The sequence below is a fragment of the Rissa tridactyla genome, chromosome Z (assembly GCF_028500815.1).
Source record: "Rissa tridactyla isolate bRisTri1 chromosome Z, bRisTri1.patW.cur.20221130, whole genome shotgun sequence".
NCBI lineage: Eukaryota > Metazoa > Chordata > Aves > Charadriiformes > Laridae > Rissa > Rissa tridactyla.
The window spans coordinates 38,318,781-38,462,959 of NC_071497.1; the positions used below are offsets into that span (position 1 = coordinate 38,318,781).

The 144,179-nt window shown below is 41.0% G+C and overlaps 1 protein-coding gene across 7 annotated transcripts; it reads right to left on the reverse strand.

Moving 5' to 3' along the window:
- Positions 1-2,589: 2,589 nt before the first annotated feature.
- Positions 2,590-67,593, reverse strand: SPIN1 (spindlin 1). Of its 7 annotated transcripts, XM_054186747.1 has the most exons (7): positions 42,657-42,769; positions 41,407-41,505; positions 34,946-35,171; positions 15,847-15,895; positions 10,261-10,514; positions 9,013-9,246; positions 2,590-6,311 (listed from the first exon to the last, which is right to left on the reverse strand). In XM_054186747.1, exons 3-7 carry the CDS (start codon positions 34,995-34,997, stop codon positions 6,112-6,114), a joined length of 789 nt encoding a protein of 262 aa, XP_054042722.1. In that variant the 5' UTR covers positions 34,998-35,171; positions 41,407-41,505; positions 42,657-42,769; the 3' UTR covers positions 2,590-6,111. The 7 variants fall into 7 exon arrangements, with proteins under 7 accessions (XP_054042722.1, XP_054042721.1, XP_054042724.1 ...); XM_054186746.1 differs by lacking the exons at positions 41,407-41,505; positions 42,657-42,769 and adding an exon at positions 67,460-67,593; XM_054186749.1 differs by lacking the exons at positions 41,407-41,505; positions 42,657-42,769 and adding an exon at positions 67,190-67,262.
- Between the last annotated feature and the right edge of the window lie 76,586 nt (positions 67,594-144,179).

Here is a 144,179-nt window from a genome sequence, read left to right on the forward strand (position 1 = left end):
GAGTATATACCATGTGTAGGTATTTTGTGCAGCAGGACCAAAAATCACCAGCCCAAAATCCAGTTGAGTGAAACATGTAAGGATCTTACCTTTCCTTTCTCATAAAGGACTAGCTGCCCTGTCACTAAGCAATCTTCCATACAAATATAAAAAAATCCCAAACAACCCCAAAAAAAACCATCAGCCCGAAATAGTAGCTGTTCACATTAAGTCACTTTAACAAAAATATGCATTTCAAGTAGTGTAAAGTTGTGTTATTATTTTATCAAGAAAAATATCCCTCTCAAATGTCAGGTCTGAGTGGAACATTCTTAAAAACTAACAAAAGAAGTTTGTTCAAATCAAAGTAAATGTGCAGATGTCCTTTTCCATTACCAAAGTCAGCTTTGAACAGATCAGTCTTTAGCATAGAGACCTGATGAACAAATTGACATCAAAATGCATCCAAATGTTCAAAAAGGGCTTATAAAAGTCAGACTCCGTTGAATACAAGTAAATTTAAGAATTAATTGCATGACAGGGTGTGTGTGTGTGTGTGTGTGTGTGTGTGTTACCAGTGCCAAAGCATACAGCTTTTTTAACTGTCAGGCTACAAAACCATTTACACAAATTGCGTACATGTGAAGTTATGCAAATCATAACCAATTTCAGGAAAATAATGTGCCGGAGTCTGTAATTAACATCTAGAATATGTTAAGTAGACACCACCTTTCTCACACTGTTCAGAACCAGTTGCTTTCTGTTGGGCATACATAGCTGTATATTGTGCATATGCAGCTCTGCACACTGAATTTGGAAGAGAAATCAAGATATGCACAAGGCAGTAAGTTATTAAAATGGGAAAAGCAGAGACTGAAAAAAATGCTTAGTAGCCTGATAACTTTCCCAGGCTGACAATCCAGAAATGAATTAAAATTGTAAGGTATTGATATTACCAAAGAAGAGAATTAAGCAATGTAACATGCCAAGGCAGGAACTTACTGAAAGAGAAACTAGAGTTAGATTGAAAAAAATGCTTCCAAGTGTCCAAAAAAGTGAAAATCTTCTATTATCTAATGCTTGAGGATGAAAGAACGTATCTGTCATTTCCTTTATCTGTTCTTACTTCTCCTTTTAGACTTAATGATCCTAAATTGCAGCAGCCCAACCTCCTCCAAAATATCCTTCCTAAATCTTATCCTTTCTGAAAAACAATGGAGTCTACTGAAGCCATCAGCAGCTCAACTGCTTACAGCATGAATTTTTTTTAAAAAAATAGTATTTATTTCAAAATAAATAACTCACTGAGCAGAGGGAGTAGATATTTTTTTCTGAAAATATAACCAGTTCACATGCACAAGGAGGAACCTGACAGATGTGAAAATAAGAGTACAGTAGTATTAAAGCTGTAGATCCGGGTAGGACTCTTACCCCCCACCCTTCTAAATCTCCAGGACATGACTGTCTTCAAAGCATTGACATTTGAGCTGCTGGTACATGAGCTCATAATTAACCAGCTTTCAGGGTCAGTTTCATTACTGCAGTAACAGATAACAAAAATATCTTTGCTTTCATAAGGCTCCATCCTCTATGAAGAGAAAAGATCCTACAAAACTGAGATTGGTTTATCAGCTGTAATACAGAACAGGTTCAGACATTAGTCATAAAATGGTACTGTATCTATTTTTAACTATAATTTAACATAGCCAGCTCATGTGGATTAACATCTGCTTCTTAGATGATACTCATGCTAAAGCAGTCTTAAACTGTCCCTAATCAGCAGATGTACACAAATATAAATCTTCACTGTGACCAGTCTCTCAGGCAACAGGATACAATGAACAGGACACTGAACTAAGGGAACTGCAGAGGGTTGGATATTCATCTCAACCGCATGCTGGCATGCTCCAAGATCTTCAGTATACATCTAATGAGCTTTTGGTGCCAAAAAAAAATATTTTGGGGTATCCATATAACACTCCCCTTTATTATCAGAAAAGAGGTAGGAATAAGGAAAATCTGTTCAATATTGAAAGCCTGCCTTAGTAATTTAACAACATAAAATAATTAAGTCTTCATGCATTAATTGTAACTACTTACATGACTTTAAAAAAACCTGCAGCACGGTGATGTTATCTTCCCTGCTCATTGTTTGGAACAACTTTGCTTTTTTATTATCAGTAAAATATGCTTAATTGATTTTTGAATTTTATTAATTCAAAGCAGACAAATGTACCATGTAAACACTGCCAAATGCTTCTGCTGTTCCCCACTGATGAAGTATTTTGTATTTCTGGAAATACAGACTCCTTCACAAGACTTACATAATCCCCCAGAGAGGAGTTTTTCTGTGTTTGGTAAAATACAATTTAAGCAGTACGCTTTACCTTAGCCAAGTTCCATCCCATCAGCACTTACACTTACTTGGAAAAAAAGAATAAAGATTTGGCTTTGCAAGCAAACATTTCATAGAGCAAGTATTATACCAGCATCTATGGCTCAGCATCAAAATAATAAATCCTTTTTAATTAGAAAACTAAAGAAACCGCCTCTTCACAATCCAACATTGCATCACTACATTTTGCTCATGAGAACACAGTTTGCAGTCGCTAAGTTGCACATAAAGGGTTTATTTTAAATGTTTTAAAGATAGAGTTACATCATAATTATAAAAATTACTTACAGAATTAAGTAACAGATTTAAAGTGTTTATACTTCTAAATGAAGAGAACAGGGAACTGTCTACATTGTTCAAAATAAAATAAAAATAATGAAACCAAGCTCTAAAGATGAAGTCATTACCTAATTTTAAAATGTGAACACGAAGACCTTTGAACTATACACATACCAAGAACCATCCAAATTGCACTAATGATGTAAAATACAAAAAGCACAGCATTTTCAAGGAACCAGAAACTGTTTTTACCATAATTCTTTTCCCTGAATCAACTAGTCAGTTCCATCTGAAGATAAAGCCTCCATTTTTAAATAATTCACTTAAGGCTTCTACCTGCTGCAATAAAAAGGGTTTTCCCCATCGTCTACTCCAACGTAGTTTATGGTTTGGCACTCAAAAGAAAGAAGAAAAATGTAGTGTTTTGCTAAGCAACTGTGATTTTATTTTTTAACAGAATACATGGTCCCTTCAAATGCTGTATGACACATACAACTGGAAAATTACCTTCCGTTGGCACTATGCTCGTCTCATCGGTGCATTTAATCCTACTAACAACCATTGAAACAGTACAATAAGCAAATTCACAAAAAACTGAACACAAAATAAAAACAGAACAAAACCAAAACCTAAACACTTTAACATGCAACTTTAGTTTGTTACATTGAATGCTCTAACCCTCTAAGCATGCAAAAAAGGATGGTTTGCATTTAATTTGGTGGGGTTTTTTTCCTTTTAAAAAGTTTTACATGGCAGCCTGACATCACACACACGCACACACACAATATACAACATTACTACAGCAGGTAAATGTGAAAGGTGAGTAACTTTTATACAAAGATCCATGGCTTGTGCCATCACAAGCCCTATGTGATTTTGGAAAGTAATGTTGAACCCCTATAACAAGGAACCAACATTTAGTTACCAGGGTAATGCAAGCACTGCATGCAGATCTGAAACGTGAGCCTAAAACAAAGCCCAAAGCAGATGGGCAGGGAGCAGAATTAGTCTCAAGCCTCAAAAAGGTGGTTTAAGCTATCAAAAAAAAAAAAAGATGAAAAGAAATACCCACACAACAGACAACGGGAACATCTAAAAACAACCATAAAATTTACAGTTTATAGATTATACTCTAATTGGCAGAATACGTGGTGTATTAAAGAGGCTTGCAGAAAACCCACAAATGCAAGCCTAATGCTAAAAATGTTCCAGTAGACCTAAACCTCTGATATTTCAAAACAAACCGTGTATTCCTCAGATATATAGCCCAAAGTTCAGTATACTAGGTTATTCATGTATCTTGTGTATAATCAATACACTCACTTATTCTTGTGCCACAAATATCAACTTGGGCTCATGGAGCCAGGCTCAGCTTTGAGATTTACATGCAGGACTCTTAAGAGTCAATAGAAAACACATAACAGATCTGCAGGATGAAAACACTGTGTTGCAAATCTGCTCACTTTGTTCAAAACACAAGGAACATTTAGGACTCAGGTACTTAGTGCTTAAGGACTGCATTGAGAAGCTATTCACTGAAAGACAATAGCCTGCCTTCGGTTGCCCATGATGAAATACTGGACGTAATGCAATATAGTAGCAATGGACAAAGAATTAAGGTATCATATTTATATGGAGAGTATTTATTACCATTCAACAGCATAATGAGGCACTAGCCTTAAGGCTAAAATATGAAATCAGGCAAAAAAAATGGACAGAAAGGGGCTTAAACCACTGAGTCTTCAATATCAAGAATACCTACAATGGAGGTCATCTAGACCTCTGATCTCTGATTAACAGCACCTCTCTTGCATCCTTCCACTAATGGCATACAGTTGCATACCAGAGTATTTTTCCTTCCAACAACAGTGTTGACTGCCGTGACATACCGTATTTCTGTAAAAAGAGTTCTCTGAAATGTGCAGAGCTCTGCTGTAATATAACACGACAATTTTCTTTGTGCTGATCGTTGTTGCAATTCTGATACTTTTAGAAGCTGCCACACTTGAAAAACCTTAATTTTCATTTACAACTATCTTGCAAGATTAAAGCCGTGAAAGGACTTTGCTGTTGTGGGCTGCTATTTATATCCACAATCTAATGCAGATGACCGAACCGCTGAGACTGCATATAGCTTCCATTAGATAGTACACCACTGGCATGCAGAACTCTAGTGTTCATAGAATGAAATTCACATTAACAGCATACCTCAAAGCAAGTACAATGTACACCACAAAAGGCAACAACAGGTTTAAGCTGTAGATTTGTCCAGACACTCCGTATGTGGAAAAGCCAGAAAAAATAAATTGGGAAGATGCCTTCTTGAACCGAAATGGTTAAAAAGAAAACAAACAAAACAAAGAAACAAAGGAACACAACAGACTGAGCAGAAGGCAACAGACACTTCTCCTTGTCTAAAGTAAGTCTTCAATGAAAAAGGACACCCCTTCCCACCCCCCTGGCATGAGATTATATTTACCATGTAAAATGTTAACTACTGTTAGCCTTCTAAGTCCACACATAAACATTCAGGTTGCTAGATTTTGATATTAAATGAGACTACTGACTGCCAATGCGTAGTCTAAAGTCTTCTGAAGTAGCATATATACTGTTAAAGTTGTGGCACCAAGCACTTGGGTTTTGCTAAGAAGTGTGTGTAACAAAGAAAGAAATACAACACTGAGGATTGAAGGCAGCCTTGTTGCATGTATTTTCTGGTTCCTACAACTTGTAAATATGGGCCGTTAACCTGCATTTTCTAATTAACTGGTTATACAGATTAAATATATTTTTATAGTTTAAAGCCTTTTCAACTGAAAGGTGTGCACATCAAAACACTTGATATCCTACTGCCCTGTGACTAGTAAAAATGCACAAGTATTTCCATGTGCTGCAAGTTCTTGAAAAGCTAAATTTGAAATAAAGTGTAGAAACACAGCAAACTGATGTTACTTGGGTTAGGCACTCCTCAATGCTGCACAAACTGTTCAAACCTTTCAGAAAGTCACCTCTGTCCCAACCCTGAAAACAAGGACTGCCAATAGCCAAGAAATTAAATTTAATGTTACAAAAGAAGGCATATCAAAATATCAAACTACACTTGCATGTGGCAGTTGAACAAGTGAGTGCAAGGTTGAAGAAAAAGTTAAAATCTATGAAGAAATTTAGATTAATGATTACAATACTAGATCAACTTCACACAGCTTGAATTTGCAGCTGTTCTTTGCTTTTAACTCCCTCCTGCCCAATATATTGACTTCCTTCAAGAAAAGGAGTTCTCTTACACAAAATGTGTCATGTTTGTTTATAATATTCAGAACAAAACAGTTTTGCTGGCAGAGATTGTGGGTTCGCAGGGACATTTAAGCTTTCATTAAACTGGAAAGCAGTCAAGTCTTTGAGTCTACAAATTTTACATTTAATAGTTCCACAAATTTGGCAAAAGTTCACAATGACGTCTAGGATGTCTTCACCAAATCGTAGACATAAATATGGAAATCATCATCAAACTTGATGAAATAGACAGATGGTTTGGCTTCAACTTGATGAATGACCATGCCAGTCCTTTTTGAGCCATCTTCTTTGGCATATTCCACTTGTTTACCTACCAGGCTGTCCACAACTTCACCTGGTTCCCGTTCTGCAGGAGGGGAATCATCTGTAACACAAAAAACCAGTATACTTTGGTAGACATTAGTGGAATTTATAATACAGAACACAAGTCCAAAGTCTTTTTTAAAATTCATACAAAACAATCAGGAGTTTTAAAGTATGTAGAAAATTAGTTATGTTCAGACAAGCACCTAACGATTGCCACGCTTCTAGAAAGTACAGTTGCAGAAAATTTTTCAAGAAATACTGTCTTCAGTTTTAGTAAGACAAAAATAGCACTTTGATTGGTAAGAGAAGCAAATCCTTTGAGATGAAGCTTTATGCACAAATTATAGAAAATGGCTGCGGATAACTGAATTTAAGCCACCAGCAGAAAAAGGCACTGGGTTTCCTTTGCAGAAAGGCAGCCAAACTAAATTCCCTCTTTCTACACACATTATTCCAAGTTTCAGTGCACGAATGCCACTTCAACAAAAACATCCCAGATGACAGTAAGTGTAAACTCCTTATTAAAAGGGGCTTTTGACTCCATATTGGAATAATGCGGTTGGTAAAGTCTAACAATATTATTTGCTTATCTAGCAAAACCTAGCCAGAAATATCTTTGTATTTTAGATGATGCCTATGCTAAACTTGGATACAAAAAGGCATGATTTCTAACACACCAGTTGCCAAGGGGTTGGTTACAAGGCAAACACAGAGCTAATGTGATAAAAGGTTCTCCACTGTACTGGAGAACCGGAACCTAACCACGCCTTCTTTATTAGCTTGTCTTCTTTTTGAAGAAAATTTGTGTTTTGTATTCCAGTGAGGAATACAAATTTTAGTAACGGTCACACCTGATGTGGCTTTTAGTCTGGAAATCCTAAGATTTCAAATTAATGTCTTTGTTCCAAGTTTGCATTAAGAATCCCTTACAGATTTCACCCATTTTCTTTTCAGTTCTGTGAGTTGTAAAAGAACTCCCACAGGAGAAAAAAAAAAAACAAAAAAACAAAAACAGGGAATGAATGGAGTGGCTTGTACTTACACTTAAGATTCTTCCACAAACTTAAGAAGTTTCTCTTTCACTTTTTGTTTCAGATCCTCTGCAAATGCACTGTCGTACATAGTAATTATCCTCTTAATATCAGTTTTATATAAAGAGTCTTCCTTGGCAAAAATGCAAGTTAAACTCTTACATTTTCATTTAGAAGAAATTTTGTAGTGTTGACAAAGTTTTAGTATCAAATCCCTCAACACATTTTCCCCTTACCAAAAAAAGCATAAACGAAATTATCTAAATTTCGTCTCCTCCTCACATATGCAAGGCCTGTCTTTGAGAAGAGAGAGTTCCCTAGAACTTTTAGTTGTAATACTATGTCAAGTTCCACCAAATTTGCAGGCATACTTTCAGGTATTTTAAAATTTGATTCGAAAAATACTACTCAACATCCAACCACTGACTTAAGGACACAATACAGAAAGCACTCAGATTCAGGGAAGGTAGCAAATGCTTAGAAGTGTTTTGGGAACAGGTAAGAAGTAGATAATCTCATGACTGAGCATGGGAAGTGGATTTAAACCAACCAGCATTGATAGGTTCTTTCCATACTCCACCCCCAAAGGTGGAAGAAAACAAAGCAGACTTAAAATACATTCCAACTTCTTTTTACTAGTTCAGACAAAGAACAAATTATTTGAAGGTTCAAATCTGAAAGAGCTCGATTTATTTCTTTAGGAAGAGGACAGTCACTTTTTCCTGTTAACATTTGTGGCTCACTCTTTACACGCAGCAGATACATTGCTTTTTGTTAGGAGTGGAGCAAAAGCAGTATCTAAGCACAGATAGACAATTACTACAGACATTATGCAAATAAGTGCCACTTGTTTGTTTAATCATCAGACTGTTATCAGAGCTAGATCTGAAGGAAGACAGTCTCAAACTCAAGAAATTAATTGTAACTAATACTCATGTAAACACTACATAGCCAACCACAACAGTTATCCAATTATTTTTCTTTAAAGCCCAGATTTCCTCTGTCAGAAAGTGTGTTTTAGGTATACAGGAGAAATAGAAAAAAAGTATTCTTTACAAGTTTTTTTTTTCCTTTCTTTTTATACTGGCTATCCATATTTCTTGAACAATATTGATTTTGTGAAACTCTTTCTACATTAATAGGAAAAGCCCCAGTGACTTTCACGTCAAGTAGGGAGGGGGAAAAATATCCCTCCTGATGCAATTTTTCTTACTAATTTTTCTTGCTTGTGTGTTGCAACATGTGTGAGAAAACAAATTTTCAAAAGATCTGTACTTCTTTCCCCCAAGAAACTACTCCAAAGTTTTTCACACTGAAGACACCTACCCCAATGAAATTAATCTGACTATATTAGTAGGCCCCAAAATAATATTCCCACAGGAACTGCTTCAGAAACACAACTCAAGAGCTACCTCAACAAGCTGTGATACTTCTATAGGAAAACAACAGTGGAAAACTTGTAGTTTGTCAGTTTCTATTAAAAAATTCCAAGCATGAACTCTTCCACAGTAGTATGTACATACTTCCATCAGAATTAGGAATAATTATAGAAAAGGCTTTTCCTGCATATGTCCTTGCTCATAAAAGTAAAGTATTTCAGCAGTTAACACAGATATTCTTTGTTGTTGTGATACTTTAAAAAAAATATTCTTAAAAAAAAAATTGAAGGGACTAAGCAAACATTAATATAAAAAGCTGCCTCTTTCAAATGGTAACTGGCCTACTTACTCGAATCAGGCATAATGCGAAGGTCACCTTCTTTATAATCATCTAAGAGTTGGTACATGTACAAGACGGGATCTTTCTCATAGGTAATATAAAACCACGTGTTCATAATAGGAGCTCGAGCCAAAACCATCCCCCTCCATTCATCTTTTGAGCCATCTTCTGTTTCAAACATGTGTTCCACAGCTTTACCAATCATTGTGTCTGCCAGGTGGGCATCACTAATTCGAGATGAAGCTGAAATGACAGCATTTCCTAAGTTCATTCAAAAGCACAAATACATGTCTTGGTGATAAATAATCTTTACCCTGATTCATAAACAAATACGACTCTAAGTTAGTCAATTCACATACAAAACAAACACTACCCATTCCACAGAGTTTACTACCCACTGCAGAACTTTAGCAAAGTTGTTAAAATAACAATATATCATTGTACTCCCCATGACTAAACAATCATAATGCAACGTAAAGTGAGATCAATCAAGGCCAGAGCAGTGACGATTCCTTGTATTTTAGTTACCTGGACACTGGAGGGAGCAAGGCAGGCAGAGAGAGGAGGAAGACAGGCCAGTCACAGAACAGCTCTATGAAGTTATTAATGAAACTTTAGGGTTTGGTTCCCCCTAATGCCACTCTCGAGATTGCTACCAATTGCTTAGCAGTCAGAAGAAGGAACAAGCTTATTCTGTTTGTAAACTAGTAAATACTTGGGTAAATATTGAACTTTGCAGTTTGAAAAACCTGCAGTTTAGCAATCCAGTGGTAATTCTGAAAATCGAAAAGCCTTGTTACTAATCAAGGTATTTTACTTCAAAAAATGCCTTTTCCCTCCATTATTAAAAGTACTTGGGCGAAGTACATGAGGAAAAATGTGACATTATTACTGTCAGACACACACAACAGACAACACAGCCAAGAGGGCTCAGAGTTTAAATTTTCACAGAGATATCAATGTTAAGTTTACGTATTGTTCTTAGGGATAAGACTCTAAGCAAAAACTATAGAATGTACTGCATACTACTTAAAGACAGCAGACAGTACTGCACTCGCTGGTATCATCAAACCTTAGCGGAATCAAGAAAACTTAAATAGAGCGTTTAGACTGCCTTCCATATGACAAAAATGAATTTGACTAATAACATTTAAGATGTTATCTTCAGGGAAGTCTGAAGAGATTAGTGGAGCATATTTAATAATAAATGTCAGCCTCTACGTATGTGAATTTAGGAGAAAAACCCAAAACACTTACCAACTCTGTCTGGAAGAACTTCAAGTGCTGAAACTCTTTCATCTTTGTGCAGTTCTAGTCCATACACACAGTCAAATCCATCATACTTTATAAGATAGAGAGAGGGATTTACAGGAACTTGATCAAGAACTGTGCCCTTCCATTGTGTTACAGGTCCACTCCCTTCTTTCCATCCATGCTGTATTCTGCAGCCTACAATATTTCTCCGTGGCTGAGAAATAGGTTTGCTTGGTCCCACATTGTTTCTGTGCTTTCTGTATACGGATACAAACATAATGTTAAACAAATACATACATATTCAAAATTCTACTCCAGACAAGAGCTGTGTGCTTTAAGATGATATTTTAGTAGCTTAGTGCACTTTATTCAAATTAGGGTATAAAGCACATTACACTACATTGAAAAAAAGAAAAACACACTGAAAAGTAGTGAAACATTTTTGATGTCCTTTATAGGTGAGTTTCCTAATAGTTGTTTCTAAAACTAGTTTGCTTAAGCCAAAAGAACTATTTTAGCCTTTGCTACACTGAATGTCAAAAGTAAAACTCACCTGATCAGGTCTCAAATCACAAGGTCACCTGGCAGTATTATAACTTTACTATCTTTTTGCTCTCTGCAGAATAGTAAACACAACTCCTGCCCCAGGAGGAAGAAGTCAGTGGAAACATTACCGGTGGCTGACTAAAATTCTTCCAAGGCATTTGTTTTCCCTAACCTGCATTTTCACCTGAAAGAAATTTAGCTTCCTTCTGCACTTACAGATATTTTTGACTCCAAGTGTTTTTAAAGACACATGGTAGGAACAACGCTTCTCTAGCATTCCTTTGTAGTATAGCAAAAGAAAAATGGTATGTAATGGTAATGGCAATAGAAGGGATACTCCTTAATGTGGAAAACGGATTACACATACTTTTTTGTCCTTCCTCTATTTTCATGGAAGTTGCATGGAAATTCCCTCTGGTGAGTAACAGTTGTCTGATCAACAGTCATGCAAGCTATTCGACAGTTTCAAATCACTGAAAGTGTTACATAAGTTTTGTTCTACCCAGTTATTAGAAACACTAATTGACCATTTTGAGTACAAATGGAAGAAACTAAGAAACATTATCACAGTATACTGGTGACAAGAAATGACTATTATATCTATTTTAGCATGTTAAGTTTAGCACTTAACTCATTCCTTAAAAGATTATTTAGAGGGTTGCCTGATAAGAATTCTCATGAATGCCAAATAGTTGCAAAATAAATTTTTGGGTTACTACTTGTAGCATACTTCATTTAAATGGCAAGAAAATATGCACATCACTAGCATGCTCAAAAGCAACACCTGAAAGAGAAAATCAGTTGCAGAAAACAATACTCTTCCTTGTATTACAGAGAATGACCAAAGAAAAATATCTCTGGGAACAATGAATGCTCTCAGAGGAGTCCCTATATGATCCAAAAAAGGCAAGTAACAATCATATCACTGAAATCCTGGAAGCAGACCTGCAGAATAATGCACTCACTACACACTGGAACGCATAATGCTGAAGATGTAATCGTAACTATTAAAACCAAGATCTACGATTCCTTCAGCAGCTTGTCCCACCTCCAGACTTTCATTCACTGTGAACATCTTAGCAGAGAGTTTTGTCAAATTTCACTTTTGTTATCACTTGACCTTTTCAGCAAGATCAAACTGCAGTTTTTGTATTCCTAGCTTTGACAGTACAGATTATTATAAGAACTCCAACCTCTTCAGTTAAGAGGTCTCCCACAAAGTTGGTTCTAATTTTATACAGAAAGGAGAATGCACTTTCAAATTCTAGTTCTTGCTCACCTTGCTCACACTTTTTTTTTAATTGTAATAGCCTCAGTAATGGTTTACTATTACAAAATGAGATAAGAAACCTGGTTCTCAACACAATGAAAATGAGGTTTTTTTGCATGCAATTCATTTATTTAGTTCTAAGGAATCATAATTCCTTTCTAAAGCAGAATAAAATCAATGATGATAAAAAAGATTAAAATAGATAAAAGAATATAATTTTTAAAGCTTGTCTATGCTGCTCACCATGTCATCATTGATAAAGGTAAAAATAACACTGTTCATGTTCAGCTTCACAGCCAATTTTATTTTCTGCCTATAAAGCATAATCCAGTTTAGTGTTCAAATTGGAACAATTAAGTGAAAAGCTTCCCGTTCATTTTAAAAAACATGATGGCAAAAGGCGATACAGTTAACTGAGTTCAAACTGGTAACTACTTTAAAAATGCCTCAGAGAGCAAAAAGTATTACAAATTTAATTAGAAGTCAAGTACCCATTAGGTCTACTTGCAGTTCAAATTTTTGTCTGAAGGTTGTACTACTGAACAGCCATTCACTCTCGTTTGCAGTGAGTGGTTCATATTACAAGAAATGAGATTTCCAAACTAGTACATTACCAAGCAATACCTTCTTCTTGCATCTGAACATGTTCTAGGAAAGCAAGCATAGGTTTCTAGCTATCAATAAATAATAGGTATGCATATACCTCCATGTAAGACAACCAAGTAACCAACTCAAACCTCTTGTCTCCTCAACAGTGTGTTATTTCTGTGATACACCAAATAATACTAATGTACATAAACTTCTATGTTGCTACCTCCAGAAGGTCCAACAAATTTTTTTTCTTCTGTTTCATTAGAATTATCTTTAAAATTCCACAAAGATTTGCTCCTGAAGATTGGATAACAATTTTCCTAGATGTGTAAAACATGGAGCCAGGAAAAACAGAAAATAGAAAGTCCCTCAATGTGAATGGCCCTTCAGTCCCCAAAAGTTTCAGATCCTCCTCCTTATCTTGAAGGCAGCAGCTCTTAAGTGAAACCTATTTATGTGAAAAGGTTTCACTATCAGATCCAGATAATTTAGAAACTTTCTAGAGACAAGACAGGCAGAAGAAAGAAGTCTTCACAGATTTTAAAGCTGTATTTATATGGTTCTCACACAAACTTTTATTTGGCAGCTGCTACCATGGAAACCAATGCAGTATGGAACTGCATAGGACTGGTAGCAGAAAAATAACAGTTACTTCAGGGTTATGCTTAAAAGACAAACTAGCATTTATAAAAAGGAAAATGGCGATTCCCAATAGCCCTACGAAGTAGTTACCCATTTAGGTTTGGTTGTTGATTTTTTTTCTTTTTTTTCTGACCACCTCATCTTAGAAAAACACCACAGGGTAGAACTAAGGAAAAAACCAGAAGGGTGAAAGAAAACTATACCCCTCAGATATGTAAAAAAAGGCACAACTGTGAAAAAGAGGAAGGAAAACAACAAAATGGTGTAAATGCAGTACAGTAGCAATGTTTAATACAATTTCAAGTCTCTCTGGTGCCAAACAAAGATGTTATTAAAAATAAGACACAAAACTTATTAAAATTGTGATCTTCTTACAGACTACCATTAATAGCAGAATGGTCATGAGAGAATTGTTGTCAACTACTTTTCACAATATTCAGACTATGAGGCACACTAGTTGAGGCAAAAGTTTTGAAGTACTTTCTGCACTCCCTCAAAACCCATCACACAGTTGTGAACTTCATCTTCAGATGCTGCAGGAATCAAGATTAAAAGTTAGCTTAAAGTGGGATCAGAAACTCAAAATGGTTAAGTTCACCTGCAGTTTAATTGCAGCTATAATCTGCACCTCAAAGTCCTTGAATTGCCAACTACAAGAGATCTGGAGAGCCTATGAAGAAAGGATTGTTGTATACTCACACTATTTCTTGTACTCTTTCCTTATGCACTAAAGGTGCAAAGAATGAGATCTGGGAGATTACTGACTGATCTGATGCCAGTGAGATCAGCTTCATATTGCCAGAGATCACCAGTACTCATTGACTGCATACTTGGAAGAACTACCCGATAACCATGGAAACCTCTTCCAAAAGGCTCAACACTTACTACCATTAACAGTTCAGAAGACTCATGCACACTGCTCATTCTATCACATCCTCAATTACTGAAGTCATGCCCTGTTCCATCCTCTTGGCTACTTCCTCTGCCACATACCTCCTGAAGCTAGTTTAAAATCTCCTTGATGGCCTTTGAGTGCCAGTAGGCTTGTTCCTCTTTTACTCTATGTGAGGAGTAACTAACTAACTAACTGAATCAGTGACAAAGTATGCATTACTAACTCATAGTCTACCGTAACACCTCGGAGTAGTATTAGCATGTATTATTACATGGTCATTCATATCCTACTCGTTTATGGTAAACTACTATGGTCTACTACCCTGCCTCATTCTCAGAAAAGTCAGTGAGCAGCACACAAGAAATCATCTGGGTTTTGTACAAAAAAACTTTGCTAAATAATTAATAAACAATTGAACTAGGCTAAATTAACATAAAACTAAGGAGGATGCTTAAGTCAAATGCTTCAAAAGCATGTCACTTAGGATCAAAGCTTCTTATGCCCCACAAAAGCCTTTATGCTAACGAATTTACAGCCTATTTAGGTATTTTAAAAAGTGTGTAACACCACAACAATAAAGACAAATCTAGCCACCCTCAAGTACAAAAGGCAACCCACCTCTGATAGTCTTCCCATCATACACTCCTTTCTCTGAGCGGTTGAAAGAGAACAAGAGAAATTAAGTTTTAACCAACTCCACCTGCCCCTACACAAATATATGTTTCTCTTTGCCTTCTATGAAGATAGACTGGATAATGATGAGCTGGTGGAAGGGATAAGAGTAGTTTTACATCAGGTGTTGTCTCTAGGGAACAGTTAACAGTGTTAGCAGTGATTAACTATGTTAATCATAGAAAATACACCTGCCAAACAAATTGGTTTTGACTGATGCACCACTATATGAGTTTATACTTAAAATACAACTAGGAACATTTTAATAAGTTTTACACTTGCTCAGCTTAGATTTCTCCCAACAGAGATGTAGCAAGATACGGCATCTCGCTGTTTGACACCAAGACTAATTATGCCCAGAACTTTACCTCTGTTTTCACACAGTTACTCACCAATGTTCAGCTGCCACTATTTAAAAATGTCGTAAAATACAAGTCATATATGCATAGGATAAGCAGGTATCCTTCATACACAAGTAGCAGGCTCTTTACAGAAGTACTTCAGTATATCTTTTATTTTAGAAAGGTGAAAAATCCTTTTCAAAACTACAGTTGTAGTGAATGCACGATAAGGTATTTCTAAGATTTCCAGACTGAGTTATCAGTAAGCATGCTTTGCAGTTTTTATTGGCCTGGTGAGGATGCATTAGCTCTGTGCCAGAGAACAGAGATCCCACAGTACAAGTAGCTAATTTCTGGCTACCAGCTCCTTCTCTCCAAATTCCCAAAAGAATTACAAAATTGTATTTAAGGATAATTTCATATTAACAGTCAAAATGATGTTTAAAACTCCACCTGTGGGGCATTCTTTCCTACCACCCTCCTGAAAGAATTTAAAGTCTGACTCTACACAGATATACGCACTGAATATTATTTCACAAGAACAAAGTGAGTGGAACAACACTAGATATATTTCTAGAACAGTACTTCCAGTTAATGAAAGCTATACTTTAGTAAAAATACTAACAACTTACTTGTGGGAAGTTCTTTTCTTCATCATGCTGGCAGACACTCCTGCATGACCTACAACATAAATGAAGATGGAATTATAGAAAGATAAAGCGTGTATTTGATGCCAAAAAAACCCATCTTATACAAGTCTTCCTTTTGAATGTTAAAACACAAAGAAACCAAACACTTCATGTTATGATTGATCAATGAATTGCTACAAGGGCAGAGTGCTCTGCAGGGACAGACACAGGCTACATGCTCATGAAACTCAGGGCTGAACAGAAGGATTGACTGACCACAAGTATTAAAAAGAAAATGGAACTTAACACAACAGGGGCCTGTGTGACCTTTGTTCTGTGAAAATGGCTGTAACAGTTGAGATAATCAATCATCTACAACAGTTTGGTGTATCAGCTGGCTGTGTAACTTTTCACCCTTGAATTAATCAAAAAGGTGCAAATACACATCTTCCTGAGTTAGCAAGACCAACACTGGAGAATTATATACACATCTCAACCTAAAACAGCATATAAAAACTGAACAACGAACAAAAAGGGCTCTGAGAAGAGTAACAGGCTTAAGCTAGTATGTATTCCATGTATTCCTTCCCAGCAACTGGGGACACCCAGTGTGGTGATGGTGAGCATGTTACAGAGACCAGCAAACAGAATCACATTTGTACTGAGATGCAACTGCATATTGCAATAATTGTATTCTGTTAAGTACTGGTGGTCTTATGGTTGTATGGTTTATCTGCTAAATCAAAAAATACTGCAATGTCAAAAAAAAACTTTAAAAAAAGGTATTAAAACATTAAACTTTTGTTGTATGCAACATGTAAGAGAACCTGGTCAGGACAGTAGTGGACTCTTGACAATAACTAGCGTCATGGCCATGATAATCCGTGACATAACATGGTGAATGTTATTTACTAACAATTCAATAATACTAGGAATTCTGATTTAGCATTTCAGTAATGAATAAGAGCCTAAGAGAGGTGACTTACACTGTGAGTAAGGAAGACTAGTGAAAAGACCGTCTGCAGACAGCACCCTTACTGTTTAGAAGATGCAAAACATTGTGAGTGTTAACAAAGGCTGGAAAAAGCTAGTTGATAAATTTGAAAAAGAGCAATGAAGAAATGGTAAGCAGGATTTTTCATGGATAGAAGAACATTGCACTGATCCCTGGGATATTTTGGGAGGCATATGAAAAATGGAAAGCTTCTACTAAGTTGAAGAGAGGAAAGGTTGTTAGAAAGCTACTTGTGAGAAGTAGTGAAGAAGTCAGCAGAGGAGATACGAAAGAACAAGATGATAGTGATAGAAAAAACAGTTATAAAAGAGAACTTGATGTATAAAAAAGTGATGTGCACAGCTAGAAAAATCAAACTAAGTTCTTAGAATGAAAACTGCAGCCTTAGATCACATCCAATATGCACATGTTTAGGGATCATTTACTATTACTATGGTCAACTCAAACAGAGCCTGTTAAAAGCGAAAGTGAAGGATGCTATGCATGCTGAGGATGACAAATGGCCAGAAGATGTCTGGCTTGATACTGATTTTCCTGGTCTTCTCATTGTACTGGTCTGGTCTAGGATAAAGTTACATTTCTTCACAGTAGCTTGTATGGGGTTGTATTTTGGATTTGTGCTGGGAACAGTGTTGGTAACACAGGGATGTTTTAGCAACAACTGTCTGGCAACTAAGTACCGCCCAGCCACTCGCTCACTTCCCTCCTCTTCACCCCCTAGTGATATGGTGGGACAATCAAAAGGGTAAAAGTGAGGAGAAAAAAAACCCTCATGGCTTGAGATAAAAACAGTTTAATAATTAAAAAGAGATTATTACAATAATTATTAAAAAAACTGTAGGAAAAAGAGAAAAATACCCACCACACAGATGAGAAAGAAAAACCCACGAAAGACATGTGATACAAAAACCAATGGCTCACCACCAACCAACTGATGCCAAGCCTGTCTCTGAGCAGCGACCTCCCCACCAACCTCCCCCCAAGTTTTGTTGCTGAGCATGACACCATATGGTTTCAGGTATCCCTTTGGTCTGTTGGGGTCAGCGGTCCCAGCCGTGTCCACTCTCAACTTCTTGTGCACCCCCTCCAGCCTGCTCACTGGTGTGGCAGTCTGAGGAGTAGAAGAGGCCTTGATGCTCTGTAAGCACTGCTCAGCAATAGCTAAAACATCCCCCTGTTATCAACACTGTTTCTGAACAAAACCCCACCACAAATCCGAAAAATAGCCCCACACTAGCTACTATGAAGAAAATTAACTCTACCCCAGCCAAACCCAGCGCATTCTCCACCCCTTATTCCATACCATTTACACCATGCTTAGGTCCCACATTATCCAGTACATCCTCATTAACCGCCACACCACTTCCCATCCTTTGATACAATACACAGATATCATTCCCTCATTCTACGGACCACCCCTATGAAATGTCTTCAAAGTGTCCATAAATGTCCACGAAATGTCCATTGAGTTCATTTAGTCCACGACTTTGGGCTCCATCTGTTAAAGTGGTCACTCAGGACAGGAGAGGTGGTCTGCTGGGTGGAGATACTGGGTAACAAAGCCAGCTTAGTTCGGGTCACCGCTGTACTTGCACTGCCTTCTTGTAAGGCTTGTTATCTGTTCGTTCAGGTGGTTCCTGCTACAACGGTTCCTGTAACATGCAACTCAAACGATGGATTATTTTCACCCAGGGTAAAATAACCTTAAAATACTGTCATGATTTAGCCCCAGCTGGCAAAGAATGACACTTGCTCTGGCTGGGATGGGGTGAAGAACCGGAAGAAAAAGGCAGAACTCATGGGTTGCCATAAAGACGGTGTAACAGAATAGCAAAGGAAGAGCAAAACAACAACAATGCTGATAAAAGAATATAAAAAAACCCAATTAATGCACAATATAACCACTCACTGACTGGAACCTGAAATGCCAAGCCTGCTCCTGAGCAGTGACTCCTGCCCTACCACCGGCCAGCTCCCCCAGCTACATACTGGGCAAGACATCACATAGTATCGAATACCATTTTGGCTAGCTTGGGTCAGCCATCAGGCCTGTGTCCTGTCCCAGCTGCTTATGAAATTTAACCCTATCCCTGCTGGACCAGGACAGTCCTGGCTAGTCCAGTCCCAGCCGTGTCCAGTCGCAGCTTCTTGTGAAAATTAACCCCACCCCTGATGGAACCAGTACACTATCCACCCCTTAATTCTATACTATCTATGTCATGCCCAGATCTTACATTTTTCAATTAATGACCGTCAGTTTTCCTTGTCTGTGTGGTCTCTCTCTTTCTTTCCATACAGACATCATTCCCTTAGTCTACGGGCCACCCCTCTAAAACGTCTGTTGAGTTCACTTAATCCATGACTTTGGGCTCCATCTGTCATAATAGTCTCTCAGGGCATGAAAGATGGTGCATGGTGTTGGATTGTTGCACGCTGTATCTGGAGCTTGCAGCTGGTGTATCTGGCATGGCCCACGCCCATGGCCCACAGGCTGAAGATGTTGATCTCAAGAAGTTGCTGGGTGCCAGTCTGCTCCCATCACCGCTGTGTTTTACTCTGTTTTCAAAGTTCATTCTTCATTAGTTTGGGTGAATCTTACTGTAGTACTGTAGTACCATTGATACTGCATATAGTATCAATGTAGTGATGACACTACATTGTGATGTAGTGATGTACGTAGTAGTGATGACATAAAGTGCCAGGGTTACTCAGCAATTAACATCACACAATTTAATTTATTGGCTATTCTCACACAAAAACAAATACCCATGAGGAACTTCCTATCAGACTTGCCCATCCTTCCACATCACCCACCAAGTGCGCTCAGGTCCTCGAGCAAAAGCAATCCCACAGATGGGTCTACCTTTGCCTGAGGCATATTACCTAACATATTCTTCATGTGCACTATGGGGACTTTATCCCCTTCTACAGTATGTGGAAGCTTTGACCAGGACGGGCCAGCTCAAGCGGTAGATCCCCTGATGTTAACTAACCAAGTAGCTTTAACTAAATGTGTATCCCACTGTCTTAAGGTCCCACCACCCATTGCTCTCGTGTAGTTTTTAGAAGTCCATTGTATTGTTCAATCTTCCCAGTGACTGGTGCATTATAGAGGATGTGATATACCCACTCAATACCGTGCTCTGTGGCGAAGGTTCTTGTGAAAATGAATCCTGTTATTTTACTCAATTCTTTCTGGGGTGCCATATCACCATGCTTTTCAAGGCCCAGGATAGTGTTCCAGGCCCAGGATAGTGTTCTGGGTGGTGGCATAGGATATGTTTCCAGCCATCCAGTGGTTGCTTCCACCACTTTAAGCACATAGCGCTTGCCTTGGCAGTTTGTGGGAGTGTGATATAATCAATCTACCAGGCCTCCCCATATTTATATTTCAGCCATTATCCTCCATACCACAGAGGTTTAAACCATTTGGTTTGCTTGACTGCAGTGCATGCTTCACATTCATGGATAACCTGTGCAATAACATCCATGGCGAAGTCCACCCCTTGGTCATGAGCCCAGCTATATGTTGCCATATGCTATAGCACAGCTATATGCTGTATCTCTTCCTTGATGGCCTGAGGTGTCACGGGCCCACCAAGTTACAAATAATTCACGCTTATGTTACCAGTCCAGACCTGCCTAAGCCACTTAAATCTTGGCAGCCTGATCAACCTGCTGGTTGTTTTGACATTCCTCAATGGCCTGACTCTTAGGTACATGGGTATCTATGTGATGTATTTTTACATACAACTTCTCTACGTAGGCAGCAATATCTTGCCACAATGCTTTTTTGCCACAATCCAGATGCATTTGCCTCTGCACTGCCAGTTGCTCTGCTTGCGTTCCTGGAACCACCCCACAGGGCATCTGCCACCATCCATGAGTCAGTAAACGGTTAGAGTATTGGCCGCTTTTCTTGACTCACAACATCTAAAACCATCTGGATGGCTTTCACATCTGCAAACTGGCTCCTTCACCTTCTCTTTCAGCAGGCTGTGTATAAGACCCCATATAGCAGCCTTCTACCTCTGATGCTTTCCCACAATGCAACAGAAGCTGTCATATTTCTTCTCATTTTCTGGCAGTTTATTATACATACAGTGGGGCCTTTTCAGCATGTGTCACCTCCCCCTCTGGTGACATTCCAAAACCTTTGCCTTCTGGACAGCCCATGATCACTTCCAAAATTCCTAGGGGACTGGGATTTCCCATTTGGGCTCATTGTATGATTAGTGCAACCCACTTACTCCACCGTAGTATGGTGCATGATGTGTAGAGGGGACCCTTTCTTTGAACATCCATCGCAGCACCAGCAGTCGGGGTACTAAGAGAAGCTGTGCTTCCCTACCAACCACTTCCGAAGCAGCTCAAACCTCTTCATATGCTGCCAATATCTCTTTCTGTTGGGAGTATAGTAGGCTTCGAATCCTCTGCATCCCCGACTCCAAAACCTTTTGGGTCAGCCACGAGTATCCCCTGGTGCTTTCTGCCAGAGGCTCCAGATAGGGCCACTCTCCCTGGCTGCAGTGTAGAGCACGTTTTTAACTTCTTGCCCTACCCAGATTAGCCCCAGGGCTGGTGCATGAACTATTTCCTGCTTAATTTGCTAAAAAGCTTGTCATTGCATGGGACCCCATTTTAAATTGTTCTTCTTCCAGGTTACTTGATAGGGAGGGCTTACAATCAGACTGTAATCTGGGATATGCATTCTCCAAAAACCCACAATGCCTAAGAAAGCTTGTGTTTCCTTTCTACTAGTCGATAGAGATATAACTACTATTTTGTTGATCACATTCATTGGGATCTGAGGGTGTCCATCTTGCCATTTTATTCCTGAAAACTGGATCTCCTGCGCAGGTCCCTTGACCTTACTTCATTTTATGGCAAAACTGCCTTTCAGAAGGATTTGAACTATTTTATTCCCTTTCTCGAAAACTTCTTCTGCTCTGTTGCCTCATATGATGATGTTGTCAATGTATTGCAGGTGTTCCAGAGCTTTACCCTGTTCCAGTGTAGTCTGGGTCAGCCCGCTGCAAATGGTGGGGCTGTGTTTCGACCACTGGGGCAGTTGATTCCAGATGTACTGAACACCCCTCTAAGTGAAAGCAAACTGTGGCCTGCACTCTGCCACCAAAGGAGTTGAGGAAAACACATTAGGAATATCAGTTGTGGCATACTATTTCACTGCTTTTGAATCCAGTTCATATTGAAGATCTAGCATGTCCAGTAGTGCAGCACTCAGCAGCAGCATGACTTCATTCAGACCACGATAGTCCACTGTTAGCCTCCACCCTCTATGAGATTTTCACACTGGTCATATAAGACTGTCAAAGGGTGAGCAAGTCTTTCTGATCACTCCTTGGCTCTCTAGTTGATTAATCAGCTTATGGATGGGAATCAGAGAGTCTTGGTTGGTGCAATATTGCTGTTGATGCACCGTTGTGGTAGCAGTTGGTACCTGTTGTTCTTCGATTCTTTAAAAACCCCACAACAGACGGGTCCTCTGAGAGACCAGGCAAGGTAGACAGCTGTTTAATTTCCTCCATCTCCAAGACAGCTATTCCAAAAGCCCACTGGTACCCTTTTAGGTCCTTGAAATAGCCTCTCCTGATGGAGATGCCAAGGATGCATAGGGCCTCTGTGCCAGTCACAATGGGATGCTTTTGCAACGCATTTCCAGTAAGGGTCACTTCAGCTTCCAATAACCGTGTCTTGGGATCCCCCTGTCACCCTAGAAATACAGGGTTCTGCCCCTTTATAGCTTGATGGTATTACGGTACACTGTGCACCGGTGTCCACTAGAGCCTTATGCTCCTGTGAATCTGACATGCCAGAGCACCGAATTCACACAGTCCAATAAACCCAGTTGTCCCTTTTGTGGGGGCAGGACCCCTCTAATCCTGGTTATAGTATTTGTTACTCACTTCTTACAATTAAGAAGTCCCTTCAGGAGGATCGGAAGTAAGATCAGGCCTTCTACTCTGTCTGGGGAACTGCCTGCTGGAAACTGGAGCAGCACTTTTGCTGGATGGATCCCCTTTTGTGATTCTTCTTCCTTGCAACTCACGTATCCATGCCTCTAGGGTTGAGGTAGGCTGTCCATCCCACTTCCTCATGTCCTCTCTGTGGTCATGCAGGTAAAACCACAGGGTGCCTTGTGATGTGTACCCTCTATATCCTCTCTGAGCAGACAAACACTTACTTCTAATAGCTGAGATACTGGCATGTACAGGTGGATCCTCTCTCTTGAGCAGACAAACACTTCCTTCTAATAGCTGAGATACTGGCGTACACAGGTGGGGAGTAGGACATGTTCTCTTTGAGTTGCTGGACCTTCTGGGACAATTTCTCCACAGCTCAGACAAGTGAGGAAGAGAAACTTTCTTCACATCACCAGAGTCAGACAGCCACCTCATCCACCATTGATCCCTCTTTGCCTTTCCATTTCGTCACTGCCAATGAGCTGGCATACGATGATGGTGCACTCTGTACATACTTCCGCCACATGGGCTGCGTGCATTGGACTTCATCAGGATCTGTGGGTAAATGCACATTGTCCGGATCATAATAAACAATCTCCCATGTGGCGAATTCCCTCAGGCACTGGATACCTCTCTCTGTGGTGGTCCACGTGCCTGGATGACATAAAACATCTTCACTGAAGGGGTAACTTTCCCTCACGACAGGGAGGAAAAAACAGGAGTCGGCTCCGGAGACTGAGGGCTTGTGTCTTCTTCCCAATCACCTTGTTAATGCCACTTTCCTTAGACAGGGATCCCAACTGCTTGGCTTCCCCCACCTCTAATTCCAACCTATTGGTCCCATCATCGCAGCATCATAGCAGGCCAGGTGACAATGTGCTTGCCCAGGCAGCGTCTGAAATCTTTTTGCATATCTCACAGCTCACTCAGGGATAGGGATCAAGTGATTATCTCTAGTTCTGTCTCTTCCTCCTGTTCTCATGACGGCCGTGGTTCATCATCATCCCTTACAAAGAGAACTGATTTCTTTGTATGTTTCTTCTTCAGTATAAGGGTGACTGATACCAGCATGGGGTGGTTTTCTGGTTCACCTGCAGTGCCTGTCGCGGGGTCTGGAGTAGCCGCAGTGCCCGTACGTCTGTTCTCCCTCTCTTTTCTCTGAGGGTGCTGCATAAAATTGAGCAGTCTTTGGTAAATACTGGCCGGGGTCCAGCATATTGCAGTAAGTCGTGCCTCTCTGGAACAGCCAAAACATTTTCCTTTCAAATATTCTATCACTTCATTAGGGTCCTGTAGCTGTTTAAGAATGAAGTTCCAAACCACTGGAGGTGAGAAGACCTCTAGATACCTGTCCACACTGTCCTACAGCAATGCCACCCGTGACTATCCCACCTTGGGGCAGATCGCTGGGTGGTATTCTTAAATATTTGTTTAACCCTAAACAAGACCTGAAACACATTTCGGAGACATAGCAATAGGAACATGCTGGTTTGAACATCCCAAGGATACTAAAAATTCCCAAAAGCTGTTGCACCTGGTCCAGAAGAGAAAAGGGAGATGAAGCAGTGAGGCAAAGTATCCCCCTGTTCCCCCTGTTTTACCCAGAGATTGGGTGCAGTTCTTAACACATTCTGAGACATGGTGCCTGAGGTTCAGGCAGAACAGCCTGAACCACATAAACATACTAAGTTAAACTCACGAACAGTGATGTTATACCATAAATCAGTGTTACACAGACAGCAAAATGATAATCCCGATCCCTCTCCCAGAGGTGATAAACAGCACTGCAGGGAGTACAGAGAGCATATAAGAATTTACATAACACCACAATGTGAACAAACAAAGCAACATTGTGACCAGCAACTATTTAACTAATATAATAAATGTGTATAACAAATTCGTTTGAACATGCTCTGGTCAGATCTGTCATTATCTCAACCCTTTGAGCCCCACATTGGGTGTCAAAAAAGGACTGTCATGGTTTAACCCCGGATGGCAACTAAGCACCAAATAGCCGCTCTCTCATTTGCCCCCCAGAAGGATGGAGGTGGGGAGAGAACTGGAAGGGTAAAAGTGAGAAAATTAATGGGCTGAGATAAGGACAGTTTAATAACAGAAATAAAATACTAATACTACTAATATTAATAATATAATGAAAAGGAAAAATAATACTAGTTAGTATGAAGAAAATTAACTCTACCCCAGCCAAAACCAGCACATATGTCAAGGAATCAGCTCTGCAGAAGACCCTGCTTTTGAAATTCAGAATTGCCAATAGCTTGTAGAGTTTCTTTACAAAGATATTTATTTGTAAATGCATGTTTTAACAAGTGATGCCTATGATGTCATATTGCTATGTCTTAATGACTTAAAACATTTTTGAGAGAAAATAAAATTTTTTTTAATGAAATCTTTTCCTTCACCTAATGACTGCGGAACATAACAAAGCAGCAACCTGGCTTATATAAATTCTCCCAAAGCCTCCAGTACTATCTAAACAGCTTGTGACAGAAGTCTAATTTGCATTAGTCACTCTCTGTCAAGTGCCCAGTCCAAAGCAGAAAGGCATTTAAAAAATCCCAAACATTTCAAGGACAGTACCTTCCAGCAAATCTTTCAAGAGAAAACAGCATCTGCATCCCAAATATTTTGGGGCCAAGCACAGTTTCATCACAAGCAGCAATGTGACTTCAAAGATGTTAATACTAATTAAAGAACAATAAAGGAGAGTTATTACATTCTACACAGCATGAATGCCATTAACTGAATAGGTTTAAATTCACATTCTTTACCTCCTCTTAACTATGGAAAGACAAGTTCCAACTAGAACACTCTATGAAATTTTAGATAACACTCAAAATACTCTGTACAACTAAATTGCCCTGAACATAAAAATATAAAAAAATAACACTGAACAAAAATCACAAGTAAACATATTAGTTTTGATCTTCTTTGTAATAAGCAACCAAGACTCAAACTTTGATGGATCAGAGAAAATATTTATGTCTCAGTCACTTATATAAGAGCACAGAAACACATTTTTGTAATAGAAAGGGAATACAAACTCCAACTCCCAGTCAAAAGCAACATAATTAAGCATTCAGTTGTCATGTGGTCTTTGTGGTTTTTGAGGCTTGGTTAATTTGCTCACAACAGATCCCTAAAATTCAACAGCAAAACTAGAAACCATGTTTCTGAGTACTTCTACTTTACTCTAGACAAATAAAAAAAAAAAAAAGGGGTAAGAGAAGACACACTAAAACAAACACGCTTTCAGGATGTTAACTCCAAGGGAACTATACCTGTCTTTTTAGCTGAGGTGTACAGGAGGAGAGAATAGGGAGAAGGACAGGAAAAAGCTACTGGCAATGGTTTTATTGTCACATCAGATGGCACCCTCTATTCAATCCAGGAAAATCATACAGGTTCTTCAAAACACACCACAATATCTTACTTCTCTGAATATCCCCTGTGTTTACAATGAGCAGCAAAAGCTAGATGTTTTTAAGTTTTATTTCAGAATCTTTTGTGGGAACAGCAGTAATCCCACAGGAATTATTCTGTATCCGGAGGCTATTTCAGAATTACTTTCAGGGATCTAAGAAATACGTCAATGTGCTTATTCACACCTAGTGTTGCCCAACCTCAACTTAAAAGAATTTAGGGAAGGAAGAGAGTCCTTTTATTCAAAGAAGACCAGAAGTATAGAGATAAAATGAAGTCTGGCTCTGCCACAAGATTTCACTGCAATCCTAAACAAGTCATATCTAGGAGTGGGATCTCTTTTCTTAGTTCACAAAGACAGTACTGAAACAATTTACACTTGCTTTTAAGTGAGGGGGGGTGGGGGGGCGCAGGGTGGAACTGCAGAAACCTGTATATGACCTAATGTGTCCTAGTTTTTTCTTTACTAAGAAATTACTTTGTTTTCAAATCATCCAGTAAAGGCATTACAATTGTTCCTGACCATCAGGCAGTCTGGTGGGATTCTGTACCTCTGGGAGATAATTGCTAGGAAGATCCAAAGGACCATGCCTTTCACTTATACAGTATTACAGGTGATCACTAGGTCAAACAGAAGTGTAAACACATGGGTAATCACAACTTATTTTACAATCGATTATATTATATAATGTTAATTTTTAAAAAATAAAATCTGTATTCCCCTATACTGGAGAGACAGGCACCCTGTCATGCATAGGAGCAGCTGGTTGATCTACTGAAACTATATCCTGGAAAGCTACTCTATATTTCAACAAACTCATAGAGGCTGTAGCCACGTACTCTACTGTTACAAAAAAATAATAATAATAAAAAAAAAATCTATCTTCCCTTCTTTTCTCCATCTTCAATTCTACCCTTTGTTTCCTCAAGAGGGAACTATGAAGTATGTTTTCCCGTAGAGACATATTTCAAAAGCCTAGGTGTTTTAATCAAATGTCCTCCTCTTTTACCTCTACTTTACAGCAAATAAAGGCATTTCCTTTGTAGGCAAACAGCCAGGACAGATGAAAATTGGCTTTTTCAAAGAAGCCACCACACCTGTAATGTCACTGATTGGTAAGACTCTACAGCAGGACAAAATCAAAGTCAATTGCAAAAAGCTTTCATAGTGCATTACATTTCGTAACAGTACTCATATTGGCCTATATGAATACTTAACACAACCACTAATTTATCTATACTTCCAAATATTTTTTTGTAGCCTGTACATGATCCAAGAGTCTCCTAGAATCCCATGGTTTTATGATTTTACATGATTAACAGGTCAAATATAACATTTGTAACATTTCACCACATCTTTTAATCAAGAAGAGAAATAATAGAAAGAATATAGTAATGCTGTATTACCCACCAGCACCCTCAAGTCACCCCCCAGTCTGTACTGATATTGGGGATTGCCCCAACCCAGATGAAGAACCTTGCACTTGGTCCTCTGGGAACTTCATGAGGTTTCCACAAGACCACTGCTCAAGCCTTCCAAGGTCCCTCTGGGTGACCCTTGACAGACACCATACATTACTGGTTTCCAGTTAGAGATTGAGCTGTTGACTGTAACTCTTTAGATGCAGCTGTACAGCCAATTACTTATCCATACAACAGTACATCCATCAAACCCATATCTCTCCAATTATGTAGGTAAAAAATGTCATACTTACCCCCACCTTACACCCCACCTCATTACTAATTATTTCAAATAAAGTAACTATCAAGCTCAGTAGTCACTTAACTATGGTAAATCCTTAACATTCCCCCCAAAAAAACAAGGAAACAAACCCAACCCAAAACATCACTATGACCACTTAGCAGGCTATAAAAGGTCACAAGGATCATTGACACCATTGACACCAAAAGCATAGAACAGCATCACAACAACTGCAGGACTAGAAGTCATTCTTCCCTATCAAATAAACTTTTTTAAAGAACAAAGGATGAATATCCTTTCATCTGTTTGTAACCAAGTTCTCCTTCCAAAAAGAAGACAGACCACTCATTTTACCTGGCTGCATTTATAATAGCTTTTTCTCCTAGAGACACTCTCTAAAAAATAGAAAAACACAAACTAATTTGCTATAATGTTACCATGAAAAATCATCATTTTACAAACTCCAGTGAACTCATTTACTACCTTTGCTGTTCTTTTCAAAAGAAGAATCTGACCACTATCAGTGAAACTACTGCTGTGATAAACAAACATTCTGTCTCTCCTGCACAGTAAGCTGCCTTTTCAAGTCCCATGCCCAGCTTTCACTGTAGAATAGGCTATGCAGTCTCCTAATGACAACTGCCTGCTGGACTCTTTGCTAATGCATATCCATAATCAAGAAACATCAGCAGATAATTTCATACCCCTCCCTTAACCCCGTCCCCTGCATCTAAAAGTGTGTCAATTTTAATGATAATCTGGCATGGTGTCAGTTATAGGACAAACTATAATGAATAAATAATGGAAAACATGATTCTTAATATATTAAGTCTATGAATTCTCTCTCTCAAAAAAAAAAAAAGAAAAAAGTCAAAAGAACAAATGGGAAGCAAACTTTTCTTCTCAACATATTTAAGTGAAGTGTCCTAGCTTAACTTTTTTGGTTTTTTTCAGAATAAAAATCCAGCCACATAATCACCCTCTACATAACACTTCAAATCTGTGCTGTATTTTGTTGTTTATCACACATCACAATGAAGTCATTAGATAAAATACTTCCAACAGTTACCTTAAATACCTAGTGTCTAAATTCTTTGAACCTGGGCACAGTGCCTAGTTAATGCTTAGAAGTCAACAAGACTTAAGTTAAGCACCAGGTCAAAGCCAGCTCTCCTTTCTTTTCTCTTATAAATACAATTCTACTCCCACAGGTATTCTGCTACTGTCAAGAGGAAGAATGACTCATCAAGTCGACAGCATGAAAGCTCACTGAATCAGGTGTTCAAAACTTTGTAATGGGTCTCTCCTTTGAAACCTTTTATTAGAAATATTTGTCTAAGTTACCTTTGAAATCAGTAGATGTTTCAAATGAGTGACAGCAAACTGACATTAATGTAAGTTCACCACAGGTAAATACAGTTTTGAAAATTTCCAAAGGCTTTCAGAGAAGTTTTCCAGTGTCAGTTGTTTCAGTTCTCAATGAATTGGATGAGCATTTGATAGCACCAGCACGGACTGCACCAGTCTGCTCTGGGGAAGCGATCTGAAGCCAAAAGGGCTGGCAAAAAGCTCTGTTTGGGGCTTCTTAGAAGCTGGGAAAAGTGGTGTGCCTGTGCACACAAGGCTGACAGCTTGTGGGCGGGCCTGCTGAGCTAGCATGGGCGGACCCAGCAACACCCACCGTTTATAAGACTATAAGAAGCCTCCAGAGGCTGTGAGCAATGCCACAGCCTTTCACTGGCAGCAGGCGACAACGTTGACCACGGCTGCGTGCGGTGTGAGCAGGTTGATGACCTGCTCAGCCGGGTGGCACAGCTCCAAGATGAAGTGATGGAGCTCAGAGAAGAGACGAGTAGATTGAGGAACATTAGAGAGAGTGAGAGGGAAATGGACCATTTCTACAAACAGAATGGGAGGTAACTTTTAGTGGACCAGAGGATTCCGTATCCTTTCACCAGCAAGCCTCCCAGCTGTCCCATAGTAATCTGCATGAGCAGGGTCAATGGGAACAGGTCTCTGTCCGACAGAACATATGAAATAAACAGAGCAAGCAGGTTCCTTTAAGAAGTGCACCACCTATAATGCCCTTGCAGAACAGGTATGAGGCTCTGCAGGAGGAACTGGTTGCAAGCAAGGAAGGGGCTCTTGAAGGCCATAAGAGCCACCAAGGCCAACTCGCCTCAGGTTGGCCATCAAAACTGACCCTGAAAAGAAAAATCAAAGGGTCATTGTTGTAGGTGACTCCCTGCTGAGTGGAGCAGAGGGCCCAATATGCAGACCGAACCTGCTTCATAGAGAGGTCTGCTGTCTCCCTGGTGCCCAAGTAAAGGACATCGTAGGTAAACTCTCCACCCTTGTGAGACCTTCAGATTATTACCCACTTCTGGTCTTTCAGGTGGGAAGTGATGAGGTAGCAATGAGAGGTTCACAATCATTTAAAAAAGATTTCAGGGCCTTAGGGCAACTGGTAAAGGGATCTGGAGCTCAGGTTGTGTCCTCCTCCATCCCTATGACATCAGCGATGGATGAGGGAATATATAGGAGGAGTCAACAGGTTAATTCATGGCTCCGAGACTGGTGTCGTAGACAGGGCTTTGGGTTTTACGATCACGGCTTGGTATATGAGGCACCAGAGCTGCGAGCAGCTAATGGGATGCACTTATCCCAGAGGGGGAAAAGGATTCTGGGGCAGGAGTTGGCAGGCGTCATTGACAGGGCTTTAAACTAGATTTGAAGAAGTCAATAATTTCATGCTTGCCTGTGACAAACAGTGGGGCAGCACATCAGGGGCAGAGGGATGGAGTCCTAGTAAGGGCTCTCAAATTTTTGCCCTAAGGCAAACCGGAGACGATGCACCAGGACACACCAAGGGAATCAAGGGGGATCCGTGCAAGAGGGTGACATGGCTAGCCCAGCTGAAGTGCCTCTACGCAAATGCACGCAGCTTGGGCAATAAAGAGGACGAATTAAGGGCCACTATGCTGCTGGAAAGCCATGACATAGTGGCCATTACTGAAACTTGGTGGGATGATTCCCATGACTTGAATGTAGGGATAGACAGATACAAGCTGTTTAGGAAGGACAGGCGTGGTAGGAGTGGAGGAGGAGTTGCCCTCTACATCAGTGACTAGCTAGAATTGATGGACCTCCACATGAGGAAGGACAAGGAGCTCGTTGAGAGTGTATGGGTTAAGATTAAAAGGAAGACAAGGGAAGGTCACCTGCTACAGGCCACCTGACCAGCAGAGCCAAGCAGATGAGGCCCTCCATAGGCAGATGGAAGTGGCTTCCCATTCACAGGCCCTGGTCCTCGTGGGGGATTTCAGCCACCCTGACATCTGCTGGAGGGACAACACAGCAAGACACCAGCAATCCAGAATGTTCCTGGAATGCACAGACGACAACTTCCTCCTCCAAATGGTAGGGGAACCAACAAGAAAAGGTGCTATGCTGGACCTCGTTCTCACCAACAGGGAAGGACTGGTGACCAACATGAGACTCAGCGATAACCTTGTCCGCAGTGACCACGAAGCAATAGAATTTAAGATCCTCAGGGCAACTAGAAGGATATATTCCAAGCTTACGACCCTGTACTTTAGGCACGCAGACTTTGATCTCTTCAGGGATCTGCCGGCCAAAGTGCTGTGGGACAAAGCTCTAGAGGGAAGGGGGGCCCAGGACAGCTGGTCAGTATTCAAGGATCACCTTCTCTGTGTCCAGGAGCAAACTATACCGACAAAGAGGAAGGCAGGAAAGAATGCTAGGAGACCTGCCTGGATGAACAGGGAGCTCCTGGACACACTGTCACACAAAAAGAAACTTTATAAGGAGTGGAAGAAAGGACAGCTAGAATGGGGGGCACATAAGGAAGCTGTCTGAACAGCAAGAGACCTGGTGCGAAAAGCTAAAGCTCATTAGAATTAAATCTAGCCAAGGAGATCAAGCGAAACAGCAAAAATTTCTATAGGTACATTAATGGTAAGAAGACGACTAGGGAGGGTGTGGGCCCCCTCAGAAAGGAAACAGGGGAGCTGATGCCAAGTGATATGGAGAAGGCCGAGGTTCTCAATGACTTCTTTTCCTCAGTCTTCACTGGCAAGGGCTCCAGCCACACTCCCAGCATCACAGAAGACAATGGCAGGGGTTGGACAGAACTGCCCATCGTAAGTAAAGATCAGGTTCGTGACCATCTGATGAACCTGAAAGTGAACAAGTCCATGGGACCTGATGGGATACACCCATGGGTACTGAAGGAACTGGCGGATGAGGCTGCTAAACCGCTCTCTATTATATTCCAAAAGTCATGGCAGTCTGGTGAAGCCCCACTGACTGGAAAAGGGGAAACATAATCCCCATTTTCAAAAAGGGAAAGAAGGATGAACCAGGGAACTACAGGCCACTCAGTCTAACCTCCATGCCTGGTAAGATTATGGAGCAGATCCTCCTGAAGGCACTGCTGAGGCAGAAGAATAATGAAGAGGCGACTGGGTACAATCAACATGGCTTCACCAAGGGCAAATCGTGCCTGACAAACCTGGTGGCCTTCTATGAGAAGGTCACAACATCAATAGACAAGGGGAGAGCAACTGACGTCATTTACCTGGACCTGAGCAAAGCCCATCCTGCATGACATCCTGGTCTCCAAGCTGATACAATATGGGTTTGATGGAGTGACAATTCAGTGGATAAAGAACTGGCTTGACGGCCGCACCCAAAGAGTGGCTGTCAATGGGTCCATGTCCAAGTGGAGGCCAGTGACAAGTGGAGTCCCTCAAGGATCAGTACTGGGGCCGGTCTTGTTTAACATCTTCGTCAGCAACACGGACAGTGGCATAGAGTGCATCCTCAGCAAGTTTGCTGATAACATCAAGCTGTGTGGGGCAGCTGACATGCTGGAGGGAAGGGATGCCATCCAGGGGGACCTTGACAGGCTGCAGAGGTGGGCCCATGCCGACCTCCTGAAGTTCAACAAGACCAAGTGCAAGGTCCCCCATCTGGGTCGGGGCAATCCCAAGCACCGATATAGGCTGGGCAGTGACTGGCTTTGAGAGCAGCCCTGAAGAAAAGGACTGGGGGATGCTGGTGGACGAGAGGCTCAACATGAGCCGTCAGCATGCACCAGCAGTCCAGAAAGCCAATCGTATCCTGGGCCGCATCAGGAGAAGCGTGGCCAGCAGGTCGAGGGAGGTGATTCTCCCCCTCTACTCCACTCTCATGAGACCCCACCTGGAGTACCGCATCCAATTCTGGAGCCCCTATTAAACAAAAGATATGGACGTGCTGGAACGTGGCCAGAGAAGGGCCACAAGGATGGCCAGAGGGCTGGAGCACTTCTCCTATGAGGACACACAGAGAGTTGGGGTTGTTCAGTCTGGAGAAAAGAAGGCTCCGAGGAGACCTTATAGTGGCCTAGCAGTATCTTAAGGGTGCCTACAAGAAAGCTGGTGAGGGACTTTTTAAGATATCAGGTAATGGTAGGACTAGAGGGAATGGATTAAAACTAGAAATGGGACAATTCAGACTGGACATTAGGAGTTCTTCACCCTGAGGGTGGTGAGACACTGGAACAGGTTGCCCAGAGAGGTGGTGGAAGCCCCATCCCTGGAAGTTTTTAAGGCCAGGCTGGACGGGGCTCTGAGCAACCTGATCTAGTGGCAGATGTCACTGCCCATGGCAGGGGGGTTGGAACTAGATGATCTTTAAGGTCCCTTCCAACCCTAACAATTCTATGATTCTATGACTGTTGCTTGGGTATTTTAAAAGTTAACTGAGCTTTCACAAGTGCACATGACAGTTTCCTGAGATTTTTAGGAAAGCACCAATTCACAATGGTTGGTGACGGAAAATATGCTGCATCATGTATCTACAAAGTCTTTCCTTGCACAGGTCACTGACTAGTGAGTTTTGCTGCAACACGGGATAGGAAGGGCACTTCCTCCCAACTGAAAAATACAAAGTAACTTCGTAACAGGAAAAAAATTACTAAATATACAAAACAATTTACCTGTAAATAAGTAATTTCAACTAAAAAGCAAATAATTGAACAGAAGGATGAACAATATTCATCTGTAACCTTTTCATCCTCAAAATGCTGGTCTGTAGAATTCCTGACTTGCAAATGATAACTTTTAGTCCCTGTCCCACACTAGTCCAGCCACAATGCATAGCTGAAGCAGAGTCTAGCTAAATTTATACAGGACCAAGTATCAACTTACAGAACAGTTCTTCTTTGGTTGCTTGATGCTTTTTTTTGCATCACTGCTGATAGTTCTTACTACAGAGCACAAAAGACTGACTAAGATCCATTAGCCTTTCACGCTGCAAAATTTTGAATAAGCCTAACTCGTCATAAGAGGATGAAAGCTTATTCAAAGTTGCATTTTTCTGAATAAAAAAATTGCTTTATAATACCTTCACTAACCTATTTCACTTTAGAGAACACACACAGTAGCAACAGTATTAGCATTTTTGTAGTGTTTTCAAGAGATTCTCTTTTACAATTACTAGCTGATCAGCTTCTATACAACCATGAAGAGTTTTACTCTGTTACAAATACATGGTGAATAAGTTTCTTTTTATGTTCCAGCACTTCTGATAAACAAGAGAAATTCTCCCCTTAATACGTCAATGTAATCCCAAAACAAAATTGATTTTGTTCCTTTTTAAAATTTTACATAACTTACAGTTCTAATAAAACTTCAAAAATATAGACTATATTAAACACTTCTTATACGTATATCTGTAATGCTAAATTAAATTTACATATGCCTTTTCGATTCATCAGTTTATATAACAAAAGTAGATGTTCTTTTATGAGAGGAATGATAACACCTCAATAAAACCATTAACGTATTAGCATACAAAAAAAATAAGTATACATATATACAGCATACAATAAAAAAAATACAAAGTAAGAACACTTTTTACCCACTAAAACCACCCAGAAAGCCACCTCACCTGCATCAGCTCTGGACCGCTGACCTGGTGACTTTCCAAATGGGGTCTTCATTCATCTGTGTTTAAGTGAGCAGCAAAGCTGCTGGACTAGGGTGAAAATCCAGTTCTTCCCAACTCCCAGGTTATCGTCTTATTCTTGGAATAAACCAGCTCCTTATTAATCCACCATTCAATCATGAATTTGTCCTTCCTCAAACGTAGAAGCTGCACGTTCAATTACAGTACTCTGAAAAACAAAACAGGTAAAATATAGTTTGATTTGAGACTTGGTTATGACAAGCATTAACTGACTTGGTTAAGATAAAAATATTTTTATTCACTTTAGTGCTTGTTTTCATACTCAATATTTTTGAGTTCCTTCATATTTTGTTACTCTGAAAACATTCAGCAAACAGAGGGCATATAGGCAACAATACAGCTAAACAAATACAAGGGCTGCTACTTTTCCCCCACATTCATAGGTTCATAGGAAAGTTCCATATCACATCAAAGTCAACTACATACCAAAAGGAAAGCTTCTTAAAAACCACTGCGCTTAGTACAGGGAAGAATGACTACTAGATTAGAAGAAGTGGAATTACCTTCACCAGAGGTAAAGCAGAAATCAACTATTTCCATTTATTAGAAACAAACCACCTTCACAACCACATAGAAAATAACTTTGCTTTGTATAAGTAAAAAAAAAAAAAATCTGTTGAAAAAATCCAACATATAAGAGGTACCAAAACACTGATTCCACTGCAATGACTACTGAAGCCAGCAATTTGTCAAGCCATTGGTTCACAGAAGATCTGCAGAAGTTTTTGGTGATTCTCTACACCTAAACTCACCAGATTCCTAAAACATTTAGTCATCCCATTCCTCTAGATGAGGGAGATAAATAACTTTTTAAAAGTCCTTTTCAGGATTTAATTACAGAAACTTGTGATCACCTGAAAATTTCAAGAATTACAGGTTAGCTTACTTCAAACAGGAAACATTTATCCAGATTAATCCCTAACTTCAGTGCTGCATATGGCTAATACAAGTGAAGTGAGATCACCCTTTTAGTTTCATTTCCTTAAGAAATGTCATTGCTGCAATCATGTTCTCTGTAATCTGTTAATCAGTGCTGTCTTCTCTCTTTTACTTCAGTTTTAGAACCTGCGGTCAATTTTCACACAGGGGTTAAAAACAGAGGAATGCCCCTAACTAGTGACCCAGATGAGGGAAAAAGTGTACCGTATGTTTGTGCCTTACTGAATAAGGGAACATACAAGGACATGCCTTGAGGTATTTGCATCTGACAACACTTGCCAATTCTTCCATGAATCGCACTCATTAATTTCTAGGAACACTAGAGAAACACAGAGCAATACTCCTAGGAAAAAAATAGCAATAGTGAGACAAAAATTCAGTCATTTCCAATTTTCATAAAGATGCATACTATGTTTGGAAGAGCTAACTTAGACATTCACAGTCAGGAATTTGTAAGAATTTGTGGAATTACAGTTAAAAATTGATTCACAGAAGCTTAGTAGTTTGTCCACATTTCATCTCTCCCTGAAATCTACCAGTGTATAAACAACAATGCTGAATGATACCAGGGCAATAACAGTCAACTTTCTAAAAGTACTTCAAGACACAACAGGAAGCAATTAACTTGCCTAATTACTTTACTAGAACACAGCATAAGGATTGTCTTTCTACTAAACCCCAAAATATTTTACTATGAATTAAAATATATTAGCACAGAAGCATCAATGACTATGAAAACAAGCCAAACTCAGAGCACTGCTGTGATACACTATCATATTCAGTCTCACAGGCATAGAACTGAGGCTTTTTTTTTCCTCCAGGGAAGGTATTTGTTGAGAATCAACTGTAATCTAGCATTATATTTTTCTACTTCAAAAAAAAACAACAAACGTGCCCCCAAAAAAACATAAACCAAAAAACTCCCCTGCCACAAAGCCATAAACTGTGAAAATCCTTCAGATCTAGAAACTAACATACCCTTTTGCAGTAAGACTTTGACTTGCTATTCAAGCAGCTGTAAATATTTCGTAATACCTGTACGTATTACATACTTCCTCTCTGCCCCAAGATTTCCAATTCATGGCAAAAATATAAACTACTACATGTTTTAATTTCACTGGTTGTTAAGTAGCTATGTTTGTAAAGACAACTAAAACACCTCAAAAGTTGTAGTTTTCTACCAGTTAACTTTTTTTTTTATTGGTATGTCCCCAAGTATTACTACCCCACAGATCTGAAGTCATACCTTTAAAAAGGAAAGTTACTTCCTAATCCTTCTAAAGTCACAATTTTTGCTAGCACTTAATGAAGTGTATCATTAAGTGTGTCCTCTGAACCTAAGGACACACGGCTACTGAAGACAAAACTTAATTCATCAGTTCAAACTGATTTTCTAGGAACTAAGCCACTAACTATCACTAATTCAAAACCTCACTGAAGATTTTCACTGAAAGCAAATGACACTTGAGTTTTCCTAAAACTACCATTCTGAATTCAATTCACATTTCAGTTTCACACTGATAGTTCTGAAGATATTAATAAGGAGGGATAAAACCTGATTTTCTGAAAATAAACTGATGTACTTTGAGAACATCTTGACTTTTAAAGCATATGTAACTAAGCCTCACTTGCTGGATTAATAAATAAACTAAAACCCATAAAACTTAGAATTCTTAAACATGATGAATGACAAAACAATACATTTAATGCCATCATGCAAATATCTTAAACTCTTAATGAGATGTCATCAACAAAAAAATTAACTCACAAAATGTAAAAACTTCTACTATACAGTTTTATTAGAAGTCTCAAAGAATGTCATGTTCCACACTAAAGTTGAAAAAAGTTTTTAACATGCTTCTGATGTGCTGAGTAGCAATAAGCTATCCTGCTAACTCCTTGTTTGGATGCATATAAGATGACTTATGAAACAATCAACTTTTTAGGGTAATTCTGTTAACAGCAGCAGATATAGCAAAAAGAACACAAGTAGCTTTTTTTGATCCAAACTGACACATCCAAACCAAGTTTTACTAGTCTTTACGAACTGCCAGTAGCTTTCAGAAGATAAATGCCACTGCCTATCAGTTAGGCACCGATTTCCCCAACACCTGACAGCACAGGCCACCAGCAGCGCAGCTGCAGCTTTCACTTGAAGACAAGCAGTCATTCTTTCAACTTGTCATCAGCTGCAACTACTCATCAGACCAGGTGTTTTGCTTGTTTACTTTTACAAAGCTTCCTGGATCACAGCACATCCATCAGAAAATACCAAAACCAAAAAACAACACAGAAATTAGATCACTACTTCGCCTGATAGTGTTATAACTACTGCAAACTGTTTCACTGAAGGTTAAGTGTTTGACTAAAAACACAAGCCCTACAAATTGTCAATCATATCAATTTTAATAATAGTACAATCATACTATCAGAGGAGGGAGGAAGAAACAATGTTAAGACAGAAAAAATAAAGCTGTGTTAAAAGACTTATTTTTTAGTATAAAGGCAAAAGGAGGAAAAACTAGCATGCAGACTGTAACTTTCACTGTGAACCAGCTTAAGCTCATCTATAAACTTAGTTGTTTAGAAACATTAAAATGCTTTTACATGAGCTTTTAACTCCATGAAAATAAGTGTAACCACCTAAAATAATTCTCTAGCTTCACTTTCAGTTAACTTGCATGTTTGTTTTTCCACCAAATTACATGCACTTCACTGCAACACACAGCACAATGTTGTTTGCTGCATTCTAGCAAAAGCTTCATGACCCTGCTATCCAGGGAAGAGGGATGTTTGTAGCACAAAAACACAGCGGTGATAATTAATGCTTATGGCACCAAAACCACAAAGTTAAATGCTTCATTCCTAAACAGCATACCTACATTTTACCATCACGAAAACAGAAGAAAATGGTATCAGAACATTTGCTGAGGCATTGCTTTCAGGGTAAACATTTGAAGGAGAGGGAGCGTAACTGCACCTGTTGCATGTATCTCTTAGATACAGAGCTGCAAATTCAGATTATATACCCTCTGGTGTTAACTACAGGCTCACACCTCCTCAGGAGATCTGCTCCTGCTTTCAGAGCTGGCCGTGATCCCCTGTGCGCCCATTGCTGCAATAAAAAATGCCTGCTTTCTAGCACTCCAAAATTGAGTCTTAGAGAGTCCTTAATTGCCAACTTACGGTAACAGGAGGAGTCATTCTGAAATTAAATGCATCAGCTACTTGGTAAGCAGCATTTTAAGTTCCATAACTCAGTTCAGAACTGCTGGTACATATTTCAGCTGAGTAGTACCATGGTTTCAGCATTAACAAGTTGGATGAAGCATGTACTTTATCTAGACTCCCTAATTCTTACCATATGAACAGAAAGAATCATCCTGTGCAAGTCCTCATTAGGCTATAACTAGCCTATCTAACTAGCCCCATCTCCAAAGGCAATCTTAATGTTAAAATATATCTTAAGTAACAGGGGGAATAAAAGTATATGCCCAGTTTTAGTTTGCATTACTTTTTTTTTCTTCACTAGTAAAAAACCCCGAACACTTCCCTGTAGTTTAAGAATTCAGCCACTCAAACTTAGATCTGTTTTGAAGTATCCTACAGGCTCATCCAGCATATTGGTTATTAAGAACTCTTTTATCCTATCACTAGGATTTTGTGTGGGTAGTAACATATGATGTCTGAGAAAGATTATAGTACGTAAACTCTGGCCATGGAAGTGATTTACAGCTGAGAACTGTGAACCATACATTTCAACTATGGATTTATGAGCTGAAAGCCCCAAATAAAGTACTACTATCCCTCCCCTATGATAGCCTCTGCAGCTTTTTCTCTACCCATAGATGTGTTATTTGCCTACAATTGTGCAGAAACAAGCAGCACTGGCATGTATACAAACACAGAAATACACATGTATTTGGTTGGATGGGGCTTCAAGCAACCCCATCAATAAAAGGTGTTCCTACCCATGGCAGGGGGGTTAGACTAGATAACCTTTACAGTCCTTTCCAACACAATCCACTCTGTCATTCTATGACAGATACATAAATAAAATGTTGTTACTTTCACACTACAATGCTTTGGTGATGCAACTGAAGATACTGTACAGTTTCTGCTAAAGTGGAAGCAGAACAGGCATACATGCAATGAATTCTAGGGATCAGACTATGATACTTTATGATGATTCTGGAACCGAATAAAAATGGTTTTAACCTTTCAGCAAACTCCTGTATTTTAATTTTGTGTCAAGAGACAGCACACTGCCATTTCTATTTATAAATAATTATTTATTAAAATATTTTGGCGTTACTTAGCATTTAGCACAAATGGACAGACTGTTTGTCATCATACAGAGCAAAAAAGGGTTTGCTGGTAAGTTCTGAAGACAAGAACTCGATATTATAGCATAAAACCAGGGAACATGATAGACAATATAAGGAATCCTAAAAAAAAAAAAAATGAAAACACTATAGTAGGAAACTATCAACAGTAATATTATTTTGAAGAATTATTCCATTCATTCAGAATTAAACAGGTAGTTTTACAAAGGATCCTAATCCTCCAGAAGTCTTCTATCTCAGACAACAGTTTCAACAAGTTTTGTCTAAACCATCTTCCAGTACATGTCCTTACCATAGCTCTACTAAAGTTACAAACAGTATTTCAGGTGAAATGTGGACTTTTTAAAATATTTTAGGTAACTTCATTAACTTGAAACATTGGTATAGTTTTACAAGAACACACACAAATGGTAACTCTCGAAGACTGCATTAAAAATTCTTACACACACACAAAAAAAAAAAATAAAAGAACAGACAGAGAGAAATCTTGAAAGTATAGTTTCCAATGTTTCCTATCCATGCTTGTTTTCTCCCTCTGGAATTAGCAAAATGTAGCTATTACTGAGACAACAGTACAGTTTGTTCTTTATTTCCACCGCATTTTCCTCACAACATACATCATTAAAGCAGTCTGTCTCACTTAAACCAATTTAGCATTTAAGAACTCTTCTTTTTTCAGGAGATGTAATTTGAGGTAAACCCTGACAGCATATAATTCAGCCACTTTGTAAAGCCAGCAGCAAGAACCTTGCTATAGCCAGTATTATAAAACAGTATTTTAAACAAACTTGCTTATCTTAAAAAAGATAAAACTTGCTTATCTTAAAAAAGATTTCAGGGACTTAATAACCACTTTCCCAGCATAAGAGTATCATCTTGCAAGACTAATTTTCATAACTCCCACGCTACAGGTCTAAATTGTAGTAAAAGCACCAGTAAAGAGAGCAGGAGAGCACAGTATTGACAGCCACCATGTCAGAATTCACCTATTTCCAATTTTAAAAACATTTGTAATAGGTTAAATGCTAAAAAGATATTATTTCCTCTAACAGCTTATAAAATAATTTTTAGCCTTGCCTGCATTACCCTTATGCTTACATAAATAGTTACTGTGGTAGATGCAGGTTAAGGGAGATGCAAGGGAGATGCAAGTTAAGTGTGTTCTTGTCTGTATTAGAGTACACATCCATCAATAGCCTGGAACACACAAAAAAAACAAAGAAGGAATTTTCACTTTCTGTGGAAAAATGCCAAACAAAAAACTAAAACCCAGAGTAACCACATTCGACACTACCATTCTGGACAACTGATCAAAAATTACAAGAATATACTACATCCCATTTGGCAACATTTGCTGGCTTCTGCTCCTTGAAAAGCTCTGGATTACTGGGAGAGAGATCAACTTCAGTTGAAGAAAACAGTTGATGGATTTGACTAGTGCCACCTCAGTGAAACTGATGATTAAAGTTTGACTGTCTAGAAATTAAGCACTGAAGAAGGCAAAGTCTCTCCAGATAAGAACTATGTTTTTGAAAGTTTAGGTATCCAGAATCAGACTCCTACTTTTTAGAAATATATCAAGGTGGCACTTTCTAAAGTGCATCTGAATTCTACTGCAATCAAAGGATTATTTGAGACTTTCTGATCATCTACAAAATACACTGATGTCATCTCATTCTCACCTGGCTGGCTTGATATTTTATGCTAGCCCTCAGTATATAGTAAAATTCCATATCCAACATGAATGTGGGATTCTGGCCCTAAAAAGCGGCAGTCTCCACGAGTGGCATACCATAAACATAGTTCCAAGGGATTCTGTGTGAAATGCATGGCATTTACACATATTGAAGATTTTACTCAGTGGGCCACAAGCGGAACCAGAGAGTAAATAGTAAACTGTCCAAGATGAACTGCCTGAAGACGATTCAACTAGCAGGTCAGGTTCAGCTACCTGAACATCCATACAGTGAAAGCACAGAATTACCCCAGATATATTTAAGTTTACCTTCTTTTTTTCCAGTCTAGATTAAAGCTATTACAGATAATTAGCAGTAACTTTTGACCGTAACAGCAGCCAAAAATCAGGCACGTGTATAGTAGTGCAGCATGTACTATAGTGCAGCCTGCAATCCCTTCACATTATTTCTTTCCCTCTTTCAGTTCCACCCCACCTATCTGTATGCACAATACCATTGTTTTCATCTGCCATTCAGACACCCCTTAGAGAGGGTATCTGGCTTTCTTCCTTTGCAGAAACTTTCACGTGGATGATAGTATTTTCAGCACATTTGAACACATGACAATATTTTAAGTATGTATGAACACATCATAAGCGAACAGGTATTTACCTTCAGGGTTACAAAGCCCCACGCTGTCCCAGTCTAGTTTTTCCTATTTATTTCTTCAGTGGTGCAGGAAAATTTTCTTGCTGACTTGACAAATGGCCAGAGGACTACTTATAGAGAGCACCATGATTAGATATTAAAAAGTTAAGTGCTACACAAAATTAGCAGTTACCCTACACAGTCACTCAGAAGGTATGAAATTGAACTGGATGTCTCTGCTACTTAACGCAGAAAGATCTATAAATGTTCTGAGAGGCTCAACATTATGCCTCAGGATCATCAACACTTCATGCAGCAGAAAAATGTAGTAAGTAAAAAATGTAAAAGCCAAATAATTAAAAGTGACAATTTTGACACTGACATTAAGTAAAAACTTTAAACTTCATCACTTCGGTTATATCAGAATCACTTCATACATTCAAAATTGCCTAAAATGATGACTTCAGACTTTTTTAAGAGAGTAAGAACAAAGTGGGAACAAGAACCCCAATACATACATTTTTGATCAATGAAATCTGGTAGAGAACACATATGTTAAACATACATGTTCACAACATATATGTTAGAACTATGAGACAGTTTTCCCTTGATCTTATTTCAGCAAATTCTGTGCTATGAACACTGTAACGCACAGCCCACAATCAAATTACAGAATTGCAATACGAGCTTTTGTAGCCCAAGCCATAGAAACTCCAAGACAACAATGCAATTAGTGTTTAGATTTTACTTAATTTCATATTTCAGAGCAATACAAAAAAAATCTGCTGAAAGAATAAGCAAACTAAGCACAAAGCAAAGCAGCAGCATACAATACAGTGCATCCTGAAAGCAATATGAAATATTTGAACCTTATCTAAAAATTACATTTAAAAAAAGTACCATTCAGAAATCAAACCCTGGAAATACCAAAGTTAAGTTCAACTTTTTTTGCATACAGACACTGCTTGATAAGTTAAAAAAGGCTTCTAAGTTACTTTAAATTTTTTTTAAGACTTTTATTCTACAGAACTCTGGGAAATTTTTCTCTTACTTTAAAGCATGTAAATCATTACAAACTTTTTTCCCCTACTAGGATCCTTAGGACTTGCCACCATGCACTGTTATTTAATAAGAATTAAACAAATATTAAGAGCAAAGTCATGCACCCATTACACTTGCTTCACTCTAATCACATAATAGCTTCCTTAATAAAAAAACAATTAATTATTTCCCTGTTCTTTAGAGCTCTGCTCTTCTCACATTTCACAACATTTTAAGTACATGGATAATAACTGGTTCAGAGGCAAGATAAGCCTTAAAGAGCACACAAGAGAAGTGACTATTAATACTGCATATCTACATTCAAGCACTTCTACTGAGTATATCAAGTTAAGAAGTCTGTGCCACTGTCAGCACCTAACTTGCCTGGCTCTGCCCACATTTATTACACACCAGTCACCCTTCCAGATTGGCTAGGTCTTTTTACCTGTCAAAACCACTTGTCACTCTACCACAGTTTTTAGAGCTATCTGGCACTCCAGAACACTGAATTAAAGCAAATCAAGACGACATTCACTTCTTTCTAAACTTTGTTTCAAGACCTTATTTCCCAAGCACTTCCTTATGCTCTTTCTGCATTATCCTTCTCCCTGACCTCAGCCTCCAGTCTTCCTTACATTTATGCAAGTCATTTTACCATTACTTCACAGAAAAATTCCTCCAGTCATCGGACAATGACCAGTTCAACAGCTGCCCAACTTTTTTTACATAGTTCCTCATACCAATACTATCTTGGGATCACTACAGCATTTTTTTCTGTCCTAGCCTGTTTGCAAAACTAGCTGCAGTACATGCTTCTCTGTGGTTTCTGGTTTCTCACTGAGGGCTACTTGTCATAGATAGCTTTTAGCCATCACCTCTGAAAAACTCCACATTTCAGTCAATAATGAAACCAATTTAAAAAAGCATAAAGCAAAACACAGAATAGAAAGAGTCTCGCTGGTCATCTTCAGCAGCATAACAAATGACATTCTACTGAATTATGGTTGCACCCCTATCTAGCCTACACAATGCTGGAGAGAAAGGAAATACACATGGGGATTTAAGAAGTTCTGCTGCCAAATGCCAATGGATCTCTGCTAACTGCATGAGCGGGAATTGCTCAGTGCTTATTTGTTCAGAGTTGAAGTTTATCATTAACAGTTCACTAGCTTTTTTAGTAACGAAAACAAACAGTATGTCCTTATCGAAGATATATATACTCTTTATACTCTTTAGTTATAACTCTCTGATCTAAAGTTTCAGTATTGGATCAAGAAGGCTACAGTTTCTTTCTGCAGAAAAAAAAGAAACAACTATTTTTTCTATTCATAGCCTCATGAAGACAATCAAGCAATTTTGATGGAAGTTTTAGTAGAAGTTCACTCCAAAGAGCTTAAAGCATACATCCAGAATAAGAGATGCAAGTCTTAATGGCCAATCTCAAACAGTCAAAAGCAACTGGAAACAAGTCCTCCCAAATTTGAACATGAAATAACTTTCAGCATAAACAGAACCATGGGCAGACTTACAGCACCACTGTCCCCCAGTACCAACAAATCCTTACATGCCTTATTTAGAAGCATTTCCCAACCACAACAATACCCCATCAGTCCAAAATGCAATAAAAAGAAGTGATTTTCAATCCCTATCTCACACCAATCTGTTTGACCAGCTTCTACACATTGTTCTTTCTATCAATTTGTTAGAGGATGGATGTTTCTCCACAAAGGTTTAGAACCAGTGGTCCCCCTCCACCTTCCACCCAATGATCTCTCATTTACAAATAAATGCATAAGGCCATCCAAATTAATAAAAAGGCTATAACAGAAATTCAGTTCATTAGGTACTACCTTAATGAAAATCTAAGGGTGAATATGCTTTCTAACATATTGGCAGCTCTTAGTTCACAAATACTTATGGCAGTGAAGTACTGAATTAATGAAACACGTTTGTCAGAAAACTTTAACTGGTATTTGACAAGTCAAATCATAAATAATTTTCAATTAAGTATTCAACAGTCTTACCCAGCCAACAGCAAAACACAGGGCACACATAAGCAAGTAAACTGCAACCTCTTATTTTTTAAGTTTAAGAGAAAATGTTTTTAAAATATTATTCAAAATACTAGTTAAGCCATTCAAACTATTGCCTTTGTGCTTTAAATGAGAGCAGTATTTTCCATTGCAATACATAAAACTCAACAGCGCATACACTTGATCTTATATTACTAGCCACAACTTTAAAAAACAAAATGAGTTAATATTGTTAAGCAGCAAAGACCACCCAAACAGGCAGGCAGCCTGTTTTCTGCAGCTACAGAAGTTTGCAGAACAGGAACAGTTCTCATTTATAGTTTTCTTATTTCAATAGTATCTTTTATCACAATTGAGACATGACTTTTTCTGATCTACTTGACGTGCAATCAGTAACAAAAAATACTGGTATTAGAAATGTTTTAGGCATTGTCAATACCCTTTTAGAGGCCAAATATTCCAGCTGTGAACAATGCACTGAACATTTGGCCCAATTTTTCAGCAACTTAGCATCTCCCTCTCATGCTGTTTTCAATAGGATCCAAGTACTGCAAAATCCATCTTGAGCTTCTCTACAAATACAAGTGCTTCTAGAAGGCCTTCAGAAACAAAAGTATTCCTCACGGTAGCTAGTTCCACTAGCAATGCATTGCACTGTTGATTTTATTTTTTTTTAAATGAGAAATTATTGTAATTCAGCCTTAGACGTGTGGGTTGCACCTCCTTACAAAATAGTCATACGTAAGGCTGGGTCTTGCTAGTGCTCTAACACAAAAGCTACCTTTTCTAGGTTTAAATGTCAATGCTGAAAGGTTCTCTGCATCACCTGCTTTAACACCCAGATTATGCAATGATGTATTTTAAAATCTCCATTCACATTACATTTCACTTCTGTTCACCTGTAAAGCTGGCTGGAATCAAGTTCCTCTGCTGAGGTCTCCTACTAACACAGTATAACACTTAAATAGGAAAAGGCAAGAGTGTGATCTAATGTGATCCTGTTTCTGTGAAAAGTATTACGAAAGGATGTTTTTCTGTATTGGTAGAGTTGGAGACTGAGCTAATGCCTCTGCTGTAAGAGTAAGATTTAGTTGAAAAGAAATCTCCCTGCTTTCTCTTCCCTTAAATTCCCCAGGACACTGGCAATTAAATTACAACTTCACTAACAAGTTGGTGAATTTTATTTCTTCTATTACAAGCCTTAACACTTAATTCTACTAATATATAGATAGTCCAGTCACGAAATAAGAATATGATAATCCTGGCCTTCAAAGCAAGATGAATTTATCACACCGTATAATTCTCTTCATATGTCTTAAGAAATGTATTATTCTAGCTTTTTTTGTAGAGGTATTGGGTCTGCCTGAGATGGAGTTAATTTTTGCTATAGCAGCCCTCATGGTCCTATGCTTTGTATTGGTAGCAAAAAGGTGTTGCTAGCTGTTGACGGGTGTCTTCCAGACCAACCCCTACACCAAAGCAGGAAGAGGTGGGACATCGACTGTCCATGGGAAGCAGAGGATAAACCTTTTGTTTTCCTTTGCTTCTGCACGCAGCCTTTGCTTTTGTTTTATTAAACTGCCTTTATCTTGACCCACAAGGGTTTTTTCCATTTTATTTACTCCACCCCCTACCCTGCTTTGGAGGAGAGTGGTAGAGCAGCTTGATGGGCACCATGTCAACCCACCACAGGACAAGAGTGGAAGAAAAACATTTTTTCCCCTCAACAGCAAACAACATGATCCATACAGTGCCACCCCATTAAAAAAAGAAAAAAAAGTTATGCAAGAAAACCTTAACCAAACAAAACCCTCCCAAACTAACCAACCTGAACTCAAGTTGTACTTGAGTTTTATCAGCATTTTCTTTTACTAGCTTTAAAAAAAAAAAGTTACCAACTTAAGAGAAAACCAAAGCAACAGTTTTCACAGAAATGTCTACATTATTCACGTAAAGCCTTTCCAACTACTCCTGAATTATTCTGTATGCTGAAGGCTTCAAAGACAGAAGTGCTTTCCCCACCTTCCTGTAATATGTATAATAAAACAGAATGTTAGAGAAGTAGACTTTAAAAAACTTCTCAGAACAATCACCTATTTTAAGCTGTTTACTTGATAGTAGGTTAAATTGATTATAGCTAAAGCATATTTTCCAAGTCTTGTGTTTTCTATTTACTATTCCTCTACACTTCCCGTTTTATTTTTTAAGTATGCTGCCTAAAATTCTTCTCTCAGATTTTGTAAGCATGCTTCTTTCAAGTCACTAACAGAACTTGAATGAAAACTAATCCAAGGACATGCTAAGCATGGTTTATCAGAACCCAACAGGACACCACATAGCAAGTTATACCTGCAAGAATCTTCTACAGCATAAGAAACTAACCTTCATAACAAAAACTACCTCTCCGTGCACACTTACAATTTGTTTCTTATACCTACAGCTTGCATAAGTAGGTTAAACTAAGTCATGTTTTCATTTGAAGAAGGCTAGCTGATTGATGAAATCAATCTGTTCTGATACAATTCCCTCACAATATTTCACTGTATTTAAAAAAACCCAACACTTCCATTCTAAGAGGTTATGCATTTTCTTTCTCAAAATTCACAAAAACTCTTGTAACCATTGTTACAAAACATTACAGAGAAAAAATTCAGTTATTTAATAAAAAAAAAATTAGTAAATAATGATAAGGTAGTAACAGATTTCCAGATAAGCAATCTGATACACACAAACACCTGAAAGCTCACCACATAAGCATATGTAAGCATACCTCAATACCTGCACCATGAACACAGACAAAGAATATTAACCCAATGAACTTCAACAGCAAGAACCCCTCTGTTTTGCCCTCACAAGCTTTTAATATCAGTGATTGACTGGACACCTCTCAACTCTCAGACAGGCAGCAATGAAATTTGGCTTATCAGCTCTAATGACCAAAACAATCCAAGATGTGGGACAAACACTTTTATACGTAGCTTTGTGTTGGGTATAACCAGCAAATTAATACAATCCTCTGAACTTTAGGAACTTGCATAGCATGCAGCCTCTGTCTCACCTGCATGTACATGATACACTGAGTGATCTCTGCAACAGCACTGTAAATGCAGATACGTAAAACTGACTCCTCCTGTCCCTCTGCTAAGTAAGCTAACCAGATGCCAGATATTTTTTCCATTTGTGGAATTAAAAAGAGATGGACGAAGAAGGACGAAGGCGATGACTAACTCCACTTTCATGAGAAGAAAAGCGTACTTTTATTGTGCTTTAGGTACTTTTCATCCCTTTGTTTTTCATATGAAAGGCAGCAAGAAGTTTCATTAATGGATAACTGACTCAGACCAGTACTGTTGTGTAGGAACTAGCTCACCTCTGTCCAGAGTTTTTTTTTTTTAAAGTTCTTGATCTTCACTTGATGAACAGACAGGTGTGCCTGCACGAGATGATCATCTTGGCTGGTCGAGCTCAATAGTTCACAGATCAAGGCTTTTCCCACTGTTTGGGTTTTTGAATCAACTGGAAACAGTTTGGGAACCTTGGATCAAATACATCCTTCCTTATTATGTTTAATTATGTGCTGCTCTATATATTCCTGGAGTTCCTCAGAGAAAAAAAAAAGGCCAGGAAAGGCCTATAACCCACTAATAAAGGAATCATACATCAATAGTTATGAAATTAACATCTAAAGAGCACTAATCTTTAAATGCTAAACATCAAGTCATACGGGCTGATTAGAAGTAAGTAACAGTGATAATACTACATGTTCACTAAATCAGACAAGCTATCAGTACATCAGCTGAGGGTTACAATGAACTATAGGCCTAGGATTTTGCCTGGAAGGGAAAAGAGCTAGTCATCAACAGGCACCGGCAAAAAAAACAAAGCAATGACAAAACCAAATTGACAAAATTATTAAAGAAAAAAGAAATTCCTGAGGTAAAAGGGGTTGGGAGTGGAATATGACATATGCATGCCATATCCACAATACAGTAAGGAAAAAAAAAAAAGAGCTCTTTCCAATTACAGGTTTGAACTTTAGTCTCACACTAAAAACAATTAGCTTTCTGAAATTCCGGGAAAGGACAACTATGTACCTACCACTTTAAGAATACATAAATAAGTGACCCAGAAAACAAAAGAAAGTTAAGTTCTCCAGAAGATGTATTCCAGAAAGCCTTACATGTTTAGGCCATTTTTTAGGGCTTATCCACAGGTATTAAGCATTTGTATAAAATTAAACTTATTTAAATTTAATAGTTTTTTTATTTGATCTGCCTCCCACCTTAGCAATATCACAACTAGATTCAATAATATTTGGCTAAGGGACTTAATGGCATTTTGCCATATGCTTGCCCTTTGAAAAATTCCTTGTTTCGCATAATAGTAAAAAAAAATACATACCAAAAATTGAACACAAGAATCCAAAGAACTGGATGTGAAATTTGGAATTAAAAGCACGCACACTGGCTCTTCTACTGAATAGGAATCAAGATAAAGAAGGAGTAAGAGAACGACTAGTACCCAATGAGCTTATAACAGCTTAATTAAAAAACAGAACGTGCTTGTCAACATAAACTTTTAAGTACTGCATTAATTCATCAACAGTTTTTAAATAAAAAAACCAAACAGTTTCTAGTCTATTTGCCTTCCAAGAGCTGAGAAGAACAAGTGAAATATTTGTCTACACACAAACCTTTCAGTCATTCTTTGGCACAGCAAAACTTTTTTTGAAAAAAAAAAAAAAAAATTGCCCGTTACTGCAATATTATGCACACCTTTGGTAGTAGAACAAAAGAGATACAGGCATAGAGCATTTTTAAAGAGTTTCTTTAGAGCTATAGTCTACTCTTCCCTCAAGCAGCATGGACAAGCAAAACCTCTTTTTTTTTATTCTGGAATGATCTGTCTATATGAACAGAAGGCACAGTTCAATTTCAGTATTCTTATGTCCTTCTAACTATGGAACCATCATAAACAGCTATGAGCGTTTAGCCAAACAGCTTTAAAAACAGTAGTAAAGTTTATCACTTACTTAGTAATATTGAGATATTATTTCTTTTCACACCATTGCTACAATTCTTCCTGTGACTTTACAGAAGATACCAGGACTCTGAAGCACAATGACTTTTTTAAGCATATAAATAATCCCTCTTACAGGCAATGCAAAACTACTCACTGACTAAACCTTGAGTATGTTCCAACACCCCAAGTGATCATTTAAGAAATGCATAGCCCTCTACCCTTAAAAAAAAAAATCTTACAAGATAATGCTTTTATAAGAAAATTGAAGAAGAAATTTATTATCTATTCAAAAGCCAGGAGAACCTTCCCTGGATCCCTTTATCCAAAGGCATATTTTAACTGACTCCTAATTGTTCAGCCTACCGCAAATTACCTTGCATTTAACCAGAGCGCAAGAACATGCACAGACACCAAGGTAGCAAGTTGTTACAGGTCAGTGTAATTGCCTTAAGTTGTACACTTCTGCATCATAGCAAATATGAAGCAGCTCAGCTTCTCCTTATTGATAGGTAGCTATCTTCCTCATCCCCTGAATCCAAAAAACATATGCACAAAAATAAGCACTGCCCAGGGTACAACAGCAGCACCTTATTACTGTACAAGCCATATACTTGCTACCATTCTATGGTAACTGCAAGTGATTAGAACACTTTTAAGTATTATAATGCAAGTATTTTGTCCTTACTCATAGTCTTATAGAGGGAGTTAACCCAAATAATTTATTATAATTGGAAGGAAGTTTACACAGTTTGGTTTGGTAACAGTTACAAAGATAGGTCTCTGGACACCAGAGGGAAATGCCTATTTGAAAGAGTAAGACATTTCTCCGTTCTCTGCTTATGTGTCTCCTCCTAGGGGATATTTAGGTCATCAGCCTTTGTTTGAAGACTAGGTTTAATTGCTATTGTGTTAGTCTGAGAATCATAATTCCAGAGTCAAAAGGATCACACAAACATTCTGCAAAAGCAAGGCCGGGCAAGCATACCTAACCCTGCTGTTAGAAGGTAATGGAGTGGTAAGTTACTGCACTTAGCTCAGTCTGTTAGGTTAATTAATCATGGCAAATCAAACTCTTCAGTCCACATCTCTTTAGGAGGCTGGCTGATCCTTCCAAGTGACATTTCAAGTGTACATTAGCCAGTTCTAAACAATCCAGGCTACTACACTGCTACACACATCTTTCAACACTGAGGGAATGCAAGTTTCCTATCATATTTTATAGAGGAGGGGGAAAAAAAAATCTGCCACTTGACAGACCACTTTCAAGATTTTTAGCTCACTAGTAGACTGTGGATTGTAAGCAACAGATCATTCCTGGACACATGTTCTGAGGCCTTAGAGCCTAACAGACACCTCTGCAACACTAATTGAAAAAAAGCATAACTAAAATACTTTCTTAAGCCAAACTTCAGAATTTGTGACATCAGTTAGTTCTGCGAGAGCAAACAGTTTGCTGACATACCTGAAATATTTTTTTTTCTCTCTAATGCATCAGGCTTCTACAACTTCATTCATGAAGTTCCACAGTAAAGAAGACATTTTGTTTCCTGAATTCAGAGATGATAGTTCATGCTTTAATAATCATTGATTCTTATTGCTCACGTCCAATTTCTGCAGCTATTTTACTTACTCATGACATAATCACTATTTGTCTTCAAAATGAGCAGCAGCAGGCCACCAATCCAGGGTAGAGAGCCAGAAGAAACCAAAAACAGTGTCAGGGGAAAATAAGCCAAGTAATTATACATTAATACTTAAGACTTGTGCTACAGTAACCACCTACCAGTTTTAAAAGCAGCAACACCACACATGAGCATTCAAAATTCTTATTAGGACAAGCTATTATTTACAGCATTAATTAGAAAAGTCAAAATTTAATTGTTATTAACCTCAACCTCAGTAACCAATAAGGATATTGATAAATAAGTAGTAATTCAGCACTTAAACAAACAAACAAAAAAACCCCACCAATAAAAAAAGCAGGGCCACAATACTTAGAGGGACCAGGTTAGAAACTACAGTTAGTCACGTTGGCTGTATACAACCAACACTATGACAAGCTGTACTATAAGCCCATTTATTCGTAGATTAGAGACACGCATGCCTAACCTCCCATCATCAACACCACAATAACTACAACCATACTACACAGCATTTAATGAATCAGAGGTATTAACTTGTGTCTCTCGGACACAAATACTGACTGCCTCTACTCTGATAAAAATTTAGTTCTCTTTTTTAAATCAGCTGGGAGTAGGGGGAGGAATTAGAGTTAAGCTATTGAGTAAATTAAGGCCTCCTCTAGTCACAAGAAAATAGACAAGTAATTTTGTTAGGTATTACTGCAATGAAAGAGTAAACAGTAACATTTTGCAGACTGAAGCATGATCACACCAATAACTAAACCCATACTGAAAGCATAGAAAAATTTCTCCCTACAACTCAATTTTAAGAAAAGTTTATAGACAAGATCAGACAATTTAAATTGGTAGTAATTTCCATCCTATCTTTGCAACGATTGGCGGGGTGGGGGGGAAGAAAAAAGGTCGGGGAAAATGATCTCTTGCCTCTAATTTGCATCTTGAAAAAGTTTAGCAACCAGTCATGAACTGAATTACCTGTTTTCTTCACTTTCGGCCATGTTAGCTTAGATTAAAGCAGTTCTCATACAAAGGCATTCAAGCAGGTGTTAACACTGGAAATGTAAAAAGCAAATGCTTTAAGAATGGCAAGTCTCTTGCCATGACTACTAACCAATGTGATCTTCGTTTTTCCAGACCAGATGCAGAATATTCACTCACTGTCTACAATGTTAACATCTCAACTTAAACAGATTATCAGCTTTAAATGGTGAATAGTTGCAATAGATCTTAAAGTTGTAATATGCAGTAACAGCATAGATAGCACTGTATCATGAGCTCTAGTTACAGCTAATTATGCTGGTTTTGATAAATTTAAAGGGTTGGTGATAGAACAGTACTTTAGAACAAAAATAGCTTCTTACAGAAGAGTCATATAATCATAGAGGAAAAGTTAACAGAGATTTGTAATATTACTAATTTAAATATTGCAGTCAACACTGGATTCATCAGCAACGAAAGTAACTTATTAAACTGCTGATCATACTTTTTTTTCTATAAAAGATGAGAACCATCAGTGTTGTAACATTACATGGTATTTTCTTTGCTTACACACAGGTCTTCCAGATTTTTGGTGGAAAACACAACATGTCCTGCATAAGTAGAAGTCAGGAGTGGGCGGGACAAAGAGAGAAAAATCAAGCTGTGAAACCAGTGACTCTCCCTAAAAGTACTGGAGACATCAGAACAGACCAATCCTCATACTTTTGGTACTTTTTAAAACATGTAAAAAAAATGCACAAAGTACTATTTCTGAAACTGGTATGGTATTTGCATACTCATTAAACTAATCAGAAGGTCTTGAAGTATTTAAGAGGATGAAGAACTGTTTCAAGTTACTCTGAAAAATTTTTTATTGGACTGTGAAAAAGTTTACTTTCAGAGAACACCTGCATGACTTTGAGTGTATGACAATTTTTGCTCAGAAACAACTGCCTTAAAACATTGAATTCCTCTTGTTCTGTAGCAGCAGAAAGGTGACAAAATGACAGCAAAACAGTAGTCAAGACTTTAAGAATTGAGGATCACCTTGGAATCACTTTTTTCCTACCATACCTTGCTGATCCCACAGCAAACATGTCTTCCTTTCTTATACTTTGATAATAAGCTCTGATCAAAAACCCTGCTTTGAAATTACTTCGCTGTGCGTGCAGCACAAGTGAAAATGAAATGAGATATCCTTCCCCATAAAAGCAGATGAGGTTTTCTAGAAGTCTGTTCTACAAACAAGCAAAGCACACACAAGGACAGAAAACCAAAGCCGCTGCCTTTTGTGCTGATCCCTGCTTCATAGTTAACCTTGCACCACCCCCAACTCAACCATAAAGTCTCCTAGAAATGTGTTTAAAGGCCTAAGTATGACTGAAAACTAGGTTGTTTATTCACAACAAAATCTCACCCCCCTATAGTCCTCCTTCAATTTATTTTATACGTATGGGGAAAAACAAAACAAAAAACCTATCTCAAATTAATCCATATAAACTTCATTCTTCAAGCATCTAGCCTAAAACTATCTAATGCAATGCTTCCTTCACCGCTGGCTCCCCACTAAGGTCACAGCAAGATACTACCACTTAAAAAAGTATTTTTCATACGTTATTAATAAACCCACCTGTACCTACTGATACAAAATAACATAAATTTGTCTCATCTCTCTCCATACAAGCCATAGGTACACACACAGCTAACAAGTGAGGGTAGGAGTGAATCTCCCCTCCAACTCGAACAGTTAGGAGAGAACACGCACCAAAAGACAGTTTGCTTGCCCCCTCTGTCTTATGGCTAGCACCTAACAATGAAGTATGCTTTCATTGACAAAATTGAGATGCAGAAGACAGAGATGCAATTCACCCAAGATGCACTCCTGCAGTCTAGGAAATACATGAGCTTTCTACCCATATTCATGCCTTCCCCTCCTCCCTTCAGCAGTAGGGACAAGGACAGGAATAGAACAGAACAGAACCTGTTGGGTTGGAAGTGACCCTTTAAAGGTCATCTAGTCCAACCCCCCTGCAGTAAGCAACTGCAACTTCAACTAGATCAGGTTGCTCAAAGCCTCATCAAGCCTGACCTTGAATGTCTCCAGGGATGGGGTCTCCACCACCTCTCTGGGCAACCTGTTACAGTCTCTCACCACCCGCATTGTAAAGAACTTCTTCCTAATGTCTAATCTAAACCTACCCTGCTCTAGTTTAAAATCATTGCCCCTCGTCCTATTGCTACATGCCCTTGCAAACAGCCCCTCCCCAGCTTTCTTATAGGCCCCCTTCAGGTACTGGAAGGCTGCTGTAAGGTCTCCCTGGAGCCTTCTCTTCTCCAGGCTGAACAACACCAGATCTCTCAGCCTGTCTTCACAGGAAAGGTGCTCCAGCCCTCTGATCATCTTCGTGGCCCTCCTCTGGACCCACTCCAACAGGTCCATGTCCTTCTTGTGCTGAGGACTCCAGAGCTCGACACAGTACTACATGTGGGGTCTCGTGAGAGCAGAGTAGAGGGGCAGAATCACCTCTCTGGATCTGCTGGCCGCGGTTCTTTTGATGCCACCCAGGCTGCAATTGGCCTTCTGGGCTGCAAGCACAAATTGTTTCCTCATGTCCAGTTTTTTGTCTACTAGTATCCCGAAGTCCTTTTCCGCAGGGCTACTCTTTATCACATCATCCCCCAGCCCGTACTGATAACGAGGATTGTCCCGACCCAGCTGTAGGACCTTACACTTGGCCTTGTTGCAATTCATAGGGTTTGCTCAGGCCTACCTCTCCAGCTCCTCCAGCTCCCTCTGGATGACATCCTGTCCCTCTGGCCTGTCAACCGCACTACTCAGCTTGGTGTCATCGGCAAACTTGCTGAGGGTGCACTTGAACCCACTGTCTAAATCATTGATACAGATATTGAACAGCACCGGTCCCAGTACAGATCCCTGAGGGACACCACTTGTTGCCCCTCTCCATCTGGACATCGAGCCATTGACGACTAAGAGAGAGAGAGATATGACCATGAGAACAGTCATTGTTAATGCTCCCTCCCCCTACCAACACAATGTCAACATACGAGTATCCAACAATCTGTGGTTTCCAAGTATATCAAACACCTGCATATTCCTTAACCCTAAAAGCACTTTAATAGTTAGATTTCTATGAAGTCACATGAAAAGCAGAATTTACTGTGAAGCTATTTTTTAAATATATTCTTGTCAGAGCATAGATTTTGACCATATCTCACAAAACTGCAGATCCACTGATGGCAAAACAGTCATTTATTAATTTCTGTGTCATCTTTCACCATTAAGACAAAGATCTTCTGAAAGGGATTAATGAACAAAAAAGTAATTATGTCCATTTAATAAAGCTCTCTGTAACTGGAAGGTTTTGAGAAGGAAATAGTGAATTAATCTTGAACATATTTGCTCCCATTCTGATTTCACTTTGGTGTTCAGACCATTGCCTAAAACATGCATGGTTATAAAGCAGGACAGGCAAGCAATTGCCCAGAATTATGCAGACATAGTCAGCTGTCTTGCAAGTAAAAAACTTAAATGACCTACATGCTTCCAAGCATTATTTTTATTTCTTTTTATATCTCCTAGACTGTCTTTATTCAATTTTCTAAGCTGCAAACATTTTTACAGTTCAAGTTGAAGACCAGAAATAAGTTACAGACATGCGGAAGAACAGACACAATACACAGGTACTTACCTTTGCATAGTAGAAGCCTAAGCACTGTACTGAATTCTGCAGGCATTATGTTTACATTTGGAAAAGGTTACCAAGAAAACTTAACAGAAAAATGTCAGTCTAGAACATGACTTCTCCTACACTACTGAGCTCACAACACTGACATTAAATCTAGAAAGCTGAAAATTTCCATATGTAAAAAAAGTCAACAGCAAACACAAGATTATACACTGGACTTCAGCTACCTTTGTTCAGCGTACTAGGGAAGAATTCTATGTAGGGAACATAAATACTAAATTAGGAAAATGAGTTTTGCAACAGAAATAATTATTTTATTTTAATAAATACCAGAACAGAAGTCTGACATCTAATAAATCTTTCAGATCTTACCCACTTAGGATAAGAGACGATGATCTAGCAAAGTTCATTTTTCCATTAAAATTGGATTAATAAAAGCTCAGAGGGAAAAAATATTTGTTTTGAAAGAAGGTCAAATTTAAGTCTATAAAAGTGAAATTCTACAGACCTCAGCATGATGGCATAGACCAGCTGCAACAGCTTACTGTAATTTAGAGTAAATCAAAGAATATTACTGGGGAAAAAAGTCAAGCTTATTACTTTTCCATTTTATATATGACTGGCCACATCTAGGTAGAGTAGTACCACTCTGAGAAGCAGCATCAGTGGTGGACATTAAACTGGCAGGCAATGTTACATTTTACAACCTAGTTAGCATAGTAATCTTAAAACAGATTAAATTTACAAACATTCCCTGTGTTTGTTAATTGTTCTGCTCTACACTCCGATGGAACTGTTGTCTTAATAGGCTACTCGGAGAAAGTTACTTTGCCAGTATTGGGATCTCAACAAAAAGGATGAAAGATCCACCAGTGACCTGAAAGAAAGCAACACATTTTATTGGAGTACTTCAATTCTACAGCACTTCCAAACTTGAGGATAAGTCTTAGACTTCACCAGACAGGCTCCCCAACACTGACACTAGAAACAAACAACTCCAGGATCCAGCATTAAGAACAGTTAGGTTAACATGCACCACCAACCACTCAAGAAAGGCAGCTGCAGTGACGGAAGCCAGGGCCCTTCAGCTGAGATAACTGGCACTGTTAGAAGGGGACTACCAGCTACCACTCAGTCAGGAAGTAGGACGTGTGTGCAGCTACGCCAGAAGTGGTGAAGTGAAAATGAAGAGATGACTTCAAAGACAGCAAGTGGACTCGACACCTGGTCACCACAGTAAAAGTGTTCTCCCTACGCAAGGCTACCGTAAGTCGGCGATGTGAGAACAACTGAAAAAAACTAATGGAAAACACAACAACAAAGGAGTAACTAAACTGATACAATTCCATTTTGTTCAAACTACCATATGGAATGGAAGGTCTAAAGTTCAGCTGACATTCTGTATAAGTTCAGTATTTACTAAATCATTGAAATCCACAGAACAGCTCCTAAAATAACATCTACTGTCACCAGTACTTCTAGGTGGAGATCTCGAATTTCAGACCTCAAATAACATATTTAACATTGAACAATAACATTAAAAGAAAACAAATGACAAACCAACCAAGCGAACAAAAAACCCTAAAGCAAGTGCTAATCAGCTCTTAAGTGTTTGTAAGCTTTGTAGTCTCATCAAAAAAGTATATAAAAACCTACTTGCAAGTGCTTACAACTGCCTCTACAAGGAAGAAGAGGCGGGTTATAGTAGCAGAAGACTCCCTTCTGAGGGTAGCAGAGGGCCAATATGCTGGGCAGACCCTCTTGACAGGGAGGTATGCAGCCTCCCTGGGGTCCGGGTCAGGGACATTGCTAGAAAACTTCCCAGCCTGGTTCAGCCCTTGGACGACTACCTGTTGTTGCTCTTTCACGTCGGTGGTGATGAGGTGGCAACACATAGCCCAAGAACAATCAAGAGAGAGTTCAAGGCCTTGGGAAGGTTAATAAGGCAGTCTGGGGTGGAGGTTATCTTTTCTTCTGTTCTCCCAGTTACTGGCAGGGACACTGTAAGAAACAGCTGTGTGCAAGCCATCAACACGTGGCTGGTGTCACTGCCACAGTTTTGGGTTTTTCCACAATGCAATGGCCTACACAGCACCACGATGGCCTACACAGCACCAGGCTTGTTGGCATTGGATGGGGCTCATCTTTCTGAAAGGAGGAAGAGGGTGTCTGCTCATGAGCTAGCAGGATTCATTGACCAGGCTTTAAACTAGGCCTGTTGGGAGAGGGGGATGCTACCCTGCTTGCTCATAACAAGCCAAGGGACAATGCTCCAAGGTGTGAGGGGCAGCTCACTAGTGAGGGCCCTCAACCTGTTGCTCCGAGACGTACTGGGTACGCTGCAGTACACTCGAAGTCTTATGGGGACAAGCCAGGGGCTCCTGCGGAGATAGGACCTGGGGAGTCACAGATAAAACACCCTAGAGGAAGACCACCTGAAGAGCAGCATGACCAGGATGACAGAGCAGATGAGGCCCTCCATTGACAGATAGGAGCGGCATTGCATTCACAGACCCTGGTCATCATGGGGGACTTCAACCACCCCGATATCTGTTGGAAGGATAACACGGCGGGCCACAAGAAATCCAGGAAGTTCTTGGAATGTTTCAATGACAACTTTCTTCTCCAAATGGCAGAGGAGCCAACAAGGAGAGGAACTATGCTGGACCTTGTCCTTACCAACAAGGAGAGGCTGGTGGTGAGTGCCAAGCTCAAGGGTAGCCTTGGCTGCAGTGATCATGAAATGGTAGAATTCAAGATCCTTCAGGCAGTGAGGTGAGCACGCAGCAAGCTCACTACCCTGGACTTCAGGAGAGCAGACTTTGGCCTCTTGAGGGACCTGCTTGGCAGGGTAACATGGCAAAAAGTACTGGAGGGAAGAGGGGCTCAAGAGAGCTGGTTCACCAAGAGAGCAAGGATCACCTCCTCCAAGCTCAGGTGCGGTGCATCCCAAGAAAAAAAGAAGTCAGGCAAAAATGCCAGGAGGCCTGCATGGATTAAGAAGGAGCTCCTGGACAAGCTCAAAAGCAAAAAGGAGGCCTACAGAGGGTACAGGCATGACAGGTTGACTGGATGGCGTAAAGAGAAACTGTCCGAGCGACCAGGAACCAGATTAGGCAAGCTAAAGCCCAGATAGAATTATATCTGGCTAAGGAAATCAAGGATAACAAAAACTTCTATTAAGTACATCAGGGGTAAAGGCAAGACTAGGGAAGTCGTGGGCCCTCCCTGGAAGGAAACATGAGACCTGGTCACCCAGGATATGGAGAAGGCTGAGGTGCTGAATGACTTTTTCACCTCCGTCCTCACAAGCAAGGGCTGCAACCACACCGCCCAAGTTGCAGAAGGCAAAGGCAGGGTCTGTGAGAATGAAGAACCACCCACTGTAGGAGAAGATCAGGTTCAAGACCATCTGAGGAACCTGAAGGTGCATAAGTCCATGGGACCTGATGAAATCCATCCACGGGTCCTGAGGGAGCTGGCAGATGTAGTTGCTAAGCCGCTTTCCATTATATTTGAAAAGTCGTAGCAGTCTGGTAAAGTTCCTGCTGACTGGAAAAAGGGAAACATAACCCCCATTTTTGAAAAGGTAAAAAAGGATGACACCCAGGGAACTACAGACCGGTCGGTCTCACCTCTGTGCCCAGCAAGATCATGGAGCAGATCCTCCTGGAAAATCTGCTAGGGCACATGGAAAATAAGGAGCTGATTGGCCATAGCTAACATGGCTTCACCAAAGGCAAACCGTGCCTGACAAATTTAGTGTCCTTCTATGATGTTGCCACAGCATTGGTAGATCAGGAGAGAGCAACCGATCTCATCTACCTGGACTTATGCAAACCATTTGACACTGTCACGCACGATACCCTGGTCTCTAAATTGGAAAAGCATGGATTTGATGGATGGACCACTTGGTGGATAAGAAACTGGCTAGATGGCTGCACTCAAAGGGTTGCAGTCAATGGCTCAATGTCCAAGGGGGAACCAGTGACGAGTGGCATTCCTCATGGGTCAGTACTGGGACCAGTGCTGTTTAACATCTTTGTTGGAGACATGGATAGTGGGACTGAGTGCACTCTCAGCAAATTTTCCGATAACACCAAGCTGTGTGGCATGGTCGACACGCTGGAGGGAAGGGATGCCATCCAGAGGGACCTGGACAGGCTTGAGAGGTGGGCCTGTACGAACCTCATGAAGTTCAACCAGGCCAAGTGCAAGGTCCTGCACCTGGGTCATGGCAATCCCAGGCACAAATACAGGCTGGGCAGAGAATGGCTTGAGAACAGCCCCAGGGAGAAGGACTTGGGGACGCTGGTGCACAAGAAGCTCAACATGAGCAGGCAATGCGCACTTGCAGCCCAGAAAGCCAACCACATCCTGGCCTGCATCAAAAGAAGTATGACCAGCAGATCCAAAGAGGTGATTCTGCCCCTCTACTCTGCTCCTGTGAGACCCCCACCTGGAGTACTGCATGCAGCTCTGGAGTCCTCAGCACAAGAAGGACATGGACCTGTTGGAGTGGGTCCAGCGGAGGGCCACGAAGATGATCAGAGGGCTGGAGCACCTATGCTATCAGGACGGGCTGAGAGATCTGGTGTTGTTCAGCCTGGAGAAGAGAAGGCTCCAGGGAGACCTTATAGCAGCCTTCCATTACCTAAAGGGGGCCTACAGGAAGGGTGGGGAGGGACTCTTCATCAGGGAGTTTAATGATCGGATGAGGGGCAACGGTCTCAAACTGAGAGAGGATAGATTTAGATTGGATATCAGGAAGAAATTCTTTACAATGAGGGTGGTGAGACACTGGAACAGGTTGCGCAGGGAAGCTGTCAATGCCCCATCCCTGGAAGCGATCAAGGCCAGGCTGGATGAGGATTTGAGCAGCCTGATCTAGTGGGAGGTATCCCTGCCCAGGGCAGGGGGGCTGGAACTAGATGATCCTTAAGGTCACTTCCAACCCGAACCATTCTGTGATTCTGTGTGTCAGTAACTCTTATTCTGCAAGCAGATCTAAAAAGAAAATAAATATATAATTGGAAGATACTTCAACAACATCTCAAACACCCCACAATCACTGCAGAGATTAAAATACCATTAGGTTATACTTAAGGCTAACAGTCACCACAGGTAATGGGAACAATTTCTATACATTTATATATCTATACATTGTGTAACCATTTCAATAAAGTTTCCATATAAGCAAGTCAAAGAAGACCTCATACAGCAAAGATTTACAGCAGTTTCACAACATACATTACAGGAAAGAAACATAAAAAGGTAACCCAGATTTGCAGAACTGTTCTCCACAACCTTATAGCCAAATCAATTTTATCTCCTGAATTTTGCATGCCATCATCAAATTCACATTTTCCAGTAGAACAAAAGTTAACTGCAACGACCACATGGCAAACGCAACAAGTTTTAATAAAATTATTTCACCACTGTTTGAAATGGATCAGAAATGTTTTCTGTGGTCACTAGAATCAATTGTTCACAGATAAAACACAAATTAGTTAACTACACCTTTTCAGGGAACTCATCCATGTAACAGAGATGTAGTCTGCACATTTGTACAAGGAAGGAGACATTCCCCATTCCTCTAAGACGCCTGACATCTGGGTAGAATCTAGATAGCAAGTGGGACACATCCTGATATACAAAAAGTACTCATTAGGAATACCACTGTCAAGAGAGATCAGCATTCCCCTTCCGATCACAAAACCAGCGAACTCTGAAGACTTGTAAGAGAAGGAAAATGAGAAAAAAACAAATGAAAAATTCTCTAACACCTGGTATGAGAAACAATCTAACCATACAAGAGGAAATTACTCCATAGTAGTGATTCTCTCTCCTGGCTCAGCTTCAGTGAGCAGCTTTCAAAAGATGGTGTTTAAACCACTTTGTTGTATCGGTTTCAGTCATCTACTAAAATATATTCCCATGCCATACCACCAAGTAGTCAAATTTGACCTTTCTAATACCTGGGGCAAGAAAAGAAAGGAGGCAAGCAAAACCAAAATGAAAGCGTGAAAGTTTACAGCAACAGGCTTCATTCTAAAAAAAAAAAAAAAAAAAAAACCAAACCAAACACAAAAAAACCCAAAAAACCCCACAAACAACCACACATATGGCTATTTCTTTTCTTCAGAAAATACAATCTTACTGAAAATCTTTCATTTGTCAAGTATTAAGGAAATGATGCATTACATTAAAAAAGCACTTTAAAAAACAGCTATTGCATCAGGTAGATGTTTACAGGTCTGAACATGTCAAAGAGTGCAGCTTGGCAACAGATAGCAAGGAAAGATACAAGGCAAGAAGCTAATGGAAGAATACTACTTGGATCGAGAAAACATAAAAATATCGAAGTACGAGATCAACTAAAAGTGTATTTTTACCTTTAGGATTTTATATTTTAATTGGTAATTTCATAAATATTTAGAACTCAACCGACTCATCAGTTGATGATGATCACTTACGTGATCAAAGACTCATTGAAAAGTGTTTCTTGTTAAAAGAAATTGGTTGATTTCTAACATCTTCCAGCAAGCTGACCACTGAGACAGCATTTCTTGCAGTTTTGTTTTTCCTCAGTTTCACTTCCCAATATGAAAAAGTGAACAGTTTTGGAAAAGATGATGTTACTAGCACCTGGGTTTTGATTTGGTTAAACGCGACCTAGTATTACCCACAATGACCAAACACTGCACTGTCTTCACTTATTGGTACCAAAGACACAAGGATTTGGCAAGTTCTTCAACTAGATCAGCTCCTCATGGGATACTAAGACACACAATATTGATTTTTGACCAACTCATCAACACAACCAAGACAGAAAGAAAAACCTTGTAGGTGTCATAGAAAAGAACAGAATTGCAAGCTATAGCAAAGACACTATAAAGAAGAAACTTCACAAAGCTAATAAAGTAGAGCTGAATTTTACAGAATAAAATTCAATTGTAGCAACAAAACTACAGTGTACCAGACTTAAGAAACATAACAATTTTTAAGCGATCTATTATTTAAAGAGATGTGTTGTGGATAGCCTATTTCTATTTTGTTTGATTTGCTCTTCAGGCTAACAATCAGCTTAAGTATCCAATATCTGCAGGAAGAGTTTGCACCGCAATACATTTCACACTCAATGCATCTCACACTTTTAGTAAGAGAGCGGTAATTTCAAAATTTGGTGGCTATCATAATGAATTACTTATTAGCTACAACTGGTAGCTAATTCTAGTATTCTATAACTATTCTAGTAGTTTTACCAATACTGCCTTCAGGTTCTTCAATGTAAAAAAAAAAAAAAAAGTAACCAACTGCTGCAGGAATCTACTCATGTGTCAAGTTACAGACTTTTACTCAGACTTTTCCATCTGAAAGCAGTAGAGTTGGCTCAGGAGCCATGACATATATACACGTTCCAAAATGATCTTGTAACTTAGATGACTCCATTCAAGAGTTGTGTTGTTGTAAACTCATTATAATAAAATATTTTCTCCTCATCAGTTCATCAACACTTGTTAATGATGAAAAAAGCAGCAGAAAAAGAAGTTATAACATATGATACCTAATTCTAGCATTGAAGTGTAGCATTTACTTCTATCTCAGTAAAAGCTGTATGACTATGCCATGACAGTGTTCCTCCACTAGAAGATTCCAAAGCAAAGTAGACAAAGACGACAGAGCTAGGACATTTGTTACTTTAGGACAGTGCTCAGATATTAACAGAAGCCATGGCTATCCATGTGTATATGACTGAATAAAGACCATGTCTTTAAATATAATCTTTGAAAAATGAAATATTTACTATCAATTACAGTAACATGTCCACAAAGCAATATAAAGCCTCATGTCTTAGTACCTGGAGCATTCATCCTTATGTTACAACCAAGACACAAATCTGTTCCACGGCAGATAACTTTAGAAATATTCAGCAAACTACCTTCAAACATTATTTTGGTTTTACGTCATAAGCAAGAAAAAAAAAAAGCTATATTCATCTAAACCAGAAGGGGGTGCTCTGAATAACTGACGCGGGAGGTATTGAACTGAGCATTTGCCTTGTGCTAGAAGAGGTCAGACATGCTGTCTTGTTTCAGTTTGGGAGCTCACTTAAGTTCACGATGCCATGCCTTTTTTACAAAAAAGGAATCTGAAAGGAAGGAGCGCTCCTTTTAGCAAAAAGAGAATGCTTCGGTTTGTGCTATTGTCATCACAAGGTCTAATCAATCTGTGACAGGAAAACTAGCAACACAAAGACCTGCCAAGTGTTAATTCCAGTTTTGTACCCCATGATTTGTGAGCTCTTTAAGATACTGACAAGCAGACACAGGGAATGCAAAGAAATCCAAAAACCTATGCTACGGTTTTTACGTACACAATGCCTATTCTGACATAACTAGTTCGTGTCTTTTTAATGTGATTGTACTGAGTTGATACCTTACACCGAACTACATCCTAACATGAAAGAACCGGCCCTAGATCATTCTGCAACTGTAACACAGTATTTCATCTCTGCCAGCACTTTGGCGCATCAGCCTCCCCCCACCGCAAAAGAGAAAAAGATATGCACATTCCAATCAAGCCTCTCTCAGCGGGGCTCACCCGGTTCCCCCCTCCTTCCCTCCCTTCCTCCCTCGCCCCAGGCCTTGCCAGGTTCCCGAATTCCCTTTTATTTTTAGGTTTCATTTTGTTGTAAACAGCAAAACGAAATGAGAAAGCTTCCAAAGCGAGGATCCTTACCCTTGAAATCCCGCCATGCGAACAATAAGGAGGGTGAATTGTTTTTCCTCTTTTTTTTTTTGGATGGGAGATGAGAGGGGAGAGGGGATGAAACAAAAGCCTAAACCGAGGAGAGGGCTAAGCGGTGGAGACAGAGGGAGAAGGCGGAGACCCTGGTAGAGGAGCAGGGCGAGCGTCAGCCATGTTGTGTGTGTTGGTCCGGTATTTACAAACCTGCAGCTGCAGCAGCACTTGAGTCTGAGAGAGATGGGAACGGAGGGAGGGAGGGAGAGAGAAAGGCGAAGAGGCAGGAGACGCAGGCACTGGTAGAGAGGGGAGGGGGGAAGGGAGGGAGAAAGGGAGAGCGGCGGCGGCAGCACCAGCAGACAAAGGATCCCGGCGCAGCCTGAGCACAGCGCGCACGCAGAGCGCCGCGCAAAGCGGGAGCGCTGCCCGCAGCTCCGCCGCTGCCAGACCCGGGCGGCAGCGCGGCGGATCCCCTCTCCGCCTGCCGCGCCGCAGCCCGGTCCGGCCGATACTGCACTCACGCCCCCTCGCCCCGCTTTGCCGGGGGGAATCGGGGCACGCTTCCCCCCTCCTCCGCCTCCTCCGGCGTGCGCTGTCGAGGCGGGGGAGGCTCATCAGCCGGCGGCCCCTCGGCGGGCCCCAGCCCGCATACAATAGCTCCGCAGAGGGAACGGAGGGCGGCCCCGACCCCTCCCCTCCGGCACGGGACGGAGGGTGGATGTCGAGCGGAGCCCGTGCCAGGGGAGGGCGGCAGCCCCCCCGCAGCCCGGAAGGGTGGGGGGTGTTGCCAGGCAGCCGGGGCGCTGGCGGGGAGAAGGGAGGGTAGAGACAGCAACATGAGCCCGGGGGCCCCGCGGCCGCCCACCTCCCGCGGCTTCCGAGCGGGCGGCGGGGGCGGGGCGGGAGGGGCACCGCGGCCGGACGGCGGCGGCAGAAGAGGGGCCTATGTGGCCCGGACACCGCGGGTGGATACATAATGTCAGCCCCGAGGGAGAGGAGGCCGGGCTGGGCTGGCCTGGCCTGGCAGCGGCTCCAGCTCCCCCCACAGCGACTCCCTCCGGCTCTGCCCGGTACTGGACCGGGCCAGGCCAAGGGCGGCGCGAAGGGCTTCCCCCCCCGCCCGCCTTCTCCGCTCGCTCACCTGCCGGCGGGACGAGCGCCCGGGGTGCCAGGCGGGCGGCCCGGGGGTGCCAGCGCTGCAGCTGCTGCCCTGCCGCAGCCCCCACCTTGCCAGGCCGCTCAGCTCCTCCGCGGCGGGAGCGGGGACGACCGCTCCCCTTGTCTCGTTTGCCCCCCTCCGCCGCCACCGCCTCCTGCTCGCCTCTGCCACATTTGGATCCCCTCTCGCTACGCCAGCTCCGCTGCCAGGATAGAGGCCTCCTCACCTTCCTGCCAAATAGTGAGCCACCCGCATCGAGCCGTTCAAAACACAGGGCCGGGACCCGCCCTCCTCCCCCGCCCGGCCCGCCGCCCGCCGCCGCGCGCGCGCAGGCGCACTGCGGCTCGCAAACTGCGACAGGAGTAAGGAGAGGAAGACGCGCTCCCTCGCCCCGTCCGCCCTCGCCGAACTCAGCGCGCCTGCGCGGCCGCAGCCGTCGCCTGCCGCTGGCTGCCCCTAGCTGCCCTTGCTTGCCCCTACGTGCTGCGCTACCCACCGTGTCGGCGGTGCCGCGGGCCGCTGCGGCGGTTTCCAGGGCCGGCCGATTGACTGACGGTCCGCTTGGAAACATGGCCTACCCGGGCCCGGGGCGGCGGGCGGCCTTCGCCTCGCCCCGCCCCGCCTGCTCCCCGCAGCGCGCACGGCGCCGCCTCCGGGCGGGTCGCAGAGGTCTGTGGTGCCGGTGGTGCTTACCGTCAGCGGCTGCTTCACGGGCAGGCCTTGAGGCCGTGACCGAGCTGGGGCCCTGCGCCATGACTGGGAGCTTCACGGCTGACGGGGTGCCCAGCATTTTCCACTGGGGTTTTGGGGTGTCAGTGGTCGCCTTCCAACCCTGGGGGAATGTTCAGGTCGTCTGGGGAAGTGGTGGTGATTGTGCAGAGAAGCCCAAGGGTGTGCAGATACTCAGGTACTACTCAGGCTTGACTAGCATTTCACCTGACTAGGCAAAGTGTTTGTAAGTAATTGAGGCTCTCCGGTGTGCTGAGGATAGGGTGATGTCTGAAAGAAAAGCAAAAGGCTGCATTTTGAACTAGGTTGTCCTCTTGCAACATTATTGGGATGGAAAAGGAATAGTTTCTTCAGAACGTACAAGGTTCCTTTGAAAACTTGTCATCTGTGGAACAGGAACACGAAAAAGGGGGTGGAGGAACACTTAAAAAATTGCTGCTGGACAAAAGCTTTGGTTACAAGTTCCTAAGTTCCTTACACAGCCTTGATGCTGTGAGTCCTGGGTGCTCCCAGCTTTTGGCTGCCAGTAAAATGACAGGCAATACCCAATAGGACAGTTGATGGAAAACGTTCAAGTAGTCAAGATTGTTCAGCAATTTCTACACCACAGATAAGTGGCACCTGCTGAACTTTCAGTGTTAAGTCACAGGACATCTAGAAGAGAAGCAACAAGCTTCTTAGCTGTCACGGCAAGCATTTTTTAATTAATGAAGTGTGCACTATCTAGATGGAGTTGAACATAAGGAGGAAATTCAGTAAGCTACACCAGAAATTTTCAAATGAAACTGTGCGTGAGCCCTTAAAATCATGGGAAAGAATAAAGTCAAGTCATCTGTTGCTGTTCTGATGAAAGTATGATACAGTGTCATGGAGCCCTTGTCCAGTTTGGTACATCATTCAAGCATAGACTTCAAAAGACATTCATAGCCTTAGATTGACAAATGGTGTAAGAAAGGCAGGTATTGCTTTTGCAGAGGAGAAAAACCGTTTCCATCAGAGGTGACATGATAAGGGAATGACTAAGACAAAGAGGCTCCAGCAAAGGCTTGTAGAACATCTCTTATCACACAGACAAAAGGACAAACTGATTCCTACTGGATTAGTGTCTAGAAGGGTAGTCAGACATTTAACCAGGGCTAATGACATTAAGCAATTTTTTTACCAAAAAGGAAAGAAATAAACTAGTCAGATAATCCCTGTAGGTGTAGCATAAAGAGAAGTAAAGGGAGGCAGGACATGCGGGAAGAATTTTACGTGCCTTGGACAGACTGTGAACCCTGGAGTACCTAACCAGTGGGAAACGGGAGGGAAAAATTCCGCCGGGATTAGGAAATAGAAAGGTGTGTTTCAAGAACTGAAAGCGTGCCTACTTGCTAGATCACCCGCTGTTGCAAGAACATGAATAAAAAAGTGCTTCACAGAGGATTCTGCCTGAGCCTATTTAATTCGGACCAGAACTTATTTCTCACAATGGGAAATATAAATAGGTAAGATTATAATCTCTGTCAAATTAAGTAATCTTATACTGAAAACAGGTGAACGGCTGTTCACTTTAGCAAATCAAATGGGTACTTTGAAATTTTCAAACTAGAGCTTGGCAAGTTGTCGTGGTTTAGCCTCAGACGGCAATTTTTCCCAATTGCCTTGTCAATGCCGCCTTCCCTAGACAGGGATCCCAGCTGCCTGGCCTCCCTACCCTCTAATTCCAGGCTACTGGCCCCATTATCCCAGCACCGGAGCAGCCAGGTGACAATGTGCTCGCCTGAAAGTCGGCTAAAATCTTTTCGCATATCCCGCAACTCACTCAAGGATAGGGATCGAGTACTTATCTCTGGTTCTGCCTCTTCCTCCTGCTCTCGTGATGACCCTGGTTCATCATCATCTCTTACTAAGCGAACTGATTTCTTTGTGTACTTCTTCTTCTGTATGCGGGTGTCCTGGTTCCGGTGGGGATAGGGTTAATTTTTCCTGGTATTCCATGCCATGTGAGCCACGCCCACCCTGAGCTGCCGGGGGAGGGGGCAGGAAGTTGCTGCTTAAAAGCGGGCTGGGGCGGCCCGGGCGGGGGAGCGGCGGTTCCGTAATCGCGTTTGTATATTCCCCTATCCGTGTTGTTGTTGTTGTTGTTTGCCTGTTCCCTTTGCTGTTCTGTTAAACTGCCTTTGTCTCAACCCAAGAGTCTTGCCTTTTCTTACGATTCTTCCTGTATTAGGAAGGCACGAGCGAGCGGCACGTGGTTCTTTGTTGCCGTCTGAGGCTAAACCACGACAGGGGGCAACTGATACCGGCACAGGTTGGTTCCCTGGTTCAGTGGCAGTGTCTGCTATGGGGGTTGGAGTAACTGCAGTGGCTGCCACAGGGGTTGCAGTAGCCGCAGTGTCTGTCGCAGGGGTTGCAGTAGCCGCAGTGTCCACCGCAGGGGTTGCAGTAGCCGCAGTGTCCGTCGCAGGGGTTGCAGTAGCCACAGTGGCTGACGCAGGGGCTGCAGCAGCCGCAGTGGCTGCTGGTCTGGTTTCCATCTCTTCCCCCTGAGGGTGCTGCATAATTCTGAGCAGTGCCTGGTAGATACTGGCCAGGGCCCAGCACAGCACGGTGAGTTGTGCCTCTCTAGAATAGCCACAGCATTTTCCCTTCAAATATTCTACCACTTTATCAGGGTCCTGTAATTGTTCAGGGGTGAAGTCCCAGACCATTGGAGGTGAGAAGTTCTCTAGGTACCTGCCCATGCTCTCCCACATGCCGTGCCACCCCTGACTATCCAGCCTCGGAGCAGATCTCCGGGTGGTAGTCTTAAATAGTCGCTTAACCCTAAACAAGACCTGGAGTATTCAGGAGACATAATACTAGGAACATGCTGGTTTGAGTATCCCAAGGATATTCAAAATTCTCAAAAGTTGTCATACCTGACCCGAAGGAGAAAAGGGAGGCAAAAGAGCTGGGAAAGTGCCCCCCCCCCGTTTCCCGCACAGACTGGGTGTAATTATTAATAAATTCTGAGAGACGGTGCCCAATGTACGGACAGGACAGCAAAACCACATAAACACCCCAAAATAGCTGTCTGAACAGTGATGTTATCATATCATAAACAGATATCGCACAGGACAGCAGCATGATAATCCTCATCCCTCTTCCAGACACGGTAAACAGTATTGCAGGGAGTACATAAGCCATATAGGAATTTATATAACACAGCCGTGAGAACAAACCAAGCAACATGGTGACCAGCGACTATTTACCTAATAAAATAAATGCATACAAAAAATCCGGTTTTCCACGTTCTAGTTGGATTCTGTCGTTATCTCAACCCTTCGAGCCCCACGTTGGGCGCCAAAAAGGACTGTCGTGGTTTAGCCTCAGACGGCAACAAAGAACCACGGGCCGCTCGCTCGGGCCTTCCTGATACAGGAAGAATCGTAAGAAAAGGCAAGACTCTTGGGTTGAGACAAAGGCAGTTTAACAGAACAGCAAAGGGAACAGGCAAACAACAACAATAACACGGACAGAGGCATATACAAACACGATTACGGAACCGCCGCTCCCCGCCGCTCACCGCCCGGACCCGGGATGCCCCAGCCCGCCCCAAGCGGCAACTTCCTGCCCCCTCCCCCGGCAGCTCAGGGTGGGCATGGCTCACATGGCATGGAATACCAGGAAAAATTAACCCTATCCCCGCCGGATCCAGGACACAAGTATATTGTGACATGATGCTACTTTTTTCTGTTACAAAATCATAAGACAAACTTCCATTAATTAAGGGATCCATAAAGTATTGTGATATGTAGGGCTTTTGCATGTGGCTGTGCCACGTGTACTCTTGGGATCCAAGAAATGAAATTGATTTGGGGAAAGGAAAATTTGGTTCAAACGATGGATACGCATTTGGGGTTTTTTAGTTTGACAGTAGCAAATATACAGGGTAAAATCCAAGTTCCCAGTTCACACCCACAAAGGGCCCTTAAAAGCTCTATTTGGCAAAGAATAAAAGATTGCTGTTAATCCTGGTTTGAGTTAGGGGAGTTGTAGATGTCTTCTTTAGGGAAAAAAAAGGGCAGTTCCAGAGAGCTATAACCGTGGAAAACCCTCCCAGAGCAGGATCATCAAGTTCTAATAACTCTTGTGTCAGCTAACCACTCTTCCTAGTCCTCTGTGGGTACTGGAAATTGTCCACAGAAGGAGACTGCATTTTCATGCCTGGAAGGAGAAATGCGTGATCATGCAGTCCCATCCCATGGCCATCACAGCTGTGGTGATCCCTGAGCTGGCATGGGATAATAATGCCAAGATGTATTTGTTGTTTTGGGATGGATGTCCAGCACTGTCAATTTGCAGTCATACTCATGGCATTTAATACATTGGTGCTGGACTGGGGCCTTTACTTCAGCACAATCTGCGTTGGTTGTGCACAAAGGCAATTCTCACACCAGCGGTCTGCATCGTTCTTCCTATTAGGCCACCAGCCAGTGTCCTTTGCCTTAGGTCTATGGCCTTGCTAATGTATGAATTGGATTAGATAACTCTATATTCTGAAACATAATCCAATGCTTAGTGTCTTCTATATCTGCAACTCAGTAGCTATTACTTTCCCGTACTGTGGTGAATTGACCTGATTGGTCTTTTCCTGCTTCAGCCAATTCTTTAATCTCTGCATCTCCTTCCTGGAAGGTACTTAAATCTAAGATAACTCTTCCAGTTCTGCCCTGAGCATGGGTTATTACAGCTGCAGCAGGGACGGACTCAGGATTGTGCTCTGAACTGGGCTCAGACTTGTATACAGCCTGCTCAGCCACATTGCTTATCACAGTATGCTGCTGCCACCATTTGCTGTTCGCTATGGGAGGACTGTGTATGATCCAGGTTACTTCGTGGTCTAGGTTAGGTTAGGTATTTGTTGCCATTTAGCATTGTGTGCTACTGGTTTGCCATCTGAAGACTCTTGACTCTAGCCGAACAGGAGGCCAGACTGTTGCCGGACATGGTCCAGTCTGAGTCCATATAAACTGACAGAAGAATATTTGGTGATTCGAATCTCAAAACCTCCAACACTGCCTGCAGCTCTGAAGTTTATACAGATTGAGAACATGCTGGACCAGACAGTACTGTACCATCTGGGACATAACAGCTTTGTATCCTGTTTTGGTAATGCCTTTGTCATAAAGGGCGGACCCATCTGTGTAGCATGCGGTAAAACCCTTTTTCACAGCTTCCTTTTGTGATTCACTGCATTTTGCAGGCCAAGAGACTTTCTCTACCTTGGGGAAGGGAAAAGCATGTACTTCTCCCTCCACCAGCAGCCATTTGGGGCTGCAGATTCTTGGAGCATGTTTTTGAAGCTGACGCTGTGATTTACTAAAGCTGTGCAGTTCTGGGGTTGCTAAACTGACTGGCCTAGATTTTAGCTGAAATTATTTTAGAGAAGAGTGTGCAGTTTGATTAATTCATTTGGACCTTCCAATTGAACCATCCCAATGTTTCAGCCTCTGTGTTAGGGCAAGGCAAAACTCTTAACATGGGATGAATTCTGTTCACTTACATCCAAAGGTCTGTATGCATATGCAATAACCCTTAGTTTCCCTGTTTGAATTTGAGAAAGGGTGGCTCCCATGCTTTGAGGGTAACCAGCTAACTGAAAGTAAAAATGAGAAGAAAGGTCCGTGTGGGCTAATGCAGTGGCTTTATGTAAATCTTTTAAGTTTAGAGTGCTTCACTCAGTTCCTTTCCCCACATCCGTTTACTTTTATTCTTGAATAACTGATATAGAGGCTTGCGGTTTTTTGCAAAGGATTTTATAAAGTCTTGGGGAAAATTAGTTAAGCCTAAAAAATACCATAATGGGTGAGCATTGATTTGGGGTGGAATTTTACAGTGTTTCCAATCTGAACATGCGGGGATTGACTCATTTTAATCCAATGACATCCCTGAGTATTTGACTTAGTTTTGAACTAACTGAGCCTGTTATCTACTGGGTTTAAGTCCTGTTTCAGTTAGGAAAAGCAGCACTTTTTCCATGAGTTCTTCTTTTTCTCTCCTTGGTGGGTGAGGGGGTTAAAATGTTATCCCCTTATAATCGTATGCTTTCTGAACTCCAGTTACAATTTTTCTGGCACACGTAATACATGCAGGTGATAAATACAAGGGGAAGAGTGGTAACTGTTGGGGTGCAAGTGAAGGCAAACTGAGTTCCTGAAAATGAAACGGCAAATTTGTACCAGCAAGCTTGATTTGACAGTACAGAAAACAAGAATTGACCACATCTGTCATGCTATATCAACATGATCCTGGTGCAACTGCTGTCACAACTTCCTTGTATTTGGCAATCACGAGTGCTTCCAGGGTTGTACAGGCATGCAAAGCTCTGTAATCCACTGTAAGCTTCCAAGTCCAGTCTGCTTTGCTTACAGGCTACAGGAGAGCATTATGGATAGATGGCATTTCTATGAGAACAATTTAATTTGCAAGGTCGTCATATCTGCTTTGATCCTACCACACTTGGTCTCATTCTGTGCGCAAGCTTTCATGGATTTCCTGCCCAAGCAGTCATAGTAGCAATGGGTCTGGTACCTTGAGTGCAGCATACCTATGCACAGCAGAAATGACTGAGGGGCCTCCCTCAAAATACAAAAAAATTCTTTTTGCAAAATCCACTGTAGGACAGTTTTATTTTAGAAATGGTACACCTAAAATTCCTCCTTCTGGGCACTTACTAATTGTGCTATGCATTACTGTCTTTAATTTTCCTAGTGGTAAGGAGATGTTTTACCAAACTGGGGCATGCTGGTGGGCTCCATCCTAACTACTTCAAGTGACCTGCACTTCAGTTTTTATGCTTGAGTTTACCATAGGCATCTCAAGAATGTTAATGGGTGGTTCTGTATCTGTTAATAATTGGAGCAATTTTTTCTGAGTTCCCAATGAATATTTTGACTGATAGTCATCCCCAAGAATCCACTGGCAAAGGTGCCAGGATCTGTGGTGCCAGCCCACAAATCCTGGGCCTCCCTAGCAGAACCTGCAGACGTTGTCTGGGACTTGCTGTCAAGTTGGCCAAACTCCTTTTACAGGCCTTGATACTGATTCACTGGGGGGAAAGGGAAGTTGCTGTAGTCCTTGCCTCTGCCTTTTCAGCTCTATTCATAGAGCCTCCATGTAGTACTATCAGTAGATTTGACTATGGTAGATGGTCATGTCTTCTCCACCTCTCATTTAATTCTTTCCAGAGTCGATTTCTGAATGGGTCTTCTGTGAGTTCAGGAGATTTTTGAGCAGGGATTATGAGTAGGCAATGAGTTGAATTACACCTTTGGATGGTCTTAGTTTTCTGGTGAAACCAAGTGGCTTTGATAAAAGGTGGTCACCTCTGCCTAAAAGTTAGACCATGAAGAAACACTGAAATTTGGGGGTTTTGAGGTTTTCTACCCTTCTGCCTGAAGCAGAGTGAGGGCCATGATTAGAATGAATCACAGTTTGAGTGGGCTCACAAGAGTTCTTCCATTGCAACTGACTGGCGCTCCTAATGGTCCCAGCATCCTAATCCTTCTGATTAATGTAGGAAAGGCAGGTATTGCTTTTGCAGAGGAGAAAAACCGTTTCCATCAGAGGTGACATGATAAGGGAATGACTAAGACAAAGAGGCTCCAGCAAAGGCTTGTAGAACATCTCTTATCACACAGACAAAAGGACAAACTGATTCCTACTGGATTAGTGTCTAGAAGGGTAGTCAGACATTTAACCAGGGCTAATGACATTGAGCAATCTTTTACCAAAAAGGAAAGAAATAAACTAGTCAGATAATCCCTGTAGGTGTAGCATAAAGAGAAGTAAAGGGAGGCAGGACATGCGGGAAGAATTTTAGGCGCCTTGGACAGACTGTGAACCCTGGAGTACCTAACCAGTGGGAAACAGGGGAGGGAAAAATTCGGCCAGGATTAGGGAATAAAAAGGTGTGTTTCAAGAACTGAAGGTGTGCCTGCTTGCTAGGTCACCCAGTCTTGCAAGAACGTGAATAAAAACGTGCTTCACAGAGGATTCTGCCTGAGCCTATTTCATTCGGACCGGAACTTGTTTCTCACAATCTGGGGGCTCGTCCGGGATAAGAAGTCATCTTCTTGGGAGTCCCTGTCACCGAAGGACGGGAAGACGCGTCCCGTTGATTTCAACGGTCTCGTGGATCATTGGCAGGGATTCCAGGAGGAATCGACGAAGATCTCGAGAGCCAGTTGGACGGCAGACTCTGTGAACCACAGGGGGAAAACGGATAGGTGCAGTAGGCACAGACAGTACAACCAGGCAACTCCGTGCACGGACCAAGGTAAGAAAAATCGGACTGTTAAAGTATTGCCTTGGTGATCGGGACATTCTAAGAGACTTGTGTGTGAGTGACTGAGACGTACTGCAGTACGAAGCTAGTGTGGACTCCGGATCCGCAGTTCTGTAGTCCCACGAGGGGCGCAGCCAGAGAAGGACGAAGCGAAAGGAAGGGGTGTAAGAAAAGTCTCTGTTCAGAATGGGAAATAAGGATTCTAGGCCTAGGGATGAAAAAGGGGATACTAAGAAAGACCCTGGGAACATTCCCCCAGACAGTCCTTGAGGGGAGAATGTTGAGATTTCAGAATGATTCTTCTTGTACAAGGGATAAAGATAAAAAGAAAATTATTTGTTTTGTTCGGGCCACATCCTGGAGGGGCCAGGGGTGGATGGGGGGGGCCGTGGACATCCTGGGAAGGGTCCCAGGGGTGTCCCAGGGGTCCTGTGTCTGTCTTAGAGGATCCCAGAGGTGTCCCAGGGGGGACATGTTTGCATTTGCATTTGAATTTGTTTGGACCAAAGAACCCATAAGACCTCCTAGTGTATTTTGGCCCAAATTTGGATCTGATGAAGACTGGGTCTGTCAGACTTCAAACATGTATGTGAATAATAAGGAATAATAAGGAATTAGAAGAAGGTGAATATGCTTTTTGCTGGGTCAAGATGAATAGATTCAGGATTCGGGGACTCCCAAATCCATTTTATATGTTCCCAGCCCAGACTGTTGGTGATGTTTCAATCAACAAAGAAATTGAATCCCCAAAGTGGGACCCCTTAGACTGTTACTTGGGGGCGAGGAAGAGGGGTGAATAACAGGGGACGAGGACTGTCCTGACCACTCCTACCAGCAGCTCAAGGTTCACCGGGAGGGTGTTATCCCTGTGGGTTTTACAGAATCCCCTAATTTGTTTGGCAAGTGTTAGAACAAGTGCTTGAACAATTCAGCCCTCCATCGGGAGTAGCCCTGCTTCAGTATGTGGATGACTTATTGGTATCTAGGGAGGAAGAAGGCAGGGTAAAAGAAGCCACAAATGAGTTATTGAACTTTTTGGGACAGCAAGGTTTGAGGGTCTCAAAAAAAAAATAAAAATTGCAATATGTGGAAACAGAAGTGAAGTACTTGGGACATCTAGTCAGTGAAGGGAGTCGAAAAATAAATCCTATAAATCCTGAAAGGATCAAAGGAATAGTAGACGTACCTCTGCCAAAGACCAAGAGGGAACTGAGAAAATTTTGGGGGCTGACTGGGTACTGTAGACTGTGGATAGAGGGGTATGCTCAAAAGACTAAAGGACTATATTCCAAACTGTTAGCTGAAGAACCTAATGTATTGGTTTGGACAGAAGAAGAGGAGGATTTAGTGTAAGATTTAAAACAGAGCCTAATTGGAGCTCCAGTTTTAGCCTTATCTTCTTTGGAGAAATCTTTTCAACTGTCTGTAACTGTAGACAAAGCGGCTGCGTTAGGAACTCAAGAGTGGGGGGGGATAAGCGGCAGCCAGTGGCCTGTTTATCTAAACTCTTAGATCTGGTCTCCCGAGGGTGGCCAGGGGAATGATAGAAGTTAGCACCCCTCACCAAGTAAAAATCATTTTAGCCCAAACCAAGGGAAAACGGCTAACCAGTTCAAGAATACTGAAGTATGAAGGAATTTTAATTGAAAAGGATGATTTGATTTTAACTACCAGCCCTTGCCTTAACCCAGTGAGCTTTTTGTGAAAAAATAGAGGCAAAGGATGAAGAACTTACACATGAATGCATAGATGTAATTGAGTACCAGACTAGGATACGATCTGACTTAAGGGAAGAACCCCTGTCTGGGGGTCTTCATTTGTTCGTAGATGGTTCTTCAAGAGTGATAGAAGGAAAGAGGTGTAATGGATATGCGGTGGTGCATGGAGTGAGTCAACTGTGGAATTTGGATAATGAGGTGAAGTCTCTGTGCTCAAAGAGCAATTAAGACTGGCTTTGCTATCTCTTGTGCAACCCAGGGGAGTGAAGGCCTGTCCGGCTATCACAGGATACATAAATGACGGAGTAGTCTTGGGGAGCCAGGACAGCCCTGCTTTTCGTCAGCAGAGACAGTAAAATCAAGATAACAGAGACCTTGTGTAGCACTTTGTTTCCTTGAGAGGCTACCATGTCTGGTAATTGACCTTTGCCTCGTTACCTGTGAAATGCATATTAAAGTTGACACCCCTGTATATGCTAATGAAGATTTTAGAGATCATGCTAAACATATATGACTGTAGCACTCGTCTCTCCACCCAAATCATACTACACATTACCTAGGGGAGGGAAACGTTGTAATTTTGGGGATAAAAGGATGGAGAAAATGACTGTTAAATTGTGAGAGAAGAAACTTGATACATGATGGACCAGTCGACAGGCTTGTTCTCTCCCTTCACCCCAGGCAGGGACACCTTTCTGGGTAAGTGCTGCGCCTTTCACCCTCTGGTGAATGTTACCACGGGTTGTTGTACTATCATTACTTTTGCTAGCAATGTTAACCTTAAGTAATTAGCGCTATTGTAGTTAGCGAATTTATCAACGGCAATCTCGAATCTGTTCTGTTGCTCTCAATAAAATAACTAATTTTGATTATTTGTGAATCTGATTCAGTGAAAGTCCTTTGGTGGGACTCTGATAGTAAATCAGTGAAAGTCCTGGAACTCTGACAGACAAATATTGAAACTACAGCCCTTTTAACATGACACCAACAAGTAAAAGCATCTGAAAAATTACCTAGTGCATGGTCCGCTCAAATATGTGAGATGTATACCTTAAACCAGGCACTTAAATTAATTGGAGAAAGGGGAACAATATATACAGACTCTTGTTATGCCCTTGGGGTAGTGAATACCTTTGGTAAAATTTGGGAAGAATGAGGACTACTAAATAGCAAAGGGAAAGAACTTTTACACTAAGAACTCACAAAGCAGGTTAGCTAATATATTAATACCAAGTGAAATAGCAGCTTTACATGTTAAAGGTCCCCAGAGAGACAATTCAATTACGGCAAGGGGAAACAGATTAGTGGACAAAGTGGTAAAAGAGGCAGCCTTTGGGCAGGAGAAGCAATGACAGAAGCAGGGGCAGTGGAGAAATGTGGTAAATGGATTCTGCCTGATGGTCAACAAACAATGAGAGAAATAGTGACAGTGTTACAACAGGGAAGCCATTGGGGACGCATGCAATGTGCGAATAGTTTTGTGGAAGTACAGATGCTTTGGCATATACACAATAGACAAACAAATTTGTGAGGGATGTATTATATCTAAGAAAGTAAACAAGAAAGCCTTGAGAAAGCAATCTTCAGGAGGAGGAGAGCCCAGCTTGAGACCATTCCAAAGTATACAGATAGACTTCACTAAACTACCACCAACAGGCAGGCTAAAAGATCTTTTAGTCCTAGTGGACTGCCTTGCTGGATGGGTGGAAGCCTACCCCTTGGTGTCAGCTACTGCAGCAGGGGTAATTAAGATAATACTAGAACAAATTATTCCCGGATACAGGTTAGTGGAGAATATAAACTCAGATCTGGGCAGTCATTTTACTTCTAAAATCCTTCAAGGAATTGCGGAAAGTTTAGGGATAGTGTGGGAATTTCATATCCCTTAGCATCCCCCATCATCAGGAAAAGTTGAAGATGAACCAGACCATTAAGAGACAATTCATTAAGAGACCATTGTTGAAACTGATTTTAGAAACCAAATTACCATGGACTAAATGTTTACCAATAGCATTGTTGAGGATCCAGACTTCTAGAAAAGATACAGGTCTCTTGCCCTATGAGATGCTTTTTGAACTACCTTATATGGGTATCAGAGAAGACGCCCACTTTTGAAACTAAAGATGTGTTTCTTAAGAACTGTATACTGGGGTTATCGTCTTCTTTCTCTCTCCTCAGAAATAAAGGACTTCTTGCTCAAACTCCACCCATTGCAATTTGCAGTCCATGCCTTCCGACCAGGAGACTGGGTCTTGATCAAATCCTGGAAGGAAATCAAGCTCCAACCAGAACGCGAAGGCCCGTTCCAAGTGTTACTGACCACTGAGACTGCAGTGAGGATGGCCGACAGGGGTTGGACTCACTACACTCAGCTAAAAGGACCAGTTGAACCCCCGCCAACAGATCCAGTGGAACAGTGGACTGTACATTCTACTGACAGCCCGCTGCGAGTAACCCTAAAGAGACAATAAGCTGTGGGTTGGGGCAGGATGATCCAGTCGGGAGATATAAATCTGTGTTCAGCATGAATTTTAAGAAGCATTTTGCGATGATACTGGTCATAGGGGTGGTGTTGTATGCCTAGATCACATACAAAGTGCACACCCAGATTACCCGGTTAGGCTTATCATAAATATCACTAAAGGAAATACCCCACAGACTGTACGCTTTGATGCATGTCAAGTACTGAAGTGTGGGAATCTAGGGGCCCAAAGATGGTTGAGTGGAGAAGACAAGTACCTGTGCCCAGAAGTTTGGAGGGTTGCAGAGGGATATCATGAGGCTGCACCTTGTGACCAATGGAGTGAAGTGTGGTGGACCACCCAAAATTGGAGGGTGGACCGTTGATGACAAGTGGATCAAGTCTTCTTATTATTACTCTCTCAAAAAGAAAATATATTTTTACAAAGGGTCACCTTCCCCAGAGTGTGGCCTTTTTGAATGTAATCCTATGTTGATAACTATAACCCAGAGGGATGATACGGCTAACCTAATATATGGAATAGGAGCAGATGTGTCTGGAAGAGATCCAAGGGGAAGATTTAGAATAGACATACTGGAAAATAGCAGTTAATCAGAAGGGACAACTATGACTACTAAAACTCCCAGTAATACAACAGTGGGAACCACTGAATGATCCAGCTTTGGTAACGGTTACTGAGATTAAAGATCTTAGACAAACATTTGAGATTGAGACAGGGTACGGTGAGCCAAGTGCTTGGGTAGAACGGGTAAAATATACTGTTAGTAGTTTGAACCAAAGCAATTGCTATGCTTGTGCCTCAGGAAGGCCCACAGCACAGATCGTCCCTTTTCCCTTAGGGTGGACGAAAGATTCTGTAGGGATGTGGTCTATGACAGCATTATACCAAGAAAGGACCGCCTGGGGAATGAGACCTGTCATTCACTTTCCTTACTGCTTCCTGCCTTAGAGTCTAGAGATGTTAAAGTGCCACCAGCATTTTCCACAACAATTGGTAACCATACAGCGTGCCTCTCATGGCACGGTGTGAATGCTGCCAAACCTGTGGGGGGATTTACCTTATGCACTGAAACTCTGAATGTGACCAAGGATATAAAAGGAAACTACTCAGTGATATGAGTGCCTCAGGCGGATCTCTGGTGGTATTGTGGAGGGAAGACCTTGCGATCTGTGTTGCCGGCTAACTGGAAAGGTACATGTGGAATAGTACAATTGGCAATACCATTCACCCTAGCATTTGAAAAAGGAACAGGAACCCTGAGCTCAGGCAATAGAGTAAAAAGAAGTATGGGTGTATCCTTTGGTGAACGGATATATATAGATTCCATTGGAGTCCCTAGAGGAGTCCCAGATGAGCACAAAGCAAGGAATCAGATAGGAGCAGGATTCGAATCTGTCTTTTTCTGGTGGGTAACTATAAACAAAAATGTAGATTGGATAAATTATATTTACTATAACCAACAGAGGTTTATTAATTATACCAGAGATGCATTGAAAGGAATAGCTGAACAATTGGATGCAACCAGCCGAATGGCATGGGAAAATAGGATCACCCTGGACATGATTTTAGCAGAGAGGGGAGGTGTGTGCGTAATGTTAGGGAATCGGTGCTGTACCTTCATCCCCAACAATGCAGCTCCAGATGGTACTATAACTAAAGCCCTTCAAGGGCTCACCACTCTAGCTGATGAGTTAGCTGAGAACTCTGGAATAGACACGTCACTGACAAGTTGGCTGGATTCCTGGTTTGGGAAATGGAAATGTATGGTGGTATCAATATTGACTTCTCTTATAATGGTAGCGGGAATGTTAGCGGCTGTAGGATGCTGTATCATTCCCTGTGTGCAAGGATTAGTTCAACGATTAATTGAAACTGCCCTAACGAAACGAATGGAAGTAGACCCTCCCCCATAACCTGGGAGAATGCCTCATCTGGAAGACAATAAAAACTGTCGAGAAGAAGAATGTAACATCATGCTGTCAGCTCTAGAGGCCTCATATGGAACCATGCCCTAGAAATGCAAAAGATTATGAAAAAGGGAAAAGGGGAAGTTGTAAGAAAGGCAGGTATTGCTTTTGCAGAGGAGAAAAACCGTTTCCATCAGAGGTGACATGATAAGGGAATGACTAAGACAAAGAGGCTCCAGCAAAGGCTTGTAGAACATCTCTTATCACACAGACAAAAGGACAAACTGATTCCTACTGGATTAGTGTCTAGAAGGGTAGTCAAACATTTAACCAGGGCTAATGACATTGAGCAATCTTTTACCAAAAAGGAAAGAAATAAACTAGTCAGATAATCCCTGTAGGTGTAGCATAAAGAGAAGTAAAGGGAGGCAGGACATGCAGGAAGAATTTTACGTGCCTTGGACAGACTGTGAACCCTGGAGTACCTAACCAATGGGAAACAGGGGAGGGAAAAATTCTACCGGGATTAGGAAATAGAAAGGTGTGTTTCAAGAACTGAAGGTGTGCCTACTTACTAGGTCACCCACTCTTGCAAGAACGTGAATAAAAACGTGCTTCACAGAGGATTCTGCCTGAGCCTATTTCATTCGGACCGGAACTTGTTTGTCACATTAAGGTAGTGTTTTGTTCTATTAATTTGTGAATTTCATCATCCTCCTTCAGTTTCTGCATTTCTTTTTCTAAATTCTTTACTTCCTCAAATTTTTCTCTAGGGTGATCCCGTGCATGACATAAGTCATACAAAAGGGTCCAAATGCTTTGTTTTTACTGCCTTTCAGTTTTGCTGATTTGCAATGACTAACGTGTGCTTCACAGGCAGCAGACATGGGATCTGCTGCTTTAAAACAGCCAATGCTCCAACGTATTTCCTTTGTTTAGTCACAAACTTATAGAGGTTAACAACTTCCTTTTCCTCCTTAACATATTTTTTAGCGTGACCTACGTGGTCTGTTTTACCTTGTGCAGTTTCTGTGCTGCTTTTACACAAACACTATCTATCACTCCAACACACTAAATTACAAACCCATTACAATTACATTGTTTTCTGTAAGAACCAATTGCAGATATACTGTTTTTCAGAGTCCAGTTGCTTCTGGGCATTCAGAGAGCCAGACCAAAATGTGCAGTGCTGTTGCTGTAATGCAGCTGCAGTTACCCACCTTCACTCATTAGCCTTCTAGTTTTACTGCAGGGCTTGTCTCCCAGTATATGGGCCACAAAACAAAAATAGTACTGCTTGAATGAAATATTGTGTGAGTCCAACAGGCTTTGTCTTGGAAATGCTTCCTGAAGACATCAGACCAAATGTGAAATCAAGAAAGAGTGATTTCTGGAGGGATATCTGTGCGCAGGAGCAAGGTCTGCATTCCCTTTTATACTCACTTCTTACAGTGTAGTTCCTCTATGCTAATAGGGGGAGGGCAATTTAAAAGGGGAACTTTAACTACCGTTAATCCTGGGCTGTGTCAGGGCAGTCTAGTTTTCTTCTTATCCTGGGAACAAAGGGAAGTTCCAGAGAGCCATTACCTTGGAAAACCTTCCCAGAGCAGGATCATCAGGCGCTAACAACTCTTGCAAGAGCTAACCACTCTTCCTAGTCCTCTGTGGGTACTGGGAATTGTCCACAGAAGGAGACTGCATTTTCATGCCTGGAAGGAGAAATGCATGGTCATACATTGCCATTCCATGGCCATCACAGCTGTGGTGATTCCTGAGCTGGCATGGGAGCATGATTGGAAAAGCATTTGAGATTGGCTGCCCATCAAGGCCATTTGGTCTTTCTTCTGAATTGCTAACAGCTCCTGCCTGGTTAACTCTTAGGCATGGCAGGGCAAACCTAACCATTTAAGGCTTGCAGCTTTGGATCCAACCTTTTGCTTCTGACAGACTGTGTGAGTCAGTGGATTGCCTGAGCACAAGCTTGGAGCTCTCCATTGCACTGCCCCAAATGGTGGTCATGCAAGTCATCTGAGGAAGTGTAGGTGGTCGTGTTTGTACTGAGAAGCCTAAGAATGTGCAGCTACCCGACAGGTATCTTGCATTTCACATGACTAGGAAAAGTGTTTGTAGATGCCCTCAGACATTGACAAAAGAAAAACAAAAGACTGCATTTTGTGTGAATTTGTCTTTATGGAAGAGAGCTAGCATTACTTCTTAGGATGGACTTGGAGTAGTTACTTCAAAAGCATTCCTTTAAAATAATGTCCTTCTTGTCATCTATGGAACAGGGAAACAAAAAAGAGGACGGGGGAACACTTCAAAAATCCCAGCTAAACAAGAGCATTGGTTACAAGTTCCTTACACAGTCTTGACGGACTTCATGGACTATGTTCAGTGCTCCTAGCTGTTAGCTTCCATTAATTTGACAAGCCTTCTACTAGATGAAATGCTCTTCAAGAGAGTCAAGAGGAGTTTGTTCTGAAATCAAAACGCAACTTAACCTAATAAATCATAGAATCATAGAATGGTTTGGGTTGGAAGGGACCTTAAAGATGTGAGAAAGGCAGGTGGTGTTTTTGCAACAGAGAAAGGAGAAAAGCTGTTTCCATCAGAGGAGACATGATAAGGGAATGACTAAGACAAAGAGGCTCCAGCAAAGGCTTGTAGAACATCTCTTATCACACAGACAAAAGGACAAACTGATTTATACAGGATTAGTGTTGTGAGAAATAAGTTCCGGTCCAAATGAAATAGGCTCAGGCAGAATCCTCTGTGAAGCACATTTTTATTCACGTTCTTGCAAGAGTGGGTGACCTAGCAAGTAGGCACACTTTCAGTTCTTGAAACACACCTTTTTATTACCTAATCCCGGCGGAATTTTTCCCTCCCCTGTTTCCCATTGGTTAGGTACTTATTCTACCTAATTACCCTGCTTTAAATGCTACCTACCTTGCTTTACCTTAATTACCCTGCTTTAAATGCTACCTAGCTTTTCTGGGAATAGAATGTCTGAATGCTTCCACAAGCATTGAACACTATTGGGATGGCTTGGGTGGGAACCAGATTCCCTCCTATTCAAAAAAACTTTTCTTTTCCGTCATCCTCCCAGCCTAAGAAGAATCAGGCTTAACCGATGCAGGATCAGAGCTCTCTTGACTTGATGGGAGAATCAGGAACCCTCAGAATCCAATCTTTGCTTGATCTGAATTTGAAGGAGGAATGACATCTTGCCTCTAAGCCTGATTTTCAACCAACATCTTTAACTTTGCTTTAAGGGAATAATTAAGGGGACTTTATTACTTTATGAAAGGGTAACTTTAATTGGCTCCCTAGCCGATTTGTCTTTTCCAAGCATGTTGCTATGAAGCTAATAGAGAAATTATCGAAAATTAAGAGAAATAGAGTCCCCCTTCCAATGCATTTGCTGAATGACATGGTTGCGACATTTATGAAATATCGTGTCTACAGGAACCAAACATCTATCTTTTAACAATTTCAGTAAAACAGCAATAAAGTTCAAATTTAGGTGATCTACATTAAAATTTGCTTTCTTTTTAAGTGAATCCTTGCATACATCAGGAAGTGGTGAAAAAAGCTCAGCTTTTAAGGGAAACGCTCCAACTACTACTGAAATAAAACTCAAGATCTATCGGACATTTCTACTTTCTGCTTTCAGAGAGAGTGACTTCTGATCAATGTATTTAACTTCCAGGAGCAGGCTTACAATGAATCTTCTTAGAATCGAAACATATGTAAAAACTAAATGAAAAAAAAATTTGTTTAAAATAACTTTAATCAGTACTTCAATTTAAGCAAAATCAAAAAACTAACAGGTTTTAGAGGTTTGATGGGGAAGTTTTTGTGGCAAAATTATTTTTTTCATAGCTCAGTCTCACTTCATTATTAGATTTTTCTTCCTTTGAACAGAAGTCTTCATTTTTACCAGTGATGCTGCATCCCTTTTGTAAGTAAATGATCTATGTGTCAAGGAATGATAAACTACTGAAGGGGAAAAAGTTTAATAAATGTGCTTGGAGAGAAGAGTCACAGCTGTTAACCCGACATTCCTTTAAAACAGATATGACTTTCTGCCACGGAAGACGAGACTTTTCTTCACCGATTTGTTTTGGTCACAGCTGGAGAGTATACCAAATGAATCATACTACTATTGTGGAAATTTAAACCCTTCTCCTCCCACTCTTGTGTCTTACCTCCTCCCTTTCACACACACACACACAAAAGCAGTAGTCCTCAGTTTTTTGGTAGACAAAGTACAGAATTTTTTTCCCTTGATAGTTTCTGTGTAAGTAGAGGAAATTCCTGTGACAAAGAAGATAAGTACTCCAGAATATATGTTTTCTGAGAAGTTTGACAAGCAGCCTAATTTGCAAAGACATGACATTAATTTCCATCCTGAGAATCTTTGCTTTAAAGGAGGTACAGAAGCACATGTGCTGTCTGCATAATGTGCTTTAAAGCTTTCCAGGGCAGCCAAAGAATAATTAATATAAAAAAGTACACAGCAGGAAAAAAAACCCAATGCAACCAATTTGCAAAAAAAGGCATGGCATTCCAACTTATTAATAGCTCTCAAAGAAGATTGGAAAGCTCTCTTCTTTCAAAGATTTAATACTGAGAGGAGAGAAAAAAATGAAATACTGATTGGTCTTTTAAGAAAGCCAAATTTATTTCCCTATGAGATGGAAAATACAATGTAGATAATCGTGTGTGATTTTGCTTCCAGTAATTTTGGATTAATTAGCAAATATTACAGACTATTCTAAAGTTATGTAATGAGCATAATGACAGATTCTGTTTAGGTTTACCATAGAACTTACATAATTTTTACTTTATATTTTGTTGACCATTCACTTTTAATGTATAATATCTTCATTACTTTTTTTGCTTTAATTACAGTTATGTCACTTCCAGTTTAAATGCATTTGCTTGTTCTTATGTATGCGTTGTGTAAAAATTAAGCTTTACTCTGTTCCGTGTTGATACTGAAGATGGAGTATGTACCTAACTTGGGAGAATGATTTACTGTATTTTAGTGATCTCAGAAGTGATGGTCTAAGGATACAAATTAGGCTGCTTTGTTAGTGATATTTATCCAGTAAGCCTCTAAGATGATGACCATAAAACGAAATAGCAACGTGTAGAGTTCTAGTGCACTTAATCTCACACATTAACACATCCACCTTCATAAAACCAGCAACCATCTAAAATATATGCTTCCATAAAAGCCTTAATTACTTTATACACAGCTGCACTTTCATCTCAATCTTAAAAGGAATTCACAAAATAAGGGCAACACAAGGAAAATATTGTTTGAGAGGCTCAGCACTGCAATAAAAAGAAAAAAAACCAACATATAGAATTAATACAATATGAAGTGATAACTCATACAGTTATTTTATACAACTCTCTTGAAAATTCTATGAGAATTCATTAAATATATTTAAAGAAGGTTTGTATAGCGGATAAACCCCTTTTCCCTGCAGCCCAATGAGACTCATCTGGGCTAGGCTTCTGGGAGACCATACAACAAATGGAACCACATTGCACCAGAACAATGGATAAAAGACTTACCTGCAGATCTTCAGAACAATTTCAATAGGTGCCTTCCACAGCTGAACCACCAAAATATAGGAATTCTATATATGCATTTAGTAGAATGTGATATATTCCATTTCATCCATTGTATGTCTTTCTGTAAACAGTGTGGGTTAAATTGAACAAACACTGCTCATCAGCATTGAATGTGTCAATGAAGGATGGAGACACCTATTTAATAGTAGTGTATTTTTCGCAAAATAACTGCCCTTTGTGCCTTAGTCTTTTTCTTCTGTGGAGATCAAAAAGAAAACCTTCAGAAACAAACTTGGGAGCAAACATTCATACAGGGGACTAACAATCCCTAACTAAATTTAATAAAAATACTGTATTTTGACATTTTTCTCTCTCTATGTGTGATTTAAAATTTCACTGCATATTTTCACTACTAGCACTCACTTTTACTCTATCCATTGCTAAAGTTTGCTGGACCCTTAGAACAGAGCATTGTTTTTTCTCTAGTTTTTTATGTTGATTAGTACAATTCAGTTAAATTTAGAGGAAACATTCTTAGCTTGATGTGTGCTATTTCTGTTTGATTTCTCAAAAGAACTTAAAGTTAATCTGTTTTGGTTTCTCCTCCAACTCACTGTTTTGTTGGTAGATACAATGACAGAAATTACTTCATATATAAATACCTGTTGGCATTACTGTGACTGAACATTCTTGTGGCTCTAAGTGGCTAGATGAAGACTGATAAGACTTTCCCATGTTTCTTGTGCCAAACCTAAATAAACTACCACACATATTGACTATTCATGTAATGAAATTCTGTAATCGACAGTCTTTTCAGTCTGTTTATATTTAATAACACTATTGGAATACTCAGCCCGAGCACTATTCCACAGTCTGGAGCCAACAGGTAGCAGCCAGACAAATATTTCTAATACACAGTTAGTATGCAGTATAAAGATCACATTGTAAGTCTTCATAGGAATTAAGAGAGCTCATTAACTTGCAGGGATTCTCAGCACCTGTATTTTAAATCTTTTCCATCTTTTGTAACTTGAAGGAGAAATATATTTAGCATTTAGGTTTCAATTCAAGAAAGCAGATTGTTAATTTCATCCCAGCCTCCAAGTGGTAGTATTTAGTGGTCATTAACATTGCAGATCAACAGTTTCTTCCATTCCTTTCTGCGGGTTACCTTTGCTTTTAAAAATCTTGAATATTTCCATGTACCATATATTTTTAAAATAAAAATTCACATGAACACAGGTAAGTGGATGGTTCTAAAATGCATTTTCTCCCAGTCTTCCATGAACATATATTTTTGGCCTGTACTAAGCAATGATTGACACGACTTCAGTGTACCCTTTCAGATATCTCATGGCACAGAGTTGATTAGTTTACTCTTCTATACTATTTTCCGCATCCTGTAGACCCTATAATACAGATGGTTACAAAACAATCATCTGTTGTGTTTTAAACAAACACAAAGGATTTTCATTCAGGTGTTTCATTGAAGAAAACATATTCCTGTCTAAGCAGAACTAGAATTTTACTTTCATTTTTTGTGAAGTTTTTATTTTAACTCTCCTCCACAATGATAAAAAATTATATAATCTGAAATGAGTTGATAGTTGGGAAGAATAAATAATATCCCACAGAAATTAAATCAATATTTAAAAATATAGGGAAGTTGCCTCAAACAGTTCTGGCTTGACTTTTTACTGAATCTAATGAACCCGAGATAAGTTAAACAGCTTCCCAGCAAAGATACTGCAGAAAGAAAATCGTTTGAAAAATACTGAGGCAAATTCTTCCTATTAATTTTTCATCTGGAGTGGATTTGTTTTCATTAGGAAAGCAAAAAAAATTATAAGTTGAGGCTGTTAGGATATGTTTAGAATTAGCCCCATGCAATGAAGTCTTTACTGCTTGCAGAAATCATCAGTCTTTGCAACAGGACAGTATCTGAATATCTTAGGTTTTAAGACATATTTTTTGTATACTGTAGCAAAAGTGAAGAAGGCGATCCTTGAAGTTTTCTGCCTGTGGTTCCAGAGAATCCAAAGGTATCTTTTCCATCAGGTAGGTAGAAACCAAATCTTTCTTTCTTGTGTAGACAACTCAGAGACAAATCAGAGGATTTGTCCTAATTTGTCCTCCTAATCAGAGGAGACAAGTAACATGGGCTGGCCATCAGCATGCGCTCTGAGTGGGAGCAGGGAATGTCAAATGGGGATTTAGGTTGCAGATGCACCTTCATCAGTAGTGGAGTTTAAGCTATTGCTACCTCCCTCTTTGCAGGTTGTTCTCACCATCTCACCACCTCATACACAGTATTTGCACAGCAGTTTGTGAATAGCGTCAGGACCACTGCAAGTTACACACAGACATGCATACATACTGGACAAGTCTGGAGTCAGCAACTGTGTGAACTAGCACCACTGCTGAAGAGTCTTGACCAATGACTTTTTGTTTAGCTAGAGAAATGTAATAGAAAGGTTTAGGTTGGTAATAATGGGAGTTTCTGGGTGTGGAAGCACCAGGGCAACAAATGCAGCAGAGGAGATGTAAGCGTGGAACGTGCTGATGACACCTAGGTTAGGAGATCATCAAGATCTCATGAAGTCTATGTGCATCTTCCCGGGGTGCCCAGATTGGGAGTCAAAGGACAATCAGTAAATCCTGGTGATTCATAGAGGTGGGACAGGATGAAGTTTACATTTTATGGTGCTACTATGTTGCTTTCACATTCAGCGAAAGAAATGTGATTTTGACGCACATCTCTAAAATGGAAGGAGCAGAGAACACTGGGTAATTGACACTTAGTTCTGTATTTGTATAATTTTTAATTGTTTGATTAATGTGGCTCAGTAGTGAGCATGGGATGTAAGAAAGGGGTGAAACATTATTTAAATGATAGAATGACCACTTGTCTCATTTGAAAACTTATTTGTTATGCTCAGTATAACATGATATACATCATATCTTAGAGAAGAGAAGGACATATGCTGGTAGTAAAACTGGATTGTAATGTCTTTTGAGTATCAGCCTGAAAATAAATGCTACGTACAGGCACACACATACACAGGGTTGTTGGATAAAAAACTTACAAGCATCAAATAAGCAGGTGTGACTGATGCTGCAGAAGGATACCACTTAAATTATTTGCGTGAACAGATTTGAAGCACACTGAGTACATCCAGATGGGGAAACCTTAAAAGCATTTCATTGGATCCAGACTACATCTCAACTGAATGAGACTTGAGAGCATTCTTTTGCATACTCTGGATTCCTTTGCAATGCAAGATCTGTGTAGTCAGGCAGGAGGAAGCTAGCTATGTTTCTGTCCCACTTGTGGTCTGGATGACTAGTGAACCAGAACTGTAGAATGGCTTACAGAGTGCATCTGCTGTGTATTTAAACACTGGAAACAGATTTGCGATGGCCATACACAATGCCTTTCTAGTCTTCTCAAGTGGTTTGCCTAGGAAGAGCTCCTACTCTTACAAATCTGGGAGTGGACAGAGTTTATGCTTCAGGGATCTTTAACGAAAAAATAACCTCTTCAGAGATGTGGTTGTCACTACATTCTTTCATACATTGATGTTCAGTATTGCTAATTTTTTCTGTGAAATGCCTGGCAGCCTGAGGGCAGGGCTGAAAGAGCCTACAGTTGCCTCTTGTCTGCCTTCTCATGTTCCACGTACAGAGCCAGTTTCACAAATCAGTATTAGTTATTAGGAGTGATAACTTACTGTGTCTCTAACAGATCTTAGGTGGAGACCTGTGGGTCTCTGTCTTTTCCTCTCTCTTTTCAACAGCAAAACAAGCAAAGGACATAATCTTTACAGTTAGGTGTTATTGGATGTTTAATATTTTGGTTTTCAAATGACCAAATTGACAGTTTAGATACAGTACAGTTTAGAGGTTTTTACTATAGATCAAATCAGATAAAACTTCGTTGTTTTTCTTTTTAAAGTCTTTCCTGACTAAATTTTCTGTCTACTTTACCTTGACTTTGATATTTGCGGTATAAGATATGCTCTTGTTTCACATGGTGGTGTGACTTTTTTTGAGCTTTCTATCAACAATAATCAAGGACCTGATTGAATCCGTAATTGTTTGTATTGCTGATTAAATATGACCAGTTTAAAAAAAAAAGAGAGGGGGTAGAAACAATGCAGCTAATGGTCTGTATGCGTAAGGAAAATATTGTTGATAGATACAAAATGACTACGGCTCTGCTGTTTTATTCTACACCCACTCCACCCTCTGTTTGCTGTTTCTTATAAATTAGATGGTGTTATGAGGAAATAAGGCCAAGTGCTAATAAACAGAAGCTATCTCGAAAAATTGTATACTTTTCTGTATAAAAAAAAGCAAGTTGAAAAGCACAATCAAAGAAGCATCTTTGGAAGCATAGTAATTATCAGATCCATTTCCATTAATAAAAGGATATTTACATGGATTTTTCTATCTTGATAATCAGGACTACACTTAAAGTGATTCAGAAGGTGAAGTAAAAGAAGAGCTATTCTGTGTGAAGTGTTATTACAGTAGGAAGATTAATATAAAAACAAGAGCCATCCAATCTAAAGTGTGTAGGACATGCATGACAAGTTTAAACAGAGAATTTACAGACAGTGATCAAGAGCAAAAAATGGGTGCCACAGTCTTCCAGTGGACCCATCACCAAATTTGAAAACTCTTATAAAGAAAAGACCCTGAAAGTTTGCACCCTTCACCTTTTTGCTTATACAACCAGAATATGCAGGAATTAAAATATGTAATGTAGCTAACATTGTTAAACTAAGATCACACTACTAAATAGTTATGTGTTACAGAAAGCAGGATTGTGATGTTGAAAGAAAAATAGTTTGGAATCACTTAATATTACAAAATAGATATGATTATGTTAGAAGAAGGAGAAAGGCAGGAAACTGATGGTGGAGGCTTGGGATGAACTCTAAAGAAAATGGTGGAAGTTTTTACATTCCATTTCAAGAGTACCTACAGATATCTTCAGTCTTCCTTTGAGTCACGAATGGATTGACACATATGATAAATATATTTATGTGATACCAGCCACAGTTTAGAGTGGCAGTAAGAATATAAACTACTATGTATTTCAAACTAAGATACTTATTAATGTGTTTTCCACATGGCTATTAAAATAGAACCTAGAAATGTGAAAGGTAAGAGAGAGCCATAGGAAGAAAAGAACCACCTACTGTGGCAGGAGCATAGATCATGATTTTCCTGGTTTGGCAGATAGCTAACATTTCACCAGAGATATTCTTTTACTTCAGTTTAGTTTCACTAGCTGAGTATTTACATTTCTTCAGACAGTATGACTTGTACAGCATGCTTCACAAATAACAGTGGAGGGATGTGTTCCTGCCTTGTAAACCTGTTGTTGTCTGAGAAATGGAGAGCTTGCCTCAGCATGGTATGTATGAGTTGTGAAACACGAATATACATCTTTCTGTTGCACTTCTACTATGTCAGCCATTTCAACTCAGCTCAATTCTGAAAACACACTCTGGAGTCATTTTATGTGTATATTCTGGTATCACCAGGACTATTCATGGTATTGCACCTGCAGGATTGGGGGCTGTAAATTTATGTGAACCAATACTGTATGGTTGCTCCATGGAATTTTTGTTGACTTTGGACACTTTTTTCCTGAAAACAAGATCAGGCCCTGATTCCCCCCGATCACATTAACTAGTGCCTCTTTCTGCTTTTCTCTAGTATTAGCTAGGTCTCCAATAGGGAGTTCAAGCAATCATTCTGTAAGGGGTAAGTCTTGTCTTCAGTGAAAAGGGTTTTTTCTTGTTTGCATCAAGAGATGTTCTTCCATGACTCATGATGCAGGCATTATTTTTTTAAGGATTTGAAATTAACACCTCAAATGTTTGTTACTTTCAGAGGAAAACAGTGGTTTTGTGGGTCTGGGAAATCTGGGTCAAGAATTAAGGAAGTCCTGTCTGATTAGGAACAGCTGAAATTTTATTGCTGTTTCACATAGACCTTTGTTACAAAGAAAACCTAAGAGAAGCATACACCCCTTGTGTGAAACAAGATAGTACTGAGTTGTCACAGCTGTAATATCGAAAGCCACAGTGTTTTTTTGTTCATCTCAGACAACTTTAACACTATGGAGATCATAAATCTCGTAGACATATTTGGGTGATTTCCAAGAAATAGCAGAACACCAAATATCCCTGATACCACTGTCTTAAAAAGATTCTATGGATAAAAGTCCACCCCAGGCAGAGAGTGTGCAGAGGATTTCCACGGCCGTTAAGCAGTCAAGGAATGAACAGAGACAAAAAGAAAACAACGAAAAGAAGTAATGGATTTCTCAAAACACAGTCTACTACAAGGGCTTTATGACAAAACCACTGTCATACAAGAAAGTTTTTGTTGTTTCCCTTCGCTTTTATATTCTTTTACAGTGCTGTTTTACAGCAACGAGGTGTTCCTGGAGCTTGAGGAAGCAAAGCAGGCAAGTCTGATTTCAGTTTTCCAAGATGCATAAAGTAGCATATATTAATAAAACCACCAAAAAAAAAAAAGACCTGAATTTCTTAATGAACTACTTTAATTGCTTCTTAGGATTACAACATTTAAAGGGAGTTAAGTATGACTACAAAAGCAAGTTGCTTTTATAGTGACTGCAGGTCTTTAAGATATTTAGCAATCATGTTCTCCTTCAGGATATATGACTGTAGCAAAGGAGAGTGAAAATGACCCTTGTTCCTGTTCTGTATCTTGCCAGTCCATTGCATGAACTTTTTTGGCATACAGAGGAGAGCAACAAAAACTGCTCTAGCTTGCCTCTGAGGTCTGTCTCCACCTGTAATCCAGATGATAAGACTCCAAACTGTGGAGAAGGTGGTCAAGTTATGGGAGTCATGATTAAAAACCATCTCTAAGAGACCACTTTTAGTGTACTTGCAGCTCTTTATTCTTACAACTGAATCCTAAACTTCATGAATGGCATATGGTTTGCTCCACATGGAATTTTTTGTACAAGTCTGAGGGTCTCATCTGATGCCATCCCTCAGGACTCACAGGAAATATATGAATGGACTCAGTGTGGCTGTTCACTGCATTTCAGTTAAGGAAATTCTACTGAAGCACGTGTCAGTCTAATTTACATCTGTAATGAATAAGCTCCAGGAATATCTGAACGAGTCATTGAATTAATATCACATGTTGCCATTTACAACCAGCAATCCATTTTGAAAATCCCAGGCAAAAATAGTTTTCCTTTGAATGTTCTGCAACCAAGTGCGTCAGGTGATTTGTGAATGGATTGCCTTCTATGGAGATAATTATTTGTGCTTGTTTGACACCTGAGGTATACAGCATAGTGTCTCATCCCTGATTTAAATCTTGGCCTTGGACAAGGTAATCGTGCTTATACGTACAAATTGGGGAACAAGAGGCTGGAGAGGAGCCCTGGCAAAAGACAGCTGGGGGTTTGGATTGATGGCAAGTTGCATATGAGTCAACAGTGTGCCCTGGCAGCCAAAATGACCAGTCGTGTCTTGGGGTGCATCAAGCACAGGATAGCTAGCCAGTTGAAACAGGTGATTTTGCCACTTTACACTGCATTGATACAGCCCCACCTTGGGTACTGTGTACAGTTTTGGGCACCTCAATACAAGAAGGACATGAAACTATTAGAGTGTGTCCAGAGGAGGGCAACCAAGATGGTGAAACGTCTCGAGGGCAAGACTTATGAGGAGCAGCTGCAGTTACTTGGTTTGCTCAGCTTGGAGCAGAGAAGGCTGAGAAGTGACCTCATCACAGTCTACAGCTTCCTCAATGGGAGCAGTGGAGGGGAAGGTGCTGATCTTCCCTCTCTGTTGTCCAGCAATAGGACACAAGGAAATGGAATGAAGCTGTATCAGGGGAAGTTCAGACTGGACGTTAAGAAAAGGTTCTTCACTGAGAATGTGCTGGGTCACTGGAACAGGATCCACAGGGAAGTGGTCACAGCACCAAGCCTGTCAGACTTCAAGGAGCTTCTGGACAATGCCCTTAGTTGTATGATTTAGTGTTATGTAGTCCTGTGATGAGCAGGGAGTTGGACTCGAAGACTCTTAGCGGTCCCTTCCAACTCGAGATATTCTATGATTCTATGATTCTGTGATCTCATGGCTGTCAGACTGAGATGCAGATCTGTAGACTTTGGTTCAATTTTTTTTCTTTCCTGCACAATCCTTTGAACACTTGTGAAGTTGAATAAACTAAAAAAACCAAAATACTTCATTGCTCTCTTAAAAAAAAAAAAGAGAAAAGGGAAAGTGTTTATGTAGCACTAACTTCATATTTGATTGTTAAATCTCATCTTCCATCAAAGGAGGTCTTGTTACAGTCCAGAAAACAGCCTTGGTAGACATTATATGATCATGCTATCCCATTTTTTCCCCTCCTTTTCTGATCCCAAGGCTCATTTTACTGGTGCTCAGCATTCTTTCATCATGAATAAGCATTTGCAAGTTGAATTCTACTACCTTGTGCTGATTCTTAGTAACTAAGAGCTTTTTATAAAAGTTGGGATGACAGAAAATCAGAGGTTTCCTGACAATGTTCTTGTCTAGATAACAGGACCTCTAAATGCCACAGGGTTGCTGATTTTCCTACATGCTAGCATGTCTGTCCCATGGCTAAGTTAGTTGTGGTGTGACTTTGTTCTTTTGGAAAAAGTTCATCTGATCTAGGACAGCAATAATTTTTTGATATTCTCTATTCAGGTTCAAGTAATCAGTAACACAATTTGGTAAGTAAGTCCTCTTTGAAGGGAGAAGATGGTTACACAGGACATCTGTAGCTAGGAAAGAAGTAACAAAAGCTTTGCCCTACACTATGACAATAGAAGCCTTCGTAGACTGGCAAAAAATCTGTGTGAGAAGGGAAAATTTGAAAAAAAAACCCTGCCCAAACAATAAATAATTATTATGAATTATAATGGTCTATTATTAGTGATCTCAATGGGGAGCTAAAAACTAGATCTACCTGTGAAATAAAATGTATGTTTAGCAAACAATTCTAAAAATGAATATGTTAGAGACCATTGAAATAGTCTTAAAAGTAGTGAAAACAACAAAGTACTAAATTAACAAACTTCTTCCTATTGGTTATCTCATCTCCAAATATTTGTATTTCAAATTTATTCAAATTTATGGATTGTAGTGTCAACTTCACATGTTCTATATTCTTCCCCCCCCCCCCCCAGTCCCCTTTTTAAATGAATTAACTAAAAAAGTATCCCCTTTTAACAGTAATCTGTTGGGGGTTGTTTTTGCTAAGACATCTTCCCAGTACCATAGATCAGGGGAATTCACCAGCTGGGAGAAAATTCATGGAAATTAAGGGATGTAAGGTCTGGAAAACAGGATATTTAGGAAGGTGGGTTTATTTAGTTTAAAGGTGTGAAGATGAGACAGGACACTTAACAATCTTCCAACATGCAGAAGGCTGCTGCAGTGAGTAATAGAATAGTCTAATCTCTATGACCCCTGTGGAAAAAACAAGATATATTTAACTCAGATTGCAGCAGATGAGGTATCATTTGGGGACTAGCAAAAACTTAAATGTAGGTAAGCACAGGAATGATTAAGAATGTGGTACAATCACATAAACACTGAAGAAGTTTACAAAAGAAAAATGCATCTGCAAGAACAAGCTAGGTACAGTGACAAGATTTCTCCCAGACAAATTTTCTACAGTTCAATGAAAAAGATTTGGAAAAACAGGGCAAAACTTTACTGTTGTAACACTAAAGAAAAGTGATGCACGTGATTTAAACTGTCTCACAAAATGTTACCGCAAGATATTTTGGACCATTCTGAAACAGCATGAACGAAGTGGTAAAGGGCAGGCTGGTTTCCATCCTAGGTGATTTTCAAGCAGATTTCCACCGTCAGATTTGTCACTGAAGAGAAATTTCGTGAGCCTCCCCTGCCCCTATTCCTAGTAATTTTCAGAGGAGGTTTTGTCTAAATATTTGACAGCCTTCACCGTGATTCGTTCAGGAATAGATACCAGTATTATAGCTTGACAACAAGAGTATTGATCATCATGTAGGTTTTCCAGCAAGTTTTATTCAACATACTTGAAATATTCCCATCCTGAACAAATTGTTCAAAACAGACACCAAAATTGAAGTAAAAAGTTGCCTTGCCTCACTGTGCCATGTGGCACTACCATTGACTCAATCAGAAATGGATACATCACAGGTCCTGAATGCCAGAAAAAAATGGATTTTATTCTCGTCTTTTATATGATGTCTAAATGGTAGTTCAATTAACATGCTGGGGAGACAGACAGCTGTTTTAAAAAAGGGAGGATCTAGTGTAAAAATGAAAGTCCTTGTAATTTTTTGCACAAACACTAGTTTAGAGGGGAAAGGAACAGAAGAAAAGAACCTGAATATATCCCTTCCTCTCAGAACATCAGCCAGCAGGGATGGTTGAAGACAATACTGTCGTTAAGTTTGAAGAGAAACAACATTTACCACTTGAAGCTAGATTTGTTCTGCAAAAACATGCAGTGTAAAGACCAAACTATCAATCCCCCATTCAAACACTATTCTAGTCTCAATATACACTCATTAAAGCTTGAAATATATCAGAGACACAAGGAGATGCACATACATATATTCATATATATATATACACACACATGCATGTGTGTGTATATATATATGTATATATGCCCTTAAAATCAAATTACTTAGAAAAAGAATGGCTGTTGAATGGAATGAGTTTATAACAAATAGTAAAGTTTAGCAGAAAGTTAAAATATCTTTTTCTCTAAAGTTATTCATAAAAGAAAATAAAAATTCAGTCCTCTTACGAATGAAATCAGATCATTTTATGTGGAAAACATGCCACAGAGCAGCTACAGCAGCTTAAGAAATGGGGTCAGGTGAAAAATTACTGTATTAAATACAACTTGGAATATTTTTTTCTCTCTTCTAAGTGCAAAAAAGGGAAAAAAACATTTCAGATGATAGTCAGGAATGGCTAAGTTTTGCTTATATGTTAAACAGTGCCTGGCAGCATGGGAAAGAATCAGATTCCTCCACTAAACATCAGTGTCAGCATATTATGGTTCGTTCTGACTATAAACCTTTTCCTTAAAATAGCATTTTTGAGTAAGATCAAATGACCAGCCACAGTTGTACCAATATTTTTTTAGAATGTATCCATAGCAGACATTTCATAACATATAGTTCTTCCAGTTATTCACTTTCTTAGAAACCTACTGAATAAAATATATGACCACTGGGAAAGAAAGAGCAATGAGTCAAGCAGCACTTTGTTCTAATGAAGGTGGATCTCAAATGTGAGGTACCAGAAAACTAAAGCACAAAACTCTGTGTCTTTAAGTATATGCTGGGGTCCATTGCAATTTACTAAAACAGTTCAAGCCCTTCCTGGAGGGAAGATCCCATTGAATAAGCATGGGAAACTCCATCTCCTATTCTCCATCCACCTTCTATTAACTGGTTAGTTGGGCAACTTGGGCGACTCTCTTCTTGGTACATGATGGCATGGTCTCATCATATTGAAAACTTCACTATCTTTCAGCTGAACCACAGCATGTCAGTATACCTAGCCATGATTAATAGGAAACTCCAGCTAGTATGGAGAAGTGTGCCTGCAACAGCATATGAAGAGCAATTGTTTAATGTCTGCACTGTTTTCCTGAAGGATTGATTCCCAACCCAATTCAAAGACCCAGTCTTTTTCTTCTAGTTGCTTCCATTGCCTGGGCACAGGATACTCAAAAGACTTCATGAAACACCACAGTGAAAATCATGGCTGAGACTTTAACTCTTCCGGCTTTGTGGAATATGCTGGCAGTTGGCTTATCACTGTGAAATGAATGTGCAAGTGAACTAGGGATCGTGACAATCCTATAACTTTCCAGGCCGTATTACAAAATCTGTTTGTTTGTTTGTCTGGGTTATTTGTAACTGTTGTTTTGTGTGTGTGTGTGAAAGAGTCCTTGAAAAAATTGATAAAATATAAACTCTCTTCTCTCCTCACCTCTCAAATACAAAGAGAAGCCCAACAAAAAGACATGAATTGACTCTGTCTCTCTCCTTGGGAGGATGGTGGCAGCTGGTTATGTAGCACTAATGGAAGATGCTTTTAAGTAGAGTGCTCAGCTCGACATAAACCCCATAAAACTAAACTAGTTCTGAGAGTCCATTTTTAGGTGGACTAAAACTGTGAAAATACGTTTGTTTCTCCCTGTTTTTCTAGTGAGAAAAATGGAAAAATCAGGCTAGAAGGAGGCCCATCTCTAAGTTTATTAAGTAAGAGACAGGGTAAACTGAATTACCTTCTCTTTGATCCAATGACATCTTTCTCTTTTAAAACCTGTTTAGAATTTTAAATTGTTCCTATTTGTTTCACCAGTCCTACTGCTGCTCTGCCTTTTATGTGGTATATACATGCTCTTAAACAGAATAACTCTACCAGTGCTTTCGTGCTGGCTTTTCTTTAGCTTTAGTTACTGCCATGCCTGTTCTTTTACGAGAAGAGTTTGAGTGTACTCTGTCACTAAATTCAAAGTGATCAAAGCACATCTTGGGATTGTGGAGAAATTGAAAAGACCTAACAAAAGAGTCATCCTCATTAATGAAAGTAAGGCACAAATTTAGCTGGGAAATGCTGAGGACATTTTGTATGAAATATGCTGGAAGTAATAGACATTTCAAATTGTTGTGAGAAATCAAAAGAGGTTTCAGATGCTTTTGAATATCCATCAGAGAAGCACAGAGGACTGCAGCTCACGTACTCTATTTTAAACCTGTCAAAATAATATTCAGATTTTTTTTCTATATACACATACTTACAGTTGCATGATAGCTAAGTCAAATACAAGCTTTTATAAAGGCAGACACCATGAAAACAACACAGGGAAAAAAAAAGATTATATGATATAACACTATTAAAATGCAGAAAGCAGTCAACCAGATTTACTGAGTAAAATCCTGGCCCCATTTCAGACTTGGGAGTTTTGCCAAAAATTTTAATAGGGCCAGGATTTCACTCTTTGCATTCTATGATAGAAGAAAAGGGGAAAGAAGATTAAATGTAAAGAAAAAAGGGAAAGAAAATTCATACTTATATGGATTTCATGTATAATGACAACTGTCAATGTTTGTCAACATGATTTAATATTTTTAATGGAGCTTTAAATTTATGCCTACTTTATAGGTGGGAAAATCAAGGTACACTGAGATTGTTGACTTTCTATGGCAACAGTTTGTTTCAAGTGTAGTGTGAGAGTTTGGAGATTGAAGAAAAATTAATATTGAAATGAAACAGATCAGAAATTCTGATAACTCTTCTTTATTCAAGAACACCATTGCTAAGGAATGCCGGTGCATACATGAATAGAAGTATCCTACTCAGTAATTTTTGTCTTCATGGGTGGATGTTTGTGCTTGAGGACAGTGCTATCAAGTCCTGGAAAGTTATTTATTTAAATAATCTGCCATTATAAAACTTCTTTTCAATGAAAGTAAACTGCCTTTGTCCCTCTGCATGACTCACAAATAGCTCCTAGCTGCAGGATGATGAAAGCATGAGCAGAACACAAGAATTTTCTTCCTTGATCCACTGTCCCTTTAGATTCTTATTTCTACAAGAGTTTGTTTTTTCAATCTGCTATTGTTCTGACAGTAAGCTTCAACATAAAGATTTCAGAGAAAGATTGATTTACTTGTATTCATGATGACTTGATAATCCTTAAAAAAAATTGTTTAGTCTTTGGCAAAGAAGATAATTTAAGTTCCTGGAACAGTTCCAGTTTCCTTCAGTCCTGAGACTTCCTAATGAGCTGGGAAGTATTAGGAAGAAAAGGAGACCACATCCACTGTCTTGTCAAGACAGGAGATTAAAGAGAGGGAAGCCCTGGTATCCATATAAGGCCCATAAAAGAGGAAAAGGAATTGCCAATTCCAGCTTGGCCAACTCCCTGAGCAGTACAATGGGAATACAGGCCCGCCAAGTAGAAACACTAGAATGGGAATCTGTTGGTGCAAGTAACCTGTCTGATTTTTCCATGTTAGAAACTCTTGAGTCAAATACAGCATGCTTTCACCTCGGTAGAGCTATACAGCATTCTTATATCACAGCTTGCCTTTGTTCAGACCTCTTAGCAAGCATTCAGGTGCAGAATTAGTACAGGATGTCACTCAGTCCTTTTGTTTGAAGGTAGTGCTGTAGGTAGAATTTTTCTCCCAGCTTAGTATTCCACCATCAATGTAAGTCTCCTGATTTCCACTCCTGTCTTTGCAGGAGCATGCTGCAGGTGTAGATCCCATCACTGAAATAGGCTTTACGGAGCTTTACAAAGACAATTGCCTTTTACTTACAAGATTGGGAGTAGTTAAATGTAGACTATTTGTAAAATAGCCAGTAAACTGGAGACTTCCATTCTCTGACTCACGTTCACTCTTGAGTGTGTAGTGGAGAGACATCTGAGACCTGCAAACCGCCCCATTTTACCTGGTGTCTATAGCAGCACACCACAGTGTGTAGGGGTGACTTGATCCACATCCCTGCTTGCCTGGTGTCTTGGTTGCTAGGTGATCTAGTGCTGTTAAGCCAATTGTCCCAGCTGGAGGACAATCTAGCTTACAGCAGCCTTCTTGTGTAAGGATGAAGGATGACAGGATCATCAGGCTTAGTGATTCATCATTATTAGACTGTGGTTTTACTCCCTTAAGTACCAGTACAACCTGGAAACAAAAAAAAAGAAAGGAAGACTAGAAGAATCAGCTGTTTCCCAAGTGGTGTACAGCAATGAAGAGCACATATATACAGCAAATTCATGATCTCATACAGAATTCTAGAAGTCATTAGACTAAATTTGACTAATTAGTCAATAGCATGCAAGGAACTGTCCAAGCTCGGAAGATGTTGAAAAGTTTAAATGTTAATGTTTAAGTGTTTCTCTTATCCTTGCTGACATTTATGAGAAGGTCTTGTTAGTAGTAGCCATTTGTTAGGTGGAAAATTATTTGACATGTTCCAACCTTTAGTTATAAGGAAAAGCCTGAAGCGAAGTAAATACTGCTATTAAACAAGCCTGCTCCCTAAATCAGAGAGATTAGTAGTGTCTCGAATAAATAGATAGATTTGTTAATTTTTCATTTAATTCATATATTTTTCTCAGCTCTTTGATTTATAAAGTGCTTCTGACTTTTATAAGATAAGGAACACTGGTGCTTGGAACGTAGCCCAGAGACCACTGTGCACCATCAGAAAAGTATATGCTTTTTGTGAGGTATGAGATTATCGCACAGATAAAGCTCACATTTTGGAAAAGGGTGTTGGAGAACTAAAGGAAAAAAGCTGAAAAGAAATGAGGGAGGCAGACAAAATTGTACCACTATCATATTGTTCTGAGTTGCTGAGCATAGAAACAATCCACATTTATGAAAGAAGAGCAGGAGAATGCTGTAAGGAAAAGCAAGCATGTCATGTCAGCAATCAATGTGCCTCTGTGGAACAGCCTCTTTACACACAGCAGCAGTAAAGGCTGTGTGTCATTACAGCAAAAAGTAGGAAAATTCACAATTGTGAAAGGTAAAACTACAAATGAGTATAATGGCAACAGGCACCCAACAGACTTGAGGAGCATATCTGATTGAAAAAAGAGCTCGTTAGGCAGAGACAAAGTTAATTCCACAGAACAGTTATTTCTCCTCTTCGTACACGTCTTCAATGTGCAAATTAAATTCTTCAAAAGTAGTCATGCAAATATGAGGAAATACAGTGTCACTTTTGCAGAAAGCATGGCAGCAACATTCATCAACATCCAGCGACAAAGGCCTTTGCAGGAATGCTGCAGTCCTGTGAACAAAGAAACCTCAGAGGAGAAGAGTGCAAAGCTATGACAAAAACCTCTTTCATCTTGCAGGTGAAGGTGTCACGAGATCCAGTGGCTGTCAGGTGACACCGGGAAAGTTCATGCAGGAACTGTGGTTTTAACAGGACAAATAATTAAACAATGGAACAAATATGAGAAATCACACGTCACTTAGAGAGATGAAAAACACAGCTCATTACTTAGATGCAGGACTCACAAGGTGAAGCCTGTGGCTTGCTTTATTCAGTGAGTCAGTCTAACTGGTGATTAATTAATTATGATCTTTTAGTGTGTGAGTGAGTGCAGTGTTGCTGTTTGTTACAAAAAAAAAAAAAATAAAACAGGAAGAAAGACATAAGCACAGTGGGGTCTGCATAAAAATGTTTGCTAAATATATTCAAATCAAAGAGCTGAGCTCTTTATGCACGCTGTTGCTCTGGCATGTATCTGGGAGCCTCAGAAAGAGAGCTACAAACTAAGTGGAGGCCACCAGGGGAGCTGAGAGTCCAAAGAGAGTGCATAATTCCTGTAAAATCCCGTGTATTTGGTGGTGGTGGGGAGTTTGTGGCTCCATTCTTTTTGGAGGTTGGTTGATTCATGGGTAACAATACTGAGCAACATGATGCCTCACAACTTGACCACAGTGGAGAAGGCTTTCAGTCACTGTGAGCCAAGGAAGAGGGTTTCATTGACAAAACACTGGACACTCTCATTTGGGAATGGTTCCAGAAGAAATGCATTTGGGTTAGAGGAAGGCTGGAAATCTTGGCTTGAAACTGAACGTTTGAATCAGACAGAACATGGAGAAGTGGGCTTTAAATGGAAACAGGACCATGGTGAAGTTATTACCATGAACCCATAAATCTCAGTTTGGGGTTTTCAAACTATATAGTTCCACTTTGTACTAAATCCCTGTCCCAAACTGACACATCTGTTGAGAAAGATTAACCAGGTAGGGAGATCTGGAAGATTTTTATTTTGAGATGGTGTCCTGGTTCCGGTGGGGATAGGGTTAATTTTTCCTGGTATTCCATGCCATGTGAGCCACGCCCACCCTGAGCTGCCGGGGGAGGGGGCAGGAAGTTGCTGCTTAAAAGCGGGCTGGGGCGTCCGGGGTCCGGTCGGCGAGTGGCGGGGAACAGCGGTTCCGTAATCGTGTTTGTATATTCCCCTATCCGTGTTGTTGTTGTTGTTTGCCTGTTCCCTTTGCTGTTCTGTTAAACTGCCTTTGTCTCAACCCAAGAGTCTTGCCTTTTCTTACGATTCTTCCTGTATTAGGAAGGCGCGAGTGAGCGGCACGTGGTTCTTTGTTGCCGTCTGAGGCTAAACCACGACAGTCCTTTTTGGCACCCAACGTGGGGCTCGAAGGGTTGAGATAACGACAGAATCCAACTAGAATGTGGAAAAAACGGTTTTGGTTTTTTAGGTAAATAGTCACTGGTCATCATGTTGCTTGGTTTGTTCTCATGGCTGTGTTACATAAATTCCTATATGGCTTATGTACTCCCTGCGATGCTGTTTACCATGTCTGGAAGAGGGATGAGGATTATCATTCTGCTGTCCTGTGCAATATCTGTTTATGATATGATAACATCACTGTTCAGACGGCTATTTTGGGGTGTTTATGTGGTTTTGCTGTCCTGTCCGTACATTGGACACCGTCTCTCAGAATTTGTTAATAATTTCCCCAGCCCTTTTGCCTCCCTTTTCTCCTTCGGGTCAGGTATGACAGCTTTTGAGAATTTTGAATATCCTTGGGATACTCAAACCAGCGTGTTCCTAGTGCTATGTCTCCTGAATACGTTCCAGGTCTTGTTTAGGGTTAAGCGACTATTTAAGACTACCACCCGGAGATCTGCTCCGAGGCTGGATAGTCAGGGGTGGCACGGCATGTGGGAGAGCATGGGCAGGTACCTAGAGAACTTCTCACCTCCAATGGTCTGGGACTTCACCCCTAAACAATTACAGGACCCTGATAAAGTGGTAGAATATTTGAAGGGAAAATGCTGTGGCTATTCTAGAGAGGCACAACTCACCGCGCTGTGCTGGGCCCTGGCCAGTATCTACCAGGCACTGCTCAGAATTATGCAGCACCCTCAAGGGGAAGAGATGGAAACCAGACCTGCAGCCCCTGCGGCTGCTGCAGCCCCTGCGTCGGCCACTGCGGCTGCTGCAGCCCCTGTGGTAGCCACTGCAGTTACTCCAACCCCCATAGCAGCCACTGCCACTGAAACAGGGAATCAACCCGTGCCGGTATCAGTTGCCCCCATACAGAAGAAGAAGTACACAAAGAAATCAGTTCGCTTAGTAAGAGATGATGATGAACCAGGGTCATCACGAGAGCAGGAGGAAGAGGCAGAACCAGAGATAATTACTCGATCCCTATCCTTGAGTGAGCTGCGGGATATGCGAAAAGATTTCAGCCGACTTTCAGGCGAGCACATTGTCACCTGGCTGCTCCGGTGCTGGGATAATGGGGCCAGTAGCCTGGAATTAGAGGGTAGGGAGGCTAGGCAGCTGGGATCCCTGTCTAGGGAAGGCGGCATTGACAAGGCGATTGGGAAAAAGACCCAAGCCCTCAGCCTCTGGAAACGACTCCTGTTAGGCGTGAGGGAGAGGTACCCCTTCAGTGAGGATGTTGTATGTCAGCCAAGCAAGTGGACTACCATGGAAAGAGGTATCCAGTACCTGAGAGAATTAGCCGTCCGGGAGATGATTTATTATGACTTGGACAATGCAGACTTACCCACAGACCCTGTTGAGGTGCGATGCACAAGGCCCATGTGGCGGAAGTTTGTACGGAGCGCACCATCGTCATATGCCAACTCCCTGGCAGTAATGGAATGGAAAGGTGAAGAGGGACCAACGGTGGATGAGGTAGCTGGCCGGCTCCGGCGATATGAAGAAAGTCTCTCTTCCCGCCTTGTCTCAGCTGTGGAGAAACTGTCGCGGAAGGTCCAGCAACTTGAAGAGAATATGTCCTACTCCCCACCTGCACGGGCCAGTATCTCAGCTATTAGAAGCAGGCATTTCCCCACTCAAGAGAGAGAGTACGGAGGGTACACACCACGAGGCACTCTGTGGTTCTACCTGCGGGACCACGGAGAGGACATGAGGAAGTGGGATGGACAACCTACTTCGATCCTGCGGACACGGGTACAGGAGTTGCAAGGAAGGACAACCACAAAAGGGGATCCCTCCAGGAAAAGTGCCGCCCCAGTTTCCAGTGGGCGGTTCCCCAGACAGAGCAGAAGCCCTGATCTTGCTTCTGATCCTCTTGAAGGAACTTCCAAGTCATTTATGCAAGAAGTGAGTAATGGATACTATGACCAGTATTAGGGGGGCCCTGCCTCCGGCCAGGTGGAGGAAAGGGACAACCGGGTTTATTGGACGGTGTGGATTCGATGGCCTGGCACATCAGACCCACAGGAGTATAAGGCTCTAGTGGACACGGGTGCGCAGTGTACTTTAATACCATCAAGCTATAGAGGGGCAGAACCCATTTGTATTTCTGGGGTGACAGGGGGATCCCAAGAGTTGACTGTACTGGAGGCGGAAGTGAGCCTAACTGGGAATGAGTGGCAAAAGCATCCCATTGTGACTGGCCCAGAGGCTCCATGCATCCTTGGTATAGATTACCTCAGGAGAGGGTATTTTAAGGACCCAAAAGGGTACCGCTGGGCCTTTGGCATAGCTGCTTTGGAGACGGAGGAAGTTAAACAGTTATCTGCCTTGCCTGGTCTCTCGGAGGATTCTTCTGTTGTGGGGTTGTTGAGGGTCAAAGAACAACAGGTGCCGATTGCTACCACAACGGTGCATCGGCGGCAGTATCGCAGTAACCGAGACTCTCTGATTCCCATCCATGAGCTGATTCGTCAACTAGAGGTTCAAGGAGTGATCAGCAAGACTCGCTCACCCTTTAACAGTCCCATATGGCCGGTGCGAAAATCTAATGGAGAGTGGAGGCTAACTGTAGACTATCGTGGTCTGAATGAAGGCACGCCACCGCTGAGTGCTGCCGTGCCGGACGTGCTAGAACTCCAGTACGAACTGGAGTCCAAGGCAGCCAAGTGGTATGCCACGACTGGTATAGCGAATGCATTCTTCTCAATCCCTTTGGCAGCAGAGTGCAGGCCACAGTTTGCTTTCACTTGGAGGGACATCCAATACACCTGGAATCGACTGCCCCAGGGGTGGAAACACAGCCCCACCATTTGCCATGGACTGATCCAGACTGCACTGGAACAGGGTGAAGCTCCAGAACATCTGCAGTACATTGATGACATCATTGTGTGGGAAAACACAGCAGAAGAAGTTTTTGAGAAAGGGAGTAAAATAGTCCAAATCCTTCTGAACGCTGGCTTTGCTATAAAGCGAAGTAAGGTCAAGGGACCTGCGCAGGAGATCCAGTTTTTAGGAATAAAATGGCAAGATGGACGCCGTCAGATTCCAATAGATGTGATCAACAAAATAGCAGCTATGTCTCCACCAACTAGTAAAAAGGAAACACAGGCTTTCTTAGGTATTGTGGGTTTTTGGAGAATGCATATCCCAGATTACAGTCAAATTGCAAGCCCTCTGTATCAAGTAACCCGGAAGAAGAATGATTTTAAATGGGGTCCTGAGCAACGACAAGCTTTTGAACAAATCAAACAGGAAATAGTCCATGCAGTGGCCCTGGGGCCAGTCCAGGCAGGACCAGATGTTAAAAATGTGCTCTACACCGCAGCCGGGGAGAACGGCCCTACCTGGAGCCTCTGGCAGAAAGCACCAGGGGAGACTCGAGGTCGACCCCTAGGGTTTTGGAGTCGTGGATACAGAGGATCCGAAGCCCGCTACACTCCAACAGAAAAAGAGATATTGGCAGCATATGAAGGGGTTCGAGCTGCTTCGGAAGTAGTTGGTACAGAAGCACAGCTCCTCTTAGCACCTCGACTGCCGGTGCTGGGTTGGATGTTCAAAGAAAGGGTCCCCACCACACATCATGCAACCAATGCTACATGGAGTAAATGGATTGCACTGATCACGCAGCGAACTCGAATGGGAAACCCCAGTCGCCCAGGAATTCTGGAAGTGATCATGGACTGGCCAGAAGGCAAGGATTTCGGAATGTCACCAGAGGAGGAGGTGACGTGTGCAGAAGAGGCCCCACCATATAATAAACTGCCAGAAAATGAGAAGAAATATGCCCTGTTCACTGATGGGTCCTGCCGTATTGTGGGAAAGCATCGAAAGTGGAAGGCTGCTGTGTGGAGTCCTACACGACGGGTTGCAGAAGCCAGTGAAGGACAGGGTGAATCGAGCCAGTTTGCAGAGGTGAAGGCTATTCAGCTGGCTTTGGACATTGCTGAGCGAGAAAAATGGCCAGTACTTTATCTCTACACTGACTCACGGATGGTGGTAAATGCTCTGTGGGGGTGGTTACAGCAGTGGAAGCAGGGCAACTGGCAGCGCAGAGGCAAACCCATCTGGGCTGCTGACCTATGGCAAGATATTGCTGCCCGGATAGAGAATCTGGTTGTGAAAGTACGCCATGTAGATGCCCACGTACCGAAGAATCGGGCCACGGAGGAACACCAGAACAACCAGCAGGTGGATCGGGCCGCTAGGATTGAAGTGGCTCAGGTGGATCTGGGCTGGCAACATAAGGGTGAACTATTCATAGCTCAGTGGGCCCATGACTCCTCAGGCCATCAAGGGAGAGATGCGACATATAGATGGGCTCGTGACCGAGGGGTGGACTTGACCATGGACACTATTGCACAGGTCATCCATGAATGTGAGACATGCGCTGCGATCAAACAAGCCAAGCGTTTGAAGCCTCTTTGGTATGGAGGGCGATGGCTGAAATACAAATATGGGGAGGCCTGGCAGATTGATTATATCACACTGCCACAAACCCGTCAAGGCAAGCGCTATGTGCTCACAATGGTGGAAGCAACCACTGGATGGCTGGAAACATACCCTGTGCCCCATGCCACTGCCCGGAACACTATCCTGGGCCTTGAAAAGCAAGTCCTGTGGCGACATGGTACCCCAGAGAGAATTGAGTCGGACAACGGGACTCATTTCCGAAACAGCCTTATAGACACCTGGGCCAAAGAGCATGGTATCGAGTGGGTGTATCACATCCCCTATCACGCACCAGCCTCTGGGAAGATAGAACGATACAATGGACTGTTAAAAACTACACTGAGAGCAATGGGTGGTGGGACCTTAAAACACTGGGATACACATTTAGCAAAAGCTACCTGGCTAGTTAACACCAGGGGATCTAACAATCGGGCTGGCCCTGCCCAATCAAAACTTCCACGTACTGTAGAAGGGGATAAAGTCCCCGTAGTGCACATGAAGAATATGCTAGGGAAGACAGTCTGGGTTAGTCCTGCCTCAGGCAAAGGCAAACCCATCCGTGGGATTGCTTTTGCCCAAGGACCTGGGTGCACTTGGTGGGTGACGCGGAAGGATGGGGAAGTCCGATGTGTACCTCATGGGGATCTGATTTTGGGCGAGAATAGCCAATGAATCAGATTGTGTGCTGTTAATTGCTAAGTAACACTGTCACTGTATGTCCTCATTGCTATAATTGCTATCAGTTGTACTACAAGTAAGGCACAGGGATGATGGGATAAGAACTGATCTCAGCAGCTGGCGCCCAGGAGTTTCCTCAAGATCTACATCTTCAGCCTACGGACGGCGTGCATGAGCCACACCAGGTGCACCAGTCACAAGCTCCGAAAAATACAGCATGCAACAGACCAGCACCACCCAGCATCTCACCTGCCCTGAGAGACTGTTCTAACAGATGGAGCCCAAAGCCGTGGATTAAAAGAACTCAACGGACACTTTGGAGGGATGGCCCATAAACTAAGGGCATTATATGTGTGTATATATATATATATACATAACAGGGGAAAGTGGTGGCAATCCATTGGAACCTGCTGGGCATGGCATAGATGGTATGGAATAAGGGGTGGATAATGTCCTGGTTCCGGTGGGGATAGGGTTAATTTTTCCTGGTATTCCATGCCATGTGAGCCACGCCCACCCTGAGCTGCTGGGGGAGGGGGCAGGAAGTTGCTGCTTAAAAGCGGGCTGGGGCGTCCCGGGTCCGGCCGGCGAGCGGCGGGGAGCGAGCGGCGGTTCCGTAATCGTGTTTGTATATTCCCCTATCCGTGTTGTTGTTGTTTGCCTGTTCCCTTTGCTGTTCTGTTAAACTGCCTTTGTCTCAACCCAAGAGTCTTGCCTTTTCTTACGATTCTTCCTGTATTAGGAAGGCGCGAGCGAGCGGCACGTGGTTCTTTGTTGCCGTCTGAGGCTAAACCACGACAGATGGGAATGACTGAGAAGAGGGACGTGAGAGACTTCTGGAGAGGATGTTTTGTTTCATAATTATTTTCCACAGGGAATGGGAAGAGATGAGAGCCCAACTTAACCCCACTTACTCCCTGAGAATTCTTCCCTGATTAGTCATGCTTCCAGGCAAGGAAGGGTCTGCTGCTCTTCCGATGAAACAACTGGAGATCATGACTGTTATCTGAAAAGCAATAGCAGTGTATGCACCTGTGCATATGCACATACATTCCTTCTCATATTTTCTAATTCATGGTTGCAATGTGACTGTAAGGATCAGAAGCAAAAAGAGCTAACTACAGCTGACAACTACTGATACATAAGTAATGTATCAGGATTATAGCAGTTTGTCATACAGTGCAAGGATTAAAGAGAATTTAAAAATTACAGGTGGCAGGTAAAATTTCACACTAAGTTTGCAAATATTAAACCAATCTAACATCTTTAGCTAGTACTGAATCCTGCACCAGCATAGTTAATAAGATTTTTATCAGAACTGTCACTGTCAGCAGTCTGGGACTGTAGACCTACAACACGGACAAATTTGTCGTAACTATCTTTATCAGCAGTAGCTTCAAATACATTGCAGTACAATAGATGGCAAAATTAGATGGCAAAAAATAGATGGCAAAAAACTGATACGCACCTACATTTTCAAGATGAGTAAACATTTACCTTGAAGTTTTCAGAGACAATGCACAGAACGTGATCCATGTCAAAATATGTCAGTGTAAATGGAAAACATAGAAAATGGTACCTGCGCAGGAACTGAAAATGTATGGTGATCCTAAGCGCTGTATTATCCCTTTTGACCAAAGTGGCTGGTCAGATATTCGTCCTCACAAGTTTGTGGGAAAATGATGTCAGAGACTGAAGACATGGTAAGGTATCTTTGATACAAAACAAAGATTACAAAGATTGTCTAAAGTCTCTTTCCCTGAATATGAGAGGAATGAAATACAGGGAGGAGGTTGTTCTTCCAAAGCTTATTCAATTTCCTGGCTGATCTGTTAAGGTTTCTCAAGGTTCTGCTTCCTCTGGATCTGTGACCATTGACCAGTAAAACTCAGTGTCTACACACTTCTAACTCTGAACAGATGTGTACTGGATTTTTGGGGGACAGGAGACTTACTTTGTTTGAGACCTCCTGTAGTTTCAACTTAAACCATAGCTTTACACAAATGCAGAAATGCAAATCACCTGCTGTCTTCTTACTCTGTAGGAAATTGTCATTGTACTTACCTTCATGTTCCAAGTATTCTCGAATTAAAGAAATGGTTTCAGTCTCCACAGGAACTTTTTTCCTCCACTTATTTCTCTTATTTTTCTCACTTTCTGACATTCTGTGTGAGTGGTTTGTATGTCTAAACAGTCCATAAGGAGTCTGACTAACTCACGTAACTAAGGTAAGGTGGAGCATTTAGCAAAGAACAGTGGCATACCAAGGAGCAGTGGCAAGGTTTGGAGGATCAACATGAGATCAAAAGAGTAGACCCTAGACATAGGCAGGAGGATTACTCTAACAATAAACAACCTCTTAAAAAATCACTTCCTGGAATTGTGCTTTGAGAGGTTGTCCAACATTTTGGAAGCTTTACAGCTCATCAAAAGTGTGGTTGTGTCAAGCAGTATTTGTAGCCAAAGGTATATATTGGAGGACTCTATCAATACCAGGTACAAAAGTTTGGCAGAATTCATTTGGCTGACCTAATAGCCAAAGTGTTAAGTACCTTCTAGGGAACAGGGACCTCATCTAAGTTTGAGATCTGGTCTCACCTGTAGAAACTTTTGTTCTAGCTCTCTTTCCCTTGAGGTACTTTGCCTTTGGGGATTTTTTAATTTTTTTTCTTCATTCATTATTTTCTCTGTGTGCTTTTATTTTGACCAAAATGTTTGACCCATACACACAAAACTGGCTAAATCAGCAGGCTGAACCAGGAGGACTGGAACCTAGAGTGATGCGACAGAAAAAAAATTACTGCATAAATTCATGATGCAATACTGGCATTACTTCACTATTTGTATATATTTATAATGAAAACTCTTCACTATGTGACAAAGAGGCTGTAGTTATCTGAACTTAATTTTTTTCCTCTTCTGTCATTTTTGATTTTTCCACTCGTATGTAAATGAATTAATGAAAGAGTGAGAAGAATCCTCATTTAGATTATTAGCCTCATTTTATCAACCTAAGTTAAACAAAACACAATTTGCTGCTCTTTTGAATCAGCTTAATTCATACCATGAGAACTAAATGAGTCTTTATGTTGGCTGCATTAAGGCCCCTTAAATGTCAGAAACATATGTCTCAGTATTCATAAGAAACACAGAAATAAGATCTACAAATAATTCTGAAAGCAGAAATAAAAACTATCTACCTATCCCATAAAAATGAAATTACTTTTGATAAAAACATCAGAAACAAACCTGTAGTCTTTTACGCTTCTATCCTTTAACATTTTTACTCTTTATTGATAAAAAAAGGGCAAACTTGGATTTTTTTTCTGCCAAAAATGAAAATAAGCTTTTAAGTACTTCAAAATAATCTAATACAAAAAACCAGGCATTTTGTTACTTCTTAAAAGAATGGCACCTGTTGAATGGATGCGTTTCTTTTTTTTACCACTGCAGATAAGTATTTCTGACTAAAATTTCTCTCATTGTCAGGACAGGAGGAGGCGCTTATCCTTATGGATTCTTTGTTCTGTAGTGGTGTAGTCATCTCATCTGGGCCTAGGAGTACTAGTAAATTTTTTATGCCGTTTCCAACCACATCTTTCAGAATTTTTTTAGGAATTGTAGTTTTTTAATTTAAATAATAGTTTACCTTCAATAAGCCAGCAGGTCCAAAACTTATTTGGGGTAACAAGATACACAGATGGGCATGTAAATAAGCATAAAGACTAGTTATTTCTCTATTTTCTTTTTTCTATTTCTCTGGCTGTTATTTACCTGTATTTTTTACCTGTGATCACTAGAGACTGCCATATTACTTGCTGGACAGCAAACAAGAGCAGCAAGCAGCTCCTGCCTAGAACTCTTTCCCAATGAAAGCAGAAACATGGGTACAAGCATCGAATCCACCACTCCAGGTGTTTTAATAAAATGCTGGAAAAATATTTCCCATCTCTAAATCTCTCCTTCAGCATCTCCATCTTCCTTTTGGAAGTAAAACAATTAAGGATGCATGAGATTAGGCATTTTGCACACTGTGCGTGCTCCACAGAATGACAACATCTTGACTGAATAGAGAGAACAAGTGACCTGGATCTGACCATTAACATTCCTGTATTCCTTAGAGTATTTTTGCTGTGTGGAACAGGACTTTGGTGGGAATGTCCTGAAACTTGTGTTATGATCCTTGCACTCTTGGATCTGGTACTGATACTTGCTTGAATTTCTGAGAGGGCTTCAGATTTAGATGATCAGAAGTTGAGAGATCTCTCAAGCTACAACTGGAAACTGTTGGTGGCTATTTTTCAAATAGTACAATAAGGAAACTGCCGAGAACTTTCAGTTTCAAGACAAGACTTGGGTATGGGAAAATAAAAATAAATAAATAAACTCATAAATAATACTTTAATGTTTAGAAGTCAGGTCCATCATAATGATGGAAACTCTGAAGCCAATTAGTCCTAATAATTATATATAGTATTTATAATATATATACTTACGTCATGGTTTAGCCTCAGATGGCAACAAAGAACAATGCGGCCGCTACCTCAACCCCTCCATAGCTGTGTCAGAGAATCAAAAGAAAAAGGCAAAATTCATGGGTTGAGACAAAGGCGGTTTAACAGAACAGCAAACAGAACAAGAAAACAACAACAATAACACTGATGGAGGAATGTACAAACACGGTTAGGGAACCACCGCTCACCGACTGGACCCAGGACACCCCAACCTGCTCCAAGCGGCGACTTCCTGTCCCCTCCAGCAGCCAGCTCCCAGGTACAGACTGGGCAGGGCTTGAATGGGTTGGAATGCCTGTGTCCCCTGCCATGTCCTGGGAAAAATTAATGCTATCCCTGCCAGAACCAGGACAACTTATTACACGTTTGCAGTGGAAATCAAGGTGTAGTGTTGGGTAACATCATTCCTATCTGAATAAATAGCGAGAAATGGTAATGTCAATGAGGTATCAATCTCCTATACACCCTAATAATAAAAAGGAAATATAAAGGAAATCTAAAAGCTGAAGGAATATCACATAGCTGGTAGACCATACAAAAACACTTTCAGTGAAAGACCTTGTTTTTAAATGTCCTGGTAATTACAGAGAGTAGTCAAGGTGCTGTTAAAATAAACATGCATAGCGGGAGCTGCTTGTATGCTGTGAATACAAATCATATCTAAAAATAATGGGAATTGATGGAGAAGGAGCTGTAGAAAGAATCACTATGCTGTGTTATACCACCTGGTTTGCTGTTTATAGTCCTTTACAGTGCATGATAACAACCACCAACAAATCAAACACTACAGTTTTGGATGGCCTTGTGGCATGAGCAAGGGCTTCAACACAGCAAACCGATGCTCTTGCAGTTGAAGGTAACTGCAGTCCCAGTTAACCAGGGATCCCCAGGTAACAATTCCAGTGCAAGTGCCTGACAGTATTTTTCTGGTAAAAACTTTTATGTTCAAGGATTTATTATCTTTGAGAGTTAAATTCATGTGGAAATCAGGAAACAGAGGTCTTTTACTTTAGCTGATTTTTAAGTGCAAGGAAGCCAAACATTTAATATGAAATAAATTGTGGCCAAAACAGAAGGCTATTGTTTCCCATGAAGCAGAATAAATAGAGTGTAATTAATATTTGTATGCCCTGAACCTAGGCACAAACACATCATAATAGTGTAAATGACAAAAATATGCAAGCATTTTGTAACACTGTAATAGCATAATTGGTAACAACCTGTAAGCATCTTGTAATGCCATGAAGCATCAATACATAAATAATACTAAACCACAAAGAGACAAAAGCAGACTTGCGGTACAGTTGCACAACCAGGGTGCAGCAATACACCTTAACAACAGCTCAGGTAGAAAATCTGAGAGAATAACACTGCGGATGCAGAACAAGCAGGGAAAAGAGAAAAATCTCAAGAAATAAGCAGGAAAGCTGCCCGGTGGGATCCAGGCCCTGAAATCAGGTGAACAATCCTTGGTAAAGATGAGTTCCCCACGTATTTATTTTTGCACCAGAGGGACCAAGGAGTGTAAGAACACCAACGGTGACAAAATAGGGATGAAAAGCATTGCCCCCTTTTGGTTTCAGCTTCTTTCATCTTCATAGCACTCTCAAGCTTGATCAGCTGGACCTTAATGGCTAATACAATGGAGAGCTATAGCCATCAGTGCTATCAACATGGCTTCAGCTCCTCACCTATAGCTAATTTCAGACAAGATTAGAATTAGCTTTGAATATGCAGTGGTAATGATGGAGAGTAAATAAGAGCTAGCCATTGGCAATGTGTGTTGTTAGTCAATATCACTTTAGTATAGTTTTCTTTTGAAGATTAAAACTGGCCTCATGCCCCCTAACGGTATGAAGGAAATAAAAAGGAAATCCAAAAGCTGAAGGAATATCACATAGCTGTTAGACTGTATAAAAACACTTTTGAAACACTGAGCTTTTAAACACTTTGTTTATAAAAACACTTTCTTTTTAAATATCAAAGCAACACCCTTGCTATATGGTTATGTTGATTTTAATGACTTTGCTTTAAGAAGTCATTAACACCCTTCTGGTGTTTGATATTTCAAGGATACATATTATTACTGAGAAATTAAGAAACATGCTGCTAGTTTTTATGTAGTAACTTAGATTAAGTCGTTAGCTATTCTGATAATTTTAAAGAACAATCCTAGAGTAACTTTAATGGCACCTGATGGTTTCAGTGACTGAAATAAAAATAATGCGGATATATATATATACTGATACTGTCTGAATCTGGTTTACATGGGGTGTTGGCAACAGGGAGGCTGCAGGGGTAGCCTTTGTGAGAAGAGACTGGGAGCTGCTCCCATCTTGGACACAGCTAGCTCCAGCCAGCTCTAAAATGGACCCATGGCTGCCCAAAGCAGAGCCTTACCAACAACACTGGTGGCTGGCACCTCTGTGATAACATATTTAATAAAGAGTAAAAAATGACGCATAGCTGCTGTGAGAGAGAGTGAGAAAAATGTGAGAGAAACAATCATGCAGGCGCCAAGGTCTGTGAAGAAGGAGAGGGAGAAGGTGCTCCAGGCAGCGGATCAGAGAATCCCCTGCAGCACATGGACAAGACCATGGTGGAGAAGGTTTTCCCCTCCAGCTTGTGGAGGACCATGCCGGAGCAGCTATTCACAATGCAGCCCATGGAGGACCTCAAGCCACAGCAAGTGGACATGGCCTGAAGGAAGCTGCAGTCTGTAGAGAGCCCACACTGGGGCGGAGCTCATGCAGGAGCAAATTTTCTGGCAGGACCTGTGACCTCATGGGGGAGCCACAATGGAGCAGTCTGTTCCTGAAGGACTGCACCCTATGGAAAGGATCCATGCTGGAGCAGTTCTTGAAGAACTGCAGCTCACGGGAAGGACTCACCTTGGAGAAATTTGAGAAGGATGATATCCTGTGGGAAAAACCTCACTTTGGAGCATGGGAAGAGCATGAGGAGGAAGGTGTGGCAGAGACAAAGATAAGATGAACAGATCAAAACCCCTATTTCCCATCCCCTACACTGTTTGAGGTGTGTGTGTGGAGGAGTCAGGAATGAAGGAGTGAAGATGAGCCTGGGAAGAAGGGGGAGATGGGGGGAAGGTGATTTCAGTTCTGTTTCTAATTCTTGCTATCCAACTCTTATTTTCAATTGGCAATGAATTAAATTAATTTTCCCCAAGTTGAGATTGTTTTGCCTCTGACAGTAATTGGTGAGTGATCTCTCTATCTTTATCTCAACCCATGGGCTTTTTCGTCTTACTTTCTTCCCCTGTCCTGTTGAGGAGTGGGAGTGAGAGAGTGGTTGGGTGGGAATCTGGCAGTAAGGCAAGGTCAACACACCACATTGTCTCACGCAGACTTGCTCTGTTGTTTTCATTCTCCCTAACACCAGTGGAGCCACAATGCTGCCAGCATGAGAAGCAGCCACCTAGAATGGAGGTCAGGCATATGAGAAATGGAAGTTTTCTTTAAAAACCAGAAGTAGCTGTGAGAAATAAGTTCCGGTCCAAATGAAATAGGCTCAGGCAGAATCCTCTGTGAAGCACGTTTTTATTCACGGTCTTGCAAGAGCGGGTGACCTAGTAAGTAGGCACACCTTCAGTTCTTGAAACACACCTTTCTATTTCCTAATCCCGGCGGAATTTTTCCCTCCCCTGTTTCCCATTGGTTAGGTACTCCAGGGTTCACAGTCTGTCCAAGGCACGTAAAATTCTTCCCGCATGTCCTGCCTCCCTTTACTTCTCTTTATGCTACACCTACAGGGATTATCTGACTAGTTTATTTCTTTCCTTTTTGGTAAAAAAATTGCTTAATGTCATTAGCCCTGGTTAAATGTCTGACTACCCTTCTAGACACTAATCCAGTAGGAATCAGTTTGTCCTTTTGTCTGTGTGATAAGAGATGTTCTACAAGCCTTTGCTGGAGCCTCTTTGTCTTAGTCATTCCCTTATCATGTCACCTCTGATGGAAACAGATTTCTCCTCTGCAAAAGCAATACCTGCCTTTCTTACAACTTCCCCCTTTTTCATAATCTTATTGTCTTTTGCATTTCTAGGGCATGGTTCCATATGAGGCCTCTAGAGCCGACAACATGATGTTACATTCTTCTTCTTCTCGACAGTTTTTATTGTCTTCCAGATGAGGCATTCTCCCAGGTTATGGGGGAGGGTCTACTTCCATTCGTTTCGTTAGGGCAGTTTCAATTAATCGTTGAACTAATCCTTGCACACAGGGAATGATACAGCATCCTACAGCCGCTAACATTCCCGCTACCATTATAAGAGAAGTCAATATTGATACCACCATACATTTCCATTTCCCAAACCAGGAATCCAGCCAACTTGTCAGTGACGTGTCTATTCCAGAGTTCTCAGCTAACTCATCAGCTAGAGTGGTGAGCCCTTGAAGGGCTTTAGTTATAGTACCATCTGGAGCTGCATTGTTGGGGATGAAGGTACAGCACCGATTCCCTAACATTACACACACACCTCCCCTCTCTGCTAAGATCATGTCCAGGGTGATCCTATTTTCCCATGCCATTCGGCTGGTTGCATCCAATTGTTCAGCTATTCCTTTTAGTGCATTCCAGGTATAATGAATAAACGTCTGTTGATTATAGTAAATATAATTTATCCAATCTACATTTTTGTTTATAGTTACCCACCAGAAAAAGACAGATTCGAATCCTGCTCCTATCTGATTCCTTGCTTTGTGCTCATCTGGGACTCCTCTAGGGACTCCAATGGAATCTATATATATCCGTTCACCAAAGGATACACCCACACTTCTTTTTACTCTGTTGCCTGAGCTCAGGGTTCCTGTTCCTTTTTCAAATGCTAGGGTGAATGGTATTGCCAATTGTACCATTCCACATGTACCTTTCCAGTTAGCCGGCAACACAGATCGCAAGGTCTTCCCTCCACAATACCACCAGAGATCCGCCCGAGGCACTCATATCACTGAGTAGTTTCCTTTTATATCCTTGGTCACATTCAGAGTTTCAGCGCATAGGGTAAATCCCCCCACAGGTTTGGTAGCATTCACACTCTGCCGTGAGAGGCAGACTGGATGGTTACCAATTGCTGTGGAAAATGCTGGTGGCACTTTAACATCTCTAGACTCTAAGGCAGGAAACAGTAAGGAAAGTGAATGACAGGTCTCATTCCCCAGGCGGTCCTTTCTTGGTATAATGCTGTCATAGACCACATCCCTACAGAATCTTTCGTCCACCCTAAGGGAAAAGGGACGATCTGTGCTGTGGGCCTTCCTGAGGCACAAGCATAGCAATTGCTTTGGTTCAAACTACTAACAGTATATTTTACCCGTTCTACCCAAGCACTTGGCTCACCGTACCCTGTCTCAATCTCAAATGTTTGTCTAAGATCTTTAATCTCGGTAACCGTTACCAAGGCTGGATCATTCGGTGGTTCCCATTGTTGTATTACTGGGAGTTTAGTAGTCATAGTTGTCCCTTCTGATTAACTGCTATTTTCCAGTATGTCTATTCTAAATCTTCCCCTTGGGTCTCTTCCAGACACATCTGCTCCTATTCCATATATTAGGTTAGCTGTATCATCCCTCTGGGTTATAGTTATCAACAGAGGATTACATTCAAAAAGGCCACACTCTGGGGAAGGTGACCCTTTGTAAAAATGTATTTTCTTTTTTGAGAGGGTAATAGTAAGAAGACTTGATCCACTTGTCATCAACGGTCCACCCTCCAATTTTGGGTGGTCCACCACACTTCACTCCATCGGTCACAAGGTGCAGCCTCGTGATATCCCTCTGCGACCCTCCAAATTTCTGGGCACAGGTACTTGTTTTCACCACTCAACCATCTTTGGGCCTCTAGATTCCCACACTTCAGTACTTGACGGGCATCAAAGCGTACAGTCTGTGGGGTATTTCCTTTAGTGATATTTATGATAAGCCTAACCGGGTAATCTGGGTGTGCACTTCGTATGTGATCTATGCATACACTCCAGCTTCCTAGTGGGAAGCTCAGTACTGCCCCTATGACCAGTATCATCGCAAAATGCTTCTTAAAATTCATGGCATACACAGATTTATGTCTCCCAATTGGATCATCCCGCCTCAACCCACAGCTCATTGTCTCTTTAGGGTTACTCGCAGCGGGCTGTCAGTAGAATGTACAGTCCACTGTTCCACTGGATCTGTTGGTGGGGGTTCAACTGGTCCTTTTAGCCGAGTGTAGTGAGTCCATCCTTTTTCTGCTGTCCTCACTGCGGTTTCAGTAGTGAGGAGTACTTGGAATGGTCCTTCCCACTCCGGTTGGAGCTTACTCTCTGTCCAGGATTTGACTAGTAGCCAGTCCCCTGGTTTATACGGATGGACGACAAATTCTAATGGCGGAGATTGAGCAAGAAGGCCTTTAGTTCTGAGGAAAGAGAGAGAAGACAACAGCCCCAGTATATATTTCTTAAGGAACATGTCCTTGGTTTCAAAGGGCACACCTTTCTGGATCTTCCCATTCAAATGCAAATAGATTTCTGCTCCCTTCATCTAGTGGACAAGCCCAAAAAGCATCTTTTAAATCCACTACACTAAACCATTTATGATGAGGAGGAATTTTACTCATTAGGGTATAGGGATTTGGGACCACCGGATGTCGTGCCTGCACTATTTCATTAATCTTTCTCAAGTCTTGCACTAAGCGATATGAACCATCCGTTTTTTGCACTGGCAGGATCGGAGTGTTAAAAGGGGACATACAGGGTTCTATTAACCCATCTTTGGCTAGTGCTTGTATTACTGGTTGCAGCCCTTGCCTTCCCTCAAGGGGAATTGGGTACTGCTTTTGTCGAATCACATTTGAATGCAGAATGAGTTTTACCCTGAGGGGTTCTATTTTTAACCCTCCTCGGTTCCCTTCACTCACCCGTACCTCGGGACTTATCTTTTGCTCATCCTGTTCTGTTAGCAACTTCATAGATACCATTGTCTGTCCTCTTAAAGTTTCTATCTTTAATTCTAAACCAGTGATAAAATCCCTACCTAGGAGGTTACTCCCAGCTTCTGGTATGTATAACAGAGTTCCCATCACTTTTTCAGTTTCGCTTCCCACAATCATGGGTTCAAAAACAGGGACTGAGAGACCTTCACCCTTTATTCCTGACACAACTATTCGTTGATTAGACAATTTTTCCCCTTGGGGTATAAGATTCAAAGAAGTTCTAGAAGCTCCAGTATCGACTAAGAAGACTGCTTCCTCTTCCTGAGGTCCCACCTTTAAATTTACCAAGGGTTCCCGGTGGGACCTCGAGCTGGGGAACCCCTGACTTCCCTATGCTACATAATCAAAATCCATCAACGACAGCACTCGTTCCTCCCTTCTGAAGTCAGGGCACTCCTGCCTGAAATGGCCTATTTTCTCACAATGATAACACCGTGCCAGTGAACCCCGAGCTGCTGGTAGGAGTGGTCGGGGCAGCCCTCTTCCCCGCTCTCTTCCCCTGTTATTCACCCCTCTTCCTCGCCCCCAAGTTTCTCGCCTTTGAGTTATTACAGGATCAATCCTTTGTCTTACGACTTGATCCACAGTAGATACCATCATTTTTGCTTTCTGCTTCTGTTTTTCCTCCTACCTTTTGACATATACCTACCATATACCTCAACAAATCTTCTAAGGGTCTCTCGCTCCACCTCTCCATTTTTTGTAGTTTCCCTTGTACATCTGGCCAGGCCTTTGTGACAAAGTGAACTTTTAATAGTCCCTGTGCTACTGGGTCATCAGGGTTCATGCCTGAATATTTTCTCATTTGATCCCTCAGCCTTTGTAAGGAGGCAGAGGGTGTCTCATCTTTTCCTTGTTGTATTTCAAAAGCTTTAATAAGATTTTGCGACTTAGGAGCGGCTTCTCTAATGCCCAAAATTATCGTTTCCCTCAGGTCTTTCATATTTGTTCTGTGTTCAGGATTATTGTTATCCCACTGGGGATCCACAGTTGGGAATTTCTGTTCGGCTGGCACTACACCCTGAGCAGGTGGGTTTCGTTTTTCCCATTCCTGCATAGCAGCCCTTCTAATCATTCCTCTTTCTTCTCCCGTGAACAAAATATTTAAAATGGACATGATTTCGGACCAAGAATAAAAACTTGGCCCTAAGAATTGATCTAACTGTTCGGCTACCCCTATGGGATCCGCAATTACAGATTTCACCTCTCTCTTAAACGCCCTCACTTCGCTACTTGTGAGTGGAGCACTAACGTAACCCACTTCTCCTGCTCCTAGGGGAACCTCCCTTAGGGGATCTGCAGTTATCTTGCTCCTGCTTCCGACTGTTCTTTTTCTGAAGGCAAAGGGAGATTTAGGATGTCTTTACGACATTGCTCTATTTCCTTGCTCAATCTGGAGCATGCTTTGGTGGGGGTCACGCTGGGGACTTTCACTTGGGAATCTTCCCGAGGTGGCTCTTCTCTCCTGGGAGATTGGGGCTCCCCCGCTTCTGCAGCTTCACGGGGACCTGGGAGCACTGGCACTGGTGGTGCTTGGGGTGGATTATAAGGGGGTGGTAAACAATCTAAAGGGTCTCAGTTTGTAGATTCGACCTTTGTGCTATCTGATTTATCATTAGGAGTCTTATTTGGAAACATATAAAGTGGATATGGATGACTCCGACTCCCATATCTACTTATTTTAACACAACAAAATGCGTATTCGCATTCTTCTAAGGAGACAGGTTCCTTACTATTTACATATACATTTAGAGTCTGGCACACCCGAACTTCATCAGACCCGAATTTGGGCCAAAACACACTAGGAGGTCTTATAGGCTCCTTTGTCCAGACAAAACAACAACATTGTATCACTTTCTTTTTGTCCTTATCCCTTGTACAAGATGGACTATTCCAATATCTCAACATCCTCCCTAATGGACTGTCTGGGGGAATGTTCCCGGGGTCTTTCCTAGTATCCCCTTTCCCATCCCTAGGCCTAGAATCCTTATTTCCCATTCTGAACAGAGACTTTTCTTACACCCCTTCCTTTCGCTTCGTCCTTCTCCGGCTGCGCCCCTCGCGGGACTGCAGAACCGCGGATCCGGACTCCACACTTGCTTTGTACCGCAGTACGTCTCAGTCACTCACACACAAGTCTCTTAGAATGTCCCGACCACCAACGCAATACAGTCCGATTTTTCTTACCTTGGTCCATGCACGGAGTTGCCTAGTCGTGCTGTCTGTGCCTACTGCACCTATCCCTTTTCCCCCTGTGGTTCACAGAGTCTGCCGTCCAACTGGCTCTCGAGATCTTAGTCGATTCCTCCTGGAATCCCTGCCGACGATCCACGAGACCATTGAAATCAACGGGACGCGTCTTCCCGTCCTTCGGTGACAGGGACTCCCAAGAAGATGACTTCTTATCCCGGACGAGCCCCCAGATTGTGAGAAACAAGTTCCGGTCTGAATGAAAGAGGCTCAGGCAGAATCCTCTGTGAAGCACGTTTTTATTTACGTTCTTGCAAGAGTGGGTGACCTAGCAAGCAGGCACACCTTCAGTTCTTGAAACACACCTTTCTGTTTCCTAATCCCAGCCAAATTTTTCCCTCCCCTGTTTCCCATTGGTTAGGTACTCCAGGGTTCACAGTCTGTCCAAGGCGCCTAAAATTCTTCCCGCATGTCCTGCCTCCCTTTACTTCTCTTTATGCTACACCTACAGGGATTATCTGACTACTTTATTTCCTTCCTTTTTAGTAACAAAAAGATTGCTCAATGTCATTAGCCCTGGTTAAATGTCTGACTACCCTTCTAGACACTAATCCAGGAGGAATCAGTTTGTCCTTTTGTCTGTGTGATAAGAGATGTTCTACAAGCCTTTGCTGGAGCCTCTTTGTCTTAGTCATTCCCTTATCATGTCACCTCTGATGGAAATGGTTTTTCTCCTCTGCAAAAGCAATACCTGCCTTTCTTACATAGCTAACCTACAAATGCACTCATTTGCTGTGAAAATAATAGTTTGCAGCTACAAGTTCATTTTTAAAAACATGCATTACCGTAAAGGCAGTTATTGCAACACACAATTCTAGTAAAAAGATGCTACTGTGTCAGCCTTACCGTACTTAATAGAGGTTAAATCCAACTCCTGAGAGATTCTGCTAATTTACATGGTAGTAAGAACAGCCTTAGTTACAAGATTCAAGATAATAATACTCCTAACTCATTTTTTCTGATGTAAAAAAATCACTTTTTCATAGCCGTGAAGAGATTCTTACAATAATCATATAAGGCTGTCCTGGAACCAGGAAGCTTATAAAAAGCCTTTCACAGTGAGAAAGGGGGTGGAGCATGGGGGTGTGTTTGGTAATTTCTGAGTCATCAGTTGACCAATCCCACAAAAAAAGGAAGAAGAGATGATAAATGTGACTGTGCAGACCTGACTCAAAACTGACCATGATCACAGGCCAGATTTATGTGAAGCCCTACAGATCAGCTGGCTGCCAACTGTCATCTACTATTACACTTTGTCTGGAGGGGACAATAATAATAATAATAATAATAATAATAATAATAATAATAATAATAATAATTTATTATTATTATTATTATTATAATAGCTTACAAAGAGTAGTGAAACTGTAAATAGACTTTGACATACAGCATAAACAAGTGCCTGAAACTCACAGTCATCTGAAGCTTTTCCTCAGTTAGTTACAATAACTTTTCAGTAGCTGTAGCCTCACTCATACTTGGGAAGGCAGCTTTCTGGCCCGCTCAGTCCAAAAAGCAATATACTTTTACACCCACGAAGAGCAACATTTAATTCAAAATCCATGTTTGCTGAAAAAAACCCAACCCTGTAACAAAGTTTGCTACAGTCTTATCTCACCACTTACACTTAAGAAGGTAAGCAGTTCTCTAAATAGCTGTTTAGTTACTAAGCTGTTAGAATTATATTTCACTATTTCATAATCAGTTGCTGACAATAAATTGGAACTTATTTTACCTTCTTACAGTAAGGTATGTGTGGTGGTGCAACCCCAGTGCTTGGTGTGATTTCCCTCCACCTGGGCAATGTAAAAACCCAACATAAAACAGGAATGAATGCGAGGGGCAATGGACCAGAATGCTATGGCAACCCATTAGCACACCTAGTTCCCGCATCCCCTATTGCTTGGAAACACTATCGATAATCAATCACCCCCTGACAGTACCGGGATTGTGGCCCAAAGAGGGAGAGTGGTACCAAAACTTCAAGATTGAGCAAGTTCTGACCTTGCACAACTGGTGGAAAAGCATCAGATACCCCATTATCCAAGATGGGCCAGAGTGGAAAAGTCAATGATGATGAAACTCAATTATCTTGGACCCTATAGGTAGAGACTCTAGTGAGACACTTTGAACTTCTGGATTGCAGTGGGCTGTGACCAGCCCTGAGCTGGGACAACACTCAGGCAGACATCTCGAGGGTTAAAGGGCCAGGGCGAGTTAACCCTCTTGAGTTATCACCCACCAAGGAATGCTGATGCATTGTGAGTATTTATTCCAATTCTAACTATAGGGTAGCCTCTCTTTCATCCATCTTTCTATCCAAGTGTCTCTAATATACACATTAGCTCTTACGAGTGTGGGTGTTCATACTGGATACAAATATTTTCTGTCTGTTTGTCTGTCTGTGTGGAGTCGAAAGGGATACCTGTTGACTCACTGTGAAGGGACCTTGATCCTAGCTGTTAAAAGCTCGGGTGGTGTGTGTGTGCGACCCCTTAAATGGTGTGTGTTTACATATTTTGTGTTAATACATATGCACTGATTTGGGATACCTTATAGTAAGTTAGTGTGAATCTTGTCATTTTCAAATCTGTAATTAAGTCTGTTGAATTATCTGGATTCCAGCGGTAGCTTGCCAGCAGCAAAATACACACTATCTTTTGGACATCTGATCTTCCTGTTTCTGGTTTACCCCGTTCTAACACTGCCCAAGAAAGCTCCTCACTATCCTGGGCTGCCATCTGTTGTCTGAAAAGTTCAGGAACTCCTTTCTGCTGGCAGCAAAGCGAAGTGTGAACTTTCCCCTGGGTTAGAGAAAGGTGTCACTTTAGTTGCAACCAATGTCTGCAAAGTGTAAAGAACTGGGTAAACATTTAAACATTTTCCTTGAAAACGGCACCTTACATTTTGAGAGCTTGTAATCACTGTATCTGTCTTGTCTTAAGGATACTAGTTACAATTTTTATTCATCATTCCTACTGATTGGATGGTGGTGATCGGAAGCGAGCTTTTACTTCTCAAAGGAGAGCTGTTCGGTTGCAATTATGCACTCCATAGAGGAAGGCATAAAGATACAGTCCCCTTAAGTCCTTGTGATCCTCGGTCTGTCAGGTGTATTTTAAATCTGTAGTTTCCCCAGCACAGGGGATTTTTGTTCTATATTTGCACATCTGCCACCGTTGGGTCCTGGTCTATGTCTATGACTTTTATTAGCATAAAAATACCAATATGATACATATGTGTAAAGAAATACTAGCATAAAATACACATATTAAAAACTTATGACAACAATCAAAATTTTTAATTAGTAAACTGGACTTCCCCCCTTGCAACAGATAATAAACATATAACATAGTAAATAACTTCCCATTTACAAATATTGACAATTTTCTGCTAAAATCTATTTAAAAGATATAGAGGTACACCACACACCATTAACTTTGAAGGACAGATTTAAAACAGTAGGGAGCTGGCTTGACAACTGACGGTATAAAGCAGCCTATTTAAATCTGAAAGGGAGACATAGCTTAATACAGAGAAACGACTGAAATGCCTGTCCTCCTCAATTCAAGTGTGAAGAAATAAGAGGCCCTGGAACAGGAGACAACTGCTGTCCATGAAGGAAACAGAAATTTTTCACCTGTTACCAAATTATTGCAACATGGTTCATACCTGGGCCTTTCTATATGTGGCTAAAATTCTGTCTTTGGCCTCTCCAATATCTCTGCATTGTTGGCAGTGGCTCTGCTCTTAGTTGCTCTCACAGGAAACTGTCTTTAACGACCAGTCTTGCTGTGGCTTGGTTCCCTTCCCTTCCCTTCCTTCCTTTCTTCCTTTTCTCCTTTCTTCTCCCCCCCACTTCCGTCCAGTATTGCAAGATATTTAATATTATGATCTTGGGTTTTTTTCTGATGGTCCAGCTCAGCTACCCATCTGTTTTGTTGTATATGAGACCCATTCTTACACTAATCCTACAGCACAGAAATAAAATCCAACAGTCACAGATTTTGTAGGACAGACAGGTTTTTTTTTCCCCCTGCTTTTTAAAGCTCACAGAGATAAAGAAATGAATTTTCAAATACCTGATTAAAAACATCGAGTCATAATGGAAAATATGCTAAAGATGGTGAGGTGAGAATTTAATTAAAATATTGTCCCACAGCTGAAAAGGAGCCAGTTGAGAAACGTGCTCAGATTAAACTCCTGTTCACCATATCTGAAGCTAAACTTCCACCATGCTCTTCCAGCTTGGTCTTTGTACTAGCACATAAGAGCTCAGATGTTCATTTGCACTGGGTTGTTTCTGTGATCTCAGTCACATGAGGAGGCTTTCAGCAGACTGCTCACATTCCTTTAAACTCTTGCATAACAGAAAGCAGTTGCTAAGCATGCTGCTGAACACTTTGCTGCTCTTCTTTCAGCCTTTCCTCATTGCAGAGAATCTCCTCCTGCAGGGAAACTGGAGATGAAGCTTTAAATGAAACATCCAGATACAACAATTAGCATGGAGAGTGAGTTATATTATAACTTGCTATCCAGCCATCTTCTATCCACAAGTCCTAGAGAGCTACTGCTCTGGTAAACTGAGGGTTTTTTTAGCTAGCTTCAAAATTACCACACACCCCTTAACAAACCCAAACTCAAAACACCACACTACAAAATACCCAGAAACGGAACTCCACAAAGTTAACCCTCATGGTCGATTACAAAGTTTGGGGCATGCCATTATCCACAAGAAAATGGAAAATTCAATTCTGGATTTGCAGGGAACAAGTCTTTTTTTATGTGACGCCTCTGCAAGACAAAAAACTTTTACCTCAGGGTGATTAACAGGATGCACAGTGGATTTACCAGGAGTTGAGAAGATTGCAGTCTTTTTCTTTTCCTACTAAGGCTGCCCGGTGGTGCAGGTCACAGGCTATAAAGGGGCCGATAACTGTACAGCCATCTCCCCTTTCCTCAGCCCCACTCAGCCCCACACGGACATCCAGCCTTGCCAGGAAAGAACCCTTCCTAATCCTCAGAAATAGAGGATGACCTCCTTGGAGCTCATTATCTTAGGGTTGTCAAGTTAAAAAAAAAACAGAAAAGAGATATAAAGAGATTGTTCCCATCCCGTAACCCCATAGGAAGGGGCTACAGGATGGGAACAATCCTGACTCCTGTCTTCAGAAAGCACAGGCACAAGTCACGTCAAGTAACTCAAACCCAGCCAAGTCCTCCCTCCTCCTCCTCCTCTGCTGTCTCTGGGGGGAGACATATCACTTACCCAGGTTCACAGACTGAGTGAGGGAAAATTCAAGACGGTAGGCACGTGGTTACTTGTCCCATATGGTGGGGCTCATCGAATGGACTTTAAACTAGATTTGAAGGGAGAAGGGGATGAAACCAGGCTTTTTAGAGGTAAACCTGGGGGTGGTGCACCGATGTCTGGGGGACAGGATGCTAGTGAGATCCTTTGGTCTGCTGACTCAGTGACGGCAGGGGGTGGAAATTCATGCGAGAGTCATTGATGGGTTAGAAACTATGGCTGTGCCTGGGAATGGACAGGTAGGAGTTAAGGCTTCTCCCAGCAAAAAGGTGTCATGACCCGTAGTCCAGTGGAAGTGCTTCTACACTAATGCACACAGCATGGGCAACAAACAGGAGGAGGTGCAAGCCATTGTGCAGCAGGAAAACCATGATGTAGTCGCCATCAGAGAAACATGGTGGGATGACTCACAGAACTGGAGTGCTGCTTTAGATGGCTACAAACCCTTCAGAAGGGACAGGCAAGGAAGGAGAGGAGGTGTTTGTTAGGGAGTGTTATGTACGTCAAGAACTTAATGATGGTGACAACGGGCTTGAGTGTTTATGGGTAAGAATCAGGGGGAGGGACAACAAGGCAGATGTCATGGTGGGAATCTGTTATAGACTGCCCAACCAGGATGTAGGGGCAGATGAAATGTTCTACAAGCAGCTGGGACAAGTCTCAAGATCACTTGCCCTAGTCCTCATGAGAGACTTCAACCTACCAGATATCAGCTGGGAATATAATACAGCTGGGAAAGTCTAGGATGTTCCTGGAGTGTGCTGAGGATAACTTCCTAACACAGTGGGTGAGGGAGCTGACTAGGGAAGGAACCCTGCTGGACCTGCTGTTTGTACACAGAGAAGGCCTTGTGGGGGATGTGGTGGTTGGAGGCCATCTTGGACATAGTGATCATGAAGTGATAGAGTTGAGATTGATTCTTAGAGAAGCAAGGGGGGGGATCATCAGAACTGCCACCATGGACTTCTGGAGCGCAGACGTTGGTCTTTTCAGGAGCTCACTTGACAGAGTCCCTTGGGAAGCAGTCCTGAAGGCTGGATGTTTTTCAAGAAGGAAGTCTTAAAGGCCCAGGAGCAGGCCGTTGCCATGTGCCAAAAAACGAGCCATTGGGAAAAAAGACTGGCCTGGCTGAACAGAGAGATATGGTTACAATTCAGGGAAAAAAGGAGTTTATGCCCTTTGGACGAAGGGGCAGACCACTCATGTAGGGAGAAAATTAGAAGGGCCAAAGCCCAACTAGAACTTAACCTGGCTTTGGATTTAAGAACAATTTAAACAGTTTCTAAAAGGACAACTAAGGAGAATCTCCATCCTTTATTAGATGAAGGCAGGAACACGGTGACAAAGGATTAGGAGAAGGCTGAGGTACTTTATGCAGTCTTCAGTAGTAGAATCTGTTGTTCCCTGAGTACCCAGTCTCCTGAGCTAGTAGATAGGGGCAGGGACAGTTCTAATTTGTGACTATGCCTGCCATCTAAGGTACTAGGCCAGCATATTTTGCCTTTGTTTTCTGTCTAATCTGACTTACAGACACCTCTGAAGGACTCAGAAGGAAACTAGCTCCTTCATGGATCTGCATTACCTCATGTTGGTGGGAACAGCGCTGTCTTAGTTCAGGTTTCTGTGTGTAAACCCACGGCCAAGGAAAGGGTGCTCCTTCAGAAATCACTGGGCTCCCAGGAAGCTTTTCTCTATCACCTGATACCTCTCATTCCAAAATGAAAAAGGCCAAAGCAGGATTTGCAGAAACCTCCAGGTGGGTGGAGTGGCATTTGAGCACTGTCCAGAGTGGTGAAGACACCAGCTACAGTGGAGGTTGGCACCGCTGTCTCTGATTGCACCACCATCTCCCTGCCCCAGCCTGAGTTCTGCTTCTCTCAGATGAAAGACCCGAAGCCACGTCTTTATCTGCTTATCTGTGGAGAAGGAAAACCACCCAAGTTTCAGCTTGTAGTGCCTCCCGTCATTGTAACTGAAGAAGGCTGTGTCTGCCCTCGCTGTAATAAAAGAAAAGCATTTTGGTAATGCTAAGAAAGCCTGACTCTGCATAGCCCAATTAGGATGTTTTAAATGTATGTGTCTAGCAAAGCAGTACAAGAAAAGGGGTTTCACTATCTTCCTACAAAAATAACCTTTTTTTGGTTCCATTGCTAATGTGGGAATTTCATAATAAATTAGAGCTCAAATAGAGCTATGGTGAAAAACATGTGTTCAGTGTTCATGCAACTGTTCCATCCCCCATGTCCACAAAACATAACTAAGAAGTTGAAGAAAAAAACAAGTACAGTATTTGAAAGCAATTTAAAAATGTTACCCAGCACTATCAGTCAGCAAATTGTTCTAACAGTTCCCTGAAGTATTTAGGTAATACTGATTTTGTATCATCTTGGCATGCAGTGTTCAAGGAACAAGAAAAACATTTTGCAGTAAGAATTGTGCCCAAAACACATATTAAAAGGATGCAAGTGGAATCTTCAGTTGTACCCAAAGCTGTACAATCTCATTGGGAAAAAAGTTTACCCTTAGTTAATGGATCTTCTTTCCTTGCCGTTGTCCTCTGACCTGGCTTTGAGCTGGGCTCCGTTTGGGGCTTTTATGCTTTCTGAGGATCCTGTGCAGTTCATGATTTAAAAATAGAAGATTACAAAAATGAATATACATCCCTAGTATCTATTAGTTTAATGTGCTTGCACGTGATTAACAGATGAAAAGATAATACAGAGAGGTTGTCTTTATGATAAAATTTCTCAGAAACACATTCCCATTCAAATTGAGATCTTCTTATGTTTTCCTTTCTCTAGATTGTATTTCACTGACTTTTCTGTTTAGTAAGCAACAAGAAACACTCTGCAAAGTGCAGGCATTTACCATTTCAGTGTCTGGTTCGATGTATCCCAGTCCACATTCACTTGGCTAAATATTACTTATATGGCAAGTGGTAATCCGTGAACTTTTATACCTGAACAGTTGAACTTGTGAGTGAAATTTAAAACCTCTTCTGTAGCTGCACTGAACATCTTGCAATATCACAAGGAAGAGATATCATGGCCAGGGGACTCACAGGACAGATACTGTGCAAGTCTGAATGTGCACAGGTAAGGATTATTTTCGTAAATTGGCTCTGCAAATTGAGCTCCAGCATTGACGAGTGTATAGCTAGTGGCCTAATGATGATGCTTGGAAAAAAAATTGTTTTTAAATTAATATGAAAATTGCAAATGAGAATTAAAAAAATCAAATTAGCAAGGTAGGCTATAGGAAAAGTGGTTTCAAATGATGCAGCAATGTATGAATGGAAAAAACCCAAGAAGAATATACAGGTTTGGAAATGAGACCATTGTACTCTGCTGAGGTTAGGTTAATGAACCATACAGACAGAATCTGTGAAGGGCAGAAGGGTATGATTGTTGTTATTGATGTTGTATTAACTTTAAATAGACTAAGTTTTAAATATATCAATTTTTGGAATATTGAAGTCTATGCACAGAAGCTGTTTACATCCCCTTCTAAAGTCCATCTTTGCCCTGAAAGCTACTGAACTTGCTATTCTGAAATGGCTGTTAGGGAGATATGAATAGATTATTATAAGGATTTATTTGCAGGTCTTAAAATTTAAGTTTTCTTCCTGAGCTCTGGGAGGCAATTTCAACACTTAAATGTGTATTGAGCAAATTAATCATCAAGCAGTTAAGGAAAATGGCACCTTCTTACACAATGCACCAAACCTGTTACATTCATTGTCTAAGACACACCTCCAAGATGAAAACGTCAGGAAGAATCGAAAGACTCAACTAAAAGCATGCAGTCAAAGAACTTAAGTAAAACTAGATTAAACTTCTAATTGGATATCTTCTGGTAGTAAAATGAGCTTTGATCTTGTCTGAGTAGCCAGCTCCTGTACCACTTATTCTTGTTAGTTTTACAGAGTTAATATAGCTAAGAGGAGTTAAGCTGGCTTTGACTGTGGTTCATGTACACGTACAGTTAAATCCATGGATATTTATGGTGACCCTGCAGCTGGTGAAAAATCAGTTTTTCTTTGTTCCACTTACAAACTCTGCACGCATTCTTATTTGGCATTTGTTAGTGGAGGCATCCAGGCAAAAGTATGAAGGCCCGTGCTTTACTTGGCTGTTGTTGGTCTGGCTAAAGGAGGAACAGAAAGGAAACAAGTAAGAGCATTGGACAGGAGGGTAAGCAGCTGAGTTTACCCAAGAAAAGGTGGGAGCAGAAGCTCAAAAAAATGAAGGAAAAACAACTGGCTTTTCATCTCCATATTCAGTGGAAGATGTTCTGTATAAAAGCTGTGGTCAATCCCAATGCTGATATTTAATTCCAGCTATTGTCACTAAGAGAGTAAGTGCTGGCAAATACGGTATTCTGGGGATATTCAGGGAAGAGGAGAAACAGATTGAATGTATCTGCCAAAATAATATTAGAACCAAGACAATTAGGAGGGGAATAATTTAGAGTAAATGAATTTTAAATTTCTTCCATGAACAGCAGCAATCTTTCAGTTGACACTCAGACAATCTATTCTCAAGAGTTATAACAACCCACTTGAATGATCCTTATTAAGCATCACTACATCGTTAACCAGAAATCTCTTCAGCCCTAGCTCAAGAACTGTCTGCATAAGGAATATGTGCTTTAACTCACCAACTCATTTTGCAATCACTATTTCTTCAATATTAATTCTCAATGCACAAGAATATTTTATATCAAATACTTAACTGTAATTCATCTCAAGACACTTCCAACAAGGTCTCAAAACAGTTCATTTAGTCTGCAGTTCAGTTAATACTTTAAGCTGATGTAAACCAGTCTTTCTATCAAAAAAATCAGTCCCACTGTCAGTTACCCATGACTTCTACCCACTCCCTTGTTCCAGTACAGTTGTTTGCCTGGCTGGAAGGTTAACTAGATTAGGAAATTTGTGGAGATCAAAAATAAGTATTTTGCTAATTTCTTTGTGCCAGGTTCATGATTCACTTCACTGCATGGCTACACAAATACATGTGCAAAAGGCATGTGTAGGACTCCTTCAACAAGCATGGGTAGGACTCCTTCTTTTGACGTTGCAAGACATTTTGTATTTAAATTAATCATTAATTCTGTAGCCTTCTAAATGCTTCTCTTTCACCCTTAAGCATTCTGGAATGGGTTTGAACTGCTAAGCACTATGAGCCTTAAGTAGGACCAACTTTTCTGAAGACTTGGTGGCACTAAAAAAAAATCCTATAAATATGTATTGCATCTTAACAACAAAAGTGTTTATGAAAGAAAGATAAATACAAAATATACAGAGTCAACTCTCCTACCTCCAAGCTCCTACCACAGAATGAAAAAAAATGGAGAAAAGTTGTATGCTATAGAAAGAAACCCTGATGATTAATCTTTCAGAAGAGTGGCAGGTTGCCTTGTAATTTGGTAGCCAAGGGCAGACAACAGCTGGCTAAGTTACAGAGCAACATATTACAATGTCTGTGTAGAAACAACCCTCAAATAACACACTGTGGGAAAGCGTTACTACATTTTCCATCTTGTCTTTTGCAGTGGTAAATTCATATTCACAGCAGGAGATCATTTCACCCCATTCAGCAAAGGGTGAACAGGTGCTCAGGTCCTAAGGACAAACCAAAGAAAACAAGATCCAATGCAGCAGAGCAGAGAAAAGGTTCTGGAAGGAGCTTGCTAATGCAAAATTTTTGGTAAAATGTTGCTTAGGAACTTTCAGCTGATTTGTTCCTATTCCTTTCTGGGTGCAGACTATTTCCTCTTAAAGATTGATGACAAATTCTTGTAGGCCACCACAAGACTCTGGATCAAGAGGTTTGTTGTAAATTTATCATCACATTCACATTAATATTCTTGAAATAAAAACTTATATAGTATCCATATGTGATTTATTGCTGAGTTTTTTCAGGTTTTTTTTTAATTGGTGGGAAAAATGAGAAGGGGGACAGCCCGTGTCAGCTTAACTGTGTACTGGATTTACTAATTCTCTGCCTATCATGTTCCTTTTCCTGTCCACAAGTATAGTTTCCATGTGTAAGAGTTCAGGAGAGAAAGTGCATCCAGCTGCCTGTTGCCCAAGAAAGTTCCTTCACATAGCTCTTATTTAACAGCAGCATTTTCAATATCTGAAGTAATGCAGCAAACACATTGCGGGGGTGCATAAATATACAGGATCACACCAGGAAGGTCATTCCATCATAAAGAGAGCATGAGGAGTGCAGAGAAAGCAAGCTGTGGCCATACTAGTTATAGCAATTACATTTTGCTGGGCATGTGCCGACAATGTGTGCTCACAGCCCAGAAAGCCAAACATATCCTGGGCTGCATCAAAGGAAGCATGGCTAGCAGGTTAAGGGAGGTGATTCTGCCCCTCTACTCCACTCTGGTGAGACCTCACCTGGAGTACTGCATCCAACTCTGGAGCCCTCAGCCTAGGAAAGACATGGACCTGTTGAAGCGGGTCCAGAGGAGGGCCACAAAAATGATCAGAGGAATTGAACACCTCTCCTATGAGGACAGGCTGAGAGAGTTGGGGTTGTTCAGCCTGGAGAAGAGAAGGCTCTGGGGAGACCTTATTGTGGCCTTTCAATACTTAAAGGGGACCTAGAGGAAAGATGGGGACAAACTTTTTAGCAGGGCCTGGTGTGATAGGCCAAGGAGTAAGAGGGAAGTTTTAGACTAGATATAAGGAAGACATTTTTTACAATGAGGGCTGGTGAAATGCTGGCACAGATTGCCCAGAGAGGTGGTAGATGCGCCATCCCTGGAAACATACAGGGCCATGTTGGACAGGGCTCTGAGCCACCCAATCTTGTTGAAGATGTCCCTGCGCATTGCAGGGGGGTTAGACTAGACTACCTTTAAAGGTCCCTGTTACATCCCGGTCTGACTATGTTGGGCCCGGGAGAGGTTTGTAATGATTCCAAGTGTGAGATTAAGACACAAACAAGGTCAGATGCCACTCACTGTAGCTTTATTGTTATTCTCCAGCAATAGTCACTGAGACAAGAGATAAGAGTAAAGGCAGAAGTAGAGAGAAGGCAGAAAGGAGAAGCAGTATTATGAATAAGAGTATAGTCACCATCACAGGCCCGACGGTCCTCTGGAATTCAGTGGCATCCCATTGATCCATGGTTCTCAAGTCACAATGGTGGTGAGGGTCCTGATCCCCATTGAGATGGGGTACTGCACTAGTTATAGTCTAGGCCGGTTCGTAGTTCGACCAATCAGCGTGACGGTGGCCTTTGCTCAGCCAGTCACCATTCAACACAGCCTCTGTTTGAACTTTTCCTGCCCTTGTTGCTTGGGTAGCGTTTGGTTCAGCACAGTCATCATGCCCCAGCATGAGCAGGACAAGTCCAGGCCAGTCCCTGGAGTAGATGGGGTCTGTCCACTCTGATAACCAAAGGCCTACATCCTTTTCAGTTGGTGGCAACAATGGATGGTGTCCAATAAGAAAAAGGGTGGTCTGCAGAAAGTTCTAAATAGACTCAAGCAAGCTTTGAGACAGTTGTCATTCCAGTCTCTCACAGTCCCTTCCAACCCAAACTATTCTATGATTCTATGATTTTATGCAGGTATCTCCAGGATTTTCATATCCCAAAAGCATTCTGCAGTCAATGACTAGGAGTAGGAACTCTAGACATGTCTCACACACCACAAAAAGTTCTTGTTCACTTCCGTACGGCAATGATGCAAAGAAGAAACACTGTCTATGAAGTCATTATTCGTGGTATTAGCCCTGCCTGGAAACCTATTTGCTGCTGCTTTCTCAGTAATTTGTAAGCTTCCTCTTCTTTTTGAAAAGCAATAGTGAGCTGAAACAGTTCAGATTTTCTCCCTAAAAATCGCAAGAAATAAAAAAAGAGAGTACTTCTTGTACTACTTATACTTCTTTTTTATTTCATAAGTCATAATACAAAGCTGCTAATGTTTTCAATTTTCTGTAACAAAAACCATACTATCATTTGAAGTGAAAATTAGTTTTCAGAAATCTGATGTTGGAGATCTGTGTTTCTAGTGTGTGGACATGCAGAATGGAGTAATACAAAGTAAGATCAGACATCTACAACACGCTCAGCTTGCAGCCTGTTCTAACCTTTTGAGAATGTAGCAACCATCACTGACTTCTCTTCTTCATAAGGAGGTACATACAGAAGCTGCATAACAGCAAAGAATCAGTTTTCATAGTGTTGAAGCACCTGAAGCAAGACTTAATTGCTGTAGCTGAGCTGGCTGTAAACATTTCCTACAAGAAGGATATTAGAGACCAGGATGAATAACACATCCCCATCCAATGAATTTATGCATTCTTAACAAATTTAGAAGACCATGTTCCGTTGCACAATTGGTATGCTGTGATATGTAAAAGGGAATCTGCCAAAATAGGAAATCTATGTCTTAGGGGCTTTCCAGATGTCTTTCCAAAGTTCTTTCAGTCTACTGTTGCAAGCATACCAGAGTGTCCTGACTCTACATCAGCCAAGGCTGAAAGGATTAACTTCTAAAAGCGTGGCTCCTAGTGGAGTTGAGATCCAGAGAGAAGTCTGTCAAATCAAATCATTTCTACAAGGTAAAAAATATAAGTAAAAAGTATAAAGTAAAAGTATAAAAGTAAAAATATAAGTAAAAAGTAAAAAAATAGTTCAGGAATAAGGAAGATGCTTGAGTGCTGGACAGAATGAAGCCCATTCTTCCACTTGTATCTGCCAGTACTATTTAGCAAAAGTTGTGGCATGATACAGCACTGTGGCACCCCAGCTCAATTCCTCAGTCATTTCATGAGGAACAATTACATTACCTTCCCTCATGATTAAAGCTCCTTGAGACCAATCAGGCCAACTCCTTCCTTCCTCAGGACTTCCAAGAGCTTCTTTCAGCATTTCTCCTTCAACCTCTGTCACAGCAGCTGTAACTACAACTGGTCAGATTTTGCCCAAAAAAAGCCTGTGAGGTTTCCTGTGCTAGGTTTGTGTCTCTCTAGAAAGATTTCTGAGGAAGGTTTCCACTTAGTCTTATGCACCAAAATCCATCTTTCTTCAAGGTTGGTTTCTCACCCCAACACATTCTATCAGAAGACTCTTTCTGAAGAGCTCATCTCTTGAGGCCTCTTGACCAAGTTCCTAGCATTTTTTAATATGCGGCAGGTAATACACAGTAGTAGCATCAGGGCTATAGTCCATCTTGTTTAGTGAACTTCCCTTGAATTACCATGTCTTGGAATAAAGTTGACTGGCACTATATCCACATTACTCAGAAATGGGATAGATTTCCAAACTCTATGCCCTTCCTTTTGCAAGTGTATGCACGTGTATTTCCGTGCAATCAGTCTTTCCTTATTATGTTTCAGTGTCTAAATTTTCCAGAACTCCCTATTTTCTCACAGAGGAAGTACATCTGAAGAGAATCCCTGTTAAACATATAGCCGTGGGCAGAGTCCTTTGGGCCAGCATAAGGTTTCCATGTGGATGATTCTGCTTTTCCTCAGATTTTGAGGATACTCCAGGGTATCTGTGTGCATATATGCATGAGTCTTCTCCTCATACAGTTATACAGTCATATATAATACTTTGTAATACACCGATATTATTATGTCAGAGTGGCAATCTGTCACCTTGAACACCAGCACTAAATCTAATGGCAGCTCTTCCAAATTTTCATTCATTTTTAAAAGCCATCAGCCTTTGACATTCCAAAACTATAGTAATTTTGGACAGGTTTTAAGCAGACAGTATAAGCATTAAAGTGTTTGGTGGCTTTTGAAACTCCAGGTCCAGCAAGACAAAGTCTCTGGTAGTAGGATTCACTGCCTGGTTATGCACTAAAATGAAATCTCCAAGTTGAACTGCCTGTGTAGAAAGTCATTAGTTAACACAGCTTGAGCTACCACAGAGAACCACATAAGAAGAGAAAGAGTTTAATTACTATTAGCCTCCATTTATCTCTACTATGGTATGTCAACATTTTCTCATCAAGACCCACTGTTCTGGTAACCTGTTTTTCCCTTTGTGATGATAAGCGGTGTCAGGTTTGGCCACAGCGCTGACCTATGTTGGTCATTATTCCACAGCAGGAAGCCATCTCAGAATTAGTAGCTTGCTCAAGTCAATTACTTTTACAGTTTTTCACCCTGTCTCACTGGGTAGCCACTTTACCCTCTCTGTTCCCAAAAGAGATTTATTCTACCATGGATTTTCCTTGTTTAATCCCTTTGACAGCTTTTACTTTGACAAGTAAAACATGCTTCCACTACTAGTCCTGGAGGCCGGCTTTCAACTCTCTTCAAGTTCAGATTTGAATCATCTGCAGTCTTCCCAAAAGGGAATAACTCTGCTTTGAAATTACTAATAGTAATAAAATAAACCCCATAATAATAATAATAAAATAAAACCCATTCTGCAAATAATTCGTAGTGGATTGTTTAATAATTTCAAGATATTCAGGATTAATTAATTCCTTTACCGACCAATGTCTTTACTTAGTAATTGAATCACTAATTAAATATTTTACTAAGTAAATTAAGTACTGGGTAATTTATCTGTTCACTAATGTTGTTACCTTCCCAAGCAAGTAATTGAACACACACGTGGCCCATTTAAATTGTTCCCTCCAGCAAATAGTTTATGTAGTAATTGTATTGTAGCGATAATTTTGAAATTATATTCCCAGAAGACCACATATGCAGGTTGTACACTGAGCTTGCAAACTCAAAATTTCTTGTGATACCATAAAAATGTATGAAATTGATCTGAATGTTTTCTACCAAATAAGGAGTTTATTAGCCCATAATTTGAAACTTGTTGCTGAAATTTCTATGTGTGTGATAGTTGTGACTGAATAATGTTATCTGCCCCATTTTTACTGTCCTTTGCTGTTGAGTAAAGCCCTTACAAAGCTGAGTGAATGCTTTGTGAACTGGGATCTTAACCAGCAAAAAATGAAACTTGTCTTAAAGATAGAAATCTAAATGTCACTCCTGTTTCACAGAGAATGAAGGCTATTTACTTGTCACCTCAGCCCAAAGGGTATCGTGACACTGTTGAGAAAGATTGAGTCTAAGCCAGATATTAAAATGTGCCTATTGAACATTTCGTAAATAAGCTTATGCTAAAAGGGAGTCTTAGTTGAGCGCTGGAGTCAGCCTAAGTACATTTAGTGCCTTACAATGGGCCTTGCTTCTCTTGTTCATGGTTCTGGATAAATCTGATAGATCTATACAGTATACAGATTCAGAGGTACGCTACAGTGCATAGAGATATTCCCAGCAGGAGCACTGGCTTTATTTCCAGTTTCCTGAAGTCATTCACCTCTCCAGTGATGTTTACAGGGTCACTTCCATATTTAATATTATCACCTCTTGTATGTGGCACTTTCTGGGATAAAAGGAATATTCTTCCTTTTCACAACATCAGCTCTTCCTTGCCTAGCATAGGTGCTTCTCTATGAGCCTTCAGCCTGCTTGTATTCAACTCTGTTGGGCTCATTTTGCAAAGTCTGAGAACAGAAGAATGGGAGGTCTGGTCTTTTAGCCACAGAGCTTTGCCAAGCTCTGGTCTGCCATGCAGATATCTAGGTGGGAGCAAATACAGATATATTAACACCCTCTGAGACACCTCTTCAGCTGCTACTGAACAGTCATAGATGGACATCAGCCAATAATAGTTCAAGTCCTGTAGGAGTCGTGTTGCCAGAAGCTAGGGAAGCAGAAAAGGTGCAGACACTACAGCAGGATAACTCTGGTTCTCAATACATACATTCTTTCCATAGGTCCTACAACTACCTGAAAGGAGGTAGTGAGGTGGGGGTCAGGCTCTTCTCCCAGGTAAGAAGCGATAGAACAACAGGAAATGGCCTCAAGTTGCAGCAGGGGAAGTATAGATTGGATATTAGGAAAAATTTCTTCATTGTTGTCAAGCATTGGAACAGGCCACCCAGGGAAGTAGCTGAGTCACCATCCCTGGAGGTATTTAAAAGATGTGTAGATGTGGCACTTAGGGACATGGTTTAGTGGTGGACTTGGCAGTATTGGGTTAACAGTTGGACTTGATGATCTTAAAGGTCTTTTCCAACCTAAATGATTCTATGATTCTGTAAGAAGAAGGTCCCTTCCCCAATGTACTCTCTCAGCGGCCTGCAAGTCCTGACACAGCAGTGTTTCTCTATATAGCCTCTATATAAAACATGCACTTTAAACCAAAAGAAAACAAAAAAACCCCACAAACAAACAAACAAAAGAAACACCACAAAACCCATCTCTGAAAGCATAAACAATTAGGGAAGTGTATCTGCAAAGAAGCCGTTTTGTATTTGCCCTGAGGCTTAATAAGACAAATCATGCCCAGTTTTTCAGGACACCTGTCTTTCCTCCTTGCAATCAACCTGAGGGTTAATGTCAGAGAGAATGAAACACGTAGAATACCTCACCCCTTCCTGCTTTATTTTCGTGTAAACGTGCATTTCCTCAATGTGTCTAATAAATCTATAGGTCTAATAAGACAAAGAAACTGAGGATCTAGGTCTGCTGATGACAAGTTGAGATGCTTATTCACCTGCAGGCAGGTGTCCATCCTGGGGTGGAGTGATGATTCTGTTAATTTGTATTTCCCTTTGGGGATTTTAGAGGGGATAAAAGTACAGACATGTACATACACACACACACAAAACTGCAACTGAACACATTTCAAACAAAGAGAAAATGGCTCCATAGGGAATGAGTGCTGGTTTTTCTTCTTGTAATCTGGAAATCCTATTTAGTGAATGGAAGCCCAGCTGTTCGTATCAACAGAATTATTTGCTATTTTTTGCATAAAATAAATAAAGCCACTAGCAAATTAGCAAGACTATCTGAGATCCTGAATGTATAGCATTGCATCCTATTTTCTTTCTTACACCAATGTCCGTGATTTGCATTTTATATTAGCATTATATTTGCAATTACTAATATCAGTAGGTATTATCATTAGGTCAAACCATGCTAGTCACACTGCATCAGAAGGGGTGATAGCCAGGAAAGCAAGATTTATTAATTATATTTTAAGTTCTCCAGGGTTGAAAACTTTGGAAATGTGAAAACTGACTGTCTCTAAAAATTGACCATTCTTACAGACGATGTAAATTTGTACATATCAATACAAATGAGTTGTATTAGTGTATTGGATATCAGGAAGAAATTTTTCTTTATGAGAATGGTGAGGCACTGGAACAGGTTGCCCAGGTAAATTGTGGATGCCCCATTGAAACCAGATGATCTTTAAGATACCTTCCAACTTAAACCAGTCTATGATTCTATGATCTGTATAAATACATGTATCTATTACAGATCTATAATTTAACAATAAAGACAAAACAATTATTCTACTTTAATAATGAAGAAAAAAAAGCGAGTTTAAATTGAAAATATGTAGTCACACCTTAAAAAATATTTCACACCTAAGAGTAGGATATCAGCTTTTTTTTGCTCTGCCTGGTTTAATAATTAACTGGAGGAATAGTGCTTGGCTATATGATCCCTCTCATAGAGTTCACCTGAGGACTCTGAAGAGGTTTTTGACTGAAGTCACCAATTCAGCTGCTGCATCTAAATCTGACAGGGCTAATGAATGAGGACTTTCAGCTACTGGAGCTCATAGTCTGCCATATTAACACACTGAGATGTTGATTTGTCTTAATACATGAACTGAATTGTCTTAACATATGAATGGCTGAACAGCATTGCTGCTCCCGTGGGCAGAAAGGCTCTCCCTTCTGTCCCCCTTTGGACAGAAAGATAGAGTGGACAGCTTGCATGAATGACCAAAGATGGTGATGTGCACCATCTGGATGCTTTCCAAGCATGTGAAAGCACTATGAGGGAGGTAGAAAATTCTTTCAGACTAGCATATGCTCACAGGTCTGTAAAGTCACAGATCTATCCCCACATTTTTCATATACTTCTGTCACTTCAAAGTACAGACACCTCGTGCTCCAATCCCATGCTTTCTGTCATCTATAAGGATCAAAAACTCATTCTTCACCTTTCTTTTTCCCCTATTTTTGCAAAACTCCCTGGAACTTTCTCAATTTCAGGAAGGGAACAAATATCTATTCCATATTTGCCCTTGTTGCTTGGTCATCATCACGAACGAGAACTTTCAAGCAGCAACTGAAGGTCAACCTGGTCCAAAACTTGTTTCTTCCTGACACAGACTATCTACTGATAAGACAGAAACACTTCTTTTGGTTTGTTAGTAGTCCAGTGAAGGTAAGCCTGAGGCAAGGGCTGCTGGAAGTAGAGAGAGGAGCAAAATGGAAAAGAGAAAGGAGAAAAGAGTGTAAACTTTCATATAAGGGAGTCTGAATGTCAGTACTTACATCTAAATGTCAGCACATTCTATCACTGTCTTTAAAAGTTGGTCACTGACTAGCAAGGTAGACACTTATGTATCTGTGCTACTATATTTCCCACTGAAATGTGAACAATAATAAAAGATGGGCCGGAAACGACAAACCACATTAGTTAAACATATATTTAAGATTATTTGCAACGATAAATTATCTTGCTGCCTATACGTGACAGGTCAGGCAGAGAAACAACTAGGATGACAAATTCACAAGTTTTCAATTCCACTCCCACCCCACTTAATCACCTTTAAGACAAAGAGCAAAACAATGAAAAAGTGCAAGGGGTACCTTGCTGCTTGCTCCTTGAATTCCAAACTCCTTCGTTATGGAAATTGTCAGACATTTTCCTTATGTACCTTAAGGCAATTTACGAATGAGGGCTAGAGCAAGAAATTATAGGTATCAAAAAAGATTTCACATAGGAAACTTTTTTGCAATCTTACAAACTAATTGGGTTAGAATCATATAATTGTAGTAGCATTGGTAGGTGCCCTACTTGTAACATGCAGAGCTTTTGTAACTAATGCAAGTACTCATTAGCAGGGTACATTTCAAAATGCTCACAATTACATACCTCAAGATCATTTGGAAGATGCAA

Coding starts and splice junctions, on each gene's coding strand:
- SPIN1 (XM_054186746.1), bottom strand. CDS start 34,997: ATGAAGACCCCATTTGGAAAGTCACCAGGTCAGCGGTCCAGAGCTGAT. Junction 9,247..10,260: donor AGTTCTTCCAGACAGAGTTG/GTAAGTGTTTTG, acceptor CTGTCATTTCAG/CTTCATCTCGAATTAGTGAT. Junction 6,312..9,012: donor TCGCATTATGCCTGATTCGA/GTAAGTAGGCCA, acceptor TTTGTGTTACAG/ATGATTCCCCTCCTGCAGAA.